This window comes from Epinephelus lanceolatus, chromosome 6 (genome assembly GCF_041903045.1).
Source record: "Epinephelus lanceolatus isolate andai-2023 chromosome 6, ASM4190304v1, whole genome shotgun sequence".
In the NCBI taxonomy this organism is placed as follows: domain Eukaryota; kingdom Metazoa; phylum Chordata; class Actinopteri; order Perciformes; family Serranidae; genus Epinephelus; species Epinephelus lanceolatus.
Window position 1 is genome coordinate 33,827,736 of NC_135739.1, and position 144,179 is coordinate 33,971,914.

The 144,179-nt window shown below is 40.6% G+C and overlaps 1 protein-coding gene across 4 annotated transcripts; it reads right to left on the reverse strand.

Annotated features, from left to right (window-relative positions):
* Positions 1-726: 726 nt before the first annotated feature.
* Positions 727-60,776, reverse strand: atp11b (ATPase phospholipid transporting 11B). 4 transcript variants are annotated; one of them, XM_033620991.2, is made up of 31 exons: positions 60,457-60,776; positions 53,307-53,423; positions 52,176-52,265; positions 51,167-51,247; positions 50,651-50,758; positions 48,953-49,081; positions 46,344-46,447; positions 42,711-42,758; positions 42,156-42,220; positions 40,356-40,437; positions 40,106-40,256; positions 38,483-38,680; positions 38,211-38,369; positions 37,555-37,742; positions 34,562-34,630; positions 34,333-34,406; positions 33,947-34,050; positions 32,813-32,994; positions 30,401-30,604; positions 29,046-29,199; positions 28,863-28,965; positions 28,609-28,754; positions 28,326-28,385; positions 27,534-27,661; positions 27,048-27,186; positions 26,430-26,453; positions 24,792-24,857; positions 23,880-23,983; positions 22,556-22,721; positions 10,686-10,849; positions 727-945 (listed from the first exon to the last, which is right to left on the reverse strand). In XM_033620991.2, the coding sequence occupies exons 1-31, from the start codon at positions 60,481-60,483 to the stop codon at positions 864-866; spliced, it is 3,516 nt and encodes a 1,171-aa protein (XP_033476882.1). In that variant the 5' UTR covers positions 60,484-60,776; the 3' UTR covers positions 727-863. The 4 variants fall into 4 exon arrangements, with proteins under 4 accessions (XP_033476882.1, XP_078025120.1, XP_078025121.1 ...); XM_078168994.1 differs by having other exon boundaries at positions 835-945; positions 10,565-10,849; positions 60,457-60,773; XM_033620994.2 differs by lacking the exons at positions 727-945; positions 10,686-10,849 and adding exons at positions 14,564-14,749; positions 19,780-19,865 and having other exon boundaries at positions 60,457-60,773.
* Between the last annotated feature and the right edge of the window lie 83,403 nt (positions 60,777-144,179).

Here is a 144,179-nt window from a genome sequence, read left to right on the forward strand (position 1 = left end):
GGAAGCAACATGATGTTCGGCCTTAGCTGCTAGCTGACATCTCAGAGATCCTCCTCCCCCTAATGTAGTCTGACTTCACGGAGCTTCTGTCCTGGTGCTACATCCTGGATATCAGGGTCTATAAGCCACCTCAGTCCTGTGTTGAGTTTAATCAGCATGTCGAAACCAGCTTGTTTAGGTTACAGTCCTTACAGGCTGCATTGCTTCGAGCAGGACTGCTGCCTGACATCAGCTAGCAAGATGTCCATCAGAGTCTCCATTCTGTGTCTACAAATATATATATGAGACTTACAAGGTCATTTTAATGCCAGTTGCATGAAAAAATAAGTTTGGCAACTGTGCTGAAAAAATAAATAGCTGCATTAGAGTTCATGTACCTGGGCTGATCTCAGAGGGGAGCACCTGTGAGCTGACATATCTTCTTTTGACCTTAAAAAATGTCCTGAATTTAAATGTTTTTCGATACTTTTGCAGGACTTTCAGAAACTATATGCAGAAGGGATCTGCTCAGAGGTTGATCGGGTCTTCCTTCATGAGTAGCTCCACAGATGTCAGCTTCATGCCACGCTGACTTGCGCCACACTTCATGTTTTATTTCCTTCCATGTCGCAGCTCCCGTCTGATGTCCTTCTCAACGTTGCTACTAAGGACTGATTCACTGGGGGAAACAAATTGATGAAGAAGAAAGCAGCCTGCTGCATCAAGCTGAGTCCTTTGGTTTCACAAGAGTCTGTGTTGCATCCAGCTGAGAATGTACTGAGCTTAAACTGAAGTAAGTTTATAAAATAGAGGCAGGAGGGTGATTATATTCTCCTAGTGGAGTCTCCCCCAGCTCTGCCTGTTACAGTCAGCGGCCCTGGGAGTCAGCAGTGGGTGGCCTCCATGGGCGACAGCGTCAGGATACTGCGATCGTTGGAGTAGAAGTTCTCCGTATCGCTCCAAGACCTGAAAACAGGCAGCAGTGACTGAGGGTTAGGAGACTAATGTAGCATGTGCGTGTGATTGTGTGTGTGTATCTGTGTGTAGTAGGGAGACGGGGTGAGCCAACACACTGTTGTCCAGAAGTCTGCGATTATCATCTACACAACTAGGCTGTAAGAAGCAGAGAAGAGCGAGGGATGGAGGAGTGAGGAGTTAGTAATGGGTGTGATGGTGTTAGTGATGAGTATCTACAGTCTCGCCTCAGGAACTCACACTAATCCAGGTCTGTCAGAGCAGACACACTTTAGGACAATTACATTTAAACCAAGCATTTGCTTCAACGAGCCACTGGGTTCTACGAGAACACACTAATTAATTGCCAAAGCTGGAACAGCTTTAGTTATCTAACAGGAAACATTCCTGTCTGCCCTGTCCTTGCCTTATTCTTTGGGTTTAACAGTACAGGTCTCAGAGTGTTATGCAATAACCAGGGACGTTCCTTTTCTTTTATCCAAAACACCTACTGATGACATATCCAGTGAACTTTTGATAGAGGCATGGCTATTTTTTCAAGTCCAGGTAAAGCAAAAATAAACCTGCTCTGACTTTGTCCAACCATAGAAAAATGTGTCATTAAACACCTAGCCAAATTTGAATGATTAAAAAAAAGTCACCAAGTATATGAAATTAGGTTTGTGAAAAATAAATATTATTCACTGCTCTGGGAGCGTGTCCACTAGGGCTGTGTATTGGCAAGAATCTGGCGATATGATACGTAACACGATACAGGGGTTAAGATTCAATATATCACAACAGTGTGTTTGTATTTTTCACAAAGTGGTAAAGCAGTGTTCCGATTAAGTTATCAGGAACTTACAGAAACATTGTGTGCAATACTCCACCTTCTCTTCCCCTTTCTCTCTTAAACCCACACACAGTGCCACAAAGTGTGTCTGTCCTCAGTCATGACAACTGTGCTGTTATAATGCATAAAGTTTATAGTTTGAGGGGTTTGGTCAGGTGTGGGTGGTTGATTGAGACATTTTTTTGTGGAGTGGCTCCTAAAATGGGTTGGGTGTGTGCTTTCACATCTGCCCCGTTTGGTTTGGTTCAATCAAACTCAAGTTCGGCGTATCCGATGCATCAAAACATTGTTTTCTAGCTGGAGCCGCGCCTCGTTTTTAAACTGTATGGTTTGCCTAAAATGAACAATGCAAGCAATATAGTACACGATGACCAGCGCTAAAATCAACCTGCGTAGTTGCCTCCATTGTGACATTAGAAAGTGTCGCATTTATCTGGCAAGTGTACTCTTCATCAATGTTTTTATGGATTTTTCTCACATGGAAATTCTGACCAATCAAGAGCAGCTTTCTCACGCAAGGCATTTGATCCGGTCCGCTTGTAAATGCTGCCGTGAGAACACGAACCAACTCTAGACAGCGATGCAACTTTGTAACAAAATAAGTCCCTGATTCGGACCAAAGCGGGCAAACTCTAGGTCTGAAAGCACCCGCAGTTAACTTGGGATTGAGTGGGTGAGAAGAACCACTGATACTCTGCTCTCTTGTGTTTATACAGAGTAGAGGAAGGTAAAGTCTTAGTATATCCACTCTAATCTCTTATTTGCCTCAACAGAATCGGCAGTGTGGAGCCATCGTAGCTCGATGTTGTTGCACTGCTTTAAATGCAAATGATGCAAAGGTCTTCAGTGCTGAGATGGTCTCAAGGGTTAGATTTGATGAAGCTGTTCAGAGACAGCTCCCTCGACTTTAGGTTCTGTACGTCTCCAACCTCTCACTTCAAAAGTGATGGTTAAGGTTCTTTGTTGCAAATGCTTGGTGCTTCTTAAAACACAAAATTAATTTTATTGTACTGTATGCTTTTGGAAACCAGTTTTGTTTTTCTGATTCTGTCTGTGGTTTGTTCTGAGAGGAGGCGAGACTTGAGCTACTCAACTCATGGATAAAATCAACACAAGCATCATAAAGAGAAATAAATCATAATAAACAAGCATCATCAACATTCTTGCCTCATGTATCCACTCAAGATAAGCAGGACTAGCAGCTGACTTTCTGCAGGTAAAATATAATATATATAATCCCTAAGTTTAGCTGGGTATTTAAATATCACTTTTTTGTATTAGAAAAATAGGTACCATACTATCTTCCACAATATTAAACATATATGCATATAGTATCAAATCTAGTGTATATACTTTTATTTAGAGACATGACAGAGGCACAGTCCCTTTCTGTTATTAGCTTAGCAGGCTGGATCTCCTTTGGAAATATCTAACAAAGACAGAACTAGAACACGACCTCATCCACTTAGACCACTCAAAACATTTCCCAACAAAGCTGCCAGTGCTCAGGCGACACAAGAAAAAAGCACAACATGGATACATCATGAAAGTCACAGCTTGTTTGGATTGTAAAGGTCACAAAGCAACCAACGCCATGCTGACTCGCATCAAAGTATAACCAGAGTCAATGATCAGAGCTTCTACCTCAAAGCACCAGCAGGGAGGAGCAGAGAGAGTGTGGTTCAAACAGTGCCTCCGCTCTGGGTGCTACGGCTCATCTTCACATGACTGCACGAGTAAAGCCTGAAACGCTGAATAGTTTTATAGCTCAAAGTTTGACGGGAGGACAACTGCACCTGTCCATCCACATCTTCAGATATTTTTTGATTCTTAAATGTCAGCTGCTCTGAATAACTCTCTTGTGACCTTTAACTTTGACACTGCTCTCTGAGATGAAGACAACCGTTTTAAGACCTGGTAAACAAGAAAATAGGGACACCAAGGGACTTTAAATAGGCTGATGACTCAAATGCTGGTTTGACTGGAGGCACTCTCACGTGCTTCATCACCAGCTCGGCTGTCTAGTGGGGCTTGGGTCAAACTAAAACATCAGTGCTAAAACCATCGTTGCTCCCCGGGTTACGGCAGAACAAAGAGGACGTTAACACTTTTGGGATGAGCCGGTGGGAACATGAACCCAAGAAAAGAACAGAACAGGCAGATTTCTGACAAGACAAAGCTCACAGGGGACATTAACAGCACATGAATAATTAATCTGGAAGGTCGAACAACATTATGCAGATTTCAGACATAGAAGGACAAGGACACAGACAGACAGAGAGGACAGAAAAAAACGACAAGTGCAAGAGGAGGAGTGTGAGAGGGGGCACAGATACATACAGGTTTACATTGTATACAAAGTACCAAAGGCAACAGCAGCCCCCATGCAACAAGACAGAGTCTGGGCATTCTTGTTTTGTAGCCTGCAGTGGACAAGACAGGTGGAGTTACATATGGTCATTTAAACCAGCAGAGACGGTAAACTCCACCCACCTGGAACACCCCTGGCTATAAAACTAGCACGCCCCCGAAGTTGGCCTCTTCACAGAAGCACATATAAGGCTTCAGGATCCAGTAGAAAAAGACTATTAGATACAGGAAGTAGCAAAAAAGAAGACTCTGAGACTACATTTCCCAGCAGCCTCTCTGGTTTAGGGACTCCTTGTTCTAGGAGAGGAGGAGGATGCAGAGCAAGGGATGTCAGTCAGCAGCTGAGTTTCCATCCAAGGATTTTTTTGTTATGATGCTTTAAGACGAACAGATGTTTTAACTTTTAATCAAATTTCCAAAGTTCAACAAACTGGTTTGAAAGCAGACTTAAAGAATTAAGTTTGTTGATGAAATAATCACGGAGGTTGGTTCAGCAGCTTACAAGAGACTTTGAACGTTTTGATTTCTATCTGGATTCATGCCTATTAATTAATGCATCTAATTTAAATAAATATGTATTGTTTTTTGATGTTCAAAGGAATACTTAACCCACCAATCAAATATTTGCATATTACTTACTCACCCTGTTACCTTTGATATGTGCAGAGAACTTTTTTCTTGCATGCTTCCATGATGAATGAAGTATCCAAAAACTGAGACAATTGATGAATTAAAGCTGTAGGCGACTGCATTTAACAACAGGAAAAATATATCAAAACATAATCAATCAAACATAACTAACCCCTAACCCTCACACAAGCTGTGCAGTATAATCCACGTCTCATTTATCTGGTTATGTGCATGGTACTTGAGAAATCAGGATTTGTCGCACACGATGTATTGTTGCTCCCGTGCTTTATTCCCACACCAAACAAATAAGCTTATTTGTTTGGTGTGGGAATAAAGCACGACAAATCCTGATTTCTTACGTTTTCCCTTTGATGTCAGCACCAATTGAAATAAGTTGATTTGGAGGATGTGCATTTTTTATATTTGTTTCACTATGTGCATGGTACTTCCCACACAAACAGCCCTTTCTGATGGGGAACTGAACTAAAAGTGAAACCTATATTGTCTTTAAAGCCAAATGTCACTGACATAAAAATAATTTTACCTTGCTGAGCAGAGGAGCTGCTGGTCTAAGGGCCTGTATGCAAGGTCGGGCGCTGGGTGCTACCAAAGATACTGGATTACTACACCGTCTTTGGTGCTACTTCTGTGCCTTTTTTATGCCAGCTTTCAACTGCACAGTGACAGGTTGCTAAGCTACTTTAACAAGCACTGTATTAACGCCTATTTACCTGAAATCCTGAGTGCAGAGCTGATCTTATTCAGCTATAGGTGTGTGGCCATATCGTCCGTGGGACAGATGAAAAGCTGCGGTAGCCCTGCACTCTTCCATATTTATCACAACTGATATTTACAGAAGAAGAGAAAGATATTTGTTGGCTGTGATTGGTTGTTCCTCGTCACATGACATGCGGTGTGCGTTGCTGCGTTCCAAAAGTTGAATTTATCTCAGGGCACAGCTGTTGCGCTCTGAAAAAAGGATGCTAGGGAATGAGTGTGCGCCCCGACGGTGTTGCTCTGGCATTTTAGCACGTCTGCCGGACATCTACATTGAAAACAATGAATTAGATGGTGCAAAAAAAGTGTGCGGTCTCTTACACTGCCTTAATCAGTTAGTTACCCTAGTTTCCCGGCGCAGCGCAGGGTGGCGAACCCCGCGCAGAGCTAGTTTCGAGCAGTGCAACCTGAGGCGTGCTCAGTTTGGTAGTTTGGCAGACCGAGGTGCACTGAGATGGGTGTGGCGGTGCAGCAGGGGGAGGTGTCGACAGATCCAGCTTGGCGCAGTGACAGTTTCGTGCCAAAAGGCTTCGCCGAAGGTGCGCTACAAGCTCTCCAGCTGAAACCAGGTCTACTGTCAGCGCAGGGGGAGCGCAGCCGGTGTAAGCTGAAGTTTGGCTGACCGGCGGACAGTGCGCACACGTCACCAAAACCTCACAGGCAGGTTTCCAGAATATCAGGCACATTAACAATGTAATAAATACCCAAAAAAACACTATTCAATGCAACTATCTGCAATCAGCACATAAATGTATCTCTATATCGACTGTCCCGTCACATCTGATGTCAGATCAAAGGGGACTGGCACCGTTTAGCACGCGTAATGGAAACCCAACCTGATTTGATTAACACAGCTGCTCTCAGCCAACCACAAACAGCCACAGCATCAGATAGGGAGTATATATTCAGGATCTGTCATCTTAGAAAAGTCAAAAGAAAAGAAACAGAGTGAGACTGCGAGAGAGAAGGAGAGAGCACGCACGCACCAGAGAAATGCAACATTGATTTACAATTGTGGTGACCTCCTCCCAGGCTACCTTTGCATCATCAGCCCGTGGAGGTCTGCTCGCAGTTCCGTATATTCGGACACTGCCAGCTTGGACCTCCCAGACCAAAACATTAGTTTCCTCCTGGGAGAAGTTTGGCCGCCTGACGCTGCTGCTCTCTTCTGCCATGGCGAATTGAGTAAACTCTCATTACACCTTCGCGCGGCGCATTTAAGAGCGAGGAGAGGGGCTCATTTGATTGGTGTGATGTGTGTAAAACCCACTCCACGCCTTCTCTCCTCCCTCTTTCCGACTTGCGCAGGTAGGAGGGATGGAGGTGGGAAAGAGGAGTAGCTGCGCCAGGCGCATGGTGTGCCAAACTTGCAAAATCCGCCTGGCCACACCTAGTTGGCGAAGCGCAGGTGTGCTGTGCCCCCGTCTCGCCCGGTCTGCGAAACTAGAACCCTTTGTGTTATTGTTCGATTTTGGTGTTTCAAAGGGCTTACTTCAGATTCAGTCAAACAATAACACAGACAAACTGATTGAGGCAGCAGAAGACATACTGCAGGAGTTGTGTGAGAGTCTGTAAACAGATGTTTAGATGTATTTTTGCTGATGTTAAACATTGACCCCTATGACTTAAATTTATTGGAATTTTCTCAGTTTTTGGATTCCTTGTTCACCGTGCAAGCATGTGAGTCTTCTCAAAGTCCATTACACAAATTCCATGTAACACGGGGTGAGACATTAATCTACAAATGATCATTTGGGGGCTTAAGTATCCTGTTAAACAAACCTTTATCAAATTGTCTGTTTTATCAGGACTATTTTTTTCCCCCACATGTATCAGGTCTGAGTAAAATTTGTTTGACATTTGGATGGAGACGCAGCTGTCAGGATTTGACAACTTCAGACGGGTATGTAGCTCAATTATTACTAAAAAACATCTTTGACTCTTGGCATCCGAGGCCCTTCCTGCTTTGTCGCCCCTAGCCATGATTCAGCTGTGACCAGATTTTAGCGCTGCAACAACAGGTCAAGACAAGCAGCCAGCTATGGTTGGGCCTCCACTATATAACAGATAAATACTTTATGCACCATATAAGTTTGTAAATATGCTTGCTATATGTCCCTTCCAGTCATTACGTACGTTATATAGGACTGGGTGAATACATTCCCTTTCCCCTATGGCAGTATCCTAGCATTAAGGCTAAATAGGGGCCGAGTCTCACTAGTCTTTCATTTGTTCTTTATGGGTTTATGCTTTATTTCCTCAAACCCACAATGTTAAGAAAAAAGAGGAGAGGGACAAACGAAGGTATGTGGAAAGTAAACCAGGGGCAATAAGGTTGAGAGGGGTGAGAGGAGGGTGAGGAGAGAAGGAAAGGAGATGATACTAAGGGAAGGAAATGAGGGATAAAAACAAACCTTCATATAAAGCCCCATTTCTATAAATTGATTGTGTCCTTTTTCAATTTAAAATAAAGCACACAGAGCATTTTTATTTATATTCATTGTTTATATTTATCCTTGTGGGAGTATAAATTGGCTGCTGTTTGCTCAGTTGGATGAATTCAATTGGCTGCTTCGTGCCAAGGTTAGAAAACAAATCAATCATTCCAACAGGAAGAAACTCATCTAAATTGAACAATGCATTTAGTGGTGATTTGACCCTGAAGTGATCAGAATACTTTCCTTTCTTTCAGTGAAGTGACCCTGACAACAAATGAAATTTATTATTTTATGAAGCATATCCCATCTACCGCAGTCTGAGGAATAATGAAGGGTATAAATATCAAGATGTAGGACCCATTTTATGCTCCTGACTGGGTGAATCAAAGTTTAAAATATGCCACAAATGTTAATTATTTGCAGACCGGCCTGGCACAGAATAAAATCAGTTACAATGAGATTTTGTTACAGCCTGTCACAATTTTATGTCTCTACAATGAGATTGCTCGCTGTATCCCCATAGGCCTGACTGACTGGGATGTCACAGTCCTCTACTCGACTACAGAGAGTCTGCAGGTTGCTGTCCAGAGGGGCTGAAGGGAGGAACACTGCATCCCTTTGTTTGACCTGCATGCTGTCATTACCTTTACAATCATACACACGCACAGTCATGAACGAACAAACATGCGTGCCTCTGTGCAAAGTCCACTGCAAAAGACTCACACACGAACAACAAGAATGCTACATCTTCATTACTGATGTAATCAATACTGAGAGTCCCAAGCTGGTTTGGGGAGTATTGACTGCTCAGCAGAAAGGGCCAATCAGGTCAATTAATCAATGACCCCACTGAGTTGCTGGGATTCAGGCAAAAAGACACAATAACACTGAAACTGCAGATTGGACAACCCAGCAAACTGTGAACTCAGCTTACTCATCTTTTAAGCTGCACTAGGCAAAAACTTCTCATGAACCCCCCACAAAAAAAAAAGAAAAAAAAAATCAAGTTATTGGTGTTTTATCATCCTTTATCGCAAAGTGGAGCTACAGCAGAGAACAAAGTTGTATCTGCACTTACTGAGAGCTCACTGACATCATGTTTCATAATTGTTACCCCATTCTGCTCTTTAGGGCTAAATGCAAGATTGCAAAATGCAGCTTGAAAGCTAAGTCGCCAAACCTGTCACTTATGAAGCACTTCCACGTCTCTTCAATCATAGGTTAAAGGGACAGTTCACCCAGAAATCAAAAATACATATTCCTACTCTGACCTGTGGTGCTAATGTGTGAGTTGCTGAATGTTGGAAATGTTGGATGTAGAGATATCTGCCTTCTCTCAGATATAATGGAACTAGATGGCACTCGGCTTGTGGTGAGCATAAACATGAAACATAAAACTACTTGCTTCAAGGTCTGTAGATTATCATGAGCAACCAGGTCATGCTTTCTGCAAAGAGACATTACTGTAGACTTTTTCAAATGTATTTGTTTTGGTGCTTTAAGCACCACAAGCCAAGTGTCATCTAGCTCCATTATACTTAAGAGATGGCAGACATCTCTACGGCAAATAACTCCAACACTCTGCAACTCACACCAAAGAAATCTCTATTAATAAACAGCACTACAGGTAAGAGGAAAAATATGTATTTTTGATTTTGCGCTGAACTGTTCTTTAATACTAATAATGTGCACACCCAAAGTTGGTGTTTGTATCATACACTGTTCAACCAACAAGCCATTATCATCTCAAGTGGAGAAGGCCTCCAATGAACAAGTGGAACTACAAGACAATATAGGAGTCAACCTAAAGCTAACAAGTCAACTTAGTCACTGACATATAGACATCAGTGTCATCTGTTAAAGTGCATTACATATTGGTCAGTTTTCCTTGAAAACTGGCTGATCAGGCTTAATTTGACACCAACCTTTGATTTTCAGGGGATGTGAACAGAAACAGGAGAGAGACAGGACAGACAGAACCACAGATAATAGCATAGATAATTAGGACACAGACAAATGGGCTAATAGACAGACCCGCCCTAATGTAAGGGCGACATAGACAAGACAGGTTACATGTGTAATACTGAGACCTGTTGGGTGCCTGTATATCACAACAGGTCTCAATTGTATGGGCCTTAATAAAAATACTGGAATCCAAATTCTCCCTGGCTAGACTGCAAAACATCCACATGTGCATGCTTTGTAGAGGCCATTGGCCCTCACAACCCATTCACTCATTGGTCTCTATGATTTGGTTACAAGGTGTACAGATATATATATCCGATAGTACACTAATGTGGACATGAGATTAAGCACATCTTTCTGCCTGCTTAATCAAAATGTTCAAACCCCAGACACAACACGGACTTTGATGGAAATAAGAAACTCATAACAGTGCAGTCCATGATGGCTTGATCCACACACCTTCAGTATCTAACTCCTCGTTTGGTTCTTGTCCCAGAGTCATGATAAGCTGCACCCTAAAAAAAAGTGACCGTCTAAAGCCCTGCTCCCCAACGACTGTACACCCAACCTGCAATGGATCTGAACAAGAAAGACTTACAGTAGAGTTGTAGCCACATTAGGGGCTAAAACAGTCAGGACTGCCCAAATTTTTGACACCAAGAGGTGGTGCCGGTTCATCTGGGTTCATAATCATTGTTTCTTGTTGTCGTCCGCCCCACCTGTTGCTGCGGCTGGATGTGTGGCAATGGTTGGCGCTGGCCTGGCACTGCCCGGTCATTTGCTCCAGGAGGCGGGCCAAGCGGGAACAGCCGCTCTGCCCATGTTGGTAGCAGCACAAGGACTCCACACAGCTGAGGGCCTGCGCCTGGGAGGCTGATAGAGACTGGAGGGAAGAGAGATAGCAGGAGAAGGAAAGGGTGATGTGAGAAGTTGGTAGCATGACAGAGGAGTAAAAAGAACAGAGGACAAAGGAAAAAGCAGATGAGAGGGAAAGAGAGAGACGCCAGTGGACAAAGAGGAGAAAAGAGAGGAAATTAGTACCGATATAACACAGGTTCAATGTCACATTCTGACAGGATGATGGATGACTGGAGGATGACATATTGCATGCTGTCACACGAAGAATGATGAACTGGGAAAACATTTAAAACATGCTACACATGGGGCTGAAATGTTGCAAATAAATATGTAAATGATAAAACCTGTAAACAAAGAAATCTTTAAGAAAACAAACAGAAACGATCATAATGTCAAATCAAGATTATTTGCGGTGTATTTTAGAATGGTTGTCATGTAGATTAACTCTCCGTCTTTGTTTGGAAATCACATCAGTGTGAAGAACTAGACAACTACTCATTTCCAAAGAAGGGAAACTTGAAACCAGGATCAGGATTATATGTTTTCCAAATGCAAAGTTTACTGTAATGTCTTTCTTCTAGGTTTCTAATAGTAGGCAAACATCTGGGATAGCCAGCCTACTTCTGGTTTTAAATAAGTACTAAAGGCTCCAACACTATCATATGATGAATGTGCATGATTTGAAACGAGACAGTGTTAGCATCCATCTTAAGCTTTTTCCTTTTATAGATGTGAAAACCAGTAAAAACTAATGTAGAAGTTGACATTCACTGCACAGAAACCTCTCCCTGTCTAATATTCCACTATTAATCAAAATATGACAATATCACAAATTGGACACAGGTCACATAAACAGCATATTTTGTTTGGATATTCCGAGTTAGGCCTCATTTCAAATGTAGCATTTTCCAATTAAGACAGATGTGATATGCCCCTATTATTAAGGTGTTAGGATAATTTTTTTTGGACATGTTTACAGCACATTTGGAATATGCATCTCGGCTGGGGGTTTTACATCAGTCTGCAACACATGACCTCATGCCTGTTTTTCGGTCAGATTTGTGCATTGTACAAAAACCAACAAGCCAACAGTTTCTGAGGCTGGGGTAGAGATGCATGCTCAAGGAATAAAAGAGGGAGGCTGTGTTTGCAGGGTTGCAAGTCCACCACCCGTGGAAAACTTATAAAAAAATAATATCTTGTGGCAGAGAACCAAAATGGCACAAGTGGCTCTAGCTGCTCCACTTTTGTATATTTTGACATGACAGACGACATGTTAGGGCACTGACTCCTGTGAAACACAGCTGAGAGTATCTGTGGCTGTATGTGAACAGGAATATTAATGAAATGTTAATTTTATTAGCGAATAAACAGCTTAGTAGGAATATCGTCTTTTTCTGAAAAAGGGTAAAAACTGGAAAACATTTTGTGCATAAAAACATAGTCACTGTCTAAATAATAATACTGAAAATATATTTAATGACTAATCAGACTCTTCAATGAGCCAGTGATGCATTAGTAGACAAAGCTGAATGAAGTTGCTGCCTGGAAACCTGCAGGGTCAGGTGGCTCTGTTAATCTGAGTCAGCACCCGAGAGAAAGAGAGACAGTGTGTGTGACAGAGAAGAGAGAAAGTGAGGAGCAGAGAGACAAAGAGGAAACAAACACAGTGTGAGGTTACATTCATGTAAGTTTGTATTCTGTATGTTCCTTTTCCACAGCATAACAAGACAACATAATCATAAGTCTATAAATGAGCTTCAATTTGTACTTTTTGTTATTGTTAATTAAAAGGTTTGTGTAGATTATTCTTAGAATTAAAAATACCTCTGGGGCACAGCAACTTTTCAACTATTCTCTGTTTTAACAGTTTCTTTTATCATATGAAAAGCTAAATGAACACTAAAAATGCTTGTTACTGCTATAATCAGCCAGTCAAGGTATTTTGAAAAAATAACCTTTGTAGTACGCTTTATCATTTTTTGGCACCTGTGATATATCCCAAATGTGTCCTATTTTGTAGCTAAATGTGTGACCTGTGTATCCACAGTGTTTTGGATTGAGTTGTTGCCGCTGTTACATTTCTCTGCAGCAGAAATCGGAGAAACTGTTGGCATGAAACCAAACTTCTGCTTCTTGGCTGGCAACAGCAAAACACAGACAGAACACCGTGATTTATTCTGGCAAGATCAGGTGTCCCCTGGATAACAGATCTGTGGTTTTGTTCCTCCTCCTTGAGAAGATGTTGCTTTTTCCCCTTTTGAGAAAAGGGACACAGATTGGCTCTTGTTGCAGTAACACAACAGTCACCATTTAAGCAAGGAAGAGAAGTTGTAGAATATGATTATTCCAAACACACATACAGTCCAAACCACAGTAAAAGCAGTTGCAGCAGCCAAACCACAGCTGTAACCGTGGGTGGTTATGTATCCTAGACTGGTGTTTATCTGTTAGTGTAGTGTCCTTGGCCAATCTTTGTTGGTAAGACCACGTAGGTGATAAACAGTCAGCTTTTCATTAACTCTAAGATGACTGATTTAGCGTGCATTAATCTACCAATCGAATCAATCTGTGAAGAAGCAATCAGTCATCACAAGGCTTGTAAATCAGAAGCAATGGCAGCTGAGATACTGCAGTTCTCAGTGGCAGTCGTGTTACAGTAAAACTTGCTCCCCTGTGCTGTTTACAAGAGATGAACAAGAAAGAAGCATGTGTCTGAGAAACTTTGGTGCAGGTAATTTTTTTAGTTCTAGAGAAGCAGCAGCAATATAAAGCCTGGAGTGAAACCAGGCCAAACCTTACGATTAATAGCTCTCTTGAAAACTGAGGTTTTCCAAGAAAACGATGCCTAAGTTGAAGGTTTTGTCGTAAAATGACCAAGGCCTCAGTGACAGCTATATGGGTGACATCATCCTCTGGCTGATTTGCTATATCAGCTATAGAGTTCAGCTAAAGTTCATGTTCCCTGTCCTTTTATTTAACACATTATGTTGGTTCAACCCACTAAGACAGCAGCGTATTTTTGCCAAGATCATTTTGGTGACTGTCTGCCTAGGAAAATGTAATAATCTTGGGTTTTTTAAGTATGATATATGCTCACAAAACACACTCTGTATGCAGAGGAAGCAACACACTGAAAGTCTTAAATTATAGAACAGAAGAGAAAATAATATAAAAACTGTACTTTTAACAAAAAGGGGATTATATGAGATATCAAATACTTACAAATAGACAATGATACATCATTCAGGCTTCAATATGAAGTATTATTGTGATGGGATTAGATGGTTCAACAAATACAGCAAAGACAATGAAAGTCAGCATGCCAACAGCATTCTCTCTCTCTAAACTCTGATCCCAGATCTGTTTAACAACAGCGAGGGATGAAGTAAGACCAGGAAAGGATGGGGACAATAATGGTTGGGTGAGGGACTATGGGGTCATATCTGTGTAGAGAAGGATGAGGGTATTAAAGGAAGAGTAGGGATACATGGAGTTGATTGTGACTGGGTGGGATAGGATGGGGTCATTCAAACAGGAAGTGAGACCGACAGAGACATACAGGTATAGTATTTTTGAAATAAAAGTGCAGTGCAGGGGCAGCTGTGACATACAGCCATGAGTGAATGACTAAAGGTGCAGGTAGGTTTTAACCAAATATAAGGACATATGTGGTTGGCTGCAGCTTTGAGGGAGGTGCAGAGGGTTGGTTGGTCCTCAGGTGAAGCCATAATGCTGGGGCAGTGACAGTACGAGGAGGGACAATGGGAGTGAAGTTATGGTACTACCTAGGGGAGCAGGGGTCTGGGCCGGGGGCAGCAGGGGGAGGATAAGCAGCTAGCAGGTGCCAATTGTCCTCCCCTGGGCTCCGCTGGGCTTTAACAGGGTCATATTCTGGGCCGACTGAACCCTCACCCTCTTCCATCTGAAGGACACAAGATGCTTACAGTGAGCCCCGCTGGCTAGTCAAACAGCTCATCAGTCAGCCAGGTAGACTGTTGGTAGGTCAGACATCGACACAGCAACATAACCAGTAAAGCAAGCCTTTTAAATATCCAATCACACTGCAGACATATCCACAGCAGTGATTTTGTCTCATGTTAAGTCTTACTGTAAGTCAGCTGAGGCAATGCGAAAAGTTTCCTTTTTTTCATTTAGGATTTCTTTTGAAAATAAGTACATATTTTGAAAACCCAGTAGTAGGGCTGCACGATAATGGCAAACATGATAATGGCAAACATGATAATGGCAAACATGATAATGGCTAACATGATAATGACGATTATTTTGATCAGTTAGAATCATGATAATTTGTGACAATTATACAATGATTTTAGGGACAAAATATTTTTATTGCACTTTAAAGTTCAAATAATCAGAGTCCTGCTATAACTTTGATGTTGTGCTACATTCTTGCTAATGTACAATTCTTTGAATCAAAATAAGACTTAAAATAAGGTTGTTCTTAATCTGTATTCAGTGCATCTCGTAGAAGCACAGTATAAATAAAAATCTTTAGTGGACTTATGTCTTTGGCCAATAAAATGCAATTGCATTGGTTATTTCAGTCCATCTTTGGGAGCCAGATGGATACAGCGATGCGCTGTGCATGGATGTCAAAGCTGATGCTGTACAGTACTGGGATGCAAATCATACTGCAGTTTGTGGGGTTTTTTTAGGTGGTTGAACAAGTTTTGTTGCTCTGTAGCACAGACACAAGTCTCATTCACTCTAAATCCAAAATATGTAGGTTACAATGGATCCATATAGAGGGACTAGCTTTTCACCTTCTGCTCCAGAACTTTGGGTTTCATTTTGCCTGTCTTGTTTCCATTGTACATCACTCTTCTACTCTGTACAGCCATGATGTCCAGGAAGGTTTTTCAAAGGTTACTCATGCAAGGTTTGCACGTAGTGGCATGACAGCTCTTTAAAACTGGAGGCTGACTATTATTTTAGGAAGTGCTTGATTTGATATGTAGCGAGGTTCTGGACAGGGTTCTGGGTTGTGGAAAGCCAAAAATCAAAATAAAGATGAATACTTGATTAATTGTGCAGCCCTAGACCCTAGTATAAAAGAAAATCTTATTTGATTCTTAAAATGTGTTTTTTTTTTTTTTTACATTTTGGTTTGTAAATCTATGGACTCAATACAAGACTAAATGACTGCAGATACAGTGGATATGTTTTTCAGTGCTTCTTAATTACAACCAGCAGATTAATCAGTCTGTTAGTAAGCAAGCGGTCAGTCAGTCAGCAAGTCAGTCCAGACTGCACTGTAGGGGGCCAGTTAATTACATTCTGACCCTCACCTTACAGTGCACTCTAATACCTGTATACATACAGTATACAGAGACCTAATCAATGCTGGTCCCCTTTTTAAAGCCCTTCACCAGTGACCTCACCAACAATCTTCAACATAGCAACAGAGTTGAGAGCAAATTTTTAGCTTACAAGGCAAATAAGAACCGCTGCTTTCTGCTGTTTCAAACAAGACACCGGTCTGCATCCTGGGTTTTATTCCCCTGCCACAGACCTGAGCCTCACCTTAATTGGCACTGTGAGATAATCATAAATCACTGCTTGAGAAGAACTCTGTCAGAAAATATGAGCGGGGGTGATGAGGTCACCGGAGGAGGGCTTTAATTCCTCACAAAAGCAGCGACAAGTGAACACAGAAAGAAGCTGCAGGCATAGGAAAGATGTCTCGGAGGGAACGCATCCTTCTAGTGCAGATAAGAGCAAATCTATTAGTATCTGAACCAATTAACCTGCTGCTGAATCTATCAGAGCTACAAAGCAGGCAAACAACGTAAAACCCAGGAGAGCCCTCTGGGTTCTTTGGCGATTACCTTCCTCTAATCTAATTAAGAAAAAAGAAAAGACTGATAGATACTGGGACTCATTTGACAGAACTGAATAAACTGCATTATACAGCACATAGACATGAAATCACGCTTTGATTTTAAACCCAGTAAGAGCATCTTGAGTAGTTCTACCAATCCAACAAGCATATTACTCAAACTGAGGATCTCTTTTTGCATAATGCGCTTTTTGTGCCTGCTATTACCGTAATGCACACAACACTTACAATCAGTCAGTCTACAGTTTGTTTCTCCTCATTGAGTTTGTGGGATGGGACCTGCATTGGCTGTTTTGTTAGTGACTTGCAACATACACTCAGTTGCCAGTTTTTTAGAATCCCCTCGCTGCCACTACTTCAAGTACTCCTACCTTTACAAAGGCAACAAAATATTGGAAATACAGTTCAACAGCACCACAAACTACAGCCTCCAAAATAATGTACAAGCTGAATCAACACCTCTCTGAGACAGTTTAAAAAAGAGCATTAAGACCTTTGTGAAGGTAGGGTTTATTGGAGGACTATTGTATTAGACTGCATTAGTATTGCAATGTGTGTGTACTGGCAACTAAGTGTAATGTAAAGAGCTATAACAATAAAATATAGGCTATTATTTGTATAACTATAGAGTAGCATTTCCCAGCAAGTGTTACAGAACCATCAGAGTTAACATGCCATACAGCTGCAAAGACAAAGATATGCATGCTACGACATTAGCCTCAAAAACCACACGAGGGCTGCAACTAACGACTATTCTGTTCTTAATTAATGTGCAGATTATTTTCTTGATTAATTGCTTGGTCTCTAAAATGTCAGAAAATAGCTTGTGTTATCTGATCAGCAGTCTAAAACCCACACATATAATTAAATATTTAATTTGATCTTGGACAGCTAGATATAAGCAAAATTAAAACTTTAATTGAGACAGAGCTTTCCAAGATCAAGAATTATTTTTGGCTTTTGGTCATTCCCTTCACTGAAGAGAGTTCACACTATGGCTGGCATTTCCCTTGCAGCCTGTTTTTAACGATATCCTCTATGACAGCACAAGATTGTCAAGTCATCAGCTGTGATAATAACAGAGCTGTCGGTCATGCTTCTACCAGGACAGCATCATGCTGCTGTATAAGGCAGCCCAGACCAGTCCAAGAGTCTGTCATGCAGCTGTGGTGGGGCATCAGTCTTGTGCTGTGGGTCTGCTGAAACCATGCTGGAAGACTGAACTCTGAGGTGAAGAGGGTGTCTCAGAGCGGTGAACCCAGTTTGACAGGGCTTGACTGGGCATAAGTCAAGAGTACAGACCATGCTATAGATAAAAGGGGGTGGTTGGGTGGATGGGCTGCACCATGCGACTGTATGATGCATCACTTTAACATGAGTGTGGCATGCCAGACTGCGGTTGTATGACAAGACCACTAGCTGATGGTCAGGAGGCGGGTCTGACCAGGTGCGCAGATTTGGGACTAATGCAGATGCAGGACGCCACAGTCAGAACAGCTCAGGGCCCTAAATAACCCTTGTATAGCAACATTACAATCACACTATAAAAAGTGTCGGGGGAAGAGTAAGAACTAAGTCACTCATTCACTCACTCATTCATTCATCTGTTTGTTCATGCAGTGGGAGGGGGGTGTAATGACAGTATCATGCTGGAACAGGCAGGAGAGGTGGATGTCTCAGAACACATTCTCTATGTTAGCCCCTCACTGAAATGCAACACATGCAGCAGCTGAAATGCTTGATGAAACATTCTTTCGCATTATGTCTTATGCCACGAGGCCCCAAAATATATAATTTCCCCCCACCCCTATCCCAATCACGGAGAATGCTGATTGGCTTGTCAAGGACATGCAGTCACAGATATAACAGAAAAGAAACTGTTCCAACAGTAACAGCACACGTCTCTGCAGTCAGTGTGCTGCCAGTGGTAGAAACAGGCCTCAGTGGGACTAAATCAAGTCCAGACCTGGGAGAAAGTACATTTCAGTACTGTCGAAACGATCATAAACAGGAGCGCTTGTTTCATAAAGCAATGTTTCTACTTTTTAGAGGCTGTCCATGTTGTGCTACAAATGTAGTCTCGTTCACCAGACCTTTCTCAAGAAAAGAAAAGTCTGGCTGGGCCGACTCTCACTTTGAGATTGGAGAAAAAAACGCCCCAGCTGCTTGTACTTCTTTCAACCAATCACAATCGTTCTGGGCGGTGCCACAGCAATGGTGCGCTTACAAAAATATTGCCGGGGGGAAACAGGTTTTGGTGTAACAGGCCCACAAAAATATCACCCACAGGACGCGAACCATGGCAGAAAAATGGCTACATCCCCGCAAGATCAAACACCGCAAAAGTTAGTAAAGGACGTGTTGAAAACGGTTGAGAACTGCTACACAACCGGAGGTGGTAGGGCGGGACTTCAGTGGGTGGCTCGTTCCGCCCAATGAGAGGCTGATCTCTGCAGCAAACTTCCACCCACTCAGACTACTACAAATGAGACTTTAACATTTGATTTTGAAATGCATCTTAATCTCTGCGTCTCCGATCTGCAATTAAATGCTTTAGAAAGATTAATATGTTTAAGACTCTGAATACTATCTGACATAAACTTTTTAAAGCCAGTATATGTTTGACCAGTGAAATCTGCATTATAGGTATATTAGGAAGGACACCAAATAGTTGTCAGGGGACATTATTTAAGTTATATATGGCTTATAACTTCTAGTCACTGATTTTATACACTTTAACACCTTAATGTCACATACTCAAAGACTTTTGCACAATGTTGCAAAAAAAAAAAAAAAAACAAAAAAAAAAAACAGACCTTGTCGTGGTTTCTAAAGTGCTAAAATATTTCAGGTATGTATATTTACACTACTGGAAGTGAAATTAAATTTAGAAGGAGCAGTATCTGCACAGGGAAACAGGACAAACCATTTAACGATTGCTGACTATTCACAAAAATACGCAGATGCATCCAAAAAACTACTACTATAGAAATATTGCTTTTGAATAAGGCACTCCTGGGATACTTATTTTATTTGAATTGATTCTGAGATGTATTTTAAACCCAGGGCTGAATCCGTCTCATCTCCTCTACCTAATTTTGCCCAGCTGGCTCTTGGCTCTGGACAGAGGCTGCAGAGCGATGAAGTCATCACCTATCGCCACACGGTTGGAATACATCTACGCCAGGAGAATACACAGAGAGGATAGGAGGAAGAACACACACACACACACACACACACACACTCAAACAGGTTAGATGTCAAGCTCTCATACACACACACAATTTATACTGTACCCACTTTCAGAATCACACACACATACACACAAAGACAAAACAAGACATAGGTTAGCAGAAGCAACAAACACCAAGTAGGATTGGAAAGGCAGTTATTTTTTTCAAACAAGATGAGAGTTTTATGAAAGCCCATTTCTGTCAATATGATGACAAAAAATAGAAAAAGATCCTGTAGGTCAATAAAATGAAAAACTTTACTCAAATAATGACTTAGTATCCTAAAAATAATAAGTCATTATTTGGAGATAAGTTAAGTCATTTTGAGAACGTTCTTCTGACTGTTCAGGTAACTGCAATGTTATAACACTGCGCTAATGACAAGCCAACTAAAGATAAAGGCAAGCAACTGCCAGTACTGCTATGTTCATGTTTTTTCGTTTTTTCATGGGAGCGCTATGTACTTACACTTGGTTTGGGCAGTATCACAGTATTAGAGTGTACTAGGGTATTTAAAAATCTTAATGGTGCAATTTTCATTACTGTCATATACTGTATACCACAGTAATATAAGGTATGACAAAACAAGATACCTCCCAAGCCTAATTTACAATACGCTACAAATCCCAGCAGCATGATGAGGCATTGAGCGTCTTTTCTGTGCTGAGTGCTGCACATCTGCAATTTTTTCTCTGACTGTCAAGAGCTGCAAAATATTCAGCTTTGGGTAAAATGCTGCAGCTGCTCGTCACTGTCTCTTTTTACCCAGTTGTCCAATGACAGTGAAGGAGGGGTGGACAAATACCACAAAGACAAATTGTGACATTGCTGAACAACAACAATGAAGGAGAAATTAATGCTGAACCTACAGAGACCGGCAGGTAGCTCCTCTCCCTACGTGCTTCGACCTTCCCTTCATCCAAAGCAAGAAGGTTCTCTGCCATGCCAACATTTTTACTTCCACAAAATCATAACAACAGATGCAGCGAAAGTGTCTCAGCTGAAAAAACGCAACTGTGTCTCATTGCCCTCCTGTGCTCTGCATTTAACAATGAACAAGTATTTGATGTGTTTAAAAACTGTGTCATCTTTGTCATTAGAAAGCAACAATATACCTAATAATAGCTTGATAATAAAGCTTATTAACAAAGCACTAAAAACAAGATAAAGTCACAAAAAAACAACAGAAAATGGTGGTAATACCTCATATTGACCAATTGAGCAACACATAATCACTGCAGGGGAAATGCCTTCACTGCAATAGCCCTAAAATAGAGATACTAACACATTTTAGGATACTAGCTCATCATTTTGCAATACTAAGTCATTATTCTATGATTATAATTCAGTATTTTGAGAAACTAGGTGATTATTTTGAGAACATTTGTTATTATAATGACTCACAGGATCTTTGTTATTGTATTGGCAGAAATGGGCTTCCACAGTGTTTTGAAAGGAAGAAGAAATAAGCTAGAACCTAAACATTCTCCAGCTGGACGAATCAATACAAACACAGCGTGGGTCTGCTGAGAGGTGACCATGTGCACTGTGTGTTTATCTACACTGTGTGTACTGGATGAGAAAGTAATGTAGTGTATGTGTGTGTGTGCAACCGAACACCATGCTGTTCATGTAAAGAAGTCAGTAACTCATAACCACAGAGGCTGAGAAAATAATAAACTGTTTAAACAATGGGACACAAACACAACATTTTCTGTCTGAGTCTAGAATTTTAGTTACCTTGACATTTTACTTTATTTTCTTCCTCCAGGCTCTCATCACAGGAAATATTATTTCCATTATTGTGATACAAGTAGAAGTATTAAATCTCTCACTGCCAGACAGTTTAACTACTGGGATGTGTCTGGCCTTCCCTGTGCCATTTCAATACTTTTAAAAATGACAGAAAATGCCTTTTAGCACTGTTCACCTAAAACAATTGGCATGATTAGCTTACAGTTGTGGTAATGAACTAGTTAATATCCAATCAGTTCCACTGATTTAAATAAATATACTTTTTGATTTCACTGGAACATTTGTCAAATGATTAATTTCTTTATGAGATTATGCAGAAAGTTTGTTCTCCATACCTGATCTTATACTCTGTCAGACTTCTTTCAGCCTTCTTTGAATCATGATTTAATCTCAACAAAAAGGATGTAATCTTGGCTTCAGACACTAAATCGCAGTTTATCTAAAACAATGGAAGTTACAGTCTACTCACACATTCAAGATTACCAACTCTAAACTATTTACAGTAGAGACATGCAAAGATAACTGGGGTGCAGAACAAAACATCTGTCGTTTCCAGAGTAGCTATGGCAGAGTGGATGCCTTGGAGAAATACAGAAAAGTTTTTTACTTAAAAACTATTGAAACAGTGAGTTCAGAACTGCTGTGACAAAGAGTGAATTCTTGGAGTCAGGCCAGCAGGGTGCTGGGCATGTGAAACCTCTGGGAAATAAACAGAAAAATGCTGGATGAGCCTCTTTAAATCCCAGCCAATTTGAAATAAAACCTCTGCTTTGTACTAAGTGTAATCCACTTGACAGGAGTGGCTGGGCTTCTTTACAAAGGTTCCCAGACGACAAAAGGTAAAAGTCTTTTTACTTTCTGCCCCTCCTCCCCATGTTACCTGACTCTTCTGTGTGCTGGTGGGCTGCAGGTGCCGGTAGAAGACCTTCTTCAACACATCAGGAAAGAGGCAAGTTATAACGATAATGATGATGGCGAACCACGCAGAACCGCTGGACAGCAGCTGTACGAATACAAAGTACATGTCCTGGGTGTGGAGGAACGGCCTAGAGGGGAGTGCAAGGGGCACAATGATTACATATTGCAAAAGAAGGAAAAAGATTTTTAAGACCATTTTTTAATGCTTCTCATTAGTAGTGGAAAGCATCAATAAGCAGCCTGGCTCGTCTCACTTTGCCCTCATCACTATAAATTTAGCTTTTACTGGCAGTTGGAGTCACGCTCTTAGAATTATTTAATTATTCCCAGACACCACAGAAATTAACGATCTGAGCAGATGTCACACCACAAATATCAATTACAGCCCAATATCATCAGGATGGCTCCCACTAGGCTATGAGTTGGCTGGACTGAGTTAAGTGGTTAAGACTGATCTGATCAATCAAACACACTCCTGGATAATCACTGCACATTCTAACAAAGCCTCAGTGATTATCTACTAAGTGACAAAAACAGTGAATCTGGTGTAAGTAGCCTGTTCCATCTAGAGCCTCAGCGTCAGGCTAATTCTCTGCTAAGTATGTGCACAATTTGTACACCTCTCTTAGTGTAGGTAAATCTCTTTCAACAGGAATTTTAGGGAAGGGAAAATATTCCTTTCATATTGAATATTATCTAAAGTAAAGAAGAGCTTAAATCACTCTACTGCAGTCTGCAGAAAAGTCTTCAGAGAGCCAGACAAAAGTATGTGATTACAATATACAGAGTGAAATATACAGAATATGACAATCTCTCAAAGTGCTAACAGTCTTTTGGTCCATTTATCTTCAGATTTAAAATAAAGATTAGTATATTGTCTTCTTGGTTGAGGCAATTTAAGTTATTTGGAACTCCATGCACAAAAAATATGAGCTCAGAGGACACACAGTAGTCACAGTCACAGTAGACGTATGTCCTATTATGTACTCTATTGTACACTTACGTCCATTTTCCATCATTAACTATCAAAGTAGTCATTTATTACCAACATGAAAGGATGTGGAACAATGTAAATGTGACAATGTTACACTTTAAATTTCATTTTGTTTTTCTTTTGCAAGACAGTCACGGTATTCAACCACTACAATGTATTCTGTGTTATGCATTTTCCCAATGTAGGGATTATTTAAGAGATGTTATGACAGGCCTCCACATTAGTTAAAACATAGAGACCATGTTAAACCAAAGCAACATCCTGTATAACCTTTATAAGGATCTCTTCTTACCAGATGATGCCTCCATAAAAGAGAGAGAAGATGAAGTAGAAGGCAATCGAACCCCACGTCACAAAATGGTTCATCCACGTCCAGAAATGAGTCTCCAAAGCAAGCTGTTATTACACGCATACACAAACACACACAGGAGGGAGAGGAGAAGAAAGCTAGGTGTAAAACACTGATAAAAGGGACACATAGGGCATCAATAAACCACAGCAATCTGCCTCTGTGCTGTGAATGAGACCTTGACCTCAACCTGTGACAAATTCGTTTCTCTTAATGGCCACTGACATCACTGTCTTACTTCACAACATGCTGTATTTCATATCAAGACTGTGGCAATACATGTGTGTCCCTGTGGACTTGAATATGCTACACAGCTCTGAGCTAATACACATAGTAACTTTCTTCTTAAAGCTGCATTCAGCCGTCTGTGACTGGGAGAGGGCACAAAGTCTCAAAAACAAACTCTCAGAATACATTTATGTCACACAATTAGCTCACTCAATTTGTTATGGGAAGCAAATATTTAATTGGCTTTGACGCTGAATTTGGTTGACTGACCCCAGTGTGTAATACTTGCTCTTCAGCATGCAATATACTTGAGTTTTTTCACAAAATATATTTTTCCTTGCTGTTTTGTGCAGAGCAGGTATCTTACATTGAGTTTTCTAAAATGGCTGCGATGACACAAACCAAACACTGCCTACACTAACGTCACACTTTCACTACATAAGAATAAGACTATACATATTTACAGCTCAATATAACAGAAAGTATACGATTATAGCAACATCAGACATGAAAGAAACACAATATGAGTTAAAAAGTTGCAAGAAATAGAGTAACACTGATGGATGTCATTGTAAGAAATTAAGCAGGCTCCTTTGTTGTTACATCATAAGATTGGGTGTAATTTACCTTTAATGTGACTGTGATGACCATGACAGTAAAGACCAGCGTTCCAAATGTCCAGTTCCCAAACATCTTTAAAACAGACATTAAAATGTTAATTTAGCTGCTAACAGCACCACAACAATATAACTGACAAATAAAGGCTATATTTACATGCATGAGCCCAGGTGCTAACAATATAACAATATGGTAAGATCACTGTATGGTGGACCTGTTTATATGTAACTTTGATATCGTCTTTAATTGCTTCTTCCTATTGTCAGAAAAGAACTAATGAACACAGCATTACTCCTCCTTGACTCAGCACCATTACGTTAGTACTCAGCTGCAAATTATTCAAATGTAAGTCTGGCGTTTTCTTGGCATTTCACTGCAATAAATAATGGATGCCAAAAACACCAGTCACAGTTGTTTTACTTGATATTTACTGATTATGTTGCTGGGAAATTATAAATTGTTCAAGTCAAACCACAACTCTGGGGGAAAGTTGGGAGTCAGGTGAGACAAGAGGAGCAGTGTTGTGCTTCTGTTGTGTAATGGAGAGAAAAGACCCCGGCCTCAGTTAACAAGTTGAGCGGTTATACGACACCTATAATGAGGCCTTGCCCTCCGACTGTGTAACTGGGGGGGGGGGGGGGGGGGGGATCGTTTTGTTGTGAGCCAATTCAGGACCCTGCTGGAGTTTGAACACTCAAAAACTAATAGTGAGGGAAACAAGTATCCACAAAAACATTCAGGGGCAGACAAAATGTCTCGGCTCCTCACAGAAATATTGTTCAAGTTCTAGTTTACTTATACCTACATTCAAAAAACAGTCTGATACACACTGCTCTGAAGACCCACTGTGCTGATAAAATCATTTGTCTTTTTATGATCTACTTCAGTAGGCCATCTTCAGCTATGGCCTCTTTAACCATCATCACCTTTCAACATATTAGTGACAGGACTGATGACACTTCTGATAAACCTTGCAACTTGTCCAGGTTGATCATAATCAAAGTACTGACTGACCCTTGTTATTCCAACACAAATATCTGAAATGATGATTAAGCTAGCAGACGCAGCACAGTGGGAAACAAATTCTCTGCCGGCCTAAGAGACAAATCTTTTGTATATAACTGCACAAGACGGGCATAGATTAGAAGCCTGTGTGATATATGAATAGGTAATGTTAAATCTATGTGGATTTACATTTCTGTTACAGTCTGTAAGTGTGTAACAGACAATAAATTGAAATTGGAATTAATGCATTTTTCACCGGAGGGTTCAGATACTGTACTCAAGCAAGAGACATGGAACTGAGAGCTAAAGGCACAATTAACTTCAAGTGAAAATGAAGGAATCAAAAATGAACAATTTACCAGAATCATCAGTGATCAATGAGCCACTGCATGTTTTATATCTGCCATCAAACTGCTCATTTCAAGAGGTAAATAAACCTGTGCTGTTTTGTGTTACAGCATAGTACAGGATAGCACTCACATGTAATCGACATATATAAACACACTGCAGAGCACAGGTATGAAAATTCATCTTTTTCTACATCAACAACAGCAGGACAAAAATATGTTTACGAATCCTCCTGATAGTCCTCTCATTTACCCCCCAAGGAGACATGCATTCAACTGTAGAGCAGACTCTTACCAGCTGCCTGTTAGCTCGCAAGATCTGAAGACATGCACAGCGTGAAGGCAGAAGGGAAAAAGGAGAAATCAACAAAAGAAAGAAGAAAAAGACAAGCGAGAGAGAGCAAAAAGATTGAGTGCTTTCTGAAATACCAAAATTCAAACAGAGAAACAGATGGCAAAGATATGCAGCAGGGGAGAAAGCAGAAGGAAACAGACTTGGTGAGGAACCAGAGACACTGAAGACAACGATAAGACAAAAAGGTAGAAGTACTACAATTTATTCATCAACAGGTAAATGACGCACGCACATGCCGGCACAGTCATAGAGACACACAGACCGAACAAAAGGCTGTTAAACATCAAGACAGAATGAGGAGGAGACACTTAAGAAAAGAGCAAGATTAAGGGAAGGACTGATGAAAGAAAGACCAGCCAGAAACCAGCCCCATTAGTAACAACAACTCATCATAACATGCATACATTTTTTGTAACATAACATCTATTTCTTAAAGCGACATTTTCCTAATATGGTTTGGAAATCCACTCAGCGGGCCAATTTCTTTTCTAGGGATTTCACGGTAAACATTCAGTACATCAAACACACACGCGCGCGCGCACACACACAAGTACACACCTGTCCATTGCCCATAAGTGTGGTGTCTTCTCCCATCAGTATGTAGGATCCAAAGAAGAAGACGAAGGCGTGACAGAAGCCCAACAGAGTCCAGTACAGGAACGTTCGGAAAGACAGCAGAGAGTTCTTGCTGATGTCCCTGTGGAATACAAACATTTTTTTTTTTCAAATTCTCTAGAGGATACACTGTATCTATGCACACAGTCATGTTTCACTGTGATGAATAAGTTAATAGCTGGTAATTTACAGGGTGATTCAAGCAAAAATGTTTAATGAATTATAGAGCAAATAGTATGTAAATGGTAACAAACTCAAACTATTTTTGCTTAATCTTTCTTAAAATGTTACAGAAAAATCCTAGTAGCTGTCTTTTGGTAAACCACAGCAAAGTTTTTTTTATTTTCTTCATGAATTTATTGCATTTTCTTTAAATATATGAAAGCTGACAAAATGCAGCTTCCCACAAACAGTTAATGCTAAACTTACCTGTACAGGCCAGGTTTGTTCTGCAGCACGTGTGGATGGACCAGCTGTTCAAACAAACTGTACACTAGAATGGGCAACGACGTGAAGCAGATGTTGTACAGTGTCAGATAAACACTGTCATACAGAGTCTGCAATGGACAGAGACAGCATTTCACTTAACACCAACCTATTAGCTGAAACAGATATACGCAAGTTATTTATCTTAAACAAAGCAGACTGAGAGCTTAATCACTGTCAGATACACAGGGGAAAAAAGCAAGTAAACTAACCTCACTTGAGACATATTAAAGACATACTACAGTTTAAACCTGGCATATCCTCCCTCTGTATCTTCACACTGCATACAGTCTAATATCTTACAAATAATTTCCTAGGGCTGATACACTGCTTTGCCAAGGAACAAAGTCATAACCTTAACAACAGACTAAAGCTTTTGGAACAGAGTTAATGCTAATAACAGTTTGATATATCATTTAACGCAAGTTCTATGTTGCACATATATTTGAAGAATTTAAATTCACTTTGTGAGATCCACTGCTTAAATGTACCAACTTTTAATTAGTCTCGACTTTAGAGCCTTTTGAAACTTAGAAATGATCGCATTACATTAAAAAAGAAAATCAAACTTGATATCAAACTGCCTCATCCTGAGATGAGTTTTGAAAAGAAACCTTGGGTGTAGTTAAGAATGCATTCTGTGAAGTCAATGAGAGACGGTGCAACATTAAAACCACAAACAGATCTGCAATGGCATATGAGAGAGTGGAGAGATGGAGAGATAAAGAGACTTACTTGTTGTGAAAACAGACAGAAGAATTGGTATAAAAACTGGGGCGTGATAAAACACACATTCTAGAAAAGACAGAGTAAAGAAGCGAAACATTACAAACATTGCAGTGAGAGGAGACATGGCAGAACACAGTCGTGTTGCTCAAAGAATTAATTCAAATCAAGAAATTGAGATGAGTGAGTCCAGTGTTCTGAAATTGCTATATATCTTTATTTATATAGCACTTTCCAAAACACTGGATCATCATAGATATTCATAAAAGTGTGTGCAGATAAAGTTACTTACCTTGTAGAAAAAGTACTGTACAAGCGTAGCTATTCGAATGTAGTAGAAGTGACCGTGGACCAGCAGAAGTTTAGCCAGGAACTTAAACCTGGCAATTGCATAGTCACTGTTTCTCACGGCCTGACGACCCTCCTTCCCCATGATACCTACATATTCACACACACATATTAATTGGAGGACACTCTGCAGAATATAATTTAAGACTTTGAAACTATATTGTGTGCATGTGTATGTGCATAAACAATGAGTCTTACCTATGCCTACATGAGCTTCCTGTATCATACTGACATCATTGGCTCCATCACCAATAGCTAGGGTGATGGGTTTCTCCGGAGAGGTTTTTAAAAGACGCACAACCTGAACAAAACAAAGTAACATTGACATCTGGGCATGAGGGTAATGTATTTGGGTGAGTGTGTGTGGCAGAGGGCTGGTACCTTTGCTTTCTGGAGCGGGGCCATGCGGCAGCACAACACAGCTGAACAGTTTTTACACACTTCCATGAAGAGCTTCTCGTGTTCCCTCAATGCTAATGACAGACTGGCCCCATCCACGACTAACCCATGCTGTATGACGTGGTCCTCCTTTATCCTGGACAAATGGAAGAGAGAGAGAGAGAGTTACAGAAAAGAACAGAATATGAGAGGAGATGAACAAGGAGAGGGAAAAAAAGAACCTCTAGCAACTTATACAACCTAATGCCCTATTAGATATTACTGTTAGTCCATTCACCAGCACATTATCTTGTTACATAGATGTTTTGTTTATTACCCATTTGCCACTGACACATTTTCCTTTTATCTAGTGAGTCTGTATTTTAAAGATTCACCACTTAGGAGTACTTTTGAGCTCCAACAGCCTCGGCCTGTTTTTGTTGATGATGCATATGTTGTAGGACCCAAAAATAGAATTTAAATATTCAGGTTTAGACCTAGGCTACACTATATTGGAAACAAGCATATAAACAAACACCTTACTTTGAACTCAGGAAGAAAACTTTTTCTCTCACCTCCATGGTGGATGAAGAATCCAAAAACAGAGAAAATTCATGACGAATTGGGAGTACAAGGGGGTGACGTTTAACAACAGCAAAACTATATCAAAACATCCATTTACTCTCACAAAACTTGTGCACATTATCAAAGTCTTATTTATCCAGTTGTAAGCTTAGTAGTCATATTTAAAACATTTCACATAGCAGTACACCTGGCTGATGGCATGTGTTTACACTCTGCCCCTACATTCCACTGAAATCCTGCTCACAAGTTTGTACAATGGCTATGAGGTCTGCTGTCACTCACTCACGTCAGTAGCTTCCAGGCCAGTGAACAAGCAGGGAGGTTGGATTTCTATTGAATGTACAAGCACAGACCGGAAGTACGCACTTGAGCAGGTGCACTTCTCGACTGAGACTGTATGCATGTTTTAAATATGGGAAGCACTGACTATATGACTACATAAATGAGACTTGGATTATATTGCATGAGTTGTGTGAGCATTTGTTAACAAATGTTTTGATATAGTTTTGCTGTTGCCCCCTTTTACTTTAATTCATTCACAATGGATTCTTCGCTCAATATTGAGGCAAGCAAGAAAAACAGACTTTTCTTCATGAATTCAGTGTAACATGACAATTGACAAAATTACAAAAAAAAAAATTTGTGGTAGTAGTAGTCCATTAATCTAATAGTTAAAGAGGCTCCAATGCTACCAGAATACAATGCTTCAAGATGCATTTTAATACACATTGTACATACTCCAGAGTCAAAAGTGAAATGACAAACACGCTCACCTTCTCGCCAGTCTGCGGAGCTGCTCAGCACATTCGTTATCAGAATGTTGCTGCAGAAGCTCTAAAATGTTCATGGTTCTGTGGAAGTGGCCACAGGACAGGCTGACGCTGACCGCCGTCTCATGTTTGTCCCCTGTCAGCACCCACACTTTGATCCCTGCCAGTCGCAGAGCCTCAATGGTCTCCTGGACTTTGTCTTGGAGTCTGAGAGAGACAAAAGAGAGAGAGAATATAAAACACATACTCATGTTACATGCACTGTTTATGCAAAGCTCCCAGTGATCCATATATATAATCACATTAGCAAAATCCCAAGGTAACATAAACCTAGAGAAAAATCTGTTTTAGACTTGTTGTGGGCGAGGTGATGAAGCTAGCTGGCATTTAAACCCAGGATTTTATTGCTGTTGTTGTAATGTGGTCAAGCCACAGAGGCCTGTTAGTAAACTACAGTGTCCATAATTCAATACAAAGATTTGGGAATTGGCGAGACCTCTACTTTCTAACAGCTATTTTTATTGGGCAGGTAAAGTCTGCAAGTGTGGAAAAACCTGTTCCAGAACAAACAAGCCAAATAAGAAAAACCTCACATTATTATTAAATAGGTAGTCATAGTTTGAGCAGACTTCTTCAACAGCAACACATGAAGCTAAAGGCTCTTAGCTCCAATAGTTACATGTTATCCACATCTGATGAGAGGAGGAAGAGGGTGAATACTAGCTCTGAAATTGGGCAGCACTGATTTTTTTTAAAGAATATTTATCCTATCTTAAACCGCAGTTAATATTTGTGATGAGGTTATTAGACAAAAAATATAGGATCCAATATTACCATGCCAGCAGCATTACACTATTCATATTAGGCTCAAAACACAGAAATTCTAGTCTCATCTTCCATAATAGAGGAGATCCTTTGATTGTGACCATGTGTGCCTGAGGAGGAATTCATTCCAGATACAGAAACAGAGCAGTAGAAAGAGAAGAGAGGGAGCAGAGAGATAAATGGAGAGGGAGAAGCGAGAGGCTTATGTGAGGAGCAGATGGTGAGTGGTTGCAAACACATATCAGCATTCATTTTCCAGAGAGGCTGAGTGAGGTGACGTCTCTCTCTCCCCTTGGAATATACATTGTTTGTTTGTCGAAGGTTCTCCCACCCACTGCATTTATCTGTCTGTTTCTGGCCATATGTTTCTTACTGTTTTAAAATGCCCCAGTTTTCCCTCAGATGTCCAACTATTTTTAATTCACATAGCTTTAATGATTATTAGTGAGGCTGTTTTTTTCTTTGCTTCTCTGGCTGCCAGCAGCTTCCATCTTTTTTTGTGGGTATGATTAAAAAGCAGATTTTCTAGTAACAGAACATTTCACAAGACAGAGAGCCTACAGTCATGCTCTGGCCCGCATGCTGACACACTTACAATGACTATGCAAATACTGATGTTCATCAGGTATGTCCCAATCTTAGTTTGGCGTGCTAGCATGCTAACTTTTGCTAATTAGCACTAAACACAAAGAGAAGCTGAAGCTAATGGGAATATCAGTCATTTGTTTTGCAAGTCTGGTCATAACCCAAAGTACTGGACACATTACATTTTTGAACTGATGATGGCACTAGATGAAAAGTCAGAGGATCACCACAGTCATAAAGGGATATCATCTGGGATCTTGACTGTTACCAAATTTCATGGCAATCAATCCCTTAGCTTTCAAGACATTTCACGAAAAGTCAACCTGATAGTGGCATTAGCTTTAAAGTCAGGAGATTACCCAAGTAAGCAGGCTAGTCCTCTGGGGACCATGACCACCTACAAAATATCATGACTATCCATCCAGTAGTTGGTGGACTGACCTACCTTCAAACAGCCATTGCCATTCATAAAGGCACTAGCATGGCTATAAATGCAGTGAAACATCAATGTAGAACCAAATTTCACAGATTGTTGTTAAAGCTAACCATGCAGAAATAAAACATATGCACAGTAACAATGGGTTATTTACTTGCTGCCCCTGGCAACACATGATTAAAAAACAAGCATGTTAGATAATTTCACATCATACTATATGTTGAGTATGTCTGTCATTGGGCATTTGAAGTAGCTTTCAGATGAAAGTCAATCACCTTTACCACTCAGTGGCTTGAATTTAATGCCAGCAGCCATACTGTACTCATTGGCCAGCAACTCAAGCCTTGCTTGCCTCTAATATAGGTGTACATGTACCACGTATATTAAACATGGCCAACACTGCATTGTGCTAAAGATTTCTGTTTGGAATGTACTGATAAACTGATGAGATTTCTACATGATGGCAAAGTTTTTAACATCATGGAATATGCATAAGAGGATAAGAACTGGATTTTAGGGGGGGGGGGGCAACACTATATATATTCAAATGTATTTGTTAATCTCCATACTTGTCCTCAACCCCCGTTGCTCCCAGCAGCTGCAGGTCCCTCTCAATGAAGCTGAAGGCCTCCTGCAGTCTCTCTTCCCTCTGCTGCAGCGCGGTGCGAGCAGCGTTCAGACGCCTGTCCACTTCAATGTACTCCTCCGGGCTGAAGTGGCGACACGCTACAACTAAGGTTCGCAAACCTTTCTACAATGGGAGGAGAAGAGTGGGTGATGGGTAGAGAAAGAACAGGAGACACAAGTCAGATATGAGAAATATGAAATGCAAATAAAAGAGGGGGAAGGAAAAAATGAAGAGGAAGATTTCATAATATAAAATGATAAATGCAAAAATGAGTTTGTGTACAGATGAAAACGTGAGTAAGTAAAAAAGATGAAAATAGGAGAAAGTGAAAGGAATGAAAGCAGAGAGAGAAAGAACAGAAAAACAAATTATCAAAGCTTGGCTTTAAATCACGGAACCAGCCTGAGGGGCAGACGACCACAAATCAACCCAGTCCAGAGCACTGACTCCTGGGTACTGACGTCCGATGACATGATGTGGGGGCCGGATATGTGCGTGCGTTTGTGTGCGTGCGTGTGTGGCTGTTGTGGTGCAACAGAGCCAAAAGTAATCACTTCAGTGCTGGGAAATGCCAGGCCTAGGCACACAGAGACACGCAATCCTGAACATATGGATCAAAAGGCATTTCAGCCCAGGAACTACAGATATTTGAAGGCTGCAATAGAAAGAAGAATTTTTCTGTGAAGAAATTCTCTGACGCAAGTGTGGTTTATCAAGTGAATTTAATGTGTCTAAAATGTCTGCTTGTCTGCCCTCCTTTATCTCAGGAAATTATGAATATTAATAATAATTAACTCACTGGACTGTGTCACAGGAAGATCATAACTCACCACAAAATACAGCACATTCAATCTAAAAGAATAAGATGTATGTTGATCAAGTGTAGCTAATATATCAGCAATGCCCTTGAGTCTGGATAGTCTACACATTCAGAGAAAATATACTGCAATAAATGGGATGTGATTTTGCCAACCACTACAACACTGAACAGATGTGATATGCAGTAATAATGAGAGAGAACCTAATGAGACAACAGACACATTTCAACAATGAAAAAAAGAAATGTATTTCTCACCAATGCAAACTCATCAACGTGTAGTCTTGTCTTTTCTATCTCTCCACTGGTAGTGAAAGGTAAGATGGCAGACTCTGCACCCTTGGTGAACAGCACTTGGCCTCCTTGAAAGTCAACATACAGACACAAAGTTTAATATACCTTGTGAAAATACCAGTACAACTAAAAAACAAACAAACAAACAAAAAAAAAAACAACTACATTTTTACACAAAATTTACACATGGAAAAACAAAAGCATATTCATTACCACTGCCTCAAGTCATCTGCAGTCTTCTGTTTGACCATACGATCAATTTGTCTTTTGTCAAGCATTCACTGTTAGTTGCTGCAGTCAATATTTTGTCAACAATGTTAAAAATACTGTGTGGTTTAAGGTGGAGTTACCTGAGGGAGTCTGCAGTATGACGCTCATCCTCCTGCGGTCAGCATCAAACTCTAACACATGGAGCAGTTTATATCTGAAAGAGCGCAGAGAGACACTTGTGTTTGTTCATGAACGACTCAAAGCACAGACATGACCATGTCTTTTTCAGAGGTAGTTCACACAGCCATTTTTCTGTCTGCAGTCCAAATGGCATGTTATCATTGAGGAGATTCAAAGGGTTAGACGTACTTCTCTGACTTGCCAAATGTTTTGATTTCCATGGTCTCCCCATTGCTGCAAGTGAAGGCCACTCCAATCCTGACGGAAAAAAAGAGCAGTTAAATCTAGAGGTCTTGACTGAAAGGACATTTTGACTGTGAAATATTTGGGGGAAAAAATTGGAGTTTGGGAACATTTTCAAGGTAATTAGACCTTTAAAAGATACAAAAATGTAACTTTTGGCCACAGCACTCCACCCAGGCTGTTCAGGGGCCAATTTTAATGACAAGTGCAAAGTGGTAGGTCTTGGGCACATGGACAGTGTGACAGTTTTCAAGTGCCACTGCTGCTTTGTTCATGTATGTGCAGCAGCGCAAAGGGTTTGGATGAGGTGGTACACTCAACCAGCAACAACACTGCTTTCACTGCTATATCACAATAAATCATAACAACAGCAGCTCAACAACTGGAGAGACACTTCTTCAGAAAATCATACTGCTGTCTGGATGGTGCAGAGTGGCACGACATGAACACAGGGACACATATTTGTGGCCAAAGGCAGACAGAGTGTGTTTTTTTAATCTGTACAATGATGATACAAATATTTAACAGAAAATGTTGTAGCCACTAATATGAACATATAATACCGTGCTAATTCAGTTCTAAATTCACTCCATATTATGTTGTAAATGACAACATAATTACATTGTTAACTGAATTTTTCATGCAGTATAAAACAGCTGTGAACAACATATACTGTGAGAATTGCTCATATTAATTTAAAGATAACTGCAGACTGCTTTACAAGCACTCCTGCTTTGTCCACATAAAACATTTTGACAGCAATTTTCTTCATTTACTGGATGGAGAATGATCAGTTATGATCAGTATTTAGTTTGCTCTTGATAAAATCAACAGACTAGCAGTGATGTGAAACCAACATAAGACGGCTATGGCTCAGGTGACAGAGCGGGCCGCCCTTTAAGCTGCTCGTGGTGGGCAGGCCAGCGTCTTGCATGGCAGCTCTGCCACTATTGGTGTATAAATGTGTGTTTGAATTGGTGAATGACAGGCAAATTGTAAAGTGCTTTGTCCAGTAAGTTAGAAAGGCACTGTATAAATGCAGTCCATTTAACATCCATTTACCATTTTGAGTTGTGTATTTCCAGCACAACGTCTAAGACCCAATTCCCACCAAAATAACAACAACTGGCTGTTCACTGCCTCATTCTCTCTGTTTGCACCTCTCCTCCCACCTGTACAGGCAAAGTGAATGTCAAGGAAAATACCAAACGAAGGGAGCACAGCTTGTGCTGGTCATTGAGCGGCCATAAAAATAGGGCCCTCAATCATTCATTCATCCTGCTATTAATCTTCCTCAGGGTCATGTAGGGATGGTGTTTACAGTTTTCAGCATGTGTTTATACTGTAGGAAAAATGTGGGACATCCTAATGAAATTCAGGTGACCAAATAAATGGCCGAGGCTCCAAACATGGTGATAAAATCCACGACCTTCTTGTTGTGACATGACCGATTACTTGATCTTTATCAAACCAAGGAAATCAGTCATCTTTTGAAAACCAGAATACAGTGCCAAGATATGTTTTGTGTAATCTGAGCAATGGTGTCACATTTCAGTTTAATGGTGTGGTGACATGAGTGCTCTATTTACAAGTTATTATCGAGGTTACGGTTCCAACAGTGTCTCCTTTCTGTTTAAATCAACACAGATACACTGTCTGTGGCTCAATGGAGCATGAAGACACTGGGTCATGGGTGCAGCCCCTCACTGCCCGACATAATTCAGTCTGATGGTATGAAAACGACACTGGCCAGGATCAGTGACCCCATGCACCATGAATCCTGGAGGTTTTGTAAAACACAGTCTGACAATTTCAATGGGTGCTACACAGCCACATTTCTTAATCGTCAATTCTGTACTGTTTTCTTGTAGAACTGGCGGAGAGTTGTAGCTTCACCCTTTATCAAACTCGTTTAGTACAACCTGGTCACATTTTATTAATGTTCTTTCCCCTCTTCTGAGCCATTTTCCACACAGACCTGCTGGAAGGTTTTCTACCACTCCCTGGGCATTAAATTGTTGCTTGCTCTATACTTCTGTATCAATAAAATGAACAACAAGCGAGTAAGTGCCACTTTCTATTTGGCCTGTGGTCCAACCTCCCCAAGTATTTCAATGTCCCTTAGCAGCTGACACAGTCAGAATAAGAAGTAAAGCAAGCAGAATTTAACATCAAATCAACAGCCAGGATTCATATTGGTGCAATGGTTGAGAAAATGGTGTATGCATAATGACCAGTGCTTTTTGGCTAAACTAAAGCCATAACTCTTCTCTTGAATCTAAAATAGCAGGAAACAGACTTGAAAGAAACTGCATGATGTAACTATTAGCTTTCACAAGTTTTGGTTTCTTGCATCATCAGAGTTACAGAGAATGAAGATTGGACTTTCTTTCGCATTTTCTGAATTGTAACAATTAGACACCAGTGCAATCTGATGACACCAGGAGTACAACACCACAGTACACAAAAAGATAGGGGTTATTTCTCTTAACCACCTCTTTCCTTATTTCCTTCTCTCCACCTTTACTTTCACTGACTTCTGTATTTCTAGGTTCCAGTCAGGTTTCAGATGTTGATTTGTTCCAACTACAGGGGGGTATTCCATCAAGCAGGCTAAAGGCAAATCCAGGCTTAAATGTCCAAGTCTGGCTAATGTGAGCCAGAGGTCTGTTCCATCAAAGTGGCTAAGATTAGCCTCACATTGGTAACCATGGAAACCATGGTTCTGGCTAAGCCTGATACATTGAGCTAAACTCCGGTTTCCATTCCATGCTATTTTTCTGTGTTTTCAGTTGGTCATAGTCGGTATGGTTGGTGTCAACAGCGTGGATAAAGGTTGGAGCACCTTTGTGTCTGTCAGCTAGCTTTGCAAGTTCTTCAACCTATGCACTAAATGTACAGAACAGAAGTCTACTGAAGAGACTATAATGTTACCGTACCTCTTTGCTGCCTCTACTAAAGCTTTCTCGTCTGGTGAAGAGGCGTAGTATTCCATGTGATTGGAGGAGAAACCATTTACATGGGAGAATGGGTCTCCTCCCCCAACCAGGCAGTCCGGCTGGTCGTAGCTGATCTGAACCGTGTGACACAATGACACCGCCTTGAGAAATAACAGTTCCTCTCCAATCTGGAAAGGGAGACAACAGGGAGAGATTAAGGAGAGGAAGGAACAATACTTTATCTGTACAATAACACACTGTATGTTATTGCTAACTTGAGTGAGATATGACTCCAAGTCACATCATTTGCGAAGAGCAACCTCAAGCTGTAGCAGAGGTTGATTTGGGTGAACGCACATACTGTATGTTCGCACAATTTGTATACATGCTGTTAACAACAACTTATTGTATCAATCAGTCATCCAGTCAAAGTGATCGCTTCTAGCATTTTCAGTTCTACTTCTAGCACGAATGCATTAGTCCAACAATATATTGTGATTACATGAACAGCCTAAGGCAAAAAGCTGTCCCTGACATATGAGGTTAATTAGGTGATATGCTTTGGCTGTGCTTCTTTGATGCACCAATGTGAGTGTACATGTACAGTATATATCTGACAAAAGAAAGTAAATGTAATGTGTATATATGCGAGTTACCAGGTGAGGCGTAGAACCATCTGGAGAATCGTCAGTCATTCCCTCTGGTACCAGTTTGCCGTTAACTTCTCGGTACTTGGTTCCGTTAATTGAACATTCACGGAACTGCATCTCATTTTCCGTTAGCGTACCCGTCTTATCTGTAAACACATACTCCACCTAGGAAACGGAAACATGCAGATGCACACATAAGTTGACTTTTATGTAGTTAATACTTCTTCTTTATGCTCGTGCTGTATGTACACATGTGCTTGTGCATTTCTATTCCATACCTGTCCCAGCTCCTCATTGAGGTCAGAGGTGTTGACCTGAGCTTTCTGGTCGCTCTCCTCATGGTAAAGGTCTAAATCCCAGCCAATGAAAAAGGAGCCCAGAAACTTCTGCATCTCCACAGTAACGTAGAGTGAGATGGGGATGATGAAGTTATAGAGGACCAGAAACGCCAAGAAGTCTGAGATGAACTTTAAGATCTAGAGAAGGATGAGAGTAAATTTAATAAGAATGAAGCACAAGAGGAAGGCAATGCAATAAGAAAAAAAGTGCATAGAGAAACAAAACAGAGAGATAAACCAATGTGAACTAAACTTCAGGCTAACAAAAGTAAACAGCCTGAATTATAGTTGGAAGCCAGATGGAAAGTGGGTGATACAAAACAGAAAAAACAACTGAGGAGGAAAATGATGATAGCTACAAAACAGGAAAATGAGGTAGGTTTGTAAAGAAGTAAAGATGCCTCCAAATTTTTAAAAGTAAATATGTCATCTGAGTCATTTAAGATAACTTTTCAAGCTGTTGGTAAATTGTTTTTCTTATTAAATCTCAGCTGACACTGGGCGTGTGTCATCTGACATCAAAAACACAGAAATGCACTTGGCAACATCGTAATGCACAATGCAACATAATTTTTTAAGTGGAGAAAAAGATTAAGATTGCAAAATATATCTGCTAAATTCACATCTTAGCCACAAAGATATCAACACTTCAACGACAAGTCTTCAAATGGATCCTTCTAAATCAAAGCAGGCAGGGTAATTCATCCCCATTACAGACTTAATTACTTTATGTGACAGTAAAGGAGAGAGAGAGAGGACCACAGTCTAATAGGCAGAGTATCGGTAGCTGTACGAAAGCCACGTTTATGGCTTGTTATCTGGAATTGAGCTCTGACTAACTTTCTTAACAAAATAAACTAATGAAATGAGCCTTTTTCTGATGTGCAAGAACAGACAAGACACGCAACAAAAATACTGTAGCTGTCACGGAATAGTACAAAAACAATTTTTTGTTGTTATCTATTTTTGGGTTAGGTTTTGTAATCTAGCTGTGATGGGGATACATGCAGTCACCATTGTAACAAAGCTTGCGGGTTTCTGGAGCACCTGTTCTACTAAATGTAAAAACACAAGCCATTAATTTGTTGCTGGTATTCCACTCTCTGTCTCGAGGCAGAAAGAAAGGGAGTGTACTGGACTGTGATTTTTTTCCCCCTCCTCTGTCTCCATACACAGAGGCTGCTGTTCTCTCTGACTGATTAGTGTTGGCAGGTAGGCTGATAGGCTGGCAGACTGTCCCCATGAAAGGCACTTCCTCTCTTAAGTCTTGTCACTAAATCTAAAGACACTAAAACTGCCCTAACAGCACCCTTCTGGGACTCTGTGTGTATGTGTGTACATGTAGATTCAAGGGTGGGCTCATCCTAATATCTTCACTAACTCTCTCTATTAACTTATATTGGCTGGAGAGAAAAAAAGCCTGTTATAATTTGCCATGGAGATTAAAGTGGTGGAAAAGGAGGGACAGAAGTGGAATGTTGACTAAAATCTCACCTCATCTTATCTGGGGCTGATAGCCCCCACTACTTACAAAGGGAAAATCAATGGGAATGCAAGACTTACCGGACTGCTGTTTCTCTCTTGTTCAGTCTTCTGGTTGTAGAAAGGCTCGTCCCATTTGTCCTCAGCCTGCCAGGCATACTTCAGGATGGTGCTGAGGACAGCCTCGAACAGCAAGATGCCCAGGTAGATGATTAGGAAGGTATTCATGGACCTGGCACGGGAAAATATTTTAAAGTTGAATGTTAAATTAAGCACATTATAAAACAGCAAGATGTTTGATACTTGCTTAGAGACAACAGAAAGTGCTCACTTCTCTACAGCAGAGCGTTTCTGGGACTTGCACTTATAGTTGAGGGCCATTTTGGACTCCATCCCCGTGTAAACAGCCACACCTGCAACAGCAAAAAGTATTACACCAGGCTTGTGGGATATTAAATAACTATTACTATACAAATAACTATTTGACTTTTGCACCAAGTCATGAAGACATAAGACACTAAATTTATCCATGTGTGCATGGTGGTTCATTGGCTCTGGTTCTCCATGCCAACTAATTACAACAGTATACACAGACCATAGAAATATAATGAGAGTAGAATGGACATTCCCAATCAAATCAGTGTCGCAGGATGGTCAGAGCGGTGGCAATTTCTATGTGTACCCTTGCCATTGCAACCCTTGTAGCGGAATATCTTCTGTATAAACTTCCATGTCATCGACTGTAAAAATAATGGATGTAGCCACCGTGATGTCACCCACTGGTTTGTGGACTCCCATTTCAAAGCCTTGAGTTTGGCAGTACGGCCGTTGCCATCTTGTTTTTTGAAGCCAGATGTGACCATATTTGGGTAAGAGGCTGGCGCTGTGGAGGGGTGAGGGGTGGATCTGACTGAGAAGCCGAGGACACTATCAGCAGACAGACTATCACTCGAAGTGGCCTACCCTCACTTATGCGTAACTTTAAGCCTTAATAAAATGTAAACAGGTGAGTCAGTCCTGTACAGTTGAAAGTAGCAGTAGAGACCAAACCCGTTTCTCGTACAAGGCTGCAAACATGTTTATTTTCTGCTGTACAGTTGGGCATTCTAATATGGGTGTCTACAGGGATTGACTGGCTTCCAGAGGCAGTTTCAAGTTGCCATTCAAAGAACTGCAGTACTTGGCACTTGAATGTTCATTTTTCAGCCGTGGAGGTTGCCACTTGTTCTGTATAAAGACACCCACTTGTTTCAAGTCGCAAACCCACTGAGGTGAGGTTTTGCAGTAACGAGAGCCACTGCTCAGCAGACAGCTGAAAGGCAGAGACAGACAGCAGAGAGACAGAGAGTATGTAGATTCACATCTAACTTTGTGTGTTGAGGGTTTATTTCGACCAAACCAGATAGTGATTGTTGGAACAGTGGAAAGACTAACATAACTAAGTTAAGTTAAGTTAACTTAACTTAACTAAGTTTTGGTGAATTTTATTTTGTTTATGTGGAGTTTGAATGAAGTGTGTTTTACGATTAGTTAACACGGCAATTAAGCTAATGTCAGTCTTAGTTTAATGAAAGAGAGAAACTTAGATTGGTGTACGACTGAATTTTTTCTGTTTCATAAGGAAAACAAGTGTAAGAAATCAAACCAGAGTTCTCAAACTAGTGAGTGTGACACACGTTACAGCCCCACTGACGTGTGTTGTCACCATAACAATTAACAACAATCTTCTTTTCTCTTGAACTAGTCAAATGACCACAGAAAACAGTTCAACGTCCTTTCTATCCATTCTATTTCTATGATACAGACACACTAGTGAAGCATTGGAGCATTGCTATAAAAGTCTTCGGTTGACATAACTGGACCTCAGCTATATGTTAATGAGTGGCCTGTCCTACACATAATGTCCACTAAACTTGGCTTGGTTGTGTCACAGCTGCAACATGGCTGTGTCACCTCACTATCAAGCTCCAGAAGCAGCCTGTTCTTGTGCAGATATATTTTGTCTTTCTTGCTCAATTCAACTGGAAACTTCCTCCAGTAGGAAATAATTTACCCCCTTGCTGCTTCCCTCTCAGGTGGGGCTTCTGCTTTTGTAGGAACTTTTCCTTTGATTCTAACTGTATTGACTCACCAAAAATCTCTTTGGTATTTTTCAACCTGGCTCCTCGCAGCAGCAGATTCTCTGGGCCCAGTGGTCTGACATAAAAGCAAAAAAACAAAAACAACATAAATACAGAGAAAGATGGATGCAGCTCCAGGATTTCAGCACAAACAAGACTCAACAGGACTTTGATATAAACTAAAATACTCAACACCAGTCTACGAGGCTCATACATCTTCTGTTTAAGTAATTAATCACTTTAATTTTGCTGCACATTTTTGTGTGTTGGTGGAAAATCAGTCCACTGCTGATTAAATATCTGGGACAGCTTCATCTCTTCAAGCCCACGGTCAGTAATTTTGTAACAACAACGAGTCACATAGACATTGTGGCATGTTTTATCCTAAATTATTGTTTCATTTGATTTGTCTGATGGTGTGGCCTTGGCACCAGCACGCTAATCAGAAGGCCCCGTATCCATTTTAATGGGGGTTTCTGTTTAGCAGTGTCATCAGCTTGTCTAGCATACATATAATTATGAATTCAATTACTAGAGAAGGAGCAGCTGAATAAATTTGGTCTCACCTGACAATCTCCTCTCCTTGTTGAGTCACTGTAATCCGACCAACAAACCTGGAAAACACCAAAGGCATTTGAGTTGAGTGGTGTTAGAGAGACAGCAACTACGTTCACATGCACACAGGAAAGCAGGCTACTGGAAGAAATCATGCGAATGCAGGGATCTGAGAAAGGCTTTTACGTGCACTTCAATAACCTGATTTGTTTTTATATATGTCTGGTCAGTAAGCATATTTCATCCCTGTCCTCTGACATGTTATAAATGTATTAGACTGATGCCTCTAGCGGACTGCATTGGTTTTCTCTGGAGCATTTGGACTAACAGAGCACTTAGATATATGCTTTGGTGTGGACAGCTCGTCTTTAACTGAGAGAATCTGTCTCAAAAAAAAAAAAAAAAAAAAGAACTTCAGCAGAGGAAACTTACATTTTTAGACCTATCACTTTCAATTTCAGCTGGACCTAAATGAAGAATGATTTACATGTACAGTCAGGTCCATAATTATTTGGACAATGATACAGTTGTCGTCATTTTGGCTCTGTACACCACCACAATGGGTTTTAAATGAAACAATGAATACCTGCTTAAAGTGCAGACTCTCAGCTTTCATTTAAGGCTTTTTTCAAAAATGTAGTATGAACCATGTAGGAATTACAACCATTTCTTCACACAGTCCCCCAACTTTAAGGGCTCATAAGTATTTGGACAAACTAACATAATCATCAATTAAACAGTCAGTTTTAATACTTGGTTGCAAATCCTTTGCAGTCAATGACTGCCTGAAGTGTTGGACACATAGGCATCATCAGATGCTGGGTTTCTTCCCTGGTGATGCTCTGCCAGCCCTTTACTGCAGCCGTCTGCACTTCCTGCTTGTGTTTTGGGTGTTTTGCCCTCAGTTTTGGCTTCAGCAAGAGAAACGGATGCTCAATTGGATTCAGGTCAGATGATATGACTTGGCCATTGCACAACATTCCACTTCTTTGCCTTAAAAATGTCTTTGGTTGCTTTTGCAGTATGCTTCAGGTCATTGTCCAACTGCACTGTGAAGCATTGTCCAATGAGTTTTGAAGCATTTGGTTGAATCTGAGTAGATAATGTAGCCCCAAACACTTCAGCTTTCATCCTGCTGCTCTTCTCAGCAGTCACATCATCAATAAATACAAGAGAACCAGTTCCACTGGCAGCCATACATGGCCATGACATAACAGTACCTCCACCATGCTTCACTGATGAGGTGGTGTGCTTTGGATCATGAGCAGTTCCTTCCCTTCTTCCTTCTCTTCTCTTCCCATCATTCTGGTAGTTGATCTTTGTTTTATCTGTCCATAGTATGCTGTTCCACAACTGTACAGGCTTTTTAGATGGTTTTTGACAAACTCTAATCTGGCCTTCCATTTTTAAGGCTAACCAATGGTTTGCATCTTGTGATAAACCCTCTGTATTTATTCTAGTGAAGTCTTGTCTTGCTTACAAGAGCAGCAGGATGAAAGCTGAAGTGTTTGGGGCACCATTATCTGCTCAGATTCAACCAAATGCTTCAAAACTCATTGGATGATGCTTCACAGTGCAGATGGACATTGACCTGAAGCATATTGCAAAAGCAACCAAAGACATTTTTAAGGCAAAGAAGTGGAATGTTCTGCAACGGCCAAGTCATATCATCTGACCTGAATCCAATTGAGCATGCATTTCTCTTGCTGAAGCCAAAACTGAGGGCAAAACACCCAAAACACAAGCAGGAAGTGCAGACAGCTACAGTAAAGGGCTGGCAGAGCATCACCAGGGAAGAAACCCAGCATCTGATGATGCCTATGTGTCCAACACTTCAGGCAGTCATTGACTGTAAAGGATTTGCAACCAAGTATTAAAACTGACTGTTTAATTGATGATTATGTTAGTTTGTCCAAATACTTATGAGCCCTTAAAGTTGGGGGACTGTGTGAAGAAATGGTTGTAATTCCTACACGGTTCATACTACATTTTTGAAAAAAGCCTTAAATGAAAGCTGAGAGTCTGCACTTTAAGCAGGTATTCATTGTTTCATTTAAAACCCATTGTGGTGGTGTACAGAGCCAAAATGACGACAACTGTATCATTGTCCAAATAATTATGGACCTGACTGTATGTAATCATTCCATAAGATATATGGTATAGTGTATACAATCAGTGTTCTCTACAGAAATCTAACAATGATTATCTTAGGCCCAATCCCATCTCTACCCCTTAAATCTTCCACTTGGTATTGAGTGCCCTTGATGAGGGAAGTGAGAAATATTAGGGTAGAGATCTTTCCCTAAGAAATGAGACACCACTTCATGCAAATTGGCGTGGCTTACGTGCAGGCATACGTCACGTGTGGTAGCAATACAAGATACCGGTAGTCATTTAGGTTTGAAAATGCCGGCTCCAGCGCTTGTGTTGTGGCATGTGCTATGTTTATTCTTCTCCATCTGATGAATCAACAGAGAAGAAATGCTGAAAACAGGAGGTGCCTACATCTTCTAGTTCTGATCGATTTTGTTCAGGTAAGTCGATTTGTTTAAATATTTTGACGCTGTGTTCAACCTAGTTGCTGATGAGTTTACGCTAGTCCAACCATCTGTTGTCAGCCTACATTCAGATTGTACAGTAACAAATTGTTTTCCAAAACTTGCCCAAGTTGCTGACTTCGCAAGGTGTTCTGGGAAGATTCATCTTCCACTTCACTGAAAGTGTGGGTCTGGGCTCCCTTGGAATCTAGGGCGGGTTTTAAGTGTTGGAAACACTTCCACTACCTCAATTCTGTTTTGGGACACCACAAGCCTAAACGTGAATGCACACACCCAAGTGCAAGTGGGTATTTCTAGGAGAAGTGTGGGTATTGGGACAGGCCCTTAATCCTTTTAACCTGATTAAGGAAACCAGGTTTCTGGTCCTAATATTATGTTGAAGAAACTGTTTTTAAACAATACCCATACCTAGTAGCTGACATAGTGTTGTGTGGCTCAGTCCAAACTGCTTTGTTTGTTTCCGATTTACTGAGTCAGGGCTGTGTACTGTATGAATACCAGATATTTTTATTTATTTTCACTCACAGAGTGGAAAGCTAGTGAGAGATGAGCAGATAATCGCTGAATTTGACAAAAAGTGTATTGGATTAGAATCGCTGACTGCACCTTTAAGTGCATTTAAAGGCAGTGAGTGTCAACCGAGAGAGAGACAGCAACCAACAGAGGGGGAAGGGAGCAAACTGCCACTGAAACAAACTGCTTGATCTAAAAATACACTGATTGATCCTGAAGTAGCCAGCTGAGACAGACCAGAGGAAAAGCAGTTGTTGAAGAGGTGATTAAGCCATCTCACCTCATCATCCATGTAATAACATATCTTACAGGGCATTTCTACCATGTACTATCATGGTGGCTTTTAAAGTGGGATCTAGAGACTTTCAGGGATCTTTGAAGATCCCAGAAAATTGAGTCAGTAACAAGACTCATCTATATTTATAGTGTTACAGTCATACAATAAAAAAAATAAAACAAAACAAAACAAAAAACTAAATGAAAATAAGAAGAACAAAAATCTTCTAAGATAAGGATTCGAAAGGTAGAACCCTCATTTCTAATATGTGCTTAATGACTTCAGATGCAGATTACCTGTACAAGTCTGCTTCCGGTTGCTGACACTCCACCACAGCCTGCAGAGCCTCCAGTTGGGTTACTGACTGACACACTGAGGTCTCCGCCACGGAGTAGTGAGTCTTCAAACAAACAAAACACACAAATACAGTTAAATGCTGATGAAAGAGAAGCATGGTTTAAAATAGAGTGCAAACTTGTGAGAAATGTTAAAGATCTATAACTAGAACAAAAAATCTTTGTGTTTACAAAATAACTGGTTTGATCAGTTGCAGCTGCTCTGCATGGGAGGAGGCTGCACCTCAACTGTTATCCTGGTCATATGGAGGAGAGAGAACATCAGGGTGGAGTGATTGTAATACACAGCAGTACACCTATTCAAGCAAACCCACAATTGGAAAAATCACAGAATGTTTGAATAACACGCAAAAGCAACACTGCAATGCATCTACTGCAAAATCTGTACTCCTACAGTACCACACTGCAGCAGTGGGATGCACTGAATCCATGAGGTTCCATCAATATATAATCAGCATATGTGACAAGGTGACATTGTCACCTTCACTACAATCATGGGAAACATCCATGAATGCATCCCTATGCCCACTCCGTTTGGGCCTAGGGCTGGGCGGTATGGCCTTAAATCAGTGCGGTTGGCCAGGCCACCTCCATCATGTAGCAAGGGAGGTGCGTGAGGCAGGCAGGCAGGCCGGCCGCTGGGCCCCGCTCTGCCACCATAGCCGGAGTACTGCAGTATGAAGGTAACCACAAAAGCAGTACCGCGGCTCATGTTTACTGTGGTAAGTTATCGTCACTGCGAATACCGCCCAGCCCTATTTGGGACCACTGTTAGTTTTCTAACCCTCTGACCTACTTTAACACCCAATATACTCTGACCCTGCCCAAAACAGCTGAGCCCTTTTTTTTTCAAACTTGTTATATATTGTATATTTAGTCAACTTAACCTGATCCAATACTGTGGATACACTTTTGGGCTGGGTTAAGGCATTCCTACATGAGAAAAAAGAGACATGATATGGGCGTACTATATACTAGACATATTTCTAGGCCAATGCTAAAAATCCACCATACTGTATAACTAAACAGTGGCAGCTATATCTCATTATAGAGCTGCAATTAAGCAACAAAGCCTCTGCAGGACTGTGAGGGTAGAGGGGAGGAGAGGGGAGAAGAAGACCTTCTAAATGCTAAATCAAGAGGTGCAAAACACTCAAATTATATCATCATATCTAGTCATCTGAAGACTTTTTCAAGCTATACATATACCTGTCACACACACAAGCTGGCATTACTAATGTGACAGATGCCCAGAGGCCTCCCAACTTAACTCTATTTTCTTGACAAAAGGCAGCAATAACAAACACACACACAAAAAACATTTTAAAATGTCAGAAAAATGCATGCACACAACAAGTTCTTTCATGGGAGGATAATCCACGAAATTCTTTGTTAAGGGAAAATATCGGCTACCCAGCTGGCAGTTACTACTCACTGCTATGGGTGTGTGCTTTTTGCTAACGTTGGCTGCTAAACACGAGGCTATAGCTGCGCAGCAGCTCTTGTTCCCTGGTTCGAGTGCTGTGTGCTGTGCAACCATAGACTGTGTGTGCTACTGGCTTAGCTGCTAATGAGAGTCTGTAGCCGCAGAGTGGCTCATTCTTTGGCTCAGAGGGTGTGTGTGTGCTGTGCTACCTTAAACTATGTGCTAACGTTATTGACTGAGCTGCTAACTAGAGTCTGTCACTGCACAGCGGCTTGTTCTTCAGCTCGGGGGTAATGTATGTTACTGTGCTACTGGCTTAGCTCCTAACGGGGCGGCAGTAGCTCAGTCCATTGGGACTTGGGTTAGGAACCGGAGGGTTGCTGGTTCAAGTCCCCGTCTGGACCAAAATATGGAGCATGGACTGGTAGCTGGAGAGGTGCCAGTTCACCTCCTGGGCACTGCCGCTCAGATTGGGCTGTCATGGGCAGCCCACTCTGACTTGACAACAGAGTGAAATTGAATTTCCCCTCGGGGATTAATAAAGTGTATATAAAAAATATATATAACAAGCGGTTTGGTCTTCATTTTGGCTCCTTCAGCAGACACAACCCCAGCATCTCAGAGCAGAGCATACCGCTTATTTTTTCAGGACTTTGAAATCTAAATTCATGTATTTGCTGATTTTCTTTTTTTTTTTTTAATCAGTTGGTTGATTGGTTAATGACACATTTTTGTTTCATACAATTCCACAGATCAATAGTTAGTGGCAGTAACAACAGAAATGCTGCAAAAACACAGCTACAAAACATTTTAAAAAAATCTTAGTTTTGTAAATGTGTTATTGTCAAGGAAATGCACTTAACAGGTCTGTCATGCCCCAAGGACAAAATGAAGACTTTTATTTCATTGAATGTTAACTTTTGTTTGTTTTCATGGTGTGGGGCACCTTAAAGGTGGAGCTGTTGACTTGTGGCTATCTTGTTTACTCAACCAATGGTTGTTTGCAGCACAAATAGTAGCACTAGTAGTCTGTTAAAAGTTTTCATGTCAGAAACTCAGACACGTCATAGATATTCTCACATAAACTCCCAAAGACAACACACATGCTTACACACAAACAGACCTTAAGGTTGGTTTCTCCATCGAGGCTGGCTGTGGTGATGTGACAGGTGCCATCTGCACGATCTGACGACAGCAGTGCCAGGTCAGCTGGGAACGTCTCATCTTTAGCTACACGAACAATATCCCCCACCTGGACGGACAGGCAGTAAAACAAACACACACACACCCCAAGGTCAATATTGTTACGTTATACACCAGCATTTATTTGATCTATTTTGAAGGAACCCTTTAATTACATTTTTTGTCAAGGGTGTTGAATTTCATTCTTAGTCTGAATTTAATTTTTGTAGTACTTATTTTTTGGGGTAAATAATCTCATTTTTGTTCAAGGCCAAAGTGGAAACAAAGTTTGTCAACTTAATGTTTAGAAAAGACCAGCATTAACCAAATAATATAAAACATACCTTTTGGTTTCTGATTTTCTCTCAAAGAACACAGGACAAGTGATTTACAAAGAATGTACACATGCTTTAGCAGACAAAAAAGGAGTTTAATTTCAGTTTAAATTAAGAGAAAAAAAAAACCTCCCTCCGGGCTGTGACTAGGTAAAACTCTCAACTTGAGAGGTTCATTAACTGATTAAATTAAGGACACACGTCTTTTAGGCAGTGTTGCATTAGCTCCAGACACACTTGTGTCTCTGACAAGCCTGACCTCTGAGGATTTGTGTGCACAACAGTGTTCTGAGTTACAGGCACATTATGGAAGCAGACACCTCATCAGCGACAGGAGAGGTAACATCAAGGCTGTAAATACGCAATTAGCTCAAGAATTGGGTACTATGGCAGTGGTCTTCAGAAAAATGACAGGCTGTAAAGACAAGTAATGCCAAGCAGTCCAATATGGACATGAAACACACTAGTGTAATTGCAAGAAATGCCTCATTCAAGGAACATTGCCATTGCAGGGTTTACTACACATTCATTTATTTGTGGCGGCCTGCCATGATTAAAACATCTGCCACCATGTTTTGATTTTTTATTTTTGGAGCTGGACCATTCATTATGTGTGCTGTTGGGATGTATTTACTGTTCAGTTATTATTTGCTCCAAGCTCTCACAGAACAGAACGCACTCTGGGAACAGACGACGTAGCAGAACATCAGCCGCAGTTAAAGTGAAACTTAACCACTTGTTGCGCTAGGTCTAATTTCACCTCTGCAGGAGCTGCTTCTATCATTCATCGATCTGATCTGATCAGATCATCTGATCAATTACCCACCCTGCATTTCAAAACTCCACAGACTGCTGCGGAGGGAAAAAAGAGCTCCCTCGCAAAGAGCTCATGAGTTCTGCCTCATACACACACACAGGTCATCAGCTACCACCACACATAGATTCTAATTCTGTGGGAAACACTATATTGTGTTTGTGTTCAACAGCCATGAACGCCCCAGTTTCTTGCAGTCCTTACATATGAAACAGAACTCTTTTCATTAACAACAATATCTTATATTATCTGTCTATACAGACTAGCCCTACAGAAACACCATAAGCACCAGGAATTTAACAGCAAAGCTTAAGTTATTTATGGCTGTTGGCTATGAGCTGTGAAAAAGCTACTCAGAGGTACTTCTAAGTATAAGTTTTTTCCCCATTAACAAGCAGAATGCTTTGCTTAGGTGGAAGTAATTTCATAAAACCAAGTGTAAGGCTTTGACCTAGAATAACTGGTAAAGTTTCTATGTGGTTTTTCTTACCCTGATGTTCTTTGATCTTGTCTGGACCAGACTTCCACTGCGAACCACAAACACTGGAGCACCATTCACCTCGTTGTCCGCCTTGTGTCTCAGCCAATCCTCATAGCCCTAATAAAGAAATCCATTTAATAACCAATTGCATGTAGTAACTGACATTAATATAGTATTATTGATCAACAAGGGCAATACACTACTGGCATGACTAGCCACTGATCTGAAGTGACCAATAACTGTTTCTGGTAATCCAAATGGTATTTATGTCAATGCCAAGTTCATTACTGGTCAGTAAATAAAGCTTTCACAACCAACTAAACATTTTCATAAAAGATTGTGACTGATTAACTGTACATGAATGGTTAAAGTTTTCTTAATGAATTTGAATTTAACTGTACACTAAGTTGAGACAAGTTGGATATCTTCAGTCAACTACCGGCTAACTTCAATAAAATTGCATGCATGTTAGTTCCCCATTTTCAGCCCAACAAAGAGGAAGCCATAATGTGCTTGTGTTCTCACCTGTTTTATAGCAGTTACTGTGATCACAAAGAAGAGAGGCAGGCCGCTGGTGACTGGGGAAGTTGGGGTGTCTATCATTAACTGGAAAGACAAACACAGGGGCAGGTTTGCAGAGATTTCAGTGAATTGCAAGTGCAGTGGAAAAAAAGATACCTGAGACACAGCAGAAGTGGGTGTGCCCTGTCAGAGAGACTAGACCAGAAAGACAACAGAGAGAAGTAGTGGCTGATGTGTAAAACAGGAAACCCCTTTAACTTCCCTCAAAGGTTAACTGTCAGTTCAGAATTACACACACACACACACACACACACACACACACACACACACACACACACACTCCTTTCCAGAGGATTAAAAAAATCATCATCAAACATTTAACACTCACAAACTCACAAAAACTTTCTTTCGGTACTTACATACATTATATTGAGACCAAGAATATTTTTAATTGGTTTGATAAGAGGAAGTGCAGTGCAAAGAATATAGGAATCAGCTATCTAAAAACAGTCAAACTGGCCATCTAAGAAAACATCATGTTCACAATGTCAAGATGAAAAGAGGCCCTCCATTCAGCGATTTGAGACTAAGCTGACTTCAGCTTCACTGACAAGTTGAGTGGGTGAAAAGAGAGCCTTTTTAGACATAGTCAAGTTGATTGCTCTGGCTTCACTACACAGGCCCAAATAAATCAGGAGAAGGCTGAAAAATTTGAAAGCCAAATGCTACTTCAGCACAGGCTGACTGATGCACAGTGAAGGCCTAATGCCTTAGGATGGCTGTAAAGACACACATATTACTTAATGTGTAGGCGTAATGTTTTAATACAGAGGCAGACCTGTCTCTCTGCTGGTCCCTGGAAGTCGATGAGTCACTCACTCACTCACTCACTCACTCACTCGCGCACGCACAAACAGTCACACATTTGTATTGAGGGCAAGAAACCTGAGGTCGCACTTGACTCGTCACCATCAAAAGAGAATTGAGTGTGTGCATTTGTGAGTGTTATTACCTGCACAAGGAAGATGATGAGAAAATAGAAGTTGGCTATCCTTCTGAACTGCTCAAACAGATTCTTAGGGACAAAATTCCAAATTGTGTACTGAAAGGGAAAGAAAACACAACATTTAAAACAAAGACTAAGAAAAGGTTATTTAAGCAGCTCTTTTACAGCCTAATCAATGCTAGATGGATTTGCATTAGGAACAATTAACTGTATACAAACAAACATATAGGACAGGTGAAACCAGGCTATTAAAAATGAATACCAAGAATTTGTTGTTAAAGGTTACTAAATTTAACTGTTTGGTATATCAGACACAAAAATTACACGTGTCATATAAAAATCAAGGCATCAAATAACTAAAGTAATCATTTTCAGGTCTTCTCTTCAGAGAATTTATTTCACTTTTTTATACTTGTTGCCTTTATCACATTGCATATTGGTAGCTCCAAATAAAATCATTATGTAGCATGGTAGCATCAGTAAATTGTGATTCAAACATAAAAGTCTTATGGTAAGTGGTGAAAGAGTTCACTGAGCTGTGCTGGGCACCGCCCTCTCAAGACAACTGCTATTTCAGACTGTTGTTTCACTCTTTGGTTTCAATTCATCACTTCCTGTGCGTGGTCTAGAAGGAATAGCTAATGGAAGAAAGTTTTTGTTGTCTTGTTGTGTTTCTGCATGCACTTTTAACGACTTGCTTTCACCTTACTAAGGTGAAGTTCATCAGATTAGTGCACCGCACAGAACTAACCTTGTTTATGTATGAGCTGTTTCTGTCTCTTTGAAATGCATGACTTCAAATCTACTTAATTCTGAGCCAGGTGACTTAACCCATCTGTCAATCATTTAATCAGCTGCCTAATGAATGACAGCCATCCCCGCCGGTGGCTGGCAGCAGCCTTTTTGGATTATTATCCTTTTGTCCAGTTAGTCCTTTAACTGACCGACTAATCCCCTCACCAATACAAATGTGTTTTTTTTCTGTCTGAGTCGATCCTGCATTCAAGCCAGTTCCTTTGTAAAAAAATCATGCTTCTATCACTCAAAAAAAAAAAAAAAAAAAATGAAGATCATGAAATCCTTTCGTGATAACACCATGGGTTAAATTCCAGCAATGGTTTAAATAACATGTGGTACCTTGGAGGAAATGATTCTGTTGTCAGCAAAGCGTTGTGGTATGTAGTGGCCATGCTGGGGGAAACGGTTTGCTACATAAACCGTCCTGGTGTCGCTCTGATGAGGGGGGTCAAAGCCCTGAGGGAAGGGAAGATATATGAGGAGAGAGAGGGAGAGGGGTGGGGCAAGAGACAGGGACAAATGGGAAAATGTGGAAAAGGAGAGAAAACAGGTTACTTACATTTCAACTCTTAGTACATCCCTTATGGTAGACATTTTCACTTATTTATATATCACTTCTTAGGCAAAAATGTACAAGATTTAATGGTGTATTACATATTTTTTTTAGTTTTATATCACTGCAAACCAAATGTTAGAGTTTAGGATTGTTGGTTTGATTAAAAAAACAAAGCAGTTTGAATATTTTAACCTGGGCTTTGGAAAATTGTGATATTCTAACCTTTATAGGCAAAATGATTAATCAACAAATATATATACTGCGATTGTTCCAACATTATTTGCAGTAAATTCAGCCATTTAGTCATTGCCACAAGAAATGCAAAATAAAGTTTATCAAAACATTAACATTTTAAAACACAAATTAATTGCCAGAAAAACACAAGGTGACATTTTGGTAAAAGCAGTTGGCTAGCAAAGAAAATCAATCGTGCAAAAAGTGTAATGTCTTAAGCACTGGTAAATATTAAAGAGAGTTATTAATATTAGCAGACAATGATAGTTTTTCATCCATTAATCTGCAGACCAAAACAGATAGGCCTATACTTTCTACTATTAATCTTTTTATTTTTTTGCTTAGTTCTGACATCATTGTGTGGTCCTGTCCAGTGTGTCACACTCGTCCCCACAGCTATTCTAAGAAGGTTAAAGCAAGTGCTTACAATCATTTGCAAATGTTCTATGACGCAGATCCGACACACATACACACACACCCATACGCACACACAAAGGAATGTATCCGGGCCACGTCACCCACTCCCACACAGATTCACCTCTGTTCAGGGACACATGTAAACTATTACTGCCTTTCTGTTTCACTCTCTCAAGCTCTCCATCTGCTGCTGCTTTAATGTTTATTAAATAATTGCACCACACCTAACACTAAGACTGAACAATGACAGCACAAATGCTAGCCTGTTGCAGTTTTTACAAATTGATGTGCATTAGGGTCGATGAAGAATTTATCAAAGTTGCATGAAGGTCTTGTCTTTTCCTCTTAATATTGTAGCTGTTACAGCTATTGGAGCTTTATTAGCAGTGCTATTCTTCAATGAAAAAATAGGTTTAATAAACCAGAAACGGACATATTCTGCTGTAATTGGCCAATGGATCAGTTCTAAATATTGCAGAGCCAGGGAGGAATTATACACACGGAAACACCCACAGGGAGCTGTTAAAGGAAGACTGCTGCAGGCTCTTATTGTGGGTTGTGACCAGCATCGCTCCGATATGTCATCAAGGTAAACAACACAGAGACTCAGCAGGAGAGAAGAATTGGAACCACACCAGTCTAACCAGTGCACCATCTAGTCAGTTATGGCAAACAGCAACATTTCCCAACTCACTGCGAGTACTTGAGTTCTGATAAATTTAGCATTAATAATGAGCACTACTTGCAGTGTTAAATCGGGTTATACAGTAGCCTAAAATTTGCTTAACATTTAATCAGAAGTTATGGGGAGTTACAGGTAACTTCTTGTGAAAAAAAAAGCCCACTCATTTTATTAGCTTGAATAATGCCACTTTACTTTTCTTTGTATCAGTCTCAGAACACAACTTTTTAATACTTTAGAAGAAAGGTCAACTGAGCATGTGAACCATGAAAAACCTTTTAAAGTAACATCCAGCAATCATACAGCTGCACATACAGTACTGTATTCATAGTTTGAAGCTGCACTCTACCACCAAAGATTACTACTGTAGAAAACGGAAACTGGCCCAATACTACCACTGTTTGTTAACACAATACCCTGAATATGAGCCAGCAATGGCAGACACCAACGGGCCAGGAAATGAGTTTTGTAAGCCAGGAGTCTCCATACAGCCAAGCAGTTGTTGGGTCACTGGCATTGATCAACAAGCTATTACATCCCTGCACATAGATTATGGTAATTTTGTACTTCAGGATGGTAAACACATTACTTAATACACCTTTACAGGATTACTGTATAGGATCTTGCTGGTGGTTGCTGCAGGAGGTAATTCTCGTTCCCTTGCTCCACCCAGTTTGTCAGACAGTCTGAGGAGAAGGACGTTCTAACTCATTACCACATCATTCAGCTATCAGCCAAGTTGCTTAATCATTAATATCTTGGCACACAGTAGCTCAAGTTAGCTTTACTGCTGGCTGAGAGCAAACTAAACTGCTGTGTTTAACTGTAACAAAGATGTGGTCTTGTGAAATTAAAACAAGTACCTCACTCAACAGTTGTGAATGCAATGCAGCTTTAATGTAGTAACTGTAGTCCAATGCTTTAGTGTGCAGCTAATGACATCTCACAGTGTAAAGATCCAACTGCTTTAGGAGTGTCCAGCTCATCTTGTTGAGCTAGCAAGTGAACATACAGAAGACTGATTACAGCCAGGGGTCATTCAAAGATTACAGAGCTACAGAACAAGACCAGAGTTGGCTGACATGACAAAATGTTCTTGTTGGCTAGCATCACATCTGCTACCTTGTCTCCAGTCTCTATCACCACCAGCAAAGATATATGCACAGTTAAGGTGATCCCATCTACACAAAATTACATTCCTCTTCACATGATTTGGATTATAAATGCTGGTGCTGCTGCACAACCACAAATCTGCAACTACTTGAACAGAGTGACTAAATGTCAAGCTGTGTCTTGTTATTCAATCAAGGATGGCCTGCTGCAAGCATATACACACACTTCACCACCCAGAAGCACTCGAATTGGTCATCTGACATCAATCTGTCAGTCACAACAACAGTAGCACATGATATCCATCCCGCACAATAAATGATCATGGAAATGTGCAGCAATCTCACAGCAGGATGATCTTAATAAAAAGACTCACTGAAGTGTTAAATGTTCCTTCTTATTAGGCAGGTAATGCCATGCATAATTTAGAATCAAGATTTGAGACCATTAATTGTCCTTTGTTAAGGCCTATCCTGAATCAAATGCCTGAGTTTCATGCTCCTCTTCAGACAGCATATATTAAATAACAATAGTAGCCCACAATATCTGAGTTAAGCCAAGAAAATGAATTTTACCTGCACATGATGCCAATAAGGAAAATTACATGTTACACACAAAGAGTGCCATATTGCATTTAGCTTTAAAGGGTAATCTTAAGGAAGAAAAAAATGAAACCACCAAAATAAAGGACATTAAATTGTGAAAAACACATGCAATGGATTGAGCCTATTGCTGATTCCCAAGACATGCATCCTATCATTTAACTCTCTCAGTCATTGTACATACAGCCAAAACAGCACTAATTCACTTGATTCAGACGTCTTACTGTATACTTTGCTGCACTACAGCAACCAACAGGCCCCAATATTGAGGCTTTCTTGGTTATTACAGTCTCAACAGTTAAACCTAAGAGGGCTATAACTTTTGTATTTGCTTGCATATAAAATATACATGTAGGTTACACTTTTTTAAACATTCAGATGTTCTTAAACAGCTTGACATATTCAAGGACCAACAGTCGTGATGAGCCAAAAACCTAACCTGATGTACTGAGTGCCAGATTGAGTTATTTGGGACTGCCTCTAGTTGGAATAACAGACTGAATAGACATATCTGAAAACTGCAGAGAGCTGATGTCATAATTGGCTGATGGCTAGGTGTGACTGGCACATAGAAGGGGCACTTAACCGTTTCATTAAGTACACTAATGAGGTGAATCCAAGTTGGAAGCCATTTTCCATTTTTTATGTCCTCAATTCCATTTATACCAATCACAATAGAGAAGATGGATATAGCAGGTAAAAGATGAGTTAAATAAGGATTTCAAATCTTACAGACCACTATAACCGTGCAAAGAGGCTGATACTAAATATCAGGAAGAAGTCACACATTGTACAACTGAACTTTAAAAGAAAATAATGGGTCTCTTCTTTTTTTTCTGGCAGTACAGCATTGACAATAAAAATAAACAACACTGACAGTATAGCAACTATTTCAATGTGGCTTTCTTGTTAAACTCTGCACAGCTGAAATCAGACTTTTTATTCTGTCCCCTGACAGGTAATTACTCCCTGCATACAGCCTACAAGTTCCACAGTGCCTTGGGGGAATCGCTGCCCTGAACAATGGCTGGGCAACAGAACAGAATAATGCATCACCACCAAGACAACGCACTCAGTCGTATCATAGACTACGAGGCATTTAATCAAACACCTAATCAGAGATGGAAAGAGGGCATTGCATAAAGAGCAAGTAATAAAGAAAGTGAGAGCTGCAACACAATGAGAAAGAGAGCGTAACAGACTATCAGTAGTCTGATGCGGTAGGTACTGCTTTTGACTGCATTACTGATGACAACAGCTAACAACATGACTACAGGGATGCCAAAAAGATATCTAACAACATGTGGCACAAAATGAAGAGCCTGAAGCAGTGCTACAGATGAAATGGAACTTAATAACTGCATCAAGGGTGACATAGGCTACTTAATTATCAAATGCTTTTCTGCTTTATTCCAGTGGATTAATAGGGCTGCTGCAGTAATATCTATAAATGATCCTGAATGAGACTGCTGAAGTGTAGGACGTTCTGCTCACTCAACAAGCTAAGATGAATAGTATATGTAATATTATAAATACCAGCTGACATTGATCCACATGATTACATTTCTTAGGTTTCGGACATAAAAAATAAAAACCTGCAAAGATTGAAACCTGATTGAGGCAATGCATCAAAGTGAGCGTTTTATAACCTCTAGGTTTTTTTCTTGCAACTGCATTACCAAGCAATGACTGTTGACTGAAAATACTTGTCTCTTTGTGCAGTGAAGCAATATCCAAAATTCTACATAAGCTATATCAAAGCTTGCTGTAGAGAAGCTTTACATTCGTGAAGTATGCCTTTGGGAAATCAAACTCAAAACACAAACTCTAATAATGCATCACTAAAGTTATGAAGAGGACCATGTGAATTTGGTTGGGGTTTTTTTGCACTAAAACACACATCTCAGATGTCCTGAATATGTGAGTTGACTTTTATACCATGTGAGCATGGACCTGGAGCTGTCTGGGTGGTAGAATCAACATAAAAGTTTTATGTGTTTGGAAAATAGCCAGTAATAATATATTATCCGTGATTTATAATTTCCCATAAGAAATACTGGAGATGATCAAAAAGTTCCCATGTCACACTTGCAGAACAGGATGTCAAAGGGTTTTCCCAGTTGCTACCACTACTTGCCTTGCACTGTAATTATATTGGGTCTTTTATGATGGAAATGCATTGCTAGCATAATGTCAGCACTGCTGGTGGAAGATGACTGCCAATAAAAGCCTGTCACACTGCCGAACTCTACCACCTTCCCTCTCCTCCACCTTTCTCCTTAATGTGGACTGGTGTCACCGGAAAGAAACTGATAAGGAGTACATGAGGGAATAAACATCATTGCATTACTTCCAAACTGATAGAAAGGTCAGACAAATGCCCCCCGACAAACTTTTTCATTAGGCCAGTTGCATTTTAATTATACTTTTAATTAACTGGGCAGGTCAATTATATGGAATGGGTCAAATGAATGGAGCTATCTCAAATTGGGAGGAGGCTGCCATTCCTATGGAGTCTCTCTGAGGTATGCTTTAAGGGAGTGAAGAAAAATTAACCTCTAAAAGTGGAAAGAAACATTCATTGTAAAGACTGACAAACTTGCAGCTGAGAAAGAGTCCCTCTACCAACCCAACCCAACCCAACCCAAAGTACACTGTGTTCTCAGAGACTTGGAAGTGGGAGCCCAGAAACACCTTAACATTGATTAAGCTCACTGGCTGTGGTGACATCAACACTTTGAACAATGTGTGACGAAACCCAAAACATGTAGCTACTCATTCATTCATCATTCCCATGTGCATGCCCCCTTCACTTGCTCACACACCCCAACTACCGGTCACACCAGTCTTATTCATACTGTAAGTGTATGCAGATTCTTATCGAAACGTTGGCAAACAGAAATTACCACAAAAAATCCTACCATGTACCACTGTATCATTGCAGCATGGCTGGAACACAAATCATTCATCCCTCCAGCATAATCTAAAACTCAATAGATCTTTTATGCCCCTTCTCTGTACTGGCAACATTAAATCAAAACCAGGCAAGACTCATTTGCTGGCCATGGACCATCATTGTCGTTAACCTGCTCTACATATCCCTTTGCCTATCAAGGCGTCAACACACAGCCATGTTTGTAGGCAAACAACAGGTGATTACAGCAAATACCGGATGCTCTCTAAGCATATCATCATTCAACGTTAACGTCACATTTTAGTTCGTGCATACAAATTCATACGAATAACGTTAAATGAATAAAGAGAAAACTAGGCCGCTCCGTGCTTTCATAAATATTAAAATAACAAAGTCGTGAGTTGGTACTAACATATAACCAGCTGTTAAAGTTGGTTTGATGGCTCTGTTGACACAAATAAATAAGTCACTATGAGAGCAAACGTTAAGAATTAACGCTAACGTTAGATGAAGTGGAGTTAGCAACGGTTTTGAACTTCGTGAAGTTTTACATTGGTAGCCTCCTAGCTAGCGTTGTCTCAGTTGTGTTTTTACAGCGGCAAACGTTTCATCTGTGGTTACAAACCAAGCAAACTTCAAGTCAACTCAAAACTACAATTCAAACTCAACCCCGGTCTGCTTCTTGTTTAGGTTATAACTCGCTAGCTTGGTAGCCCACAGTCGGCTAATTATCACTAGCTAACTGGGGAGGTAGCTAACACTACCTACACCTGGCTGTCATTACTGTGAGACACGACAATGTTTTGGACACATCGACAACAGCTAATTAGCTAGGTTAGCCTGCTAAATGTTGTCTAAATAAAGTTTATACAGCTTTCATTAGGCTAAGAACAGTATTAGGCGACTGCTGCCGAGAGCTAACGTTAACGTTAATGAGTGCTAGCGTTATAAGAAAGGCAGGAGAGTAGGTTTACCAGCTGTTGTCGTATCCACCGTAGCATCCTTAACAAATACGTTCGAAGTAGCCAGCACAGTCGCTAGCCCAGCGCTAGCAACTAGCTACTCCAACAAAACCGTCCCGAACCATAAATATTTCCCCCCGCAGGCAGCTCTTCTCGGTCGCATCACGCGACACGTTCATGCAGTGGAACTGTGCAAAATTATAAATCCGATCCTTCCCATTCCGCGGCGATGTCAGACAAATGATCCCCGGTAAAAGTGACAGACGGCTGGCCACGGAGTCCCAGCGAGCTACACTACATCTCTGCTCTGCCACGATCCGTCTCCCCCTGCCAGCACATAGAGCTCTGTGCAGACACTGGCTGCTCTCTAGCGGCCTCTCATCGCCCCCTGCTCGCCTGTCTGTCTGCAGTCTCAAATGATAGATTGATAGATAGATAGATAGATAGATAGATAGATAAAGAATTTGCAATTTTTCCACACTGTGCAATGATATTTATAAGCTGTATTTCTAGGCTATATTTTTACTGTAAATATTATTATTGTTATTTAATTATTATTCTTGTTATATTTTTAACCCTTTTCAACACTCAATCACTTATTCTTGCCACTGACTCCTGAATTTCCTGAATCCTGATTAAGAGTTACTTATTTTATCTCATCTCATCTTATTATCTCATCTCACCTTACCTCACCCCACCCCACCCCACCTCACCTCCTCTCCACTCCCCTCACCTCATCTTATCTTAACCTAATAATTTTAATACATGAACACACTCAATATGATCCCTACAATATAGGTGTGTACACTAAAAGCAATCCTGGATTACTAAATGGGCAAAGCAGGCAAATGCCCAAACTCCCAGGTTTACTATTGGTTTGTAGTGATGTAACTGCAATTTTGTTTTGTACTATGGAAGTATGTGCTATCAAATTACAAGTGGCATGAATAGGATGTGGCATTTTGACAGGTTGCAGTAGAAGCACAGGTGTGAATAATAAACTTAATAAACACTAAATCCCCATTTTTTCCCCCCTGCTTCAGTTTCAGGGTCCTGGCTCACTGTCACACTGTCAGGACGTGCACACTTACTGTGCTGAATGGCCCTGAGCATACACCATACACAGATGTACTGTTTATATTACAGTGATGTTGCTGTTGAATTGCAGTGTGTTCTCTGCATTGCAAACTGCTAATATTGTATACACCAAATAGTGATAATGCAGGACTCTGAGTCATATCTAGATTGCTTACCAGGCACTTTTCAAACTGTTAAAAAATCTTTGACATGAAGCCAATAGAGTGGAGACTTAAAGTGGATGTGCTTACTCCAAATGTGTTTTAGATCTTTTAAGCCAGGGAGAATTTGTTTCTCATCTCCTGGGACAAGTCTTAAAAGACCATGAGCTACAAAAAAAAAAGATTCTTTTCATATTAATTCATGGCCACTTGCTCATCCAAGTCCTTCTACTTTCTTTGAATCATTTCAGAATTAAAAATTATAACTAGAGATGAAATGTTACTCTTGTAAAGGATATACTTTAGGTGGATAAAGCATCTGTTTGTCTTTTATCCCTGTCTTCTAAACCCCCTCAGTGATGGTAGCCAGTCCCTCTGTTGTTCCAGACTTTCTCTTGGAAAGCATCTCACATAAAGTGAGGTCATCCTAGTATTAGTGTCTCTGTCAGTAATGAATCCAATCCTGTCCCCTCCCCTCTCGGAGACTTGGCTGCAGTGCATCCCAATCAATGTATGGACAATAAATGATGCCACACAGGGGGAATGAGAAATGCTCAGACTTGAAAATCTAAATAATTCTCCATGTGGCTGAAAACATTAAAGTGATGTTGTTGTGATCAATGGCCAGAGGAATGATGATGATCCTGTGTAATCAGTGTGTTCCAGCAGCTATATTTGGAGCAGAAAGGCTGCAGCTGCCCAGCAGTAAAGTGTTTCTCTCTCTTTCTGGCCTCCTGGAAGAAAAAGCGAAACGTACACATGTATTTGCATGTTTTTGCATCGTTTCCAATACTTTGTTCCTTAAGGTGCTTGTGTGAGTCAACTCATCACCACATAAAACCCCTTCCTACAGGCTGCTCCATCTTGAAAGCCTTTTAAAAAACCGGAAAAAAAACAGTGAAGCTAAGCCAAACGCCACCAACACGTGTTTATCTCTAGGATTAAGACAGCTTTAGGCCACTCTGTGAGTCAGCAGAGTCAGGCACTGACTGTGCCACAGTGTTTGCAACATCTTGGGTTCAAGTCCCGCTCATCTATCACGTACAATAACCAGTTTCACATGCTTTTTTATGTTTTTTTTCCTCCTGTATATCCAGCAAAAGCAGAAATGTCACAAACTCATCTTAAAAAGACAGCTTTCCTCTGCAAATCCTGCGGGTAATCCGCTATCTGTCTGTGTTTGTATGCAAGCCCTGAGCCCAGCGGTCCTACCCATGTGACTGTCAGGGTAATCTCTATGGTTTCACTTCACTTACATAACGCCACTGCAGCAGCAGCAGCAGCAGCAACATCTGGGAGCTCCCACCTCACAGCTGGATTGGATACAGTATGTGAGAGGTTGGAAGGGATGCATATGTTGCTGGTGTTGAGAGGAAAGCATCGCAGCTCAGAATGTTAAAACTTTTTCAGGGAATGAGAAAATCCTCCTCTGATAACCCTGATAACTTTGAAGTAATCTCCAAGAATTACAAGGTAACAAGGCAGCTGAAAGTAGTGATGTTTTATTTGAACCAGTCTGAACTCCTATACATGTTATGCTGTCAGAAACAAGAACACCAACTTAACCCCTCTGTATGGAGTTTAATGTACAATACTCAGCTTTATTATTACAGTTGAGCCATACTCTTGTTTGTACGCTACAGAGCCTCTGCCTTTGGTTTATGCCTTGAAATAATAATTTCACACACTTATAGGCTTCATGAAGCACAAGTGAGATCATGTACTGTGGTCACGCACAGTTGCTGCCGGTTTAAATGTTGTATGCTTCATGCACATCTTTGTGCCTCAGACAGGAGACTGCTGGTCAGTGATCCATAATGCCCTTGATGTCTGTCATGGAAATGGATGGCAAGGTACCAGATAACGTCTGGCTGCCTTCCCAGCTCTGTATTAAATTTAATTTCCGTTACACTGCAATCCTACAAGTGCTTGTCATATTAAATGCTGTAGCCTAACAGGCTGAAATTATTCACCATACTGCACAGTAAGGGTGGAGATCCTGTATGTGAGGCCTGTGGGCTATACATCTCTGTCTTTGTATGTGTCATGTAAGATATATAATTTTGCCCAGTTGTAACTTTATACATAGGATACAAATTGGTATAATCAATGTTACTATATTTTGGATAACCCAACTTGTGCTTTTAAAGCTTGCAACGATATTTACCACAGTTTACAAATACTAAATAAGTCCTGCATTCAAAATAAAGTCAAAGTAGTTAAGTAGTGATTATTAAAAGTAAAAGTACTAATTATGGAGGATACACGCCCCCTTGTGATTGATTTTTTTTTTCAATATTATATAATTTGATTATTATTAGTAATGGATTCATATGTAAGCTGCATTTTATATATGGACTGTGCTATTCTCTCTGTTTACTAATGAATTTATGACCAACGAGGAATATTTTAGATTGTTTAAATATGCTGATGACATGGCCTTAGTTGGTCTTTTATAGCAAACAGACCCATTGGCTGAAACTGACACTGACACAGAGCTGACTTAATGTGTGAAGTATTTCTCTAATGAATCTGTTTTGTTTGTTTTACGAACTATTTGTCTGCTTTTACAATGTTGTGTTTTGTGTTTGGTGAGCTGAAGACAAATTTCCACCCATGGTGGACAATAAAGATATATTTTATATTCTATTCTAATATTTATAATACTATTTCCCTCTGAAATGTGAATGGAGTTGATTCATAAAGTGGCATGGAATAAAAAGTCTCGAGTACCTCAAATTTGTATTTAGGTGCAGGGTAAATCTATTTAGTTACTTTCCATTACTGCTTGTGGATATGATGACCGAACAGGTAGACGGAGGCAGACAATCTCAGTGACGTCCTCTTAAAATGCACTTTTATCATTTGGCCTTCTCTTAACAGAAGGTATTACTTTTTACTCTGTTTTTTCCCTATTTTATGCCTTGCACATGCCTTTTTAGCTTTGTTGTTGTTTTTATTGTAAAGCACTTAGTAACTTTGTTTTGGAAGGTGCTTTATAAAAGAAAGGTTTTATCATTAGTCATTATTAATTTAATTCTTTAGCAGAAATCAAATACTTTCAGAAGCCTTTGTAATTTAATTGTTATGCAGCCAAAAAACCCTGCAATACATTAAGTTATGCCACATATTTCAGGATATTACCAATATTTCAGATCATATCTTTGCTCATACACTCTACATATTAGATTCATGATGCGAACACAAAATTGGACTATTTTTTAAAATTAATAATAAAACAGTTGTTACGCATCAGTTTACAGACCTCTAAGCTATGGAAATATCTCTGTATATTTACCATGTACTGTAGCATCCAAAGCTCTGATCCTGTTGATCCTATGGTTTTGATGAAAGAGAAGACTAATGATGGCTGACAACATATTATTAGCCTATCTATAAATTACTAAATGTAGGTCAACAACCTTGCATAGTTATAGGAGGAAGAAACAGTCCTCTGATGTGATTTTGAAATATGGCTGTCAATTCTAATAATGATAATTAAAAAAACAATATAAGTTCTGCTCTGAGAATAATATAATGCACACATTTAAAGCTGACATAGGTTTATATATGAAATGTCGCTTGTTGACACTCCCAATCAGTTTGCCTCTTGTTAATGTTGGAATGCAGCAGAGGAAATCAGAGGCTATTCTACAGAGACAATTTACTCTGTAATTTCTTCTCTTCCCTCCATCCCTGGTTAGTGTGCACGTCTCAGTATTGGACTGAGTTAATCCATCGGGCCTGTTTAACCATGCTGTGGCTGATCCCCTTGGTAAATACACCAGCACTAAGTGGCTTTCAATCATTACCACCAAGTATCACTAATAGTACTAATAGGCTTAGGGCAAGTTCTCCCTCTCTGCCTGGACCCCCCATTTCTATGTAACGGTTGCTTGCTCAGGCTCCAGCAACCGCTTCAGATGTGTGTATATTAATGTCTGTCTTGTTGCATTAGCACCAACATCTGTCTCTCTGTGAGGACCAGGGCTCTGGGGAGCCTGGCTGAAATGGCCGCACTGTCTCTTAGGGAAATAAAAAATGAATGGATTGGCTTTTATAACTGGATGGCTGAAACAATAGCAATTGATTATTTGTCTTGAAAAGATAAATGAATAAACACAGCTTTAAGATCAGGACAAACATTTAAAGGCATTCATGTGCAAAAGAAAGAGGTTTAGTGTAGTTTTTAACATGAACTAGGCAGGACTTGATATTAACCATAGTCAAGAAAAAGTTCATTCTTGACATTATATTAATAACAATAATTGTAAAATCACTGGTCTATTTATCTAACTTCCCAAAGTAAAAGCTGTGTTAGAGATCTAATGTGTGGTGTGAGTCTCCCTCTTTAGGACAAACTGAGGTGTTACAGCTGTAAGACCCAAGACATTAAGAGCACAGCAACACATTTGCAAATGCTCTTTATATAAGTGTACCGAACTGTGTGTGTACTGTATGTGTGTTTGCAACTCTAGCTTCTAACTGGCTACATACAATTCCTAAAGACAGTTATTCACAACCGGGTGAATCACTGCAGCTCTACTATTCTGTGTGTGTGTGCGCCTTTCACTGTCTATGTATGTGTGTGTGTGTATGTGTGTGTGTGTGTGTGTGTTGCTAGGTGGGTGGTATAAGGTTTCCTAAGGAGCCACTAATTCTTCACCTAACACCCTGACCTCCTTAGCCTGTGACCCGGAGAGACAGAAGGAAGGCAACTCTTCATCCACTTCACTGGACCTAGTCATGGATGACAAATTGTGTGCCTTAGTGAATGACAAATGGATCACCGTTGAATGAACCTGAATCTTTATGAATAATCCACGTACAGTGCAGAGGGTTTTTCCTTTCACTGACAAGAGGCAGGGGAAGAGGCAGAGGAAGAGGCAGAGGAAGAGGCAGTGCAGACTTTTTCTCTCTGACCAAAATACAGTAAGAAAAACATGCTACTGCTTATAAAGTGCAGAGAATGTAGAGCGGGCAAATAAGAGTGGAAAAGAGAAGTGATGACAGTGATTAATTAGAGACAATTTTCCTTCCAACTCCACAACAAAAACACATTTTAAGGACCAGTGTTGGTGGTATATAGCCTTAAAAAGGGAAGCAAAGTTTTGTCTCCATTGCTGTATAAAGGGCACCTAGAAAATGGTTGGCTTGCAGATACATAGTGACACCTGAAAGACAAATAAGGGGAGAGGCTGCTTTCCTTAAGCCAAGGAACTTCAGGTCTGCTTAGTCTGTTTTTTTTATAATAAAGAAAATAGAATTAAAGCTTCACTGTGAAGCTTTGCATTTTGTGTTGCTCCAACAATATATGATTACGCCTCCCTCCCTTCTTCTTCTCTCTGGATGCAGAGCTTGCTTGTCGCTGTTGAGAGGACTTCTACTGTTAAATTTAGATTCTTCACTCCATATGGATGGGACATGCTGTCAGTGGTAACACCGACATGTAAAATTCTTTGCACTGAAACTCTTCATAACTCGGGATGTTACATTATCTTTCGTTGCAAGCCACCCATATTCAGTAGATTATATCTGATAAGATTAGTGTGATTTTGCAGCATTTCCTTCGCAGCAACACATTCCCCAGTGATGCAATTTGTTGTTCACCTACCAGATACTGACTCTCACAGATGACATGGTTTTTGGTGATTCAGTCTCTAGATACTCGGCCACGCAGCAGCTGCAGCACAGCCACCCACTGAGCACCTAAACTGCTCTGTATCTCATGTCACAAGGTTCCCTCCTGGGTAACATGGTGGAGTTATGTGTGTGTGGGAAGGGGCTGTCTGTGCTATTCCGCTTTTCCGATCTGCTTCATTTCTGCCAGGACAAGCAGCCGCTTGAAAATGCAAACCCTCGCCCGTCCATCACTCTGACACAGCACGAACACAGAGTTTCTAAGAAGTTTGGTTCATGAGGGTACAGATGAAATCCTATGAAAAAAACATGTGGAATAAATATGAGACACATTTTAGAGCTTGATTTCATTAGCAGAACTAACCCAACTTGCTCATAACTGCATGTACAAATACTTAAAAATCCTCCTTTCTATTAACATTTTGTTGTGGTGCAAAGAAAACTATTTTTTTGTCTTTTAGTCAAATATTCTAACTTTGGGGGGTTTCAGAGAAATCTTTCAAACAGTTTCCGGGGCGTCGGTGGCTTAGTGGTAGAGCAGGCGCCCCATGTACAAGGCTGTTGCCGCAGTGGCCTGGGTTCAAATCCAGCCTGTGGCCCTTTGCTGCATGTCATCCCAAAGGCAGACAAGGGGGAACAGAAAGGTAAATGAGGAAATGAGTAAGTAAATAAAAATGACAATAGATAGGTAAATAAAATGACACTTTACATTTCTTTACGTTTCAATTTTACCATAAAAAAGACCCACTTCTGTTGTTCTCAAACAGTGGTCTGCTGCTTTGCTTGGCACTCATCTTGCCTAGGTGTCACACCACCCACCATCCACCACCTAACTTATCTCATGTACATATAATCTAAACTATGTCATACATATGAAATGTATAAATGTAATATATTTTGGGTTTGCATAAACGTACAATGCCCACATTTTATTCTGGTGACGGCTCCAGGAGTGTACTGACTAAGAGGACTTACAAGCGGAGCATGCAAACAGTGTGAGGACAGACACTGATGGTTTGAGGGAAAACCTGCACACATAGAGGTGTCTAATTAACTGTGATAAAGCCTCGACCACACACTCACTCACCTCTTGATGAGGTGTGTTTTGTATGTAGTTGCTGTGGTAACACCTTAGCTCACAACATGCGTCTGCCTGTGTGAATGCATGTGTGTGTGTTTGACGTTGCCATGGTAACATTGGCCCCTGCTGACCTTGGCCTTTCCGGGCCCCTATCCACTCTGTCTCTTTCTCCTTCTCTTGGATCCCCAGCTTGGAGCTGACTGAGCGGCAGCTGGTTTGGATTGGTGTGTCTATATGAGTTCAGACATGCTCAGTGGCATCTGGTTTGTTTTAGCAGACAGCTAGCTTAGCGCTAAGTTGTTTCCACTCAGCCAGTGGAGGGGGGAGGTACCCAGATCCTTCACTACAGGTCCATAATGAAGGTAAAATACTGCATTATAAGTTAAAGTCCTGCATTAATAGTTTTATTTCATTTCAGTTACAGGTATTATAAGCAAAATGCACACAGGTGTCAAACATGTATGTACTCATTGTGCAGAATAGCCCATTCCAGACAGTTTATCATGACATTATTGGCTTATTAATGAGGCATTAACATAAAAGAAGCATTTTAATCTCTTCTATTTGAGGTGGAGCTGATTTAAACCTATACTATTAGTTGATTTAAGCTATAACAATGCCAATTTTGTTTAATAAGTGATTATGTTTTGTTAGAAATTCCTATTGTGCGTATTAACTGTACCTGTTAGTGTAACTGAGTAAAAAGTACAATATTTTCATCTGAAATGTTGAAGAAGGACCCATACAGTAACATGAAATTGAAAAAGTAAAGTATAACACACAACAAAATTACATCAAATTTGTTGTTAAGTAGAGTAGTTAAGTAAATCTACTGTAGTACCATATTATGATTGGACAGAGTGTGAATACTGTGTAGTAGAGACAGACAGAAAGCCTTTTCTTCATGATCTTTAAATGTTTCCCAGAGTGAAGAGAGCAGCTGACGTACTCTCTGACTGTTTGCAGAAGTCCTGCAACAGTTTTGGAAAAATTTGGTCCTTGCTGCAAGAGAGTAAAACATGTATGTGTGTGATGCAATGGCTGGCCAGGTCACAGGTGTGCATGTGTAACTGTATGTGTATGTGAATGTTATCAGGAAAACCTCTGGTTGAACTCTCAATGGATTGCGCAGATCCAAACCGAGACTGTGTGTGTGTGTGTGTGTGTGTGTGTGTGTGTGTGCAAAGGACTGAGCCAGCATCAAAGTCATCCTGTTGAGCCAGACTTGCAGCATTTTCTGTCCCTTCCTTTATTACAGTGTGGCTTTTATGATTGATGATAAACAAACTACTTGTTTTTCATGTAGTGTAAACTCCATGCTCCAGTATGACAGACTCGCACTCTAACATCCTCTCTTACCTTACAGGCCTTTGCAGCCTCCATGCCTGAGGCAGTAAACCTGTCTGTCCATCAGCGATTATAAGCCTTCTAATAGTTCTCTCTGTTTAAATGACAGGCCTTTCATCTGTCTGTCTGCCCTCTCCAGCTACATGACTTTAATGGCCCTGACATCATGTAAGCCGGAGCAGCTGGCTGTCTGTGTGCATGAGTGTGTGTGTGTGGGTGTGTGTCTGTGTTTCTGTGTGTGTGTGTAGATGAACAGGGAGTTGTTGGTACCTGCATGATGGTGTGGCTCTAATCCATGTTTGTTCTGCTCCAGCACCAGGAGAGAATGTCCTACACACACACACACACACACACACACACACACACATATACACACACACGGCACACCTGCAGCCTCACACACACTGAACTTGAAGAGGTTGTTGCTTTACATTCATGGTGCATAAAAAAGTTGAAGTAGTTAATACATCCTGTTTATTCAGAAGTAGATATTTTATCATCAGAGGCAGTGATTGTGATCTTCAAGGGACTCGCTTGAATGTGGATCAGTGCCAACACACCATGTTTTCTTAAGGAGTGTTATTATATAACACAAAAAATAGAGACATATATCCTGAAAGTACATTTAATATACGTTAATATATTTTCTATATATCTATTATTCTATTATGTGCGAAGCAAAAACAGTTTTGTGTACTAAAGATATACGGAAGCATGATGCCTTCACATGAGAAAAAGATGCTACATTTTTTTAATTAGCAGGATCTCAGAATTATGAGAAAAGTTTTCACTGAAAAAATTCTGCTATTTTTTTTCATTAATTCAGGAAAATTACAAGGTTTTTTCCCCATGAAAACTTTTCTCATAATTCTAGGATAATAATCTTGTTAATGCAGAAAAACAGGGCAATTTCTTTTTCTCTAGTGAATGCATTACGCTTCAGTAAAAATTATTTATCAAGCGTTTTATGTATTTTTGGACTATTCGAGCTACTAAGATTGTGCACTTTTTAAAATTCAAAAGTAGGTTTTAATTGTCATATGTGTGCTAAATTAGATACATACTGATAAAACTCCTCAAATTAATTGAGTCATTTATTTCAGATGTGTCATGGAAGCAGATGTTTGTGACTGAGATCATCAAAAAGAGATAACAAACAAAATTTTTGATCCTGAAAAAAAACAAACAAACAAACAAAAAAACTTAACTTTCGGGCAACTTACAGCGACTCTCTGCTGTTTAAGTCTGACTCTAATGTCTGGGAATTGAGACATACATACCAGTCAGTCAGAGGGCTAATCTAAGAGAAAGGCAGACGAGAGGGGGAGAGACCACCAACATAGTTACCAAGTCTATCTAAAACTGTGTGTGTGTGAGACAGAGAGCCGTTATCGCTCCTCAGCTTTGATATGAGACTGGGTTTGAGCTGAAGTGGAAAGATTTGCACAGTTCGTTTCACAACTTCTCTTATCTGCACTGACTGAAGTCATGCCTGATACTACCATTACTACTGCTACTGTGTGTGTGTGTGTGTGTGTGTGTGTGTGTGTGTGTAAGCGTGCACAAGATGGGAGAATATCAATGCATGCACCCATGAAACCAGTGTGTTTAATGAAAGGATCACATCACCTAATACTCCTGGTGGTGCAGTATGGATGTTAGTTAATGGTAAAAATAATCTAAAGAGCATAAAATATGATGTCACAGCTGTGTGTTTGCAGATTCTAGCACATGATAACTCTTTAAGGGACAATGGTAACTTTTTTTTTTTCGGCTAACATGGCAAAAAGACACACTCCAGGTGTTGGGGTCAGATTTGTTTCACAATGATGTCTGGACAGATTATAATGACGGGAAGTGACCTGACCATATTTGGAAGGCCAGGTCAAACTGAATGACACTTCCAGGTCAAATCCAAATCCTGGAAGACATCCTGTTGTGTGCTTAGTAAATAATGGATGATTTCTAAACTTTCAGGGCTGGCTGCACAAGCCTTTTGTAAATTCAAGCTTAGCCTAATTAAAATGTTAGTAAGCTCAGTGGAGGTTGATGTATCACTAAATTAACCTACAACAGGTTATTAGCTGTTACTAAACCTTTATAACCAGTGACCAGTTGTAGTGTACCTAAGTTAAAGTTAGCTTGCTGATATATTAGCCTACTTATATAGAGTAAGCAGTAAAGGGGTATAAGAATGGAAGTAATGGTCAATATGTCTATCAAACACTTTATCAAAATGCTTTTGAATAAGGATGAACTGGTAAACTTTTAAACAACATTTTAGGAAAACAATATTACAAAATGTTATGCCAATAGCATTGCATTGAATGACTAATGTCAACAGTAAGGTCAGTGCAATGAGGTAGGTCTATTTAGCAGTTATGTTATAGCTACTTTTTGATTTAAAGGTGAATTTCTGTTTTCAAAGTAAAATGCTTTTGAGTTTACAAATGAATCCATAGCACCTAAGTTACACATGACTGAAGACTTTAATAGAGTTGTTCCTCAACTTTTAATAGTGCAAGCTGGTTTAGTAAATTACAGTAGCTAGCAAGTATTCTCTAAGAACTTATGAAGGACTTTACAGACAGATTAGTACTGAATTCATGAATAGCTGCAGCCCAGTACAGGTTATCTGAATGGAAGGAGAGGGAAAAGAAGAAATGGAGTCTCTGCTACATACGGAGTCAGGTGTGTGTTTGGAGGCAGGCGGACCAGCATGTTTATCTGACGCCTCCATCAGCCACAGACCAAACATTTGCCTTACCTGCTTCTCTCCCTCTGTTCCTCTCTGTCCCTCTCTCTACCCCCATATCCTTTCCTCTGAAGAGGCAGCATGCTGCCAAACACCCACAACTTCCAAAGACAAAGCAGGGAAGGCGAGGGGGACAGGGGCTTTTGAAAAGTGTCTGTATATGCGTGTGTGTGTGTGTGTGTGTGTGTGTGTGTGTGTGTGTGTGAGGCCCAGTCCTTTCAGAGGTCTCACTTCTTTATGTAAATACCGTATTATCCACACATAGTTAGCAATGATTACTTGACTGCTTGTGCATACATGTGTCTAGTTGAGAGGATGTGTTGGCTGGGATATTACTGATCAATTTAATATGTTAGAATAAACGTATGATCGTATATACACAGAGCTGACAAGTGATATTTACTGATTAAGTCTTTTTATTTATTAAGTTTTTATTATTTAAGGTCTTATTGTGAGCATCAGATTTGATTAGAGAACATCACTGTATGTCCACCGCTACATTTTTATTAATACGTATTATGTATATTAGTTGTACTGGTTCTTTTCCTTAAGGGGCTCAACTAAGGATACCATCTTTATTTTTGTGGTATTTATAACGACTCATTCTTTATCTTTAGTTAAAATTATTGTAGTTGCACAGCCACAGGTGACCATTTCATGATGTTTCATGACGTTAAAGGGTTTTTTTTTTGGGAGTTTTTCCTTATCCGCTGTGAGGGTCCTAAGGACAGAGGGATGTCATATGCTGTAAAGCTCTGTGAGGCAAATTGTGATTTGTGATATTGGGCTTTATAAATAAAATTGATTGATTGAAAATTGATGTTTTTTCTTTTACATTGCGGAACATGAAATGATAAGACGTAAATCTCATCAAATTAAACTTAGTGCTAACAACCTAATTTAACATTTTAATATCATATTAACTTGTTAATCAATTTTTATGTCATAAATATCAATGTAAGGTTGCGTATCAACAATTGTTGCAATGTCATATACACTAGCCTATCACATCAGTATCGTATATACAGTAACATATTTCTAAGTCAAGTAATAAAAGTGATGATAACTATAAACTGAAGAACTTTTTTTCAATTTTTGTTCCACATGTTATGAGCTGTCGTTTCCAAAACAAGCAAACATAATCCAACAAATCACACTTTTCCTGTTTTCATTACGAGTTTTAACATCATCCAACAGTTATGACATTATATATGACTGTATAGTTGTTAAGCCATATTTGTTACGTTAAACGTAAGTAAGAACTACATTTGGCTCAGTTTAGACTGCTGCTGTGCATTCAGGCTGCACAGTGCTTTGTCTCTGGTTCTCTGTAATCAGTGAGTTCACTTCAGTAGAGTTATATAAATTCAAAAGCACATGCCCCGTGCACAGCACTGTCAGTCCTTATAACTTGGTGCAGGTGATGGCAGGAGGCATCAGAATGATAGTAAATAAGTAGATGCACCGCACACAAGAGGGCTGACTGACGTCTTCTTTTCATTTAATCTTCATTTAAAACTTTACAAACAATGCATTTCGCTCATGGCAAACCTGATGAAGCCATTGGGCAAAACGTGTTGTTTGTAACGTTACTGTAGAGCCATGGCAGCCATAAAACAAACAGACCTGAAGTTGCATCTAGCATTATTCTCAACAGACATCTAAGAACTGGTTAAATGCGATTTATTATGCAGTTTAGGTCCAACCTTTAAGTTTTCCTTACATAGGTGCATTTTTCCTTTGTACCATGTTGGGGCTCCATCAGTTCTCCTCCCAACCACTAGATGGTGATGCATCCTCAGCAATGCGCACTGAGCAGGACCATTTCATGACAAGAAGTGCACTGGTATTTACCTCACTGTTGGGTTCATCGAGGTTTCTTAACAGACTGTTACATGTAGGATATAACTGATAATATCTTAGGGATGGAAAAGCCTGACGAAGTTTTGAGACTCTAAGAAGCTGAAGATGAATACTAATGGATTAAAAATGAGAATGATATGCACCATTTTATTACCTGACACATAAACATTATTGGGTTTTTTTGGCTCTTATACAGACTCAACTATAAAAAGATGCTTCCAGACACACATTTACTTTGTGTTGTGCTTGTGTCCGAGTCTTTGTATACATGGGCCCACGTGGATGTCTGTGTGTATGCTTGCCAGCATGTGTGTTTTCCCCCGTGGGTTACATCACTCCTCAATCTGCCAGTTGTTACTGTACACCTGTAGGTAACTGCTCTCTTTACACTGTCTGAACATATAGACACGCATGCAAATACACTGGAAATTCTCTCTCCATGTTTACCTGCTGTTGGTCTGAAGCAGCTGCTGTCTCTTTGTAATGACGTTAATCCTGACTCAAAATGGAAACACACACGCACATACAGTATGCACACACACACAACACACACAGCACAGCACCTGAATCCATGAGACCTTCCTGCCTCGCCTTTTTCCAAACTGAGTAAATATTTGCTTCTAAATACTTCAAAGATGTTTGCTGCATTTTTGTTTCATCTATTGTGACTTCAAACTGCTTGTATGGATGAACAGGTTTACTCTGATGTTTTACAGGGACAAAGAGAGGGAGAAAAGGAGAGCAGGAGCTGGTAAAAGGCTGGTCATTGTCCTGTTTTAGACATGTTGATGAATGTAGGAGTTTTACTTTCACACTCGTTGTCCCATCAAATCCCATCCAGGTGTGTCTCTGTGTGTGTCTACCTTTTTGGTTGACTTAGAGTTTAAAGGTATTCACAGATTTTTACCTTTTTAGAGGTAGGTGGAATTGGTTTTTGGTCAGCAGACACCAAAATCTACAGTGAAATGCTCAATAACACTTCATCATACTGTGCTGCTAAGTAGATACTGAGAAATTGATTTCTCAGACACTTTCCAACAGCTTTGTGTCTGTTCAGTGAGTTTGTTTTATCAGGACCAGGCATACACTTGTGCACAACTGAAATGCACCGTACCTGTACATTAACCATCGGTAATCTTCCATTTGTCTGCACCTGTATCTTTTATATCACATAAGAAATGTCCCATCATCTGGGTTGGATCCTGTCTCTGAGCTTTTCCAAAGAAAATGCACCTGTTTTAAAAACGACCTTAACTGAAGTGATTGGTAAAGTGATCTTTGTTTCAGAGCAATGTCACGCAAACTGCAAAAAACAGGTAAAACTGCAGTGGAAACAGGTGAAGTTATTTCACTCCACTAGCAAGAATCAGCAAACTTTGTCACATTTTTCTGTTCCCATAAACCCAATTACTTCTTTGCATAAAGAGGATGCTACTGTAGGCCCTTTTCACATGTCACTTGTATAAAAAGTCACATGAGGGATCAATAAAAGCCCTTTGATGTCTGTCAGCATTCAGACCAGGTAACCTGAGGCTGGAAGTCCAAAATACTTGCCTGGCCGAGTTGACTGATTTCTTCTGGCAGTGTGACATGAAACAACTCTTTGTCAGTTGACAATCCATAGATCCAGCGGGTGCTGTGGGGGACTAATGATTAGCTAATCAGCGCCATGGGTAAGACTATTGTCAAGCTGTTCTCAAGCAGTGCGCTGGAACCTGTGAGTATTAATAACAATAATGGTGACTGCTAAAGTCAAGGTAGATGTAATATCAAGGCTGTTTTAAATTCTTCTTAAAGTCTTCTTAATATTGCTTAACATTGTTAATAGACCTTCTGTGCGGAGTTTGAATGTTCTCCCTGGGTTTTCTCTTGGTACTCCGGCTTCCTCCCACAGTCCAAAGACATGCAGGTTAATTGGTGACTCTAAATTGCCTGTGGGTGTGAATGTGAGTGTGAATGGTTGTCTGTCTCTATATTTTAGCCATGTGAAATTCTGACAACCTGTCCAGGGTGTACCCTGCCTCTCGCCCAATGTCAGCTGGGATAGGCTCCAGCCCCCCTGCGACCCTTAAGAGGATAAGAGGTTATAGAAAATGAATGAATGAATGAATGAATTGTAGCTTCTGCTCTAGTCTTAGAACCCAGGCAAAACAGATATGTTGGCATGGCTATTCATCAGTGTGGACTTAAAATGTCGATAGATTCAAGTGGATACGTTGAAATCTAGTGATTGGTTAGGGATTGGTTAGAGTGGACGCAATGTCAGACTGAAGATGGAAACTGAATGTTACAAGCTGACGATTCAGTCTGATATCAGGCAACAGAAATACAGTTGTGCAAGTAGAGTACACTTTGGAGTAAGTTGTTAATTGTTTCAGAACAATTAACACGAGTTGCTCCTGTGTTTTCTTGTGAATGAAAACTTTTGTTTTGTAAAGCAATCTGCCAATTTCCTGCTTTCTTTAAATGCTATTTGTTGTATAGACTGCAGGCTCAAATCCAGTTTGTGGCATATCCAGATTGGATCAAGATTAATTTTAAAAAGTCGGGACAGCAAAAACAGAAAAGAATGAAATTTGTTTTTAGCTAATCAGATCCAAACCACATTCAGAGGTGGTTTGAAATGCAATACCAATCAAATTTCTATAGATGTATCTCAGTCCAGATGCTTTGGCCACTCAAATCGGATTTCAAAGTTGTCTTTTGTGTCACTCACAACGCTACACATAACAATGACGTCTTGCTGCAAAGTTAAGCATACCATGACTACAGCATGGAACATCACATTGAATAAATACAAGGAGTCGGTTGCTGAGTTTGGATCTCTATTTCTCATGTTTCTGTTCTGGAAAGCTAGGCTAGATTTCTACGTTGTTACCATGGCAACCCATGCAGATAGGTTGGCGATGTCTGGACTACTAGCAAATAACAGTATGGACAGTCTGTCTTAAAGATCTGATCTGCAATATGAACATAGCCTAAGGTTTCCTGCTGTTTGGTGCTGGGCAGGTAGCATTTAGTGGGTTTATCAGAGCTTTTTGGCTGAGGCTGGAAAGGAGGTTGATGAGAGTGGTGAGACTGAACCACAACAGTAAAGCTATGGCTTGTAAAACCAAAACAACATGCTGAAAGAAGCTAAAATGAGGCTAACTGCAGAGTTGATGCACTGATAATTAAAAAGATATTGGTTATAGCAGCTTTAACGTCTTACATGTCATCGTTGAATAACTGAGGTGAAATCACAGTATTTACTGCAGCAAATGCAGGACACACACACAAGACCATTTCCTCTAAAGTGCTGCTCCCCTATCAGAGTGGTTTTACTTTTTCAGAACTTCACTTTCCAAAATGCTAATAGCATGGACGGGGAGTTAGATCTCGAGCCCGTGACAGCCAACAGGAGGAGAAATTAGAAGTGGTGATTAAAGATGATGGTTGTTAAGGAGAGAGAAATGCCTGCCTCCCTCTCGCAGTGCCTGTCTCACTCTCTCTTTGCCTGTCTTACCGCCGCATCGCTCTGGCTCCACTATCAATGGGAGCTTTCACTTTGCTTTGCATGATAAATATGATGGCTTTGTGTGTGTGTGTGCGAGTGTGTGTGCGTCCGACAGAGTCCAACAGTCCACTCCAATGCATGAGTGGCTTGGAGCGTTGCCAGCATGTAAAACCTAGCAACAAGATTTGACTTGGCCCACTGAGAGAGAGAGGGAGAGAGCTGGCATATGCACAGCATGGGCATATGGATCTTTGTTTTTTCGTTTTGGACCATTTAGTCATTCTGTCACTCCAACTGGACTACTTAGCGAATTGGTGCTACTTCTGGTTCTGAATTACACACATACACACACACACACACACACACACACACACACCAGTGAGCCAAGACTTGACTCTGCTGCTTTACAGTCTGTTACTGTTCACATGGCCTGAATGAAATGAAGAACCTTTTCCAATTAATCCTTTTAACCAACATGTGTGATCCCTGGCTCACGCTGATGTGGCCTTCAAGCAAACCGGGTCCACGCCAAGTCAAGTCAGTTTACAGCCTCTGGGGCTTTTCCTGAGCATCAACACTGAATCAGCTATGATGGTGGGCAGCTCCAGCACTGATTTCCATCCACTTCTGATTCCAATATGGTACATGCTGTGGTTGATTTAAGGGCTGGTCTGTTTTTTATAGTGTCTCCAGTGTCATTATTTTCTTACCTTGAAAGGAAGTCTGACAATTTTTAGATGAACTTTGGCAGTCTTGAGCCAAAATCTGCATATGAAAAAAAAGATGCATTCTGGGTTTGGTTACTGATAGGGCTGCACAATTAACTGAAATATTATCACAATTGCATTATGACCAAGTGTAATATCCAAATCGCAGGAGCTGACATTTTTTTTAGCAAAAGTAAACTGTGTCTCAACATACTATTTTAAATGATGGACTTTTATGCTACAGAGATGCCAGCGCCTACAATTCGTAATCCATATGTAAGGAAATATCCTCATTTGGTACATTTTATTTCAGTGATTATCAAATTAAAAAATTACCAATCCCACTAAAATCACAATCGCAATATGGGTCAAAATAGCAACATGATTATTTTGGCATATCATGCAGCCCTAGTTACTGAACTATGAGTACTACATAAATGAATCAGTATGCTTCAAAGTGCCTGTCAGATTGTTGAAAAGCATCTGAAACCCCACCCCCCTCACACCTCACCAACACTGGAGTTGGTGGGGCTACATCCGACAATTTTTGTAACCTTCTGAAATCGACAAACCAACAAGCCCAACCAACCACTTTATGTGGTGATTGTCCAGGTGTACTGAGGTAAGACAGTGTGCAGTATTTGAACTTCTCTCTTAAGTTCTCTTTTGCCATTCTTCACATAACCACATCTTCAATTTTTTGTGTACAACTCCATGAATGCTGATGAAGAGATGGTCCAAAAGTGCACACCATTATCTCTGTATAAATGATTATCATGCTACACCCTCTCTCTGATGGCAGGCTTTCACCATACCATTCCAACCATTCTGAATGTTACCATTCAATTAAATTGCTGTTATTAGTGACTATTATTGTCATGGATATGGGTTAGAATGGTCCTGCTTCACCAACTAGCTGGTTGAGAATGCTATTATCACTCAGTGGCACATTAAATGCTGTTTGCATAGAAGCAGTTTTGTTAGGTTTCACTTCAACTTTCATCGAGTTTAAGCCCCAAAACTAGGTGTTTAGGTTTAGAGAACATGGTTTGGATTAAATAAGTACATTGCAATATGTAAAGTAGTCGAATGTCACATGACACTAGACACTAGTCATGTGTTGACTGTTGGCCTCACACAAAACACAAACTCCAGCCTTGCAGGTGAAAGTCCTGTGTTTGTTTGACCCGTTCACCAGCCTGATCAGCTCCTTACATGGACTTTCTGTCTCTTTATACTGATGTTACATCAGCTGACTTCTCTGCCACCACGTCACAATAAAAATGGCCATTTATTATGCTGATAATGGCGTTCTGAACCTACCAGTCGATGTAGTAGGATCCTTCTAACCATAACTATGATGCACTAATAATGTCTATTTTATCGAGAATAACATTCAAACTGCTGCCAGTTACCTCTCGGAACAGCTATAAACACATTAGTCTCGCTCACCAGACCTTTCTCAAGAAAAGAAAGGTCATGGATATGGGTTAGAATGACCAGACCTTTCTCAAGAAAAGAAAGGTCTGGCTGGGCCGACTCTCACTTTGAGATTGGAGAAAAAAACACCCCTGCTGCTTGTACTTCTTTAGACCAATCACAATCGTTCTGGGCAGTGCCACAGCAATGGTGCGCTTGCAAAAATATTGCCGGGGGGAAACAGGTTTTGGTGTAACACGCCCACAAAAATATCACCTACAGGACGTGAACCATGGCAGAAATATGGCTGCATCCCCGCAAGATCAAACACCGCAAAAGTTAGTAAAGGACGTGTTGAAAACGGTTGAAAACTGCTACACAACCAGAGGTGGTAGGGCGGAACTTCAGCGGGTGGCTCGTTCCACCCAATGAGAGGCTGATCTCTGCAGCGAACTTCCGCCCACTCAGACTATAAACACATAAACACACTTTTGCTTTCAGACATGTTCGGATGGCACTTCATACCATCTACTTTGTTTCAAGCAAATCCTGGCCTTGTTCTTTATAAATGGTGGTCTGGGTTGCAGGATTCAGCTCAAACTTCTTTCAGCATTTTGCTGTGGGCCACACATCTTGAAAATGTTCTTACTATCTGGTCTGATCTGTTTTTTATCCTTTTGTATCAGCATTACAGAGTGATCAAGATTATAACTGAATGTGTTGCCTGCAGTATGAGAGCTTTAAACATAGTTGTACTTCAGCCTTCCTTAATAGAGTGGACAATCCATCACACCTTCATCTGAAAACCCTTCCTGTCTTCATGCTTCCTAAAAGCCTTGAATAGTGCTTTACTGTTACCAGCAGCTATGGATCCCTTGCAGGTGACTTGCTCACAGCAGGTTTGTTGGTTGCTTTATGTCACCAGAAACAAACCTTTTGAATGTATAGCATTTCTAAAACAACCTGGTTGTCTTGCCATCACCTCTGTTGGACTGAACAGACCTAAAAGAAGTTGAGAGAACTTCTTGGTGTGTCATTGCCTCAACATGACAGCATGTCAAACATTCCCCCAGGGTTCCTAGACCAGCTTCAAACCTCCGCAAGAATTAAACCATTTTTAAATTAGTCCCGTTCAGAAATACTCTAAATCTGTCATGCTCTAACGCGGTGTCACATTCCCTCAGATTACGATCATTACAGTAATTAATGCTTTAATTTCTGGGTATGTTTTGAAATGAAACCCAATGTGCCTGTGATTTTAATGTAATATGGGACTAATGTGGTGTGGAACATTTGGTAATCTGGCTCCCACATGCCTTGGATCTGCCGAATGGGTTTTATCTGCTGTAATACGGTTCAAACACTGAGCTATAGCCGGTTAGGAGGAAAATAGACTGAAGAAATAGACTTTGTGTACAAGTACCGGAACATTTTTAAGGAATATTTTTTTTTAGCATTTGTTTTTTCTTGAAGTGTACAGTCCAGGACGAAAGGGAAGTTGAAAAGATTGCACGCCACTCACATGATCATTATGAGAAGCTTTTACAACAGATGGAAAGTAAATTGGAGCTTTATTTCAGTGCTTCTATTCTGTCCGGTTCATATGTTTGTGACTAATTTAACACAGCAAGAGCGAAATGGAAGAGAAATAATGGGATAAAAAATAATATGCAGATTTCATAACCTGTCAGTTCTCTTTTTCCCATAATGAACTACCCAACCTTTGAGTGAATAAAATGAATAACCTTTTTTCTTGTCACCAACAGATGAATCGCTAACTAGGTTACAGTTTCACATAAATGACTTAATGGGCTGCACGTCGTGTGAGCTCCACCTGGCCTTTCCTTGGCCTCACACAAAGTGTCTGATATATCCAGTTCATTCAAACACTGTTAGTCATAATGAATATTGCCAGTCGTGAGGCTACTATTGAAATATACTATTAATAATCCAGAACAGATGAATAACTCTGTGTCTCATTCCCTGGTGTAAATGTAATCCTTTGTCTGAGGTGGTTTGTATCTTCTTGTGAGGCTTTGTTTGGCTCTGATCTGTGCCTTTCCCTGTTGTTCTGTGCGTTCTCCTATTGGCTCCACGTCTGTCTTAATTCTCCTCTGATTGGTTTATGGCAGCCCTACCCCAGACCTGATTACACACTTTGGGTGTGAAAGGCTTCATTTATGCCTGAGACAGCAGGGTCATGACATTCCTGGTAACTCAGGATGGATACGATGGTCATCTGTGGGAGACTTTGTCTGATAACTGATTTCTTTCCTTTGGCTTTACTGAGTCAGATTAAAGTTACAGCAAGGGCTAAAGAATCAGTTCACCCCAAAATCAAAAATACACATTTTCCTCTTACCTGTAGTATTATTAAGCTAGCAGTAGATACATGCTTCCTTCTGCGTGCTGATACAGTTGGCAGGTTTAGTTCAGCAGAGAGAAAATAGTTCCTACATCAAAGTGCTCACAACAAGGGCTGTGGATTATCTTGAGTAACCGGGTCATGATTTATGGAAAGAGTCATTGCTGTTGAGTTTTTCAAATATATTTTTTAGCACTGTCAGCACCATTAGCCGAGTGAGAAAGTTTGCTGAGGCTGGTTGGTTTTGGCTCAACTGTTTCCAACATGGCGGACTCACAACTTGCAGGTTTTCTCATTTTACAGCTAAACAGTTCACTAAAATATGTTTCTGAAAACATTTGAGGTGAGAAATAAGCAATGCAGTAACAGAATCTTGGTTCATATTTGATGAGCACTGCCTAGTTTGACCGTTTGACTGCAGTTCATGGAGCGATTGACATGATTGACAGCTGTGTCAGAGAATTTTTGGCTCTGACTGGTTGCTTTTGTTCAGCCACGGTGAATTCTAGCAAATGCCATTAGGAGTACTACAAAGAGGAGACAGAGTAATATATTTTTTTTGCAAATTATCCATCTCATGTACTACTGTCTGGATATAGTAACAACTTTAGAAAATACGTAAATAATAAAAGTTACCAATTAGCTTCAGATAAGATAAAATAACTTGTTTAAGGTAAATAAAGGCTACCGTTTTCGTCTGTTTTGTGCAAAGAAAACACTGTCTACATTTGTCTGCAAATTAACATTTGCCCTGTGCAATATAAAGCAAGGAGTGAGTCGATTTTGTTTAAATATATAGAGTTTCCAGAAAATATATATATATATTTTTTATCACTACCAAAATGACCCCACCCCAAAAACCCTAAACATGTTTTTATTGGATCTAATGTGTGATGTATCTGGTTATGCTTATTATTTTACATGTAATTCATAAATTATTAATAATCATATTGTGTATTATTTATTTGCACGGTTTTCTACCATGCACTGCAGCTGCTGCAACAATATTTCTCTGAATACATAACACTCTATTTCATGTCATCTCATCTTATCTTACCTTCTGTCATCTCATCTCATCTTAAGTGAATGTACTTCATATAGTTACTCATTAAAGTTCACCAGCTGTTTGTTTAACCAATAATGCATGCACGCTTGGGGGCCAATAACATCATACATGTCTGTCTACATAATGGATCTATATAGTTTTAACAGATTGAGAATCCAGTAAAAACACACACCAAAACAATGTGTGTGTGTGTGTGTGTGTGTGTGTGTACGTGTGTGTGGTCACAAGTCCCATACAGCAGAGGTGTGAAGTAATAACTGAAGCTGTTAACAAGGTGACAACGACCACACACACACACACACACACACACACACACACACAATGAGCAGTAGCTGTCTGTAAAGCATGCTTTATAAAGTTTATGTGTGTGTGTGTGTGTGTGTGTGTGTTTTGTTTACATGAGTATACACATGCTGAGAGTCAATGTACGTGTGGCTTTATGGATGTTGTTGTTTTATTTGTGTGTGTGTGTGTGTGTGTGTGTGTGTGTGTGTGTGTTACTAGCAGTAAGTCTCATAAACAACTGTTTACACCCATCAGGAATTTCCTGTACTTAACAAGAGAGGGTTAGTCAGGGGTCATCAAACACGGTGTGCAGTTGTGTGTGTGTGTGTGTGTGTGTGTGTGTGTGTGTGTGTGTGTGTAGTATAAGAGGTGTGGGGTTCCAGTCTAGTAGCTGTACAGTCTGTAAACAGCAACTGTTGTATTAATATCAGTTCATAGCTGAGCAGGATCAGTGGGCCTTTGTTCAGTATCTGTGTGATAGTTTGTGTGTGCAATGAAATATTTTTCTACCATGTTTTTGTGCGAATGGAAGCTCATAGAAATTGGGAAATCGTTAGTGAGGGAGAAAAGAAAAAGAACATTATCATATAATACAGTATATTCTCATTCAAGGCCATTTATGTGTTCAAATGGAATTGGCTTTGGTGCTCCTGTACTGTTGTTTTTTCCTCCACCAAGGAGTGAATATCTTCGGTTCGATTTGTTTGTTTGTCTGTCAGCAGGATTACGGAGAAACTATTGGTCTGATTTTCATAAAACATAGTGAAAGGGTACACAATGGGCCAAGGACGAACCCATTAACCTGTGGAGCAGATCCGAATGAGGGTTGGATACACAAATAGTTTTTCAGTTTCGTTAACGTTGCGAGATAGGCCATTTGGCCTTGGCGGAGGTGCAGGCTCTCTGAGTGCTCTTGTGGTAGCTGTTATTGTCGCTGACTGTTGTGTTGTGCATGTGTGTCTTTGTTTTCAGTTTCACCTTTCTTCAAGGCCTTCACAGTAATTAGATGAGAATGTGAATCTGTACATGCCTGACTTTGTTTTTCTATTTTGAATCATCTGCATCCTATTGAAACTATTTCTGTGGCAATAAGGTAGATGATGAAGGTGGTGATTAAGACGATGACACCATTCTTTGAGTCCCAAGAAAACATTAGAAACTAATGTATAGTTTAATCTAATGTTCATAATACTCTAAGATTCAAGATGAGGCTGGTTGCATTCTACATTTTTACCTTTTTCTCCCAGGACAAGGTGAAAACCAACAATGGCTTGATCCAAGAACAAATTGATTTTGCTTATTCCTCTTTGCCAAAGAATTCGACTTCAACCAAAAACTATTAAAAACACATTAATGACCCACATCAGCGCACTGGGTGACATGCTCCTTCATCATGATAAATATGAGCAGTATTTTTGACCCAATACACCATGCTGCTGCTGTAAATACTCCAATATACATGTATTAATCCGCAGCTGAGAATAGTCCCAAACAAATGCACCAAATAACTCTTCATTTTTAAAGGTTTTTCTCTTGAAACAATGGGTTTGGTGCTGAAAGCCACAGACAGGGTAACTAGGTTGGAAAGTACTGAACAACTAACACATTGCCATTTTTTCTATGGGATTTGTTTTAATACAAGAGAAACACCACCTTATCCTTTAACCTACAAGTCTGGTTTAACACATTAATTTTCTTGTTTTTCAAATAACAAACAGGGTAACTAAACGACTACTACTTTCATTTTCACTTGAAATATTACTTTTGGAAAATTAACAAAGTTACTCAAGAACAAAATGTGATAACCATTGGTCTTATCTGACTGAGTATTAGAGTAAAATAACCAGTTACTGTTTACCCTGATTTTACAGTTTGTCAGTCACATTACACTGAAAAATGGCGACAAATGTAACTTTCCTCTGTGGATGTTTGCTGCAGTATGGATTTATGGAGTAAAAGGAAAACAACTGCGACCACTGGATGACGATGCTGTTTTCCCTTTCCTGACATGGAGGGAAATGATTCGTCCTTAAAAAACAGCATCCAGCAAGTGGTAAGTGTAATAATCATCATCATCAATCATTCTGTGAGCTAATTCTCATATTATTTTTTCTGCTGCAATAAATCACAATTCGATGTTTCAAAACATGGAAAGCTTTTTGTTGTTTTCGTCACTGTTTACTCCTTCTTTTCTTTTCTTTTTTTATTGTTTTGGACTGAGTGAGTGGGGAGAGGGAGGGCTGTGCCTGCATCCTGGACACCGGAGGAATGTGCTGGGAGGTGTGTGTGCTGATTTTAAACCATCCCCCTCCTTAGAGCCCTTGAATGACACGGCTCACTGATGCATCTCACTCATTATCATCACACACACACACACACACACACACACACACACTCTAACGGTTACTATGTGTGAATCTGCCTATCATGAGAAATACTCAGGAAAGAAGCTTTATGTGCAGTGATGTCTTTAGCCCCACAGACCAGCTGGTGGGTCAGGCATTAAAAAAACTCATGTTGTATGAACTTATGTTCATACTTCAGTTAGTATGCAAAAAAACCCTTTATTTTACATGTTTTCTAAAGATCAAATACATTCGGTTGAATTAAAGAGACGTGTACAAAATATTTTCAATATATCATTAACTAGCTTATTGGAATGAGTCGACCTACATATTTCCAGATACCTCTGTTTAAGGTAAATGTAAATGAGAAACTTACTTCTTTTTTTAAATTTGAAAATGATTTAAAACCATAAATAAAACCATGTAGAAAAACTCAACATAAAATATTACCTAAAGACTGAAAAGGTGTTAACTGAAGCTATAGCTTATCTTCAAGATACTTTTTTTTTGGTATAAAAAACAACCTTTAAAGGGAACTTTTATGCTCACCCTCAGGTTCATACTTGTATTTTGGGTTTCTGCTAGGATATGTTTACATGCTTTAATGTTCAAAAAACACTTTTTCTCATACTGGAACACCTGTATTCACCCTGTGTCTTAATTGCTCTGTTGTAGTGGCTCTCTTTTAGGGCCCTCCAAAAAAAGCCCAGTGTGATCTAACTGTTCAGGTGTTTGGAGTCCGAGAGTATAGCAACACTTCATACTACAAAATCACCATTAAAAGCTCCTAAATCAAAATCTCCATAACTGACAGGAATAGGATCCAAAACTGGGGAGAAAGTTAAAACATTACGTGACAAGTTTCCCTGATGTTAGCATGTAGCTACATGTAGCGGTGTAGGCTATGTAATGTAAACACTTGCACAGGGCCGGCCCTAGCCATTTTGGTGCCCTAAGCAAGATTGAGATTTGGTGCCCCCCCCCCGAACCACATTACCCCACCGGTACTGGGGACACAAACATCAGGGACCACAATGGTTTCAAGACAAAAAGTGCTGCTGGGGTAGGTGTAAATAATAAAATGTCACAGAACTCACTAATAGTAGTAAAACAGCATTTTTTATTTAGCCTAATTGCTAATAGGCTATTAGCCAATTTGCAATCCAGTAATCCAGTGAAGACCTAATTCATTGATATATTTCAATATCAATGGAGCTTACTACAATGTGCTACGATGCCAAGTGGCGCTCACATCTCTGGTGCAAGCCAGTGCAGAAATCTGTTTTTGTGGATAAGTTCGTGTTAGCCAATATCACTGATATTTGTCAGCGAAATTTCAGCACAAGAAGGAGCAGTTATCCAGATAGCTAGCTATTGGCTTGCCATTCAGTCTCGTATCCTTCAATCTGTAACATTATCTGAGTCCAACAGCTATCGTAGCATTATTATGCAGCATTAGCTTTATTGCTACTTAGCTAGCTAGCTGCAACAAATGAAACATCTAATGACATTATACACAGAATGGCATTTTAAAGATAACATAAGACAGACGACATACCTCTATATCAGACTTTCTTTTCCTCCTCCTCCCGCACCTGAAGGCTTGGACCTTTTCATTATTATGAAATGCAGGTAAAACGTAAATATCTGCCTATCTTGACCAGATTTTGACACAGACCCCACTCTCAGTGCGCACAGTACAGGTGCAGGGGCAGGGCAGATGAAAAATTACGAGGAACAGGGGTGCAAAGTGTATTTCTTTCTTTCTTTCTTTCTTGCTTGCTTGCTTTCTCTCTTTCTGTCTTTTTTTCTGTATTTGTTACCTCCGGAAAAAAAAATAGGATGGGCGCCCAGTGGCAAATTTTTAGTATTATTATTATTATTATTATTTTTATTTTCATTTTTTTCCCAGCGCCCACCAGACAATGTGGTGCCCTAGACGACCGCCTATATCGCCTATGCCTTAAGCCGGCCCTGCACTTGCAATAGCGTATCTGGAGGAGATGAGCATTAAGAAATGAAACAAATTAAGATAGTTTTTTTTAGCATTTTGCTTTTACCAGACAAAACAGATTCAGGGGCAAGGGGGGAGAGAAGAGGCGGATCATAGGCAGCAAGGGGCCACAGGTAGGAATCGAGACTGCAGCTCCTGCAGCAAGGACATAGCTTATGCACATGGGCTGTCTGCTCTACCAGGTGAGCTATTGGGTGCCCCAGCAGATGACCATTTAAGGAAACTCGTCAGAAGCTGACAGCTTGTCTCGAAAGAAAAAAAAACTTTGGAAGCAGAACATTCAGATCGGGGTGAAGCCTAAGGTTTTTTTCTCAGAGGGATCAATGGCCACATTTAATACGAACATCCCACATTGTAAGACTATACACAACATAAAATCAGGACAAGCATAATAGCTCCCCTTCAAACAAAATGTTATCTTATCCCTACCATACCATTCACAAAATGCTTTTTCAATCCTACTTTTTTGTTTTAATTCTTTAACCCTCTAGTGGCCGTAGTAGTTACAACAGGAGCAAATGGAGGTAGACAGATGATGCTATGATACAGCGAGAGAGTTTTGCGAAAGGAGGAGGTCAGGGTTTATGGATGAATCAACAAAATGTCAGACTTCAACACAGGATATTGTTATTTGCTTCCGATTTCAAATAGACGGACGTTATTTTTCTTACAGCTTGACTACGATTGTCCCCTAGCCTTAACCATGTGTTTCTTATTGTAACCATGACAACAAAGGTCTCCTGACCTTGACAGAGTAGTCCTTTTCACCCAAGCCAAGATGTTTCCCTAAATCTCAGTCAGTTTTGTGCCTCACCCTGACCAAACCTTTACCATAGCCACATCATAAAACAAATATATTTAATATAAAGTATTTCATCCTTTAATCTGAAGGACTTGCTGGTTGCAACAATGAGGAAAAATAATCAGTACTAAAAATGAAAAGAAAGAGAAGGCATATTATTTTCTTTGTGATAATAATGTTTGACAGTCATTGTTAAAGTACTCACTTTCTGTCTTTTAAAACTGTTTTTTTTCTCTTCTTTCTGGTTCTCACACATGCCCACATGCATAAAAACACACTCTCACACACACATGCGCGCACACACACACTCCCCCAGACCTGATTAACGGTACCTAATTAGCAATGGTAATGACCAGGTGTCTGAGAACCAGCCAGTTTCTTCCAGCGTGAGGGGCCGAGGGGGGAAGGACTGTGTGTTTGTGTGTGTGTGTGTGTGTGTTAAATGTAGTGTGGTGTTCATGGGGGCTCCCAGTTCCCAGAAAATCTATTCCCACTGACTGTCACTCCCTCTCTCCCTGTCTCACTCTCCCTCTGTCCAGAAAACACACACACACACACACACACACACACACAAGAAACCAAAGGCCAAGATCAATTAAGGTTTTGGGCAACTAGGATGGGAACTGTGTTGGATGGTGCTGATGGTGGTGGTGGGGGGTGACTGGAAGCTGTTGTTGGTGGTGCATATGTTTGTGTATGTGAGTGTGAGCGTGTGTGTGTGTGTGTGTGTGTGGGTGGGTGGATGTTGGGGTGGCACAGAAACAGCATAATCATGAAAGTAATTTATGGTGGGGGAAAAACAAGTGTAGAGAGGTAAATGGTGTGTGTGGGTCTGTATGTTTTTCAGGTCTGTCTTGATGCACATGCTCATGTATATCTTGAAACAGTTATTGGTAGGTGTAAGGGTATACTTGAAACAAACCAGTTCTGAAGTCTAAACACAAAAGTTTGTATGCTACCCCTTCAAGACAACAGACCTACATATGACGCTGGTCTACTCAACATGTTTGACCTGGGTTGGTCCCATACATATGAGACAGCTGTCACCCTGCCTGTCACTGCTAGCAGAAACTTCAGTCTGCAGTGTAGTTGCATAAACATCACTCACAACCTGCAGAATTTCACTAAATCACCGTGAATAACATCCAGACGAAAGTTAAGTTTCAGTTTCAGTTGTGTTAGGGTCAACATATATTTACCTCACATGGCGGCACCATCAATGTTGGGGTCAACATGTTAGGCTTCACACGGAGGCATCAAATATGTTGGGACTTAATTGACTATCGGAAATAATTAATAATTATTATTAATAATTAATAATTATGTTAAATAATGTGACTTAATTAACATTAAATCACCTCGTGGGGCACCATTCCCGTAAAGGGAAAAATGATAGCCAGTTAAAGATATCAGTCTCATAAAATACGCTAAACTATTAATTTGGAGTTTGATTAATAATTAAATTAATGACAACAACCAAAATTAACAGTAAAGCCTGAAGGATTTCGGAGTTCTTGATGCAGCAGAGGTTGACTATTCATTCACTCTTGTGCAACATTAAACAGACAGCAGATATGATTCCAAAGAATTATATTTATTCACAAATTAGCAAAGCAAACCAAAACACACAAATTCTAGCTAACTATATACAAGCTTGGTGTGTATATGTGTGTGTGTGTGTGTGTGTGTGTGTGTGTGTGTGTGTGAGTGAGAGAGAGAGAAAGAAGAGAAAGACAAAGGCGGGTGTGGTGATCAAGGAGCCGTTTGGCCTACAAAGCAAAATGGCTGACAACAGAGAACTACCAAAATGGCCAAATCAAGGCTGCTTCAGTTTCGGGGGAGGTGTTTGTCTGACCGTGTGGTCAGGACAAAGACAAAGGAAAAGAAGCGGGAACTTTGAAATGCCTGTTTGGGTGTAGCTCTGCTGAAAGCCTGTTTGTTAATGAGTCTATGTCAATGTGACGTGTGTTGCAAACGGTCTGAATTAGTGCAGAGATTGTTTAGTTGTGTGCAAGAATCTGTTTGTGAACAGTATTAGCAAACTAAACACTTAGCTTTGGCGAAGCCAACTAATCAATGACCTAACTGCAATCTATCACAACAATAACCCAATGAACAGCATCAAAGCACATACAACAAGTCAAACAGTCTTGCTTAGTCTGTAAAGCTGTGATAAGCTATGCCCAGTTGTTACATCACCGATCCTTGAATGGATGGAAGAAAGAGCCACTTGGTGGTGTACTGCTTTGTTAGCCGGCAGAAGAAGGCTGGGAAGGTGTGGTTTCAGCTGCAGTCTTTGTTGTGTCCTTTGTTCCAAAGGTTCTGATCCGAGGAAGCTGGTCGCTCGGGGTCCTTGCAGAGTTAGACGCTGGGTGCTAACTCACTTAGTTCCTTGTTGCTGGAAAGCTAGTTGCAATGGCCTTGTGTTTGCAACAGAGTCTGTGATCAGTTGCCCTCCCTTTAGTGGTTTGGGCCTCTGGGCTGTTACAAGCCCAGCTGGAGAGCGGTGTGAGCTGTTGAAGCTCCTGGAGCAAGAAGAGAAAGTTCTGTGGAAGGGAGCAGATCTTGTACAGATGCCTGTGACATCACAGAGTCACATGTCACTGTGAAAGGTCTTGTCCAATCAAGTTTTGGGACTTGAGTCTCACTGAGGTGTGAGGTGAGATCTCCTGTGGAGATGGGTGTCGCATAGCCCTCTTTGTTTGAAGACAAAAAGCATGCAGAGGAAAAAGCCTTTAAATTGTCCAGTGATGATTTTACCAAATGATAAACCATCTGTGGTCCTGTGAATCCCAACAGTTGTCTATCTGTCCTGCTGCCACCTTATTAAGGTTTATGTAGTGAAATGAGGAAATATAACTCATCATTTTAACCTTACAAAATAATCATTCCTTGTCCATTGCTACACTTGCAAAATAAGCGACAAGAATAAATAGAAACAGGACATGCTACAAAAGTTTAGCTCAGGCCAGTTAGGACATAGAAAAAGAAATACAATCAAACTGAGTTTGTTGCTGAAGGTCACTTGCTCACATTGCATTCAGGTAGGACACAGTGTAAAGCTGAAGGATTTTTTTTGTTTCCTGTTGCTGGCACTCATTCATTCATTCATCTTCTAACCGCTTCATCCTCTTGAGGGTTGCAGGGGGGCTGGAGCCTATCCCAGCTGACATCGGGCGAGAGGCAGGGTACACCCTGGACAGATCGCCAGACTATCGCAGGGCTGTAGACTGGCATTATATTTATTTATTTATTTATTTTTAAAATAGCGTTATTATTCATGTGAGTCTCTTGACGGGACAGGATTTTGCTTGGAATATAATGTATGAGCAAAAGTAGCTTACTTTTCAATAAAAAATAGAAATCCAGATGCCTCGATGATTTCATGCTTTATAAACCCTGCTTATCAATTGTATTTATGCTCAAAAAACAGATAATATCTGACCAAAATTTGTTTGGAAAATTGAATTTCCCAGGACACATGAATTGGCACCAATTTATTCGAGTGGAAAACTTGTTTTTTAATTCTGGACCCATCAAGAATCTGACCAAATGACAGACACATGGACATTGATATGTCTTGAAGACAAAAGACAGGTTGAGAAAAAAATTCAAATCCTAAATACATTCTCAACTCAACACCAGCAAATAGCACTCCATTATTGGAAAGGTGTTTCATTTTAAGCATAGTGACACCTTAAAGCAGCTGTGCGGAACTTTACGTTTGTGTTGATTATAGTGCCCCCTTTGGTCGAAGCGGTATGACACCCACAGCCTGGTGTCGTAAAATTCCGACTGCAGCTGGCATTCGGCTTCATTTGTAAAATCTCGTCTGCAACCGGCAATTACCGCATGCATTTGTTTTGGAGAGCGAGAGGAAAATCATAAATGTTCTGGTGTAGCTCTGAATTTCTTATAAACTGAGGACAACTGCCTGCTGTATATTTGTGTTCATGGTCACAGTCACAGATAATTTTGTGGCGTTTGTTGTAACGTTACTAGACAAAAGCGGTTCACATCAGCTAACGTTACATTTAGCTTGCTTATAACTTCCATGTCGTCATATATTGAAGTGAAACAACGTCTAACAAGTTGCGGTATATTCTCTAAATAAAAACAAAAATTACATACCTGTCGATTAGGAAAAGGGCCAACTCGGGATCAGTTTTAAAACCTTTCAAATCTCTCAGCTCTCTCCACTTGGTGAATGCCCGACTGAAGTTTACACGCGTTTGGGCTCGAGCCCTATCACTGTCTCGTTTAGCCGTCTTCTGTTCTTTTTCTTTTAGATGGTGCTCCTTCTTTATCCGCCATGACATCAATAGTACAACCAAGTCCTTATAGATAGATCTGGTAAAACTGTTGTGTTCAGCAATGCCCGTTGCGTACCGCTTACTCGAAGAACACTCTCTGTAAACACGGCTCTTCTTCTTCATTCAATTTATTGGTGGATCGTAAACAACTTCCAGGTGCATACCACCACCTACTGTACAAGAGACTACTCCCTACTACATGTCATTTAGCCTGTTTCTTAAATCCTACTCGTAAACACGGCTCCTTCTTCTTCTGTGGTTTAATGGCTGCAGGCCGCTGCAGGCATGCAGACTTACTTCCGCCTCCGGGTGCCGTATTCTGGTTTGCTGACTTCCGCTGTGTCCGACCCGAGCCAGGCTACGCTAAATAGCCATATAGAGAAAGGCTTTTTTGTCGCTGTTGGGTTCAAATAAATATGCGGATCTTCAAGGGGGGGTGATATGAACTAGGGACAGTTTTATAAATGGTAAAAAGTTCCGCACAGCTGCTTCAATCATTCTTCCTGTCCATTCTGACTGCATAGTAATCACATGTCAAACTTCAACAGATTAATAAAATGATGGATAAAATGTGAAAAAAGTACTGATGTAACATGTAGTGAATATCCATCTGCCATACTATTGTAGTGGTGAAGTACAAGCGCAAGGTTGTAACACTGTGTATGTGGTTGATTTGTTTGTTTAACCCTGAATCATATTTTTTCTTCTCTGGTTGTGAAATGCTCCCTCTAAATCTTGCACTTCTGTTATCTCAGGTTATTCAAAAACTCATGTGTATAAACGAACACATACTCACATACACAGACACACAGACCTCCTGCTGTGTAGGATTTGGTGATAACCAGTGTTAGGTAGGCAGGTGAGAGGGTCATATGGCAGCAGTGGGAAAAGCTGTTATCAACCTACCCTGTTCCACACACACACACACACACACACACACACACACACACACACAGGTTTATCACCCTCTCCCGTTCCCACACACTCGCCTTACATCATTACCTGGCTGCAAGAGCCAATCAGCCAATCAGACCCAGAGGCCGCAGTCAGGTGACCCAATCAGGAAACCTTAGCAGGAGGATGAAGTTACACACAGCCCTGCTCTGATAACAGCTCTGTGTCTATCCCTCTCTACCTCTCTCTCTCTCTCTCTCTCTCTCTCTTTCCTTCTCCCCGCTCTGCAATTTACAGATTCAGTTTCACCTTTGCTTTCATGCTAAGCTGTCGGATCCCAAAGCCTGATGAATCTGTGTGTGTGTGTGTGTGTGTGTGTGTGTGTGTGTGTGTGTTTGCCGTTCTCAGGTTAAACACTTTTACATGTTGGAGCAACCAACAACAGAAATTTGTCCCTTGTTTACCTGAATATCCCAAATAAGAAAAACTAAGTCTAATTCTTACGCTACATGTTTGTCTGTTTATGTCCGTTAATTTATCTCCTGCAGATTGGCAGAGGCTGCAAAGCTTTTTAAGAACACACAAAACAGCAAACTAAAGCGTGCCTCATAGAACAGTGTGAGATTAACCACATGGTTACAGGTTAATATGCAGTATAAACCTTCACAGAATGAGACGATGTTAACAGGTGTGAAATAAGTTCAAGGGTAAGATCAGTATTCCAAAATGTGTAGTAAAAAACAAAGCTGCTCCCCGTCAAAGTTGTCTTTTCTTAATCTTTTCAAGAAACACTTAGCATTTTACTCTCTGTCTGAATGTGCCTGCTCAGGTCAGGTTCACGAGTTTGTTAAAAACAGCAATGAAGACACTGTGAGCATTTGGTAAATTTATAGTCTGCTTATGAATCACGTTGGGGGAGCTGCATCTGTTAAAATCTTTCAAGTGTTGACATAATCTAAAATGTAAAAGCGGCCATTGAGATGTCTGATTTAGTTTCCTCGTGTTGATGTGAGACTGTTTGAGAGGTTTCCAGCAGTCAGGGGCCAGTTAGCACTAGAGGGAGACAGAGAATGAGATTAAGAGCTGACAGGCTTTAAACCTTGTGAACTGTATGCAGATGTCAATATTATTCTGATATTATATTAGTAGTATTATATGGAGATTAAGGAGGAGTGGGAATACAAAGTGTCAACATGACAGAATCAAAACCAGCTTTAGAATCAGTGATCATCATCATGACAGTTTATTTTATTTGATATGAACATGACAGTCGCACCAGATGCAGCTGTGTGTGCACTGTGTGTAGTGTTGTAGCAACATGCTAATCTGCATCACCTGTCTACAGGATGCTTTTTAAAAGTTAAAATAGTAAAAAGAAAATACATCCACAGATACATCATCCACAAACATATACTACAAATAACTTCCACAAATACACACACAAAAATGCATTAACAAATCCATACCCAGAATACATGAGCACAAAATAGAAAATATAGATGTCTACAGTGGTATTAGGTGTAAGAACATAGCATAACAAAATTTGTTTGTTTATTGACACTGGCCATTTCAATAGGTACACATACCGTCTTTTGCAACTGTAGCTAAGTTATACATGCTACCTTTATACAGTTTATAATGTTGAGTTCATGTTGACATCAGAAATTCAATTATATGTTCATATTTGGGGTCATAGTTAAAGATGGTGTCATACTGGACTACATTAAGGTGGGCAGAAACATATAATTGAATTAACACTTTAATAACAGTGTCACCAAGAAGCCATGATAAAAGTAGACTTTATTGCAGAGCAGTTGTAATGGATTGCATTAGATTGAACAGATGTACCTAATAAAGTGACCAATGAGTGTAGATCTTCATAAGCTAGTGAAAAAAAACACTTGTCCTGGTATCCACATAAATCTCTTAAAACCTCTAAACTTTGATCCATATGTATAAAATGTTGCTTTATAGCTCCTTAAAGAGGTGATAGTGTAACGTAAAGCTACCTGGATGTTGCACTAAACAAGGTTTTCAGTTATTGTTCTGTCTTGTCTCAGTGTTTGTTGTTAACATTGTTGTGTCACTGATTTACTTCCAAAACTTTGTCGCAAAAAGCAACTAATCCAAGATATATGGATAAAGCTTGAGTTTGACTTAAAGTCCCTGTCATCATCTCAAGGTCAGTAACTCAATATTGATCCATATTCATGTTTCCTGGTCAGACTCTGGTCCTTGGAGGTGCGGGCTGCAGTGCTGAGAGATTTGTCAGAGAGGTGAAGGTTATGGTTCAGTGCTGTGATCTGTTGACAGCCAGTGACAAGACCCTTCTCCTGCCTCCTTATGTGTAACAGAACCCCCTGTACCTGAGCCTAGCTCTGACCCTGTGACCTCTGACCCTCCCTGCCAGGTCATTCTCATGCCACCCTGACCTGCCATGAAACCAGAGAGCACCATGGGGGAGAGAAAGCACACCACCATCAAATGGTTAAAACTCATGTATTAAAAATTGGAAATCAGAGATATTGTCAAGGTGGCCAAAACATATAAGCCCCCTACCCAAAAAGACCCCAATATCAAAGTATGTAGAAAAACTTTAGCTATCTTTACTGTACTGTAACAAAAACAAGCAAAGATTTATTCTACAATGTACTTTGCAATTTACAGTAATTATTATACAAAACGGATTTGCTTTATTCTGTATGTGTTTATCTATAGAGGATATGTGACAAGTCATTATATTCTCAGAATAATTCAGCTGAACTTGATGAACAGTTCAATCAACCACTGCATCAACCAAATTATTCTGAGAATATGTAGGTCTGTTCATGAAGATACAGAATAAAGTGAAACAACTGAACTGTTCAATCTTAACTAATGAGCTGATGAAATGTTACAAATACTCTATAAACTGTAGGACTATCCAAATAAAGTGTTATCAAAGCAAATATAAATGCGTAATGTGTATAGTAAAGTGTATGAATCAGTTCCTTCTTTCCAAGCTTTGTAGAGTTTCTATTTTAACTGTAATGACAAATAGCAAAGATAATCAAAATGACAAAATATGCCTATCACCGCAGAAAACAAAAAGTGTCAAATGTGATGTTAAGTAAAGTAAGTAAAAAAAAAGTAAGTAAAAAAAAAGTTCTAAAGTAAAAAACAAAATATTTTGAAGAAATATCCCAAAAGGCTGCTTGTGGTTTTGCACATGGCGTACTTGACAGAGCAGCTAAAAAATAGAAGGAAATGTTATAAAAAGAAGGTAATGGAAGCAAAATACTTTTCTTTCATACATTTCACACTGAGGGTCTAGAGGTAGTTGGAGCCTTTTAAAAGCATTAACTGGGTGGATGTCAGGGACGGACCGCTTGTCCCAAACTGGAAAATCATGCATTGCTGGGAAACAACTTTCATATTTATATTCACACATTGCACATTTTAGAGTCTTAAATTCACCAGAGCTGCGTGTTGTTGCACTGACGAAGAAAACTAACACACCTACAGTGAAGAGCACAAGCACATGAGCACATTAGAGAGGGCCAGGGCTACTGTAGGGTTGCAGCAGTACACCGTTTTTAAGGTATACAGTGATATGAAAGTTGATGGGTATCATACCGTAGACATTTGCTTATTTATGATGCAACTTGACTTGGAATCTCACCTTTATTTGAGTTATTTTCAAAGGGGAGACTTTTTACCCAAACTTCCATTAAAAATATGTTTCACGTTTATATTATAGTGATAAAAATTTTGTTCAGCCAAAAATAACCCTTCAGTTTGCATTCCTTTAGGGTCATTCTGACTGATAATATTCACAATTCTGTAATACCGTGATAAAGTGAAACCACAATAATTTCTGAGATGGTTATCGTACCCTGAAAATGTCATACCGTTGCAACCCCAGCCAGGGCAGAGGTTCACGCTGAAGACCTTCCTGTGGTGAGACAACAGTACACTTCACATCCACAACATTACAATATCTCAAAATTTACTAAATCCAGGAAAGAAGCCATGGTTTAACCAGAGGACCAGATGTGCAGCACACTCCACTGTAACTTCTGCTAGCTTCTCATCCGCATGCTGATGAGAACACCTTGGTGCTGATCCAGGACAAATTGAGGACAATGGTAATCTTTTCTTTTTGCTTTTAAAGTCTTGACTAAATTGACTAAACATGACCTCCACGTTAGTTTCAGTCCCCGAGATGGAGAAACATGCCAGGCGATCAAGGTCACCCATCCCCTATGTTTATCAAAGCAGCTGGATGGTGCTGAATGTACCTGTCACCTTGACGCTAACGAAAGCTGCAGAGCAAGATCTGCATCTTGGAATCATCGGCAGCTCAAGGTTAGCTGTTAGAGCTGTCAAACTTGTCCTTGTTTGTGTTTGTTTGTATGTGTGAGCATGTGTGTGTGAAAGAGAGAAAGCCAAAGAGAGTAGCAGTCTATCAAGGCTCCTGCCTGCCACTCAGATTCTTGCTAGAGAGTGTCCCTGCAGTTTAATTAAAGCTTGGATACGTGCATAAGATGGTTTGCACACACACATTTTTCTTTTGTGAGTATATTGACTTTATAATTCTCTTATCCTTAACGCTAAATGCCCAAATCTCACCCAAGTCTTAAACCTAAAACTCGAGAATGTCTTAATGTTGAACTAAATAGTTAATTGAGGGACCAGGTGCCTGTGTGGGAGGCAAAGCTCCACAGTGTGACTAAGGAGGTTGTCCCGTTGGATACAGGTGAACACTGTCCAGTCTAGTTTGTCGTGGGATTAGGTCCCATTAGGGTCCTGAAATGGGGCAGGAACCAGACTAGACTATCACTGAGCTCTTATCAAAACAAGTTTCTTTCTTTTTTCATCTCACCTTTCTGGCAGAGAGGGGGAGCTGGAGGAGAAGGCTCTCTTTTTGTTTATTCTTGTCCTTCCACTGGTCAGCCATGTTCCCATTTCACTCCCCTGAGGTTGGGTGGAGAAGCTCCTCACCTCTCTCCCCTCAACTGATTTGTTTAATGTATTTTCCTATCCAGTGTATGGTAACTGGCATATCAGGTTAATAACACATCATAAAAAATGTACCCTCAAATCAGATCAATGTGGCCACAGTCAGGGCTGTAGTCAAGACTAACTTAACTGAGTCCAAGTCAAGTCAAGACCAAGTCCAAAAGTAGGCTAGACCAACTCAAGACTGAGTCCAGAGCAAATTGAGGATGATAGGGACCATGATAGGGAACTTTCCCTATTTCCAGTCTTAGCAAGTTCAAGTGCCTTACAACACAGGCACCATTCATACACTGATGGCTGAGGCTACCTTACAAGGTACATCCTTCAGGAAATTGTGTTAAACACTTCATTTCCTACATTCTGATGATTTTTTTTGCGCCAATGTATGGCAGGAATGTCTTTGTTCACATAAGGGAAAACACAAAATTCAGTCATTCTGCATTGCTTTTAAATATTTACAGTACCCCCTGTAGATCAACTTTTAATTTTGTCCTTGCTGAGTCAACACATGTAGGCAAGATTTACTCTTCCATTCTCCTTTGTGGTGCTGTTTGGGGAGGTAACCTCTTTAAATGTGCATGTGGCACCTATTCATGTCAGTGACACAATAATTCGCCCAGATGTTAATAGCTCATGTGTTTCAGCAACATTTCTGTGCATGTTCAGAAGTTGCTGCACGTCTCAAGCATATTCTACATATCTGTGCTCTCTGCTGAGAATAAAGCTCTAATATTTTGACAAAAAAGCTGAAATATTATGAGAACAGTCTTAATTTAATGAGAATAATGTCATAACATTTCAAGAAAAAATGTTACCTGCCCTACAGAGAGCCCCAGGAATGAGTCCTAAACGCCTGAAATGAGTTAGCATTTTTGCAATCCTGGTTCCCTCGTTTTGAAGTCAAATAAGGTCTGTGGTTAACACAAGATTAAGAGACTTTTATGTTTTGTTCTATGACATTAAATATGTCACTAAATACCCCACTCATGAACTCTGAAGCTTCCATTTGATAAAGGCAGTTGCTAACAAATGGCTAAATGAGACTACAGAACATCATCGTGCTGCGCCAAACATGGCTTTACAGTCTTGTTATGAGGGTGACTTTAGGTCATGTGGCCGTAATGTAGTTAGTTTATGGCCTAACGTTTGCTCTTTACTTCTGGCAATGCCATTTAGGCTTCAGTAATAATGAAAGTGGTGTTCATTTGTGAAGATTATCTTGCTGAACAAAACTTGTTTGCCACAAAGCTTATTTTCGCCAATAATCCAAAATCCAATGGAAAAATCGCAAAGGCTTTTTGACGAGGGAACCTGTGCAATGCTAACTTCCACGTTCCCCGGAGCGCTTTATAGTCTGCTGTGTACTGCGTTATTTAGACTTTCTGACAGACACAGAACCCCGTTTAGAACTCTGGTCTCTGGATGAGACAACGTTTAGGGAAGCAACTGTATGCTGCTCTTAATCAGAGGTGGAAAACAGAAAGTAGCTGAAAACACTTCTGATCAGACATTGTGTTGTTCATTATCCACACAAATGTTAACTTCTCCATCTCCGATAAAGTGCAGTTCACAGCTGCTTCTCCAATCTGTTCAGTGGTAAGCATCGTGAACATCTTGACGGGGCTTTGCCGCTTCTTATAGGGCTGGGTATTGTTTAAAAATTTTGATACCAGTACCAATACCATTGATACTGATATCAATAGAGCACTTCAGTTGATATCCATATTGTAAATGGAGCAGCATGTAGTACCGCCATACTTGTTTAAAACACAAGTGTTTTGGTGGCATCTTGGCATGCTCAACTGCCAACTTCCCTTTGGGCGACGTCTTTGGTCATTGTGTGTGTGCCACAAGGGGTTCCTGTCCCACTGACCTCAATGGAAAAATAACTTGATATTAACATGACTGCTTCCGCTTTCTCACTTACGCTCTCCTTGTCTTAGTTTTTCCCTCCTTTCCTCTCTCTCCAGCTGTACCTGGTTTCCGCTGGTTCGATCCTACCTTTGTCTCTCTGTAACTAATATGACACATAAAAGGCCTTTGACAATAGAAATGGTGCTAACTCCGAATCAGGCTTCACCTGATACCGAGGCTTTACCCAGGAGCCTCAGGGGATGTATGCAGGGAGTGGGAGGAGGAAGGAGGAGGCAACCACATATTTATCTTTTTCATGTGGCTTTCTCTCTTTTTAAGAAGCTATCAGGCTCCCTCTTCAGTACTTGTGAGATTGTTATTCTCTTCAGGAGGATCTTTTGTCCGTCAGGGGGAAGACTTTAATACTTAGACCCCTGGGGTTAATAATAGGTTTGACCTCACAGATAAACCTATGTGTGTGTGTGTGTAAAAGTGTTTGTGTGTGCGGCCTCCTCTCCTCTTTAAGTTGATAGTCTGTGTAATAAGTTGTTTTATAGATAATACCAATTGTCTTTGACTGTAGCAGCTCTGCGATAAGCTGCCAAACACTCTGTGGCTGCTTGACTCTAATTGTTCTGCCTGACTCGTCTTGGTACACATTAATATTATCATTAAGGCTGGATATTGTTAAGTGGGCACCCCTGTAGGCGCAGGGTAAAACAGATAGCACCTTCTGTTCATCAAATAAGTGGCTACAATAATCCTCATGTTTCAGATAACAGTTAACAGATAGGTGCTGTGTTGGCATGATGAAAACAGTGGCCTGTCATATCAAGGGAAGTGAGGGAAAGTAAGAGAGAAAAACTAAAATCACCAAAGAAAGATTTTTCTTTGCTGTGAGAGAGAAAAGGGTAAAAATACACTAACTGCGTTCAACTCAACATTAAAAGGACTATCTATTTGCTTGGAATACACAGCACTACATTAACACCAATGCATGGAGGAAAGGTCCCATTAGAACACCAACAATGAATCGCTCCTACCAAAAAGCATGGTCTGTGCATCCTTATTAGAGTTGAGGATACCTGACTCGAACCCGACAGGTCATGCCAGGTTTGGACAAATACTTATGATGTTTGGGTTCAGGTTGGGTTTAGCCTGCTTGAGATTGTGCTTCTTTTTAGTGAAAAAATAGTTTCAGTTCAGCACTTTTCAGTGATGGGGTTTATTATGTGACAACGCATGAAAGCTTTTTTAACTTTTCTGTTCTTCAGCTTGCATTACCTGCATCAAGCTCCAGTCGGACTAGGTGTAAAGGCCTGTCTCACTTACTCCCGTTGACTCAGGTTGGGTTCGGACAAAAGTATTAGGCCTAAGCCACAGTCTAATCCAAACCCTGATATAGATTTTAGGTTGTGCCATAGACCCCCACTGTTTTCCAAAAACCATTAAACACACATCAGTGAGCGGCACTGTTGCACTGGGTGAAGTGTTTCTTCATTACCAAAAATCCAAACACTGCAGTTTATTTTAAATCAAGACTACATACTCCATCCTGCTGCTGTAAAACGTCACTACAGCACCAAAAGTGTGTTAATCCACAACTGAAAATAACTGCTTAGGTAATGCTTTCTAAAGACTACAGTGCCAAGCTATTTTTAAAAATTACTTAGCCATAAAAACATATTGAAACCTCTAATAAGAAATGTGTCATTATATTAATAACGAATCACATGACTAGCTGTAATGTGAAAGGGTTGCTCATACGCACTGATGATCAACATCTACGTCTGCATGTCGACAGAGCTTTCAGCCATTATTTTCAGATCTGTACCTGGACTGTTTGGTCCCCTCTCGTGACTTGGGAAACTGAAGGCAACTGTTTGCAGAAATCAGTCTCAGATAAGCTGATTACACTACCTATGGGCCCAGCAGGAAATGGCATACAACCAAAGTAAACCAGAGTAGTTGGCAGAGAGATACCAGTGACCCACATAGTTTATTTCAAGAGTTAGTGGAGACCAAAACAGAAATTAGAGAAGATTGAAAATAGAACATATATTTGTAAGACGAACCGACACACAAATCCAATTTAGCCTGTTTTCCACTGTACAAAAAAAACAACAAATGACTCTGCAGTAATCACGGGTATTTACTGGCTCCAGCTCCAATCGGCAGTGATAAAAACACAACACCTGGGTGGATGTGTTAGTTTTAGCCCCTTTGTCGGTCCCATGCAATGATGGGCCGCCATAAATTACAGTCTGTCTCTGTACAAGTAATGCTACAACATTAGTCTGAACAGAGTTTGAAAGAGATACTGAATAACTAATAAAACCACTAAAGTAACCAATAAAGTAACCACTGTAACATTTCCACTGGCCTCCATGCTGCTTACTGACGTTTATTTATTTGTTTTCTGGCCTGTCCGTGACGTTGAACATGCCACACCCAAAAAGAAAAAAAAAAAACAAGCAATAAAAAAAGGCATGAGGGTCTCCTGCAGAGCCGTGTACACAGCTCTGGTCTGCTGGCAATAAGAAACAGGTGTTTAAAATAACCCTGTAACTCTGTAATAATCTGTGTCTGCTGGAGGTGTATTGACATTTGTTTAAGATCTGCATATCATGTTGTTTAAACTCTAAGAAAAATAACTCAAAATTAAAATGATGATGATCGTACTATATCCCGTAACATTAGAATAGATATCTGGTAGCAAAAAAGAAAACTACCTACAGTACAAGTTCCGAGATTGTATCCTCATTCTTCAACCTCACATCTTGTTCCTACATGTATGTATCGGTACATACTGTACTATGTTAGTACAGCTATCACCCTGTAAAATCCAATGTGTTACCTTGAAAAAGTTATTGCAATTTCCTGCTGTGAAAGCACAATTGAAAGAAAATCGGCAGGTGGTGAGGACATTTCAGAACATGCTTCTGGAAACACAAAAAAAAGTAGGGGGAACAGCAAGATGAAAAAGCTGATGTAAAAGCAAGATATTTATTATAATTAGAAATCCATTTTAATAATTCCAGTCCAACCCAGTATGTTGTTAAATTGGTTGTGTTTGTATTTTCAGAGAAGTGAGGTAAATAAAAGCAGCATAAGATCCCAAACTGCCCTCATGGCTGTGTTGAAAGTCAACCCTGCTTTTGAGGTGGAAGGATCACAACTCAGTCATGCTTCTAGAAATATTTGGGCATTCATTTTCCTAGCGCTTATACACAGACACACACAGACATGTCTGACAAGTAACCAAATAAAGTTTGCTGGTGTTTGCTATGACTTTAACTTTCAGGGAAACGCTAATTAGGTGCCAAGAAATAAGTCATGGTGTTTTAAGTGTGTGTGTGTGCATGCTTGCGTGTTAAGTTGACACTGAGGTGGAGCACTGAATCCTGTCCAACAGTGATAAGGCTTTTGATGACAGGGCTGCATTAACCTACCTGACACACACACACAAACACACACATGCAGCATGGTTAGGGAGGGACAGGGGTGTGTGAGAACATGCTTTAAGAAGCCTTGGCTCTCTGTGTGTGACACTAAATCCCATTCATGGCAACAAACACACTGACAGAGCAGCAGGAGTGAGATGGAGGCGCAGAGAGGAGGTTTATTACACACCAACATGACATACAGGAGGAGGAGGAGGGAGGAGACTGTGAATCCACCAAGACAAACACTTTGCTGTCATCTTCGTAGCAAGGAGAGGAAGAGAGGAGGGAAAATGCTCGTAGGAAACGATGCTGTGATACCCGCTGGAATGTGTCCAAATGTAATCTGAATACTCCTCCAAATGGGTCAAAACACAGTATGACCTGCTCATCTAGGACTGTATTGAAGGAAAAAATAAAATATTACAGAATGTTGTATTTGGTATAAAGACAAATTATTAACCCTCTAGGTTACAGCTGTTGCAGAGCAAATGCACTAAAGTGGAGTTTGTGTGTGTGTGTGTGTGTGTGTGTGTGTGTGTGTGTGTGTGTGTGTGTGTACAACACAAAATGAAGAGAAGCACATAATCCTACAAGATAGCAACTTCAAAGTCTCTCAGAAGAATGAGTGTCTCCAACTTTAAGTGATGTTGCAGTCACACACTGTATAAAAGATTGGATGTAACCACCGTGACGTCACCCACTGGTTTATAGACTCCTATTTTGAGTGTGTGGCATTTTGGCCCTCACCATCTTGGATTTTTGGAGCCAGAGATGCCATATCTGAAAGCGAGGGTGGAGATAACCCTAATGCTAGCTTCATAAACACGGTGCGTTTACAGCGAAGGTCAACTGTGATAATGCTAATGCTAATTTTTGCCAATGAAAAACAAGCTTAAAACCATTAAAACAAAATGTACTTACAGGGGAAACTGAACGTCTGATTCCTTAGAGGGTCTTTTAGGATAACCAAAGGCTGAACAAGACTTTTTCAGGCGACCAAAGTGTTGCAATTAACTTTCATGAAGGGAAAATACACTGAAACAGTGACAGCTACGTCTATACTCTTGAATCTTTGGTTACAGCATTCTTAGAGGCTTGTGTAGTGTGTCATAGGAGAAGACAAACCAGGCCACGTCTGGGACGCCAACAGAATGTCTAGCGTGTTTGGTTTTCTTTTTGTTGTTCATGACTTCTCCCGTCACAGCCGTCACTTTGACCAATAGAAACACAGAGTGATCTGCTGCCGTAGACAACTGTATGACAACAACAGCCCAGGGTTTTTGATATTTCCTCTAGGGATGTTACCACACGGAGTAAAAAAGGAAATATGCTGACATGAAACAGCAGAGGCACTTTAGCATCCCGGTGAGTACTGCCATTAGCATCAGGCTAGCAAACAATGCTATTTCTTCGTAATGGAGACAGACATAAAGTGATGAAATTAGTAAATAGTGGTGGGGCTTTTAGTTACCACAAGTGCCGAGGTTACCAGCTTCATTTGAAACTTTTGAAGCCGTTATTTATCATTCCCTCTGTATTTTTATATTTTTACTTTTAATCGGCTCACGTTTGCCTTGATAAAGTTAATGCATCGCGCCATCATTTCAAACTCAACACTTCCTATATCTGTTTCAAATTAAAAGCCCCTTATAACTCTGGGTTGAGAGAATCCCTTCATTTTCTAAAAAGGCTTTAATGTGAAACATTTGCAGGAACTTGTTGTGGAGGATTCAGTTACTTGCACAGTTTGCATATGGTACTTCAAATGTAGCTCCTGCCATCTGGTGGCAATTTTTACGTTACTACAACATTTCAGCTGGCACAGGAACAGCCACAGTTACTGAAATAATAGTAAAAGAAATAAAAATAGGACAAGAATAATCAGATGACATCACCACGTTGTGAAAGACATCTAGGGATGTCTGTTGGCCAAGTCACAGCATGATTTTATGACTCCAAAATTGCCTAATGTGACATTGTGACTGTCGTAACGGACAGAAATGTTGTGTAGTGTTAACCTGACATAAGACAATATCTTGCTCAGCCCTTGTCTAGAGGTCACCAAAAGCATACTGTAACACGAAGGAAGACTGGTTTGCAAACTGCTGATGATACACAATGTTATCATCAGTATAGAAATGGACATTACACTGCAGAGTTGGAATATTCATACCATTTATGTGCAGAGTAAATATCAGGGTGCCTAATGCTGGTCCTTGAGGGAGACCTTTCTCAACAATTTGGGGACTTCACTTAAACCAGCTCTGAGAAGAACTGAAGCCTTGAATGCATCTGCAAAGTATGCAGCACAGTTTTATCAAGTTAACAATGCTGGGCACAATGGCAGTGCAGCAGTAATCTTAATGGTCAGGTCTAAATCCTGACTGCTCTGGTTGGAGGACTTTATTTTTTTCAAGAGAGGACTTACATAAATGTGGGAATTCAGAGATGGACAAAATTAACTTTTTCAACACCTCTGCATTATAGTATATTCCTTTACCTGAAGATTAAAGATGGGATTGATATTAAACACAACATCTCTTATATCATAACAGACATTTTTAAACACAATTCCAAATTGCGATGTAATCAGTACAGCAAATTATGAATTAAAAGTTTTTTAATTACCATAAGTTAGAAAACGCTGACCAAATGGTCGCATTGTACAAGCCGCCTGGAAGAAAAAAAAAAGAAAGAGCGGGAAACAGAGAGATGAGTGATAAAAAGAGGAAGAAGGGTGGAGTAAAAAGAGATTATGAGATACGCCCAATTCCAACCTCAACTATCATTCTCCATATGGTGCAGTAATGACAACCCTCCATCCACTCACCAACATGCCTCAGGGTGTCTGTCCCCTTGTGTGTGTGGACGACCTGTTTTGTGTCTAATTTACCTCCTCACAGCTTGTGAGTGTGACATAGCTTAAGGCCAAAAAGAACTGAAGCACTTTTTCTTTGTCAGTCCTTTTTAGTTTTAGTAAAAGTACCCACAAATTGTAAATTAAACTGTCTAAAAAAGCATATACTTCAAGACACTGTAGTTAGAAGAGACACAATAGGAAAATGTGAAAACAACCTGCCATTAGCAAACTATTTCAAATTGTATTAGCATACTCAATGCAAATGCATGAACACATACGCATAGTTTTTAATAGCCAAAACTAGAATCCTCTATAAAAATGGTGTTTGTTGGGATTATTATTGTAATAAAAAATGTGACATTATTCTGATTTGCAGTGAAATAATGTTTCTTTTCCCCCTCCCACTATATTAAATAAACTCAGACTTTCCTGTTGTTGCAAACTGCAATATTGGTTAAATCCTTTTTTAAAATAAAGAGGAGAAAATAAAGGTGGTGCTGATTTTTTGAATGTACAAAGTGTTATTTCATTTTCTGTAGTTGATATCTAAGAGGCAATAATAGTGTTGTTGCCTGTTATTGTATGTCCTCTCATACTTTATGCAGAAGAGGATACATGTTAAGAGTAACGCATCAATGTCTTTATCTATCTGTGTGATCAGAGACAGGCAGGCAGGCAGACAGACAGACAGACAGACAGACAGACAGACAGACAGACAGCTGTGAGAGGCGACAGTTGTCAGGCCCCCATTAGAGAAACTACCTTTTGCATAATTCAGCTTTAACGGTCTGTCCTGTCAACATAAACATCAACATCCAGGTATCACGTCATAACTGTCTGTAATATTATCACCTGGTCAGTCTCTGATGTATGTATTACACAACCACCTGCCGTGAACACACATATGTTTAAATCATCTGTTTATCAAACAGGTAGGTTTATGATGCTTCTGAGTGTCTGATCTGATTCTGAAGTAAAATGCAACAGGCTTTTGGCTGACAGACCTGTTGCTCAACCTAGTTGTGTAGGAAATACACAAAGCAACTTGACTGATTTACCCAACAGTTACTACAGTAAACACCTGTGAATCTTCCACTAAGGCTTAAGTTTAAAGAATGTTTTGCTAAGACAAAATGTGACCTTTTATAACAGCAGCGTGTCATCATAATATACACTGTCTTCTTATTTAATGTCTAAATTCAGTTAGACACAACTAGGGTGTGGCGGTATTTCTTTGTGGTGTAGAGGTTGTGTTTCATTGAAAATAAACACTTTTATTAAAACATCTTTTAAGCTTTCTAATCACACACTGGTGGATGTTGATGCCATGGCTTTTCTATCAAACAGTTTAAAAACTTTCAAAAAGTGTTGTACACAACGATAATCCACTAACCGAGAAATAACATTATAGAAACCATTTAAAAACACATCTTTAAAAAACTTAAACATTTCAACGTAATGGCTTTGTAACCAATAGGTGATGTTATGGGACAGCTTTAGATACAAACCATCTGAGCTGTAGATTGTTAGGGTCTACCCACACATGCATCTAATGCAGAATATATATATATATATATATATACATATACATATACACACACACACACACACATATATATATATATATATATATATATATAGAATGGAGGATTTTGATGTGCTCTACCCAGTGTGACATCCGACAGGCCAATCCCACAAAATCATGGTGTTACCTTTCAGGTATAATATGTAAAAGGGTCAGACAAACCCTCTGAAAATAATCCTGTGATGCCAGAATCTGTCACTGCAGAGAAGAGCTCACAAACAACAATAAGCCGAACAAAGACGGACAGATTCTTCTTCCCTAAAATCAGAGGGATATTACAGCGAGCAACAGGAGGGAGAAATGGAAGAGGGGAAATGAAGATATGAGTTTTCCTTCAGCACATGATTTGTGATATTTCTAGAAAGATAAGCGACAAAAATACAGAGATGAAAAAAACTTTTGAGAAGTTTCTAAATATGTATTAGTTTGTCAATCATGTTTGTATAAAAAAAAGTTTTTACTTTTTTTCCCCACAGTTTAATAAACAAAATTTTACAGGTTTATTTAGTCTAGTTTAGTCTATGTGGTCTTATAAGGACATCAAGGCAAACACTGATATTTGACATGTTATAGATTGAATAATAATACAAGAGAAAATGTTTCCATAATTATAATAGTTATGCTGCATTTTTGACTTGCATCAAAATTATAGGATGTTTCATGTCAAAGTAGTGAGAGCTAAAGGCCAGAGAGGAGGGACAGGGGTAGAAAATGGGAGCAGAGGAGCAGAGGAGGAAAAGGGAGTCGTGAAATGAGAGAAAAGTGTGATCGAGAAAGAGAGAGAAAGGTAAAGAGAGTAGAGCTGCAGACCATCCTTCATGTACCAGACAGAGCCGTGCGACCACTAGAGACCTCCCCTGAGATGTAGTACTGCATGTGCATGTGCACGCGCAAACACACAACACACACACACACACAACACACACGCACACACACAAGGAGGGTACCATGGGCCTATAGGCTGAGGGCTGACTGTCTACCTGCCTGGCACACAGATACTTGAAACTGCTTCAAAGCTGAGGTGAACCTCCACCCTCTGGCTTACACACACACACACACACACACACACACACACGCCTTGGGCAAGTGACGCTGTTCCCTCTGTGACAAAGTGAGACTGTCAGTCAAGTGTTAGAAAAAAAGACAGGTTGGTTCATATAAGAAACCTGTGTGAAAGCTTTCACATACTACATTCTGTCACTAAACTTTATGCCTCGCATTGATATGAATAAACACACAACTATTTCTAATTTCTTATAATTTGAGAATGAATTTTTGCAGAGTGACTCTGATCCTGATCATCATTTACACTGATGTCATACCTGTTCATTTGCACCTAGCTATGTATTGCATCTCAATTTGTTACTGGCAAAGTAAAATGTATATTTGGAAAGAGTGCAGCCCGGATGCATTTACCAGTGGTGCATTCAAGGGGAGGCAGCTATGGTGATACATTTGCTGACCCCGTCACTGGCCCCACTGGCAAAAACAAATGGAGGTCTTTAAGAGGCTGTGGCCTGCTCCTTTTTAAAGGTAGCAGGCCACAGGTGGTATTGTGTGAAACTAGACAACCTAAGGCATCAATTGGTACTAACCATGTAGGGAAAGGGGGCAAAAATTCTGGCAAGTGAACCACTGGCATGACCATTTTCAAAGGGGTCCCTTGAACTCGTACCTCAAGATATCTGAATGAAAAATGATTCTATGGGTACCCAGAAGTCTCCCCTTAACTTGAAAGGCCTTGTTCTTTGTAAATGTTTTGTTCCTGCCAATCAATGTACTCCTTTAAATTAAAGCTGTTTATTTTTTTAAGAAAAAGGACAACAGACCTATTTGAAGAACAATGAATGGTCTAACATGGACAAATACATAAGACATTAAAACAGGATTGTTGTGGAACTCAAAACATTAACTGTACTGGTATTGGTCTATGCACGTTAGATAAAATGAATGAATCCACTTTTACGTCTGGAACCTCCCGTCTACAACGGGCTTGAGATGCGCCCTCGTTGAGGACATGGCTCAGATTCCAGAGTTGCTTCTTATCCTGAAGCCTCCTTTAAGGAATCTGACCTCTTTTGATTCGGCGGTGGGAACCTCTTGCGACCACATGCCTTTGCTGACATCGACCCCAACAGGATTTGAACCCTAGACAGTTCCGCATGGAAGACGAGTGCCCTAACCAGATTATTACCAATATTTCTATGGAATTAGACACCAAAGTACATAAGTGTGTGATTCCTTAACTCTCCATACTGATGTAATTTTCAACTAGAATACAGCCTACTTCAACAGCATGATCCAATTCCTAAAATTTTTGGTTTGAATGTGCTACCCCAAAACCTTCAACTGCCCTATCTGGTCACCCCAAGAGAAATTATGGCGGAGATCGCTGGCATTTCCACCTTTTTCGTATGCATCTCAAAGTGCCTTCCCATGCGTGTTGGGCCTTCAGATATTCAGCGGAGCACATGACACATTCATAGTCAGACAAGAACAACACATCTAAAGAACAACAACAAGTGTCATAAAGAGTCAAAGAAGTTGCACCTACATTTTTTACATAAGTCCAGTGTAAATGGGGCAGTAATGCAGAGAAACTAATGCTTTAACAGCAATCATTAAAGCAACACAATGGAGTTTCTGAGCCCTCAAAATATATATCCAAGATCCTTGTGATGGTACATCAACTCACGATAGGTTGGATGACACCTCCGTCATTGCTTGAGAGCGTCTGTTTCACTTGCACTGGCACTATGCGGTTTCGGAGTTCAGGTAAGAACCAGACACAAAAAGGACTACAAAATTTGTCTGCTTTATGGCATACGTCATATCCCCCTCCTCGTCATATCCCCCTCCTCGTCATATCCCCCTCTTCTCTTTAGAGTAGCGTAGGCGAACTGAGGTGAACGAAGTTATGTTATGTGTTATGTGGTTGTCATGGCTGAAGTGACAAAGAAAAGGAAGAAGGTGAAGGTGTTGTCCGAGGAGACAAAGAAAAGAAAACGGGAGAGCGATAAAACAAGAGCTAATATTAGAATAGAACACGGATTGGATTGGAGGGATGCCCGACCGATGGTGACCTGTTACTGCTGTTACCCTCTCCTTAGGAGACTCACTGTCTGCAGGTCGGCTGCCTCAGGTGCATGTTCAGATAAAGTGTTAGCCTACATACAGACAGCTTTCATTTTAGTTTGTCTTTAACACTTGTTAGCACCGTGAGCGCAATGTACTTGTGTCGACCATGATCGTAAATCATAATAGTGGTGAATGAGAGACTGCGGACCGAGCAGATTGAAATATGGCTTTCTACATGCTGATCACATGTATTGATAAAGTATTGGCTTGGCTGGCAGAGGTTTTATCGCACTTACTTACAGTAACAAGCGTAGCTGTCGTCAACTTGAGTAATCTTGAAGTTATATTCCCTTCATCTGCACCACGGCCTCTCTGCTGTTGTCTGACTTCACTCTGTTGAGTTTGTGTGTGTGTGTGTGTGTGTGTGTGTGTGTGTGTGTGTGTTAGTGTTGTCACGGTACCAAAATTGGGACCCACGGTATGATACCAGTGAAAATATCATGGTTCTGAGTAGTATCACGATACCACAGCAAAAATGAGGCAGATGTGCCTTTTGTCATTTATAAAAAGTTAAATCACTTTTCTATAATACATCAATGATATTTCAATGGAATAAATTACTTATTGACTTATTCATACTTCAAAAACAGCATCAATAAATGATTAACATAGGGGGGGTCAAAATAAAATAAATAAATGAAATAAAAATCAACCAGCCACCCTCCTCCCCTGACAAGTAAAGAACAGTCCCTAAAGTGCGGTGAGGTTTGTGGACCGTTACCTGCCACAGAGAGAGAAATGTGAACGGCTCGTTTCTCCTCTGACACGTCACATACCTGTGTGCTGCCACGGCTCGGTTGTCCAGGTACCTATGGGCAGTCATGACACCAATGAAAGACGAAATTATTGGACCTGGAGTCTGACTTCTCCATCGCCAGTAAGCCGTTCTCTTGCGCCGCGGAGCACTATGGTCGCCATATTCCTGTCTGTGACCCCCCTTCAACCCACAACCGGCAAGATTCGCCTTTCGTTTCTGCTGCTGGTTGAAAGCTGTACTCGCACAGCGTGCTCCTGAATGATTTCTTTTGCTCGCACAAAACTATTTTTAGTCGCAAATGCGAGTAAAATGCTCGCACCGTAGAGCTCTGTGGAAAACAAATCATTGCCTATAAGTAAAAATAAATAAATAGTAACTTTCACTGCTTAAAGATAATGAAGATAATAGCTCAGCTTATACCTGAAATGTCACTGGAAAACAAACCACTGCAGCAGCATATTGAGTGCCAGGTGGCCAGCGCGCCCCGTTATTGGCCAGCACGCCCCGTTATTGGCCAGCGCGCCCCATTATTGGACGGCGCATGGACACTCACCCTCTTGCAATTGGACTTTGAACTTATCCCACAGTAGTGGTACTTGAGATACCGTAGTACTATGGTACTCCAACTTTATGGTATCATATGTACCATGGAGTTTTAGTGCCGCGGTCTACCGTTGGTACCAGTATACCGTGCAACACTAGTGTGTGTGTGTGTGTGTGTGTGTGTGTGTGCGCGCACTATGAGGAGGACGTCAGCCCTGACATGCAGAGAGCAACTCATTTCTGAGTTTCAAAAATGAATAAGTAAATAAAGCAATCGGCCTAATCATGTATGTACAAAATGCTATAAGGCTACTTTACCTGTTCTGAAGACAGGATGATCGCGCATTACACGGCCAGCTTCAGGAAGTTCACTGGTATCGTTGGCTTGTCAACAAATACACGTGCAGAAAGATTTTTGCCACAGTTGTAACAGACAATACCGTTTTTCGCCTGTAGGGGGACCACGTGAGGTAAAAAGCACAATCCTCCATTGTGTTGCTTTAATGTGTGATATTTTAAAATGAGTATTTTTGTCTTTCAAATTGCTATATCATCATTATTAAAGCATTACTTAGTACATTTGCTGTTCTGAACTCTCAGTGTGTGGTGCGGGAGCTGCTTCCTTCATATTTCCACTTATCAGCTGTAAGTAAACAGTGAAAGAAGAGAACCACCTACAGAAACTTCATTAAAAGAACATCCAAGATAAAAGGCGACAGCACTGAACATCTTTGATTGACATGAGATCTTTCGGAAGTGCAGTAGCACAAAAACATAATCACATCAACTTTGTGCCAACAACAACATAGTCCTAGATTAACATTTTAATTTATCACTCTACTTCTTTGTTCGATGATGTGTCAATTACAGGAAATATTTCTCTCCTTTTGAGTTGTTCTTCCTCTCGGTCTCTTCATGCCAATTCTTTGATGTTAATTTGACAAGTAGGATTACACCCAAATGCTCTTCCCACCGCTCATCTTAATGAAGCAGCTTTCTTAAGGCGGAAACTGAATCTATATTTGGTGTCTAAAAGGGTTGTGTGGTATGTTACTGCCACTTATTATATAGGACGAGAGACTGTCAGGAAGGCAGAGAGACAGAGAGGGATGATGAGTGGTAACAGTGTCCTGTAATAATAGTTAGTTGTAATTGAGTTAATCCAACCGGAGCTGTAGCGGCTGTTATGATTTAGCCCGGATTAAAAGACATGCCAAGGCTAATTGATCTCTGGTATCCATAGAAACATAGTCCTATAGGGAACTGAGAGAGAATACAGCTGCCATCACGTGGCCAGACATATATGTTACATGGCCAAAAGTATGTGGACGCCAGACAAAAGCTAAGCAGACATCTTAAGATTACTGGACTGCACAATATATCTTTCTTTTATTGTCATCACAATGTCAAACTGCATAAAAAACACAGCACATAAGACTGTAAAAGACTGCAGTTTGAATGGAGTAACAATGTATTAATTTACATTCTGTCTGTAGGAAGTATTTTGTTTGATATGTGCAATGCAGTTAACTCACTGGCCAATCAGACAGAGCGCTCTCTGTTGGGCAGGGTCCAACAATAAGGACTGGCCAGACATCAGTAAAAAGTTACACTGGGCAAGTAAATACAATCAGTTTGTAGCCCAATTGGGCCAATGTCTGAATAAGTGAGCAAGCGAGTGATGTTACTTCCTCTGCTCTATTCTCCGAGCCTTCACTTTGCTCTCCTTTCTTAGAGTGTGCCACACTAAGACAGTCACAGGCAGGCTTGTTTATTTCATAGATGAAATGCAATCAATCCTAAAACAACATATGAGTTGAAATGCAAAGGAACATTAATTGTGCCTTGAAGAAAAACATATGACTCGATTGAGAATGATGACTAGTGTTTAAGAGTAACGTAGCGTCTTTGGGGAATAGACTGTTTCAGTAGAATTGCGCTGCAACAGCTCAGGTCCATGTTTACTTCCTGTCAACTGCTGCCATTCACATCCATTGCAAAATATCCAACAGGAAATACAAATACTCAGAGCAAACAGGTTTTGGTGATTATAGCAGAGAATTGAATAACAGTGACGTTGTCACTTGGTAGTATATGAACAGTGTCAGTTTTTAGTGTGTCTGTGAATAAATATTGCAGCTCCTTAAAGGGCCAGTGTGTAATATTTGGCATGGTTTATTGTCAATCTGAATCTGAATCTGAATATTCTACCCATTAATATGTTTATACAAGTGTATGATCACTATAAAATAAAATTCGTTTGGTTTTCGTAGCCTTATAATTATGCTTTTATATATATATATATATAGCAAGGGCCTTGCTTTAGAGAGATCGCCATCTTGCACCGCCATGTATGTACGGCAGACCGAGCGGACAATCCAGCCAGCCAGAGAACGCGTTTTGCGTGTATAAATGAACCAACGAAGACAGCGGAAGGAAGGAAGAAGGAGGAGGAAACAGCAGAGTGTTAGTAGTTCGTCGATAGAGAGTAGTGAAAAGTTTTTTTAGTTATAAAGTTTGCGAATGGACCACACTTACCACGCAACAGGAGAGAATGAACCCGAACCGTCATCTGCGAGGAAAAGAAGGCGCAGCTTCACTCCTTGTGATGCACTCTCTGCGGCGCTTTTCCTCCTGGTGATATATCTCCCCAACGATGGCAGCATCGAATCCCATTCTGTGCATTCAGCCTCTCTTCTCACCCGCTCAGCATCAAACACATGGAGTTCCTCATCTGTGTACTCCAGCTCAAACAGGTATGGCTCTGGGTCTGTGTCCGCTACAAGAAACTCTTCAAAATCGCGTTCAAAGTTGTCCATTGCAGCTACTATAGTCCGGAGATATTGCTAGGCTAAATAAACAGCTGAGCACTGTTTACCGGCTACGCTGTCAGTCAGTGTGCGGGCTGGAGATTGGCGGAGCAGAGAGGGGAGGGGGGTCCCCACTTAGTATGATAAACGAGTATGTGTGTAAAGTCAGAGTTTGGGACGGAGTCTTTTACCCCCTGGAGTGTTACCGGAGTTTCTGGAGTGCTCAAATAAACAGGCCTTTTTCCCGAACGCTCCTCTGGTCTCCTGCTCGTGAGGGATTCATTACAATATCGTAACATGGTTTAGATTTCTAAATAAACATTCACCTCGTCGCTAGATAGACCTACTCCTGAAAAACTCGTGCGCAAGGCTTTTTGTCCCTACGAGGCCACCGTCATTTACCCGACAGGAGGGGTGAGCGAGTGAGCCCTGCAATCTAGAATTTGACCACTGATGTCACTGTTTCCAACGGTTTTCAACCCATTTTACACACTGGCCCTTTAAGACCCAAATAATGTAAACATAAATGTACAGCATATGTACAAACACAGGTACTGAGCAAGTCTGAGTCGAGAACAGTGTACTCCTTATTTGTTAATAATATCTGTTTAAAAGCAATATAGTTATTGCCATTTTCAAAAACGTTATCGTACATTTTCCTTGTATCATGCAGCCTTACATTACACCCATATGTGCTTGTTGAACATTTAATTCCAAAACCACGGGGCGATAATATGCTTCTATACCAACTTACACTCTTCTGAGAAGGATTTACACAAAACTTTTACAACCTAGTTGCAGAGATTTGCAGAAGGTGTTGCATGGGGTTGAATCAGTCAAGTTCTCCCACACTTAATTACAAAAAAGTCCTTCAAAGTACAAATGACAAATACTGTAATTGTCCCACTACAATTACTTTAGCAAAAATGAAACTGTTTCCTGATCTGACACTGCTACAGTTTAAAGGGTTTCAACCTGGACCCTGTTTCCCCGTGTAAATCAGTCAAAGAGACTTATGTGGACAACAATTTTTGAAATTGGTCAGAATGAGCAGCTATGGAGGCACATGAGACAAGTAAATTTGTGGTGTTACAGTAGCAAAGGGACCATGTAATATAAAATAAAAACCAGAGAAATCAGAAAAAGACTTAACAAGACAATAACAAACAGATCTAATCATGTGAAAGGTGAAGAGACATTTCAGACATTCATGATAACAATCTGAGCCAAAAATGTGTCAAAAATAACCACTTTTACATCCGTCTCTTTGACCAATTTACACAGGGAAATAAGGTCCAGGTTAAAACATGCCAAAGTTATCCTTCAAGTGTGGTTAGGTTTAAGCACAAATATGTCTTTATTAGGATTCAGGAAAGATCATGGTTTGGTTCAAAATAAATATTTTGTTAATGTTTGGGAACGATTGTAATTATGGCTGAAAGAAAGAAACGCTGTTGCTACGAATCTGGTTGCAATCAGTTGCAATCTCCAATGTCAAAGTCAGACATTTTGTTGGCCCATCTAAGCACCCCAGCCTCCTTCCTCTGCAGTCTCTGTGCCTCTGAAATAAGGTCACACTATTTCCTCCTTTGCTCCTGAAGGACAAGAGAGATACTTCAGGTAACTGCTAGAGAGTTTTGTCACTTGAATGTAAACAACTGTATTTTTGTTGGGGGCTGTTTTTTCTAAGGTTCGAGTCAAGTGAAATCTCAATGCAGCAGCATACAATAGTATGTTCCTAACTGTGGCAAAAGTTTGGGGAATGCTGTCTTTGTTTCAGCATGATAGTGGCCTAGCTGTTTAAGCATTGCCCAAAAGTATTAAGTTCTGGGCCACAGTCCATCTAAAAAGTGTGTTAAGCATGAAATAGTTAACTCTACCCACGGATCTCTCTCTCTGACTCGCTCTACCTGCTGTGATCTGTGTCTCTCAGCCTCAGGGGAAACACAATCATCAGTCAGTGGATCCACCCATCCGTCCCTCCATCGCACCTAGGGGCCCCCTGGGCCATTCCTAACCCCAAAACACTGCACCCTCCCCGGGATGAAACCTGGCCGCGCGCCCCCTCTCCCCTCCCTGGAGCCTCCGTGGAGCCGCTGGCTTCGACTCGTCTTACAGGGCGTCGATTCAGCCTGAAATCAAACCCTGGTGAGAGAACACCAGCCCGGACGGACAGACAGATAGATGGATCGACAGACAGTGAGGTGGATACGTGGGGAAGCAGATGAACAGACGCATCCAGGCCAGGTTGAGGGAACAAGAAGACGTCCACTGGGACATGCAGAGTTGAATAGAGGCTGGAAGTGTGTCATTTTTCTGCGGGAGGCGGGGAACGTTATTTCGCAACCCTCCCAAACTTGATCAAGCCTGGTGCTTCTACTGTATCTAGCTGTTGACCAAAACCCCTGAAATCTGTTGTGAAACAGAGCTGTGGGAAGGGAGAGAGTGGAACAGGACACTCCTCTATTTACCAGCTGTTGTTTCAGCAAACACACACACACACACACACACACACACACACGCAATTCCATGGAAAAGCCAACCTACTGTAAACTTCTCCAGAACAGCACATATGGGAGATAGGGAAGGCGCGCACATACACACATACAACTAACATGTGAGCCCATGCTGCGTTACAATAAGCAGGTAGATGCTAATTAACTATTCTCTTATAATCAGCTGATATATTTACAGTAGATGTGCTCAAGAGAGGTGAATGCAGTCAGTGTTGTAAATGAACTGTAATATCATCTCATGTCCAAGATTGCAGTGGGACACTGATGCAAAAATTTAATCCCTATGTTCCTCCACGGAGATCATGTCAAACAGCAATCTGATTTTGAAAATAACTACTAGTATATTTATTTACTTGTTAATTTGTTAAACTGTCCCCATTAGTTGCTACCAGGCTAACAACTATTCTTCCTAGGGTCCAAACATAAAAACACAATACAACACAATGCAGAATCCAGGCACTGTCATGACAATGACATATTCACACATTCTTATGTCAACTGTCAATACCTGCAAGTAACATACAATGCAAAATCACTTTATAACCCACTTTTTCTCTCAGTTACCAAGTTTCAGCTGGAACCAATTGGTGAAAATAACAGTCAACACCTGACTCATGGTTGTAAATCTATTTCAAATCCCAGAATTTGTCTTTCTCTGTTCTCCATGTAAATGCAGCTTTCTCTTTCTTCGACTGCTCTGTGCTACTGTATCCCTTTCTTCTCTTCCCTTTCCACTCCTCTCCTCTCTCCATTTCAAGCATCCATCCAGAAGTTAACATGGAGGGAAATAAACTTTGAAGCTCAGCGACCTCCAGGCACGAAGGAAAATGAGAGAGGGGGGAAAGACAGCAAGAAATGCAGGTAGATGAAGAGGGAGTGAGGAAGAGACTTGTTACTGGACTGTTTCCGTGCAACTATCAAGTGAATTTTACGCAAACTTTTGAAAAGTCCCAGAAAGTAAAATGTGAATTAGGCACGCTTCCATCAGCTGAAGTTGAAGTTCATGAGAATAACTGGGTTAGATAGGAGATAGAAAAAAGAAACAGATTTAGAGAGGATGACATTTATTTCCCCTCTTACTAAATCAAGCTCTAAACAACTTGTCTGTCTCTCCATCTGTCTACGTAGCTGAAATCTTCCAGCTCTAGCTGCAGTATTGGGTTTCCTGACATTAGCGGCCCCCGTGGCGGCTACGAGGCTGCTGCTCTTTGAAGCTTCGGTGGTGCTGCTCCGGCTCATTTGGTAACAGGTTGGGAATGGGCCGCTGGCGAAAAATGAGACCCTGGTCGCCTTGGAAACAGGTCCCCCACCCACCTTCACAACGTGGTTTGGAGGGAACGCACATTGACATTTAGTCGGTTTCTCATCAGGGAGCCAGCGAGGGTTAACAGGTAAACAAGATTAAACAGAGAAACTCCACTGACACTGTCTCAGAGCTCTAATGATAAACATATAAGTGTGCACTCATGAATGACTTGTGTGAGCATTTGGTTGTAAATGCAACAAAAGTGTTTTACTCTCCTATTTCAGACTTAAACTCCAGCAAACTGATATATTTAATTAATCTAGAGTATAACTTAAGATTTCATCACACTGAGCAAAGTGGAAAAACAGCTCTTGGCTTTAAGTAGAAAGGTCGTCAAGGTATTCTGTTACTATCCTCACAAGGAAACCAGCCCAGACTCAGGCCCCGGGCCCATTTTGGGTCCTGACCTGTAGTTTTAGAAATCTTGTTTTGGACAATTGGTTTCGGTGTAATGAGTTTGTCTTCACGGTGATACCCGGTCATTAGTGGGAGTAAAAGGGGCTAAATGTTACACAGTGTTTTACACAACAGGCTTCTGCGATCTGACTGGCCAGCAGCAGGTTTCAGTTTACTGCAGCTGTAAGCCTTAAGGCACAACAGCATCCTGGGAAGTGTAGTAAACATGATTTCTGTTAACCATTAATTGCAGTTACAGACAACCATCTTATCAGCCTAATTCATGAATAAAAACAGTTGAATTACCTGTTTAACTCAAAATAAAAACCAGTCATCATTTCAAGGCTTTATTAAGTTTTATAACAAATGTATCAGTTTTGATGTGTGAATATCAGATAAAAACTTATCAGTATATAAATGCAAAACATTAGAAAATAATGCAGACATTGTCCACTGTGTTTTTACATTACTTTCAAAATAAATGTACTTACATTTTCTTTGCATTTTTCTCTCCACGAAAAACCTGATCTCACAGAAATACATTTAATGACCACGAACCCTTAACACCTCATTTTTTGGTGTTGTCACATAATGTGTTGACGATTTTAAACACATGGTTAACGTTGTGAAACAAGTTATCTAGCTATCAAAACTACTTTGTTAGGTGTAGGGGGAAAAACCTTGGTTTGATTTAAAAAAAAAAAAGACTGTCGTTTCGCACTTGTTATGTACAGGACGTAAGTAGGCCTACATGTCACGTTACTTGACCTAGCTACATCACGTCTGACCTGTCCACTGCCCACTTGCCCTGTATACTATGTTTGGGGTTGTAACATTAAAACCACTGCCCATTTGTGACATTGTTGAACCTTGGAACTTGGAATTCATGTGTCCATCACAACAAAGGATCCTAAATGGCTTTTTATTGGCATTGCTTCCATGCTGGTGGCAAGTAATTTTAACATATTATGTGCCACCAGGCCCACCGCCAGGGCGAACCAGTCTCACTCATAAGTCTTCGTATATCTGGCACTTGGGCAGTAACTTCCGGTGTCAGACATTGACAAAAAAGCCATCCGTTAAAGTCAGCATCATACGTGGCCAGTCGTTGTTATTGTTTAATGGTGGCCAGTGGCATCTAGGGAAATGCAGCGGAACAAGAACAAAAGTTAAGGCAGCGAAAGTCCGGGTAGGCTGGGCGGGAGGGTCAAACAAACACCTACTTTCATCAAGGAGGGCGGTGTTTGCGTTCTGTAGGATTATAAAGCCAAACTTTGTTTGTTTTTTCTAAACCCAACCACGTGCTTTTGTGGCCTTCACCCAACTATGTGCATTAGTTGTTGAAGGAAAAAGGGTACCTTGCATGTTGTATCTGGATGTGGAAAGTCCATGTCCAAACATCAAAATATGACGAGGTCAGAGTGAGAATTTGTTGGTCTGGGGGGGGTCAAAGGGTAAGATTTTGACCCTCTGTCCATAATTTCTAATAGTTAGTCTGCGTGCCACCGACACATATTGTTAAGAGGTCACGCTCATTTCATGTATTTCTGTGAGAGCAAAAAAAAGAACAAACTGTGGGCACATTGTTGGAATAACTGTGAGAAAAATCAACTGATAGTAAAGTGATTTGCTTAAAAATCTTAAATATTTTTGGGTGAGGCGGCACGGTGGTCTAGTGGTTAGCACTGTCGCCTCACAGCAAAAGGGTTCCTGGTTCAATCCCAGGAGGAAGCCCTTCTGTGCGGAGTTTGCATGTTCTCCCAGTGTCAGTGTGGGTTTTCTCCGGGTACTCCGGCTTCCTCCCACAGTCCAAAGACCTGTCCAGGGTGTACCCTGCCTCTTGCCCAATGTCAGCTGGGATAGGCTCCAGCCCCCCCGCGACCCTCAAGAGGATAAGCGGTTATGACAATGGATGGATGGATTTTTGGGTGAACTACAAAAATGAATAACAATGAACCTCACTCACATTGCACAGATTCTCATTCACTCTCTGAAGCATGACCAAAACAAAAACCTGTCTTTATGCTCCACAGGATAGTTTTGCTGTACATTCTTTTGTATTTCAGTAGTATTTGTGCTCATTTGGCATTATTGCTTTTGTCAAGTACTACACTGTTTTTGCTGCACTTGTCAGCCTACAGCAGCTGGTAGTAATGTACTCTGTACTCCAGTGTTTGGTGCTCCAGTACACTGCCCTTTAGTACTTTAGGTAAAATTAGGTTCTTCTGCAGTTTAAGCAGTTAATTATAGCCATAACTAATTATCAGCTGGCTGTGTCATTCAGATGGATAAAATTATAAGCAGGTTGTGGGCATAATCAGAATTTTTTTTTATTGCAAACAGCTTTTCCCAGCAGTAATCAAGTTGAGAGCAACCTGATGCAAAGTAGTTTACATTTCAGTCTATATGCTCTCACTGTCTGCCTCCCTCTTTATGTACGTCTCTTTATCATTCATAGTCCTACTCCCTTCTCCTCTTCCTCACCTGTTTTACCTCATCCCTGCACATCTCTCCCTCCCTGTCTCCCTCTCTGTGCTGCTGATTAAGAACACAACCTGTTGTTGTCGCCACTCTTTCTTGATTACCTACCGCTATTTTTTTATCCCTTCATCTTCCTCCTCCTCATCTCCATCTCTTTTTGGCCTAGCTGCTCGCTCAACCACACAGCATACGTGCGTGTGTGTGTGTATGTGTGTGTGTGTGTGGCGGTGCATGGCGGCCTAACGAGTTTGATAGCTGTCACCTGATCTCGGTGATGAGGGTTGCTGTAGTAGCGAGAGGAGTGGGAGCGAGAGGAGAGTTAGGTTTCTCCGCTGTAATTAGTTTTCCCAGCCTCTAATTATACCAGACGGAATTACAAGCCTGATTGACTGTCATTTAAGCATTTTAATTCATGGAATTACCCTTTTTCTCCTAAAAAAAAAAAGAGGGAGAGTTGTTGTTTTGACAGGCGGGTGTGTTGGGATGGAATTGGCATAGAGCGGACCATACCCATACATAATGGCAGTTTTGACAGAGGTAAACACACTTTGTCAGAGGAAAGCAAAGAGACATACTGTATTACAGTGAGTTAAAATGAACATCCTGAGCTGGTAAACACGCTGATGCACTGAGAGTGGATTCATGACTCATTTTTGATTGACTGTCACAAGAACTTTTGAAAAGGAAACATATAATGAGGAAAAACTATAGATACTAGATCTAATTCTTCCCCCTCTCCTCTCCTCTTAACCCTGGAAGCTGTGTTGTTTTAACCCTCATCTTTAATTCATCCCGACCAAGCAGCCTGCACTCAGAGCAGATTAGAGAAGCCGAGAGGCGACACAGAGACTCATTTGGTTTCTCTTCTGTTTATAATCTTGTTTTTCCTCTTTTCTCCTTCAACCTGAGAGGTTTCAATAAGCCCCTGGACACTTTATGCTGTACTTCTTCTCTCCTTTGTCTGTTTTTACTGTTTGTAATATTAATGTTTCATAAACTCTTTAGGGTTATCATAATCAAAGTCATTTTGTCTCCTACTGTGTGTTTCTATTTTAACACATTTGGTGTCACACTGCCTGATCTGTCTCCTGTTTTCCAAAAGAGAGCAATTTACAAGGCTCCAGGCATTTCCAACTGGCCACTGTCAGCCCAACAACCAGCAATTATCGATATATTTGCACATATTATTGCAATATATTCTTCACTCAGAAATACAGAACCTGATTGCTCAACAAGTCGGGAACATAGCCTGTGATTGGATGAGAGACTGGACCCCAGGCATTACTGAAGGCAAACAAAAACTGTTTTCAACAAGGAAAATGGATAAAATATCACAGAGGACATATAGTTTCAGCTTTATCATTATGAATTCATTTTGCAAAGTCTCCAGAAAACACCACAGTTCAAGGCTGGATTATAAAGCTTCCAAAAGGCTATGATCCCATCGAAGCCCTCATAAAAACAGCAGGACTGTTTACGTCTAGGTTAACAAAAGTAAGACTCTCACATGCAGCATTCCAGAGATATTTAACGTTTGTACAACATTGTCAACCCCAGAGATAACTAATAGTATCTACTATGTCTAATGTACAATCATTTTAGCATTTGTCACTTTGTTTTTCCTGCATTTGAATTGCTTCATGTACGTTGAAGTCTGTGTGTGTCAAAATAATGTTTCCCAATGTGAAACTCTGGATCCCAAACAAAATGATAGCCATTACCTCACTTCATTAGTGTTGTTGGTGCCATTGTGTCTCAAAATTACAATCACATTTTGTTGCTGTCCAAGTTCTCATTTTTGACTTTACTGTGAAGAACTGTCTCACTTATTTCTTTTATTTATTTTCGACCAAACCAGTCACTCATTCAATAGATGCTGGTGTTGGCTGACGATCCTCTCAGCAGTAGTCTGAACTGTTTTTGCTAATTATACTAATGTAACAAAATGAATATGGTAATAATTTTGGAATTAAATCAACACAGACAAGCTTTGATTTCACTCCTTTTAAGTTTGTACAAATAGTGAATAAAAGGTTTGGGTTTTTTACAGTGTAGAATGTTGACTTCGTATTTTATGATTCCAAGTCAAGTTAATTGCATTTAAATTGCCCAACAGTGCTGTGAGTGAACGCCCTAAAAGAGCATGTTAAATTGAACATACTTATGTTTTTGTAAAATGGTGACCTAAATGTAGTTGTCTGCAACTATAGAATGTGAATGTGGGCGTCGTTCACTAATGCAAGAAGTAAACGATGCTCACACACTACGTGCGTTTACATGGAGCCATGTATTCCTTTTGCATTTGGGTTGGAAGCCCTACCCAAATAGAAATGCTCCTTATAAACACCTCAACCCGAATGGAAGCAGCCAACCCGAAAGAAAATCTAATCGGGTGCACAGGGGTGCAATATTCCTTTTCAGAACGAGAATGGAAGAATTTTTCTGTCTTGTATACAACTTCTACCCGATTCCAGCCATTTCGTTCTTTCTGCGCATGCTCGTTTCCTTGCCCTTCTGGCGTGATGACGTATACAGCGTGCATAGCAACGGGCTGCATAGCAACGGGCTGCATAGCAACGGGCTGAGACAGAGCAGTCGGACTCGTTGCACTCACCGGTTTCCGATTTCCCATGTAAACTACCTGGAAAAACTTTAATGCCGAATGATTTCATTCAGATTTATTTCATTCTGAATGAGAAGCCATCATGTAATCACACCTACTGTGTATTACCCTACCCAAGAATTTACAGCACCTGGCATGCCGGTGGTGTGTCAAAAATCTCCATAGATATGGGTTTCCCTCCCTAAATCTAAGGCAAACCCTTTCCTTTACATTTTAAAAGGTGAGAAACAATATTCAAGGGGGGAACAGACTTTGACACATCACCGCCACGGCAAGTCAAACTGGCAGTCCAAACACCACAGCTACCTGTATCTTAATATTTCTGCTAAAGCCAGTTCATATGAATATTTGAAGGAATTTTACGGACCAGTCAGTACAGATTCTAACAGAAGAAATCTCACATATGTATGAAAAATGTACCCAGAAAAAAAAATCCGAACTTCAGCCACATCTGCAACAAATTCGACTTGACACATCGAGTTGAAGCATTTGATCACTCTTGGGAAATATCTGCAAGTGAATGCTGATGGTTTTATTTTATTAAAAAATATGTTATCTAGGTAATTCTTTTGGGACCGTGAGTTTAGTTCAAATTCAAATTGTGAACTATCAAGGTGAACTAGTTCATTTTAACTTGTGTGAACTGAACTTTGAGCTAGCTCTTGCACAACATTTGCCCAGTACTACATTTGCCTCAATGGGCTTTAGAATCTTTATAGCATGCAGCATCCTTTATCCTTAGACCCTCCCTTTGAATAAGGAAAGACACCTCAAAGACAGGGATGGAGAAAAAAGGATAGACCTCACGAAGAGCTACTGAGCCAGGTTCCCTCTTCCAGGATGGACGCGCATCAGATAAATATTGTGTGTAAAGAAAGTTACAGTATTTACTCTCATTTCAGTCACTGTCAGATCTGTTTGTAACTTTGTTTTGGTAAATACAGTGACACTCATATTATGGAAAGCTCATGACAGCCCACTGAAGGTCCTGGTCTCAAAGGTGAAAGGTTTCCATGACTCACGTCAGCTGATTAAACATCCTCCATCACTGCTTCTGCTCTTTGAAGCTTGATGAAGCTGGAATATTGGCTAATGGACTTTACTCTCACACTGTACACCTGATATCCAAAACAAACACACATGCACACACACACGTCTGTAATTTGATCCCGTTCCTCATATCAGGTGTGATTCCCGTCAACACACTGAAGTGACAAATGAGTTTGCACACTGTTGGTCTGTCTGTGTTCCCCCACTGAACTTTCAGATCACATCCTGTTTCAAACTACATATTTTATCTCTAACTTCACTTAGTTTTGAAATTAGGGCACTTTTGTTCTTCAACTTTGCAATTTCATGAGTTTGTCAGCACTTCGTCTCATATTTTGTTTCGTTTTACTGCATAAATCACTTTTTGTCACATCATAAGGTTTTCATTCTAAAGGAATAAAGGAGTAGGAACACTTAACACAATATTGATCAACATGATTTCAAACATAACTTAACTTTTTCACATTTTTTCTTTTAAAAAATGTTGACACTCAGCTCATATCTTGAGGCCCATCAACACAATATACTGCATTTTCTGTTTATTGTATACAAGTGTGTATGTGTGTGTTTTGCCTTTGCGTTGCTGCTCATGCTGCTGTAGTGACCTGAGAACTCCCTGATCTCATTAATAATCCGGCTGACTGAACTGAGCACGCTCCATAGAGCTCCCCCCCCCCCCCCCCCCCCCCTCTCTTTCCTTTTCCCTTATTGTCTTTCGTTTCTATCATTTGCTCTTCTGTTTTTCTTTTGTTCCTGTTTCTTCTGGTCTATTTCTTCCCTCTCCGTCCTCATCATCCCGTCCTTCCCTCTGCTCTTCTTCTCTGAGCATTTCTCGTCGACTTGCTCTCACTCTCCATCTGTCCCCTATCTCTTTCTCAGTCTGTCTCTCGTTCACTCTCCCTGCAGACTTCTGCCTCTGATAGAGCAGCAGCCCCTCAACCGATTAACTCTGCAATCCCTTAATAACAATCTCATTCCCTCTATCCCTCCCTCCCTCCCTCCCTCCCTCTGTCTCTCTCTGAAGCCCTCCCAGTTCATTTGACCACTTTATTTCAACCTCCCATTCATGGGGCTCAGATCACACAAGGGGCTGTAATGACAGCACATTTATTAATTAATTGCATGTGTAATTGCTAAAATTAAGTTTTGGAAACTTGGTAATGATGTGAGGAATTACAGGGATGGAAGGAGGGGACGAGCTTTGAAGACAAGCCTCCTGAAGTTCTTTTGGGGATGGAGGATGGGGGGTGGGCGTGGATGGATGGATAGAAAGGGAAAGATAGAAAAGAAGGAGGGGAGGGAGGGAGGGGCGGGAGAGGAGTAATCCAGGAGGAGAGTCGCACTGTAGGGCTGATCAGAGCCGAGAGTTTTGTCTCTGGGCTAATCTTCTCTTCTGAAGTGGTGTCATGGCCGTCGCTCCGCTCTTCCCGTCAGTCCGTCGGTCTGTCCGTCGCGCGGCGGCAAATTCCCCCATTGATTCAGACTGGGCCACTTTAATTAACTTCTTCCCTGAGATAATGGCTAGCTCAGAGGAATCTGCTCGCCGCGAAAAACTCTGAGAAAAACTTTTCCCTACGTCTCCAGGATGGCTAAGGCGGCCCCTTCAGCAGCAGCGTAATTTATTTCTTTTTATTGTCAAGACTTTGTCCGAAAAATGAGATTTGAACATGAGGAGTGAATTGTTTATTGTCTGGGGTATTCGGGAGCAGATGTGGGTTCTGGGTCTCTCTGTGTTGAGACGATAGGAACAGAATCCATTATGTGTTGAGTGTGTAATTTCACTGGATGGATGCTCGGATGGGAAAAACGTCCTTGGAGGGATAAATGGTTTATCAGACACGTGAACTGTCGAGAAGGAGAGCGAGAGAGGGAGGGAGAAAAGAAGGGAAAGTGGAAGAAAAGAGGTGTCAATAGTTCAGTTCATCCTCAGACGTATATTCATACCTCTGAAAGAAGTAAATTGGTGGAAAACAGAGTCCATATGTTCTGCACGTCTTTACCTTGTCACTTATGTTGTGGTAGAATGATACAGATGTTGATGGAAGGGACAGATAACAAAACACAATAATACCTCAACCATTCACTTGTTGCATGAAGTCAGTTCAAGCTTACAGTACACATTCCCACCTGTTTTCTCCCTTTCTTGAACAATTTGTCTGTGGCACTCACCAAAACATATCATACATTTTTATTGTATGAGTGTCAAAATACATACATGCATGCAGACATTTCTATTCAAGTGCTGAAACACTCTAATAGGACTGGCGCCTGTGGTCATAGCACCGTAACAAAGAGCAGTATTGCAGTACTTGCAACCGGTATTGATCTCCAGACCAGTCTCAAGACCACTTTTTGAGGTCTTGTCTCAGACTCAACTGCACTTTTACATGGTCTATCTCATCTCAGACAGCGGATTTTATTTCAAGGCAGTCGAGACCAAACTGCAGGACATTACTATATTGCTTGTGCAAAAAAGTGTGTGTTGAATAAAGATAATTAAGTTAATGTCCTCCTTAATGTTTGTTTGTATTTGTTTGCTTATAGATAAGAAACATTCCTATTGATATTGTTCACCTTTGCAATGCCTTTAAATTATCTTTATAAAGACATTTGTCATGGTACACTTACACACATATATACAGTATATGGCAATAAAGAGGTAAATGAAGAGGAATCTTAATTTATTTTTCTGTTTTTGCATTTGTATGCTGTTTTATGGGAATGTGGATCTTTCAGACCAGTTTTAGGAGTGCCGGTTTACATATTCCACATTTTATTGTATGTGTCCCATGCAGTGTGGGACTTGCATTAGTCTGGTCTGGGTCTTGACTTAGTCACAACCTGTCAAAGTCTTGTTTTGGATTAACTTTAATAATAATCCCCAAGGGAAAACTGGATTGCCACCATGGCCAACATACAGTACAACAAGAAGACATAGACAAAACATACATATACAACAACGTCACCTAGGAGTGCAGTGGTCCAATACAACAATAGCAAAATGACCAGAATCACCTTGTTCTTGCCTCAGTCTCGATACATTTGGGCCCAATCCCAGTTCCTATCTTAACCCTCAATCTTAACCCTCAGTCTCAAAAATCCGTGCTCCCGCAAAGTGCTAGTGCTGTCCTGATTCTCAGAGTGTTGAGTTGAGGGTCAAGAATAAGGGCTGTATGGCCCTCACTTTTAAGATTTTCCAGGACCACCCTTGGCAATAAGTGCTATCCCAGAATCCTTTGCGTATCATCCGCCGAGCCCAGCCGAACCCGGCCGAGTACAGACGATTCAGTCAATGCAAGATGGCAGCGACAAGCGAAAGGAAGCAGAGTTATCAGTGTGAGTATTTTCCTTGTTAATAGTTGTTTTAAAATTATGATAACCATTGCATTATCTTAGTTTAACATCATTTTATGGACTATAGACCTCTTTGCAGCGTAACACACATATTTTTGGTCACGGGCGATGGCTTGCCTGCCCCGCCGCACGTAACCCCGGTTCTCTGATAACCGAGTATGCTGTCATTCAGTTACAAAAAGTCATTTTTCTCAGTGATAATGTAGTTGTTAAGTTGTTTTAATATACGTGAAATGTTTGCATCGACATTTTTGTAAGATAACCGGACAGTGTCATCTCCTGTAGCCGTAGAGTCTGCAGCTGGTAACGTTACAGCTGCAGGTTAACGTTAGTGATTGTATTATCTGGTGACTTTCTGCTGAATAAGTTACGTCGGTTGTTGTGGTACAGGTTATTTCAAAGAGTGAAACGTTAACATGGATGAAAGTCACCAGATAACACTTGTGTGACCGTGTAAACAGCTTCACCAGTTCTGCTGGATGTTGACTACAGTATTCATTGTTATAATACTTGCAATACTGCATGAAACTAAACTAATAACGAATATCTGACAGGTAGCCCAAAAAAAATAAAAAATAAAAGAAAGTAATGTTGTTATCTCTGTTCCATTTCAGGGCCACCAGACAAAACACGAGCCCTGATTCATTTCAGGGCCACCAAAGAAGACAAGTTTACAAAAAGCAAGCAGGCTCCAAAAAAACCATGGGAGTGAGTAATTTGTAACTTGTGAACTGTTCATATTCATAACACAATTCTCAGTCACAGCGGCAACTGTTCCCCTAATTATCAAGCATTCTGTTTCAATATGAAGTCAGCACAGCTGCAGACGGCATTGTTGAAGATTGTTGTTTGGTAACTGTACATTTGTTTTGGAGCTGCCCCTATACTGTCACTTTTCGGAAAGATTTTGTCGAGTATATTCGTTGCAACATTTATGTTCTATTTTCACTACTGTACAAAGATGTGCTGTTTGGATTTTATGATGTCAACATTTCAAAACAAAAACAATTCTATATCATTAATCTATTTATTATCTTAGCAAAATTCCATATTCATAAGAGTAAATTTTGTAACAGAAAACCCTTGTTCAAAATTTTTATGAATGAAATGCAGCAATACTTAGAAACCATTCAGCACTCCACAAACTCCAAAGCTATAAAGAAAATATGTAAACAATTTAATTGTTTAAGCTGATGAACTTTTTTGTTTATTTATTTTATTTCTTTTTCTTTTCTCTTAACCCTGGCATATTTGTTCTCTTCATATTTGTCACTGCTTGTTTTGTACAAGAATTGAAATACAGTGTTGGGGGAAAAAAAACTCTCTTTTTATCAACGACTACTGATGACATATATTTCTTCTTCTTTGAATTGACAGACTGGACGGTGTTTTGGCATATTGATACCCCCGACAGTCTTAAGACATATTTGCCTTTGAGGGGTGTCCCATTATAAAGTCACAAGATAGCCCTTAACACTTGGTTTTGAGGGCTAGTGAGATTGAGGGTTGAACTTGAAAATTAAGATTGAGGGTTAAGATAGGAATTGGGATTGGGCCTTGGTCTTGGTGATGATTTGGTCTTGGTTTAAGTGGTCCTTACTACAACACTGACTTAGAGCAGGAGTAGAAAGAGTCAAATCAGTACACTGTCAAAGAATCACATTTTGTTCATGATTCTGGTCCATGTTTTGCACCCTGGTTCAAATTCTCTCAGGGCGCATTCATACCAGGTTAGTCTGGGGGACTCGGTTCGATTAGGCGGGGAATGCCGGATATTTTCACACCTTCATTTGGTTCGGCTCACTGTCACACTGCACTTTTTAAAGTGGACCAAACCACCTGGACAACGTCACGCAGTTACAACAGCTGCTTGTTTGGGGGCAGTATTGCCCGAAACGACCACTGACCAGGAAGAGAAAAAGCATGAGGAAGAAGAAAACCCGGCTCATCAACTGGCCTGGACCAAAAACGAAAATCCATCCCCTTCAGCTGGCTTGGTCACCACAAAAACAATAAAGCAACAACACATTTATGCAGTCTTGGGGTTTCTGTTTTTACTTTGGTGTTCAAACCTAATTGTTTTTTCACAAGACGCAGCCCAGTATGAGCAGCAGGCGAGGCAGCGAGCGGTCCGCACTGTTGGCTTTGTTTTTTTCCTGCCCAAAATGCACTGCGCTCTACGTCACTTCCTCTCTTTGGTTCACTTCTTCTCTTCGGTTCGCTGGATAGTCCGTTTACATTTCCCACTGTAAGCGAACCGCACCAGGGTTCACTTGCAAGTGAACTGAGACCCCCAGTTTTCAAGCGGGCCAGGGTTCGCTGGTTTGGTCCACACCAGAGTTTGAATGAGTGTTCACACCACTCCAAACGAACCAAACTATCCATCGAAGTGGACCAAGGTTAATTTAAAGCAGACCAAATAGCGCCAGTGTGAATGCGTCCTCATCTCAATCTCATTTCTGATATTTTCATTCCACTCTTCATGGGCAGTATTTCTGCAGACCAGCACCAGTAAAGCAGCATTTTCCTGTAGCTCACTTGGTTTTCTGGTGACTTAACATGAGTTGCAGTGAGAGGAGAAGGGGAACTTGCAGCCAATCCAGTGGTGCACCATATTTTCATAGAGCCCTTTCAAACAAAGATCACGCTATAAGGCCCTACGAAGACCCTTCTTCATGCCACCTTTGCATTTTTTTTTATTTTTTTTTACACAGAACCAAACAACAGCGGCATCATGCTGCTCCAGTGTTTGATTTTAGACAGCATGCAGACATTGTGGAATCAAAAGAGGCATGATGGGTGTGACATGTAACACAATAGCCTTAGCCTCTTGTGTGACATAACATTTGCGTTGGACTGACATAGTTTACAAAAAAAATAATCCCACAAAATCTTTTTAACTCACACATTCTCCCTTCTTGTCAAAACCTGACGCCTACATTACCCGCAATGCAACTACACTGCTGTTCAGATAGTGTTTCAGGTGTGTTATGCTGGTAACAGCTAAACGGGCTACAGAAATCTGATAAACTCGCGCAACTTTTACTACATGGTAACTTGTTTAACTGTACCTGCTACTTTTAATTTCCACTTATGTAGATTTCTAAACAAATATTTATCTTAATGCTTCTCTAATCAGTATTTCTATATTAACAATATATAAAATTACACTGGCTACAGTTACGTGATGGCTTCTCATTCAGAATGAGATAAATCTGAATGAAATAATTCGGAATTAAAGTCTTTCCAGGTAGTTTACATGGGAAATATTCATTCCGAATGAGGGTTTACACGGGAGATCAGTTTAATCGCCTTTATTCGGGTCTGCACAAGGTTTGGGGCAGGGAAGGTTTCTGATTGGATAGGGGGCGGGGCGGATGTTACGTGTTTACGTTTACCAGAAGAAAACACTGTAGTCCTCGCTCCGGATAACAAGATGCTTGACGATACTGTTCTTAGTGCCTTTTTCGGGCTTGTTTTGCTTATATTCTTGAAGCAGCAGTACGACAACAACCTTGTTCTGCTAATGCTTCGTCTGTTGAGGAGGAGAAGGGAGGTAGAAGGTCGAAGAAGGGAGATAGACGACCATGCTTTGGCAAATGGAAACTGGTGAGTGCAACGAGTCTGACTGCTCTATCTCAGCACGTTACTATGCACGCTGTATACGTCATCGCGCCAGAAGGGCAAGGAAACGAGCATGCGCAGAAAGACTGGAATGAACTTAAAGAGGAATGAGTGTATACAAGTGTGAGAAATTCTTTCATTCGGAATTAGAAACGGAATATTCCAGCCCCTTACATCGGATGGATTTTCAATCGCATTGGCCATTTTCATTCCAAATTAGGTGTTTACAAGATCACTTTTCATTCGGAATGAACTTTCATTCCGAATGAAAAAGGAATTAAACTGTCCATGTAAACGCACTCACTTGCTCTTAAAGGAGCTCTATACAATATTTAGAACATTAATATAGCAGCAAACAATGTGTAAATGTAAAGATATGGTCAAGCAGAGAATGAATTCATAGTCTCTCTCTGTTGTAATCCAACTTCTTTTTTCTTTGTTGCAGTAGACAGTCTAGCGTTGTGTACATATAGTGCATGTATGTCCCTGTAAGAGTGAATCCCACTAGCTAGGTCATCAGCAACACTGCACTGCGGTCATACAGCGGTTACTGCTTGCGTCACCCTCTATTTTTCAGCCCCAGAGTTTTCCACTTGCACTGTTTGCTCTGTTAGCACTGTTAGTTGCCAGCTGCTGGCTTAGCCACCTCCATGTTGAGAGTGTTGTAAACAAGCTCTGAATCACTGATACCTCTGAATATCGGATAGAGCTCCTTTAACCAGATCAACGTAATGAGGAGATAATATTTTGGTGTTGTTTGAAGCTTGTTGCGTTGCCCACAAGCAGCCAAAATATAACAAAATGAATATAAAAAAAAAACACATCAGTGAATGCAGGTTTAACTACTGCGCTGAGACAATAATGGTATCAAACATTCAGTTTCTTATACTAATGAATATAATGTTATATATCTGTATTGATCTCACTGAGGTGTTTCTGCTGTGTTGCCTAAATTGTCCAGCAGGCCATGAAATGACCTTTGAGGCAGACAGGTCTATACGAGGTTAATGATAGCCACTCAGTGTCGTTTTACTGGTGAGAGCAGGTCTGAAAGGTCTGCAAGCCCAAAACGACTGAACATCTCCTCATCTCCTCCACCTGTCTGCTTCCACTGAGAGGCACAAAGCGGGGGCAGCTAATCCATGTTGGTGCGGAGGGAGGAGGAGGGGGGTGTAAACCCAGCTAGCCAGCCAGCCAGCCACTCTGATGTGAGGGCTTGTGATAGCAGAGACACTTGATCACATTTATCTGCAGTTTACACCTTCCTGTCTTGATCTCTGAGCTATACAGGGGATCGCCTTTCCTACTCAAAGAAAGAAAGCAAGCAAGCAAGCGAGGGTCGGGGGTGGGAGGTGGAGGGGTGGATGGATGGATGGAGGGAGAGAAAAGAGGCCAGGGCCCTCTGTGTGAATGCTGGTTGGGATTGTAAAGCGAGCTGAGCGATGACAGCTAAATGCGCTAATTTTCTACTGGGACTCAGGCTTTGTCTCACAGGGAGCGCTCAGCCATGGAGCTGTGACATCGAGGGACAGATGAACTTTTTCTCAGTGATCCAGTTGCAAGTTTAGTGACCAAAAAATGTTTGACAAACGCTTACTGTCTGGATTTGTAACCACTGCCTGGCAAGACTGACAAATCATATCCAGACATTCATGTGTTTACTGTTTCATGAAATCTTCCAAAATTGGCTTATTACAGATTTATGAAAGGAAAACAAGAACTTTTTAATATAACACTGTCATGAGGTGTAAGGATAAAAGCTGTTTTGAGTCACTGTGTGTGTATAAAGTTAAAAAGTGATCACAGACCTTTAAACTAAGGACAGACATTAATGTTATTTCTCTGTCGTGTTTTCTTGCTGTCCTTGAGAAAGCAGCTGTGAAAAATGCTTTTTAAGATCAAATGTTACCAAGTTTTGATTTCTTTGTTGTTTGTTCCTAAATTTTTGGATTTTTTTCCATGTGAACTGCGTGGAAGTTAACCATGACCTGTCTGCAAAATCTTTTGAGAATGACACAAACTCTGGCTAATACTGGTGGATGTTATCTGAAATCACCTTGCTTCCCTCCTCTAAATGATACCCATACTTGTGACTTACAACTCAAAAAGACTGAATACAATATTAATGGATAAGTTTGGTTTGTGTGGACTAAGCTAGTTGAAAAAAAAAAAAACAAGTAAAACACAAATCTGATCATGTACAAGCTGAACAAAATGACTGGAAAAAAACTTACTATGAATCAACCATTTAGTTTACTAACACCACTTAGTGAGAGTTACTAACCACTGAAATGTGGATTCATAAGTACAATCCACAAAACCTGAACCTAAAGTGAAGTAACACTTCATGACAACAAATGATCACAGCAGTCCACCGACACGACACTGAACTTTACTGATGTATAGGCCTACTTAGTGTATGTATAGACATTAACTAAAGCAGCTGACTTAATGCTGAGTTCTGCAGACTGTGTGTTCAACACGTTCTTTGAGAAGCATTTTGTTGTTGGGCAACATAAATGTTTCCTTCAGTTTCTTTCTTTTTATTGTAAGACAAAATAAGAAACACTAACAAGACAAGAACTGTGACTACAGGCCAGTTAAAGAAATCAGGGGATAAAAGGGCCAAGATTATGTTAGTTGCTGTGTGTTGTGTTGTGTTGATGTGTATGCAGGTGTGCATGTAAGTGTGTGTGTGTGTGTGTGTGTGTGTGTGGTTGTGTCTATTCTACACAATCAGTCTGGGGTGAAGTCTATATGGTCAATAGATGGAGAAAAAGGAAGCTGAAGGGTGGAACACCACCACTTTCCTTCAGTGCCTCTGAGTCTTTTTCAGATGTGTTCCCTCACATTAAAGTCGAGGTAACGTCAAATCTGAGATTTACATCGAAACACATTATACATGTGAGAAAACACTTGAAAAGACTGGCACTATAAAGTACTGAATTTTGGAGTTAGACCTTTAAACTATTTTAAAACATTTCTGTGGCCAGGATTTTTTGGGCGGGGCTAAAAGCCTGATTGATGATGCAATGGAGCAACCCCTAGCATAAGCTCCGCCACTACACCATGAAGAACTAAGGATGGCTCTGGTTACTCAAACATGTATGGCTGTACAGGTCCAATAATGCTGCTAGATGGAGCATCCATTACGGTGCTACAATTAAAACAGGCTGCAGCTTTCCCGTGAGTGGGTGTGGCACATTTAGCAGACATGACCCCAGCGTCTCAGAGCAGAGAATACTGCCTATGTTTTTTAGGATTCTGAAAGGTAATTTAATACACTTGGCAACTTTTTAATGCTTAATAACATATATTTCTGTGGTGTGACATATTTATTACACATTTTTATTTTTGCTTTACCCAGACAGTCCTCTGGCATAGTGCCTTTAAGCCAAGTAGAACACTGAAGAGATGTGATAAATAAATGTTATGTAAGGGGGAGGAAGATAGTGGCTTTAGAACAACTCCTGATGTCAAACTACAAAATAAGTGCATTTAAAAAAAACATAAATTGACACACTGTTGTTTTCTGATCTAATGGATACATTTAGGTAACAACAACACTTGGATGAGGTCAGGCAAAGATCCCCTTCATGGGTAGATGGTCCTCATGTTAGCCCTTTCAAACAAAGATCACGCTATAAGGCCCTACGAAGACCCTTCTTCATGCCACCTTTGCATTTTTTTTACACAGAACCAAACAACAGCGGCATCATGCTGCTCCAGTGTTTGATTTTAGACAGCATGCAGACATTGTGGAATCAAAAGAGGCATGATGGGTGTGACATGTAACACAATAGCCTTAGCCTCTTGTGTGACATAACATATGCCTCGGCAGTGCTTTCTAAACAGTAACCATGGCATTAACATGGCAACAACAGTCATTTACCATCTCTGTTATATGCTGGCTGACCTCTGCTCAGAGGGTAAGGAGTTCCCGGTTTTCCCAATTTGCTGAGATTTTAACCACTAACTGCTATCAGCTACTTCTTAAAGGACCTATATGTAAGAAATAGTCGTAAAATCCTCCTAATATGTCACAGAGACTAAGGAATAATGTTCATATAACATACTGATCTCACTGACAACAATAGTACAGCCAGAATATTCACATTTAAAAAACATTTTTACAGTCTGCAAATCATGTTTATGTTTTGAATTTGTGTTTTGGCCTGTTGCGCCACCCACTGCCATCTACCAGTCACGCAGTCAGTAGAGTCTCAGCATCAGTTACAGTTACGACTGAGCTACAGCAGCACAGCAAGCAGCATTAGCAGTGTCCCGGTACATAGCATTAGCAGCCGGCTCCTCCTCAGCTGTATCCCGGCAGCAGCGTTAATTTAAATTTTTTTTTTTTTTAAATTTTATATACTTTATTAATCCCCGAGGGAAAATTCAATTTTTCACTCTGTTGTCAATTACACACAGGTCCGAACACACACATGCACAAACTAGACCTATACATGCACTAAGTGGAGAGATGTCAGAGTGGGCTGCCCATGACAGGCGCTCCGAGTGGTTGGGGGGTTCAGTGCCTTGCTCAGGAGCACCTCGGCAGTGCCCAGGAGGTGAACTGGCACTTCTCCAGCTACCAGTCCACGCTCCATATTTTGGTCCAGACGGGGACTTGAACAGGCGACCCTCCGGTTCCCAACCCAAGTCCCTATGGACTGAGCTACTGCCGTTAGTAGCAGAGAAGCCGGACTTGCTCAAACGGTCCACTGGAAAACCCAAGATCAAGGACGCAGCGACGCGGCCCTGCCACAGCAGCCGCCCGTGGGCAAACAAATCAGTCTCCAGCGTGCCGCTGTCCAGTAACCTTGAATCTGTAGGGGGGGACACAACCTGCGGCAGTATTTTGAATTTGAGTGCAGTAACCATTTTGGCCACATTCTTACATACAGCGCCTTTAAATCTTTCATGGTGGGTCTTAGACATGACACATCATCAAAGCATCACATGGGTGCCACCCGTCCTGCTGGCTGTCCTGTTTATACAGACAGAATTTCAGCGTTGATACTGCCTCCGATGCTGGCTTAAAAGCGAGACAACTCTGTCCCCCCATCCCATGATTGTACCCTTTATACATTGCGGTGAGGCAGATTAACAGTGTAAAATTCCCACCTTGAGGAGGCAGTGTAAAAGGGGCTGTTGAGAGGGGGTGCAAAGCCTCTCTGGTGTCGAAGTCTAGGCTTAAATTGCAGTTTTTATGTAATTTTTCCTTGTTGGAAGAAGGAAATCCTAAGTTAGCTGCAGTTTTACTGTAGTATTGCTGCACATAGAAGCCACTGTGTTCTCCACTGTGATATACGAGGGAAACAAAGGTGGAAGAAGTGGAATATGTAACAAAGACTGAACTCTTCAGATCATGAATGCAAACATGTGGTAATGCTCATCAGACTGCGGACAGGTGAGTAGGGAGGGGACATAGCAGGCTATGGCTGGAAGAATGGGATAGACACATACACACACGCACACACACACACACACACACACAGACACACACTGGCATGAAGGCTCTACAATGTAAAGAAGCAATAAACAGTGATAATCCCCCAGGATTCTTCATGGGAACAGTCTCCTGTTGTTTAGTTGTAATTATCCTTTAATATGTACTCTGATGTCGTCTCTGCTTTCGCCTGCACTGCCTCACACACACACCTACACTTACACATACACATAGAGTACAGTACGTACACAGTTTCTCTCTCTTGCGCACACACACACACACACACACACACGTACGTAGACACACAACATTGCTCTGTGCATCATTACACTCACTGTATTGCCTTACACAGGTAGAAACCTGAAGACTGTGTTAAGCTGTTTAAGACTCTTTTAGCTTCATTAAGACAGACAGAGCTCAGTCAGACAAAGTAGCTTTCACTGAGGCCCACAGTCTGCCGCATTCAGTCATGGATAATTTAACACAGACCAAATGTCAAGTGATTTTCAACTTTTACTTTGATTCTAATCCATTCTTTTCCTCCTCCGATACCTTCTATTCTATTCTATTCTATTCTATTCTATTCTAGTTTGTTCTCTTCTACAGTCTTAACACAAATGTGCTGACTGAGAAATGTTCTCTTGTCTGGCAGCCAACGTCAATCATCTCGCCTGTTTGTGGAAATCACACCTGAGCCAAAAAGCGCTCTGCAAGTGGTTTCACATGTCTCTATTACGCCCGAGGAGAGCCTGATTTAACTTCAGAAGCTGCTCGGAGAAGCATCAGAAATTAAAAGTGAGGGGAAATGATCTGACAGGAATACTCCTTGTGACGAGACAGAAGTTGGTATTTTCTGTTGGTGCGGTTGCTTTAATGTGGTTTCACAAGCACACCAGAGATGAAAGCGGGTTGGGAGTCATCTTAAAATATGAATTTCACGATCTCAGCATAAAATTTCCCATATTGCTCAAGCCAGAATGCTTCCATGGCCTCTTGCTATTATTCAATATTTTACATTTCTTTCCTTATATGCTATTATTCCTTCCTTAGCTTTATTTTCAGTCATGTTTCCTCAATAGTTGCACCATGTAGTGCAGTCTAAAACAACATAACACTGAAATACACTCCACTTCCTGTAAAATTATTCATTTCTAGCATCTCTTATTATGTTGTTGTAGTTCTAAGAGAGTGATAATATTCCCACACTTTCTGGAAAAACATCTGAGCAGGAATTTCTTGAAATTCATAAAAAGATAACCAAATATTCATTCTGTTCACTGAAGGGCCTCTATCACCTGCTTCTTTAGTCACTGACAAGAAAAGCAAAGAAAAAAAAAGAAAAATGAAAGAACATCTACTTCTGCAGGACTGGCTCTGTTCAAGCTCTGTTGTGACAGTAGTATGCCACCAGGGGGCACTGCAACTTCATGGCCCCGCAACAGAGCAAAGGAGGAATGCTTATGGGGAGAGTGTACTGAGAATTTGTGACAAAGACAGGAAGTGTGACAGAGGAAAAAGACATGGGAAAAGTAGTTGGGAGGACAGAAATGTTGGGAAAGTGATATAAATAAAGACATGTGATAGACAGAATGGGAGATGGAAATAGATGAGTAGATGACAGAGAGGGTTGTGGAGTGAACACGGAGTCTGCTGAGTTGATTAGAGGAGTTTGGTGCAAAGACACTTTAGTCTCTCAGTTTTAATGGACGGACTCTCTGTTGCTGAGACTGTTTGCGTCATGTCTGCTCTGTAGCCTCAAATCTAGTCTGACGCTTTTAAGGTGACAATCACCACACCGCCATCAAATCTAAGTCATCATTCTGAGTGAGAGAAAGTAGTTAAGGTGGAGAAAGATGGAGTTTTGTCTGTGTATTCTATCAGTTGTGTTTGTGTTATATCTTGTCTATTGACAAAAAACCCCTCAAACTCAATGAACTACATTTGTCACAAATGGCATTAAGCCCCTCTTTGTCATGACTCTGACCTGACCTGTAAGTCACTGTCTCCAGGCTCTGACTTTTTAGACTTTTACTGTTCAACATCTCATTTAGAAGCTCACAGCAGCAACAATGATTTAGAATGGGTGAAAAAGCACAATGTCCTGAAAGAGTTGCAACGCCAACGTTGCAACAAACCAGTGGCCCCTTTTACACTGCCTGTTCAAAGCTGGAATATTGCATCATTATGCCGCCTCGCCGTTCTGTATAAAAGGTACGATCAAGGAATCGGGGGACGGAGTTGTCTCACCTCTGAGCCGAGAACAGAGGCAGTAACAGTGCTGAAATTATGTCTGTATGACATTCTAGTGACATATTATGTGTGTGACCCAACACGGGGGATTTAAAAAGTAGCTGTTAGCAGCTAGCAGCTATCTCAAAGACAAAGAAGAGTGGCCGAAAATTGGGAAAACAATGAGGCCTGGGAGCCCCTTACTCTCTGAGCAGAAGACAAAATCAGCCACCTTATAACAGACACAGTAAATCACTGTTACTGCCATTGTTATTGTTTATTAGATGCTGCTGACATGTTTGTTATATGTCAAACTAGAGCCTAACGCTGTTTTATGTATCACATTTGTCACATCTCTTGATACCGGGATGCCAGCATGCTGTTTAAAATCACCCACGTGAGCGGGATGATGCCACCATAGTTTGGTTCTGGGTAAAAATGCAAAGGCGACATGGGGAAGGGAGTTCCTAGCAAACTATAGCACGATCTTTGTGTAAAAAGGGCTACTGTGGGAGGTCAAGGGTCAGTCCACAGGGCCCAGACAAAAACCTCAAACACTTTCCTGTTGTGCAAGAATGGGGAAAAAGTTAGAAATGTAAAGAAGTTGAGAGTAAAGGTTCGAGGTAAGAAGGAGTTCAAGTGTGGACTGAAGTCTCAACACTTTTACCAGATAAAGCTGAATATGAAGTTTATTACATATAAGTTTATGACTACTTAAGTGATAAATTCCAAGATGACAGAATCATTTTTCAACATCCTGACTGACAATTTTGCATTATGTCACAAGCAATTATGCCCCAAATTAAAGGGGTATTCTGACAATTTTACAAATAATGTTCAATTTCATACTAAGCCTGTGAGTTTAGTTTTATGATGTCATCTCTGTGTGTTTGTGGCTTAATTTTTTTAACTAGCAAGCCTGTATTACAAACTGAGAGTACAGGATTTGAAAGAGGATGGATTTTGGAGGCAGGTGGCTCTGATGAAAGAGAGTATTCAACTGCATTATGAGAAATGTAGGAAGTTGACCCATACCAGAGACTGAAACTCAAGAAATCTCTGCATCTGCTGCTTTGATTTTGACTGTTTTTCTTTCAATATTTCTCACTTGAGTCCCTTAGCTTAATAGAAGTCTAGTACTAAATCAGAAGAGTACCACTTAACCTTATGTAATGCTGAATAAAGAAAACCAAGTGTATTGTTGTTGGTTAGATAGTGCCAACATGCGTATTATGTTGTATGAAATATAAAAAAAAAAAAGGTAATTTGATGTGGCCACTGTGTGTTCCATTGTACCCAAACTACAATGCAACAGCAGTAAAAAAAAGTTCTTTAAATTTGAAAACTGGGTTATTTTTCACAATACTGCGGCACAGATGACGAGGGAAAAAAGCAAAGAGTTGAAGAAAAGACTAAGAGGAGGAAGGAAAGAAGAAAGAGACGCAAAGCGGAACAGAGAGTGAGAGAGTCAAAAGCCTGGAAGTGTTTCCTGATCTCTTGTATATATATATGTGTGTGTGTGTGTGTGTGTGTCCAGGGGTCCTAGAAATGGGAAAAAAACATCTGTGACCGCAGTGATGTCATTGAGAAGGGTGGCAAGAGAGAGGCAATTAACCATCACACACACACACACACACACACACACACACACACACACAGGAGCGCGGTGTGGGACAAAACAGAGCTGTAAAAACAGGGCCAGCTTGCGGCCAGTCAGTCCGTTACCCATAATGCCTTGGGTCTGGATGGTTGTCACTAGGTTCCGGTCGGCGTGGCAACAAAGCTTATTAATCTGCTGATGGAGGGCCAGCTGCAGAGGTAGCAGACGCACACACTCAGATGCACACACACACATTTGTGCACAAACGCACAGGCACACATTCACATAAACACACACAGATCCAAAATAAGCACAAGTGACTAATTCTTGTGATTCAATTTTAGCGCTCACACACAACTTCTCCAACACACACAAACACACACACATACACATTCTTGCGCTCTTGCTCACCTCTACATCACTGTTGGTTTTGAGTCAAACCTCTGAAGGTCAACACTCTGTGTGACACTTAATCATTTCTTTACACACACTATCACAACATGCATCACTCGCTCACCTTTACTTTTTTTTTTTTTACTGCTCAACATTTCTGATTGGCTTAACAAATACATAGAGAAAGAGAGTCTAATAGTGTGTGTGTCTAGGTGTGTGTGTTTGCGGTGTGTGTTTCTTAGTTTTTCTCCAACTTTAATGCTGTTCCCCCAGCATATCCTTGCTGGTTGCCTAGAGACAGGGATTTGAGCGAGGCCCCTTGGTTCATTCCCACACAGTCCTCTGGTCTGTGTGTGTGTGTGTGTGTGTGTGTGTGTGTGTGTGTGTGTGTGTATGTGTGTGTGCGCACGCATGTTGAAAGGATATTTCTCTCCTTTGCCTTTTGATTCATTCTCAGTGTGAAGCACCTCCCTGTGGAGACAGTATGGGTGGGCAAGAGAGGAGGAGAGGTGGAGGAGGAGGTGAAGAGGAAGAAGAGAAGAGAAGGAAAGAGGAGAGGAGGGAAGAAGTGACAAGAAAGCAAGAGGCTAAGTAAGGCAGGATGGAAAGAGTGGAAGAAGGGACGGAGGGGAAAAAAGGAGAGGAGCTGGGCAGTACGTCGTATGAAGGGAGGAAAGCAGGAGGGAAGGAGAGCTGCTGGTCACACATCAAGGCCTGGAAACAAAGAAGCCAAGAACTCTCCCTCCTCTCCTTCCTCCATCCCTTCATCCCTCCATCCCTCCATCCCAACAAACACAAGTTTCTCTTCTCACAGGAAGAGATTGAGTCCAATGCTTCAGCCGCCTGACAGAGAGAGGGGGGTGTGGGGGGCAATACGTGTGCATGGTCTGGTTTGTTTCTAGCTTGTCTTTGCATTACGGTGTGAATACATGATGATCTTCACTGACTTATAAAAAGTCCCCCAACTACAGTAAAACTACCATCTTAGAGTTTCGAGTACCAGCCTTGATCTACACAGTGCTCATCTGCTAAATGCTGACTTTTACCTTCAAACTGCAGAACAGCTGTGGGAGGCGGAAGGAGGGTT

Bases quoted from the DNA above. Each gene is read 5' to 3' on its own strand.
- atp11b (XM_078168994.1), bottom strand. From the start codon at position 60,483: ATGCTACGGTGGATACGACAACAGCTG. The intron at 53,424-60,456 runs GTAAACCTACTC...CCCTTCCCTCAG, and splicing joins GGTGGATACGACAACAGCTG to GGCTTTGACCCCCCTCATCA. The intron at 27,662-28,325 runs GTAAGTCTCTTT...TGTCCATTGCAG, and splicing joins TCTGTCTGTTTTCACAACAA to ACTCTGTATGACAGTGTTTA.